We start from the raw sequence: 143,938 nt of genomic DNA, 5'->3' as shown, positions 1-143,938 counted from the left end.
TGTGGGCACCGCCGAGGAGACTTATGTCCTCAGATGCGGTGTGCGGTATGGTATGATGCGGTCCTAGGCAACTCGTACGCTTTATAGAAGAATTTACGAAATGTGGACGGTCAAACGTTGCGCAGTGTGGAAATGCAAGCCTCGCCATTCTATCAATTCTTACAATGATGTTAAACTGTGCGTCCATCTCGAAGCAAAATCATCCGTATTTTGTATGAAATGTGTGCGTAATAAGGGTTTGAATCGGTAAGATGACACTATTTTTGATTTATTGACTTTTTTATATTCTCGCCTAAGTGCCGAGTCCCGAGGCATTTGCCACTCTTTGTGACTCATTGCGATTGAACTCGCCACCCTTTCGAGTGTTTTAATGGAATTTTACAGTCGTTGGACTGTAAAACTGCTTTTAATCCTTTATAGGACACACATCTTATGTTGATTTATGTCGTGCAAACCTGACAAAATGTTTTATTTTTAAGATTATTGCATTTGAAAAAGCTGTGTGGATGACCACTCTACCAGCGTAAGTTATTATGATGCTCTTGTGACATGAAACTTGTTATTATGAAATATCAGAAAATTAATACCCGGTACATGCGTGTACCAGTCTGCTCTAGGTGTCCTAGAAAGGGTTAATGTGTATAAAGTGGTAGGTTTTAATTTTCGACAGATATTTCAACTGAGATGAAGAAACTCTGAACAGATCTTCGGACCTAGTGTAGATCTAGTGTACTGCTTTTTGTCCAAGGTCTTCCTTAAAAAAAACAGGTTTTTGAACTGGTTGACCGAAGTGGAATGGACAACTAGGCTTGGCATTTTATTCCAGTTCTTGGGATTGAGGTGGAATTAGGGACGATAGAGCTTCCAGTTATGACCCTGTAAATTTGTATTGGGATATAATTCAGATACATCTCATGCAGGGGACAGTCCTAGTAATTACTGAGTATCTTATAAGTTTCTATGGAGTCCCCTCTCTTCCGTCATTCCTCTGATGATGTCCTAGTGAAGTCCTAGTGCTTTTAATCTACATTGGTAAGGCATCCTCTTGAGTAATTTGGGATTTTTGAAACACATCTTTGGACTTTTTCCAATAGCTCGATGTCTTTATACTCCAAAAAAGGTCTTACTTCTTGTATATTTTAAGAAATATATCGAGTGTTATTTTGGACGCGGTTATACTAAAACAGGTAGTAGAATTTGTGTATCTGGGAAGTGTGTTTATTAGGGATGGAAAGACTGAGAAAGGTATTGAAAGGAGGGTGAGTGCCGGCAACAGGGTGAACGGTGCACTGAAATCCACCTTGGCAAACAAATGTTTGTCGCACGAGGCAAAACTAGCAGTTCAAAATAGAGTTCTAGCGCCAACCCTAATGCGTCGGAGCGAAGTATGGAATTAGGAAAATAATTATGAAAGCAGGTTGAATGCTGTCGAAATGCGTTCTCTCAGGCTAATGTGTGGTAAAACGAAGTATGATAGGTGCACAAATGTCGAGATCTGCGAACTATGTAAGGCTGAAAGGTGCATTACCGACAGAATCGAGAAAGGGGCGCTGCGTCGGTTTTGACACGTGGAGCGAATGGACAGCGAAAGAAAGGCTAATAGTATCTACGATGCGAATGTCGATGGATGCAGAAAACGAAGAAGACCGAGAAAGACACGGCACGATCGAGTCCATCTAATACTTGAAGATGGGCATGTCGAGAGTAGGAATGATCGGCGTGCGTGCATGAGAAGATGGATGAATGTAGAGGAAGCGAAGTCTGTCGAGTGCTCTGATGTCTGCATCCCCTCCGCTGTAAGATTCTTCATCTCTCTCGAAACATCTGTCTGATGAACTTTTCTATAATGGACATACATACCTGAATTATTGTTATCAAATCTTAGAAAAATAATAATTAGCATTACTGAATAAAATAAACTTTAAATTTATAAGTATTTTATTATTATTAAATTATACTCGAGCAGTATGAAGCTGATGTTTTTGTGTCACTGGATTTTAAATATTCACATAACGTCTGTCTGCATAAGAGCAACGTCCTGCAGTACATTCGCGCCATGGAGACGCGTAGAACATAGGAACGTGGCCTGTAACGGGTCGTGGCAACGCCCAGTCAGCCCAAACAGTCAACCCGAGCGAGTCAACCCAGTATAATTTAAATATCAATCTTAATATGAAAACTAAATGAATCTCTCAATTTTTTCCTTTCTTTTGATACATGGCATATAGCAATGACATGCACAGCATTTATTTATTTACTTTTTTTATATTTTTTTTTGCACCACAACAGGCCAGGAGGCCCAATTACAGTGGTGAATTACATCACAGAACACCCAGGCTTGAGAAAAATCACATTTTAATTTTTGTGTTCTCACCGGGAATCGAACCCGGAACCTTCTGTCTGTGAGTCGAGCATCTTGACCACTACACCACGGAGGCCGCCAATATAATTTAAACTTATAAACTCAAACATTGGTAAAATCATCAAGGAGTCTACTCAAATCCCTCCCACTAAGGAAAATCCAGTCCTTAACTCCTCTCTTAAAAATAGTTTTTGTCCTTGAGAGCTTGATACGCTCTTCCAAAATATTAAACACTCAGTTTGACTAATTAGAGATGTCTCTGAGCAAAAGTCGTTACGTGAGTGCATTGAAACTACAACAAAAACAGCTTTTTACATGTCTAACTGAGATACCGCACTCTTCATACAGAGAAAGTTTATTTTAGTTTTTAAAGATTCCAGTAATTCGAAAATTCGTTCGGGCTGTGGAGCTCCTACCTCAGCTGGAGATGGACAGAAGAATAAATAATTAATTTAATTATGTAGCGCGAGTGTTATGGCGATGAGGAGTCAAACTGGCTGCACTCGAACTACATTCTGGAACCGAGTGACTTTGTCGAGCTGACTTGTTGAGCTGACTGGGCGTTACCACGCCCTGTGGTCTCTTTGTAGGCCACGTTCTTTCGTTCTCCGTGTCTCCGTGGCGTTGTTGTACTGCAGGACGCTACTCTTATCTAGATGGCGCGTTCTTCTAATGTATTGTATTCAATATAAAATGATGACTCGCTTCATCGGTCGTCGGTCTATATTTCAGGTGAAATTATTGCATGTGTGTGTCGTCGATCAATGAACTGTGAACCCCACAAATCGAACAGACTCGGTTTTTAATTGTTCGTATTATTTAGACTATACTGTGTACATATTTTTTGATTTTCAGAGAAATTTCTCTTTTGTGGCCCCAAAGAGTGTTCAATATCCTGGACGAACATATTAAGATCTCCAAAACGAAAGCCATTTTTAGAAGAAGTGTACAAGTTTGGATTTTTTCTGAAGGAAGAGACCATTGCGGGAGACTGCTGAAAGACATTGCATAGATTTATATACTATTAAACATGTTGTCCAGATGTTTATGTAATAATTTTTATTTTTAATATTCTTTAATAATGTGCATGCTTCCTTTTTACTGTAGATTAAACAAACACCGCGCTAGAATGAACCTTTCCCAAACTTCTAGATGTAGGTTCTGCGGTGCAGATGGGGAAACACCTATACGTGTTCTATGTGAATGTGATGCTTTACATCGTAAAAGGAGCCGCATCCTCGGGGGACCACTGGTTAAATCTGAGGATATTAAAGAGCTCGCCCCCTACCTAATAGCCCGATATTTTACGGATCTGGGCTTGGAGGGGGAGATTTAGCAAAATGTTAACTCTCGCCTTCCACACAGTAGCCAGGCTCTTCATAGGTGAGAACTATTCGCGGGGACCCGTCACAATAGATCTTCACAGGTCACAGTGACCTCGGGAGCTTGAATAGCACTGACCCCCACCTCTAAGAATAAGAATGCTTCCACCTTCAATTATTTTTATTTAATTTCATTTTGTTGTATCCGAACTTGGCCTCATAGAGTTAGCGATAGAGATCTTTAAATAAATAAATATTATTAGTTTATTTAAAAATACTTTTGTTTTAATAATATGCTGAGGAATGTGGCATCAGGTAAGGAGTTTGGAAGGAGACATGAAGAGGATCCAGGAATGAAGAGGAATAAAAAATGAAGGCAAGTTATAACGATATTTATTTACGGACTTATTCAGTCTATTCAACAATGGCAAACACATTTCCTTGTTTAAATGGCGCAAAAATCATCACCCTATAGGGAGGTGCCATAACTTTAGCAAATGGCGGGAGTAAATAATTATTCTCAAATCTCACAACATCTTCGATATTTGCACAGAGATAATAAGATACAAGCTTTGCTGGACAGTATTCAAATCCCTTCATGAAATGGCTCCAAAATACCTATCGAACCTTCGTATTAGGGAAAATACATGGCAAAGAAAATCTACTCTTAGGTCAGCATTTGATTCAGGAAGAGGAAAACTTGTCGAAATCCGGCGCTCTCCAAACACTAGATTTGGAGATCGTGCTTTTGCCGCCGCCGGCCCCTCTGCCTGGAACCAGTTGCCTTCAAACTTACAAATCATCGACAGTCCCAGTCAGTTCAGATCCCAATTAAAATCCCACTTCTTTAGACTATCATACCCTCAATTTTAAATCTGGAAATATAATGTATCACTTAAGTTTAGTTAGAATTTAAGTTAAGATATACAATTGTAAAGCGCCCTTGAGGTGATTTTTTACAAAAATGGCGCTATATAAATCAACCAAATATTATTATTATTAAATGTTAGTTCTGCTTTAACATTTGTGAAGTAAACAAAACACGAATCGCTATGTTACACTATAAGAACGCACAATTCGTCGGCGGTAGTGGCGCAGCGTGAATACCGGTCGTCTGAAACCAGCTGGATAAGCACTACGGCGTTTAGGCGCTCGCCTAGAAGTGTATGGGACAACACGAGATGCCGCTGGGTCTGGCCGGCCCCGGAGCAGCCGTCCTGCCGAGAACATCCCGGCTGTGGCTGAAGATGTCGCAGAGGATCCCGAGTATCGACCGGACGACGTGCCACGTAATTGGCCATCAATCGGCGGCCTTTTTGGGATTGGAGAACATGTTGTTCCAACAGGATGGATCAACGGCGCATACTGAACGAGCCACAACCAATACTGTTCAAGTGATTTGTTTTTATTCTTTATTTGTACATTTTAGTGGTAATGGCTGGGGCCTTTTGGCGCAGCCGTTATGTTAGCACGCTCAGGGACTGCCGGTAGGCTTTCCGTTAGCGCGCTCCACCAAATTGATAAGGATTAACGTCCGCGTGTCACGCTCCGCAAAAGAGACCTCGTAAGCGTAACTTTAACTTCTCGGTCACGGACGGGAACCCTTATGTTGAAATGGTATGTGTAAGGTGCGATAGTAAGTGAAAGAGAGTACTCACGGTTTGTACGATGTTTATTACACTGAATCAATACAAGAGTTGAATAATGACTATTTAATTAATGTAGAATACGAAATACTAAAAACTAGATATTTAGATAAAACGTGGATGACGAAGCGATTCAGGTGCTGCACGAAGTGCGTGCGGTTCGGTGGGCGATTCGGGGAGACCTCTTCGTTTTCAGTTATTCGGTCGGTCTGGTGTGATTCCTTTCGTCTATGTTCGGCTATTGTCGGCTCACCGAACACGTTGACGCGTGACGTCGCCTGCTGGCGCCACAACATGCTGTGTTCACACATAATTGATGAACAATTTCTAAAATAACGGTTTGTAATTATTATACCAATGTCAAATGTATTGTTTATTGTTTGTGAACCATTATACAAAAAAAAAAGTACAAAACTTTAAAAATCATAGCGCTGATAATACGATATATATAAAAAATAGCGGACCCGACAGACGTTGTCCTGCCCAAACATTGGCTTGCCTGCTATTACCTTGGAAAAAACTTTTCATTGATAAGTAGGTACCTAGGTACTTGTTTATGATTGTATTCCGAAACTAAAAATGATTAATATTCAAATGTTGAATTTAAGTAGGTACCTAGGTACTTGTTTATGGTTGAATTCTTTTTGCAAATGTCAAACTCGGCTCTTTTCACTAATAGGGGTGCACTTTATTCATGAATGCTATTTTCAAAAATGTATTTAATGTCAGTTAATATTATTTTAGTATTACCAAAATCCAGTAAAAAGAAATAAATGGAAGAAATTATAAGGAATGTAAGGAAAGAATCTGATGGGGATCCATAAAAAGCAAGTGTTGTTTGTAAACATTCAAAAACCAACTTTATTTAAAAACAAAAAAACAACATCCCTCTATTTTTTTGTACATGCATTCTCGTCAAATGCAACGCTGGTAGGTAGATGAAAAATAGATTTATGCTTTTAACTTTTTTTTACAAATTCGATTAAAAAAATTAATATCTACGAACACGCGTAGCGCAAAGATCTACACTTCTCTAAAAACCACACTTAACCGATTTATATCGGCTAAGCAGTTTAGAAGGAGTTCAGTGATATCACAAGTACAGAGGAATTATATATATATATATATATATACTAGCGGACCCGACAAACGTTGTCCTGCCCGAACGTTGACAAAATACTTTTCATTGATAAATAGGTACTTTTTGGTGATATTCCAATGCTAAAAATTGTTAATATTCAAATATTGAATTTAAGTAGGTACCTATGTACTTGTTTATGGTTGAATTCCAAAACGTAAAATATATATTTTTTTTAAATATGACATTCTCTTTGCAAACGTCGAACTCCGGTCTTCTCACCAACAGAGGGGTGCACTTATGTAGGAATATGTTTTTTTTTAAATGTATTGGATTTAATATTATTTTTAGTATTACCAAAAATCCAGTTAAAAGAAATAAATGTGTAGAAACTATAAGGAATTTAAGGAAAGAATCTGATTGAGATTCACAAAAAACGAATGCTGTTTGTAAACATTAAAATACAAAAAAAAAATATACGCATAAAACGACATCTTTCCATTTTTTTGTACATGCATTCTCCTCGAATGCAACCCTGGTAGATTGATGAATAACACATTTACGGGCGCCGTGGCGCAGTTGGTTAGACGGCCAACTGTGAAACTGGCGTCGCGGGTTCGATTCCCGCTAGTTGCAAGAAAAAAATCCAAGAAAGATTTTTTTCTCAATTGGTCTGGGTGCTGTGGTGTATTTTTCATTACCTCCTTCCATATCTCCTCTATCCAACCTGCTGACAAGCCTCAAGATAGAGGCTTAGCGGGTTATTCCTTTTAAAAAAAATGTTCCTTACTTTTTTTTTTACATATTAGATTGAAGATTTTAATATCTACGAACACGCACAGCGCAAAGATCTACATTTCGCTGAAAACCGCACGTAAATCGGTTAAGCAGTTTAGAAGGAGTTCAGTGACATCACACGTACAGACGAATTATATATATATATATATATATATAAAGATAAATAATCCAAGAAAAGTCAAACCGCATTTTCTCCTAACACGCTTGCGACGCAGTCCATAGCAGCGATGTTTATTGACGCCATATTTAGAACGAGATGATCTTGACGTAAGAAACGTTTTATTTTGAGATTATGTCCGAGTTTACGCACAGTTCCAAAATTGGAATGTAAACAGAAACATGTATTACATCCGCGTGCCATCTTAATGTAGACTTAAATATTTTTTATGGCAGTGAAACTACATTCCTTCACATATCCGAAACCGTTTTAAAGCCCTTGGGTCTTCCTATCGGTTTAACTCATACAAAAGAGCATGTTTTTCATTTATTAATAAACGAGTTACCCTTTTAAAATTTTCAATTTCATATGTCGCGATTTTATTTACTAGGTACTACTTTTCCTGTTGGCAAATGAGTAAGTGGTTTTTGTTTTATTTTATTTCCAAATTTTTTTTTTGAGTTTGACCAAATTTTTGTAAATTTATTTATTTATTTATTTAACTTTTTGTACATAATGCTATTTGTACATTGGCGGGCTTATTGCCAAATGGCAATTTCTTCCAACCAACCAATAAAATAAAAGTTTTATTTTTATAATTCAAGTTAAAGAACATATTCAATAGAAAAAAAACAGATTAAAAAGCTAAAAATATATAAAAATAGAAATAAACGTATTTGTTTATAAATTACCATAAATCAAAACTATTACTCAATGGGAAAAGGGAAAAAAGAGGAAAAAGGAAAGGAGGAGAGATTAAGGAAGAGAAAGAAGATGTTTCTTCGGACGTGATTTATACAGAGATACTGCAGTAACATCTCTGATGGTGGATGGGAGATGATTCCACAGTGGAGCCGCATGGACACTATATGAGCTAGAGAAGAAAGAGGAATTGTGGATGGGTATTAAGAGAGTGCCTCTAGAATTAGAACGAAGAGGTAAACCATGAACTGATGAGCGCTGACGGGGATATATAGGAGCGTTAGGACTATAAAGTACATTAAACAGAAGTGAGAGGGAGTGATAGTATCTCCGCTGTCTAATTTTGAGCCATTTCAGTTGCCTACGATAATCAGAAATGTGGTCATAAAAAAGAAGACCAAAAATGTACCTTATGCGTGTATTCTGAAGTCTTTCAAGTTTATCGAGTTGCTCACAGCTTAAATCAGTCATGGAAACATCAGCGTAATCTAGAATGGGCGGTAGTGATGCTTGTACGAGGGTGCATTTAGTATTAATGGGTAAGAATTTTTGCAACCTTCTAAGTGAGTGTAGACTGAACAATATTTTGCGGCTTAATTCATTAGTATGAGCTCGCCAGCAGAGATGTTCGTCCATTTGTACTCCTAGATTGTTTACGGATTTCCTGTATTGAATATTGGTACCATTGACATTAAGAGGATTAAGTGAAGATACGTCCAGCTTACTAAGCAATCTTTGACTACCTGCATACATAATTTGTGTTTTAGATGAGTTTATTAGTAAACCATACTCTTTTGTCCGCAATTTAGTGTATTAGACATCGATTCTATTGCTTCGCTGGTGTTTTCAGGTCTGCAATGAAGATATAATTGTAAATCATCTGCATAGAGATAAGGGCTGGATTCAACTCCCTGGGGAGCTGTTAATATTAACATATTACAACAGAGATGAAGAACATTTAAGACAAGGTAATATAGAAGTCTAATTCAATTCAATTTATTTATTTTAAATATAACATATACATAACAAAAATATATTCAATACGTACATATTATAAAAAAGGAAAAAAAATACACGAAAGAGACTCATGTCAACGGAGTCGAAGAATCCTGCTCCGGAAAACCCCTTCGGATACATGAAACAGATCAATATCCAGAGCGATGTTGTTCAGCATAGCGGTAGCTCTTCCAACAGGCATAACCATAGGCAGGTTGGTCCTGAATATCGGAAAATGAAACAATCTATGCTGACGCTGTCTTAGGTAATTATCAGGAACATACAAACCAATGCTCATCATAATTTCAGAATTATCGATCATACCGCGCAACAATCGATAAAAATGTGTGGTCAAATACACATTCCTTCTAGTCTCTCAACTGTTGTAGCCAAGCATACCCTGGAGAAACTCGGTCGGGTAGAGCCAAGGATAATACCCGCACTCTCTCATGTAGAGATATCTCCTTTTGGATTTTCTCTATCATAAGAGAGTACTTCAGTTCATGTGGCCCCCAAATCATCGAGCCACTCTCGAGTCTACTTCGCACCAAGGAGTTGTAAAGAGTTCTCAGTGCGCGGGTATTTTCGAAAACCCTGGCAGTACGCAGAACAAATCCTAACATCTTCAATGCATCACCACTGATTGTCTCTATGTGTTCATGAAATGTCAGGGTGCTCACAAATCTAACGCCCAGATCCTTAACATTCGATGTTCGTATCAGATTCTGGTCATTCATTTTGTGCCCTAGTGAAGGACGTGACCGAACACTTGGAAACATTAAACCCAAGTTTGTTTCGCCTTCCCCATTCAGATATATTAGATATATCCGCTTGGAGAAGACGAAAATCGTCAGAAGTTGTCACCTTTAAGAACAGTTTTAAGTCATCCGCAAACAACAGAAAACGCGAGTTCAAAATTACCTTTTGCACCTACAGGGCTTATGACATGTCACTGGCTGGTTTGAGTGGCCATTTCACAGACTGTGTTACATTCACAGGACAGGTCATAAGCCCTGTAGATGCCTAGACTTCTATATTACCTACTCTAAGACGACTACGCAAATCAACAGCAAGAGAAGTATTTTGTCTCGTCCCACGCTGTCTCACATAAAAATTAACACAATTTAAAAGTTCGGGACCGTCAAGAACATTAGTTAATAACTTGAAAAGCAGCACTAGACCAGAAATTTCCCTTCTATCATTAATACGTATTAATTTAACTGCTTCATTAAACATTTATAGTTAAGCTCTTCATTATGGTGGCCTCGTGGTCTCACGGTGTCTCGGGTTCGAACTCCGACATGGTCGACATGAAATATTTGTTTAAAAGGGTGTTTTCACCCTAGGATATTATTTCAAGGTATAAGCGTAAGACAGTCACCTCACCCTCACGTAACAAAAATGTTGGACATACGCTTCAAGATTGACAATGCTTATTTTAATTCTAATTACAGTACCAGTAATGCCCTATGCACAAGGGTGCGGACAAGAAAATTATAATGTAATATCAGAATTAACGTAGATCAATTTTGGATTTATGAAGAATTTTGAAGGTTGATTGTAGGTCGTCCGCCGCCATCCTCGACCTTGGAATGACATTGTGAGGTCACCCCGTGTCATGTTTGAAAATATCGATTTCCTACCATTCTTAACATGGACCATACTATGAACCAACGCGGGGTGACCATGCTTTAAGAAAAACGCGTTGACAGTTTTTCGAGCTTGTCAATTTTTTTGCCGACAGTGACAGGATTTCACCTCCTAGAACAATTCAGAGAGGAGTGTATGGAAGGCTATTTTTTTTTATTAAAAAAAAATGTATTTTTTAACTTAGCTTATATTACAATAATGAACTTCAGCCCTACGGGAAATTGGATACAAAACATGTTTTCTTACGCGCCGTAAAAATGAAAGCATTAAATCATACAGAAAATTTTCTTAAAAATGGTAAAAAAAAATCTCTTTCATTAAACTTCTTACCAAGCTCTTTCCTGTAACCTTTTCAATATAAATACAAACTTTAAATAAAAAAAATATATACTTACGCACCCACACACACGCACCCTTTCACACATACACACATTCTCATACACACACACGAATCCGAACGTCACACACTACATGAATTATAAACATAAATACGTAGTTAAATTTACTTCAACAGAGAAGTAAAACATTTTTGAGAAGGGTATATGGAAGTCTAGGCATTTACAGGGCTTATGACCTGTCATTGGCTGGTTTAAGTGGCCACTTTACACACTCCCTTCCCTTCTCAAAAATGATTTCCCTCTCTGTTGAAATAAATTTAAATATGAATAACTCCCTAGGGAGGTAATCCAGCCAGTCTGCAAGCATTTGGACATACTCAAACATTGTTGGATTAACTACCTGGTAAAAGAAGAAGTATAAAAATTGGAAAATTGTTTTCAGGCGTTGCCTAGTAGGTGATTTGGTTCAGCCGCATGAATCTCACCCACGTCATAAAGGTTTCAGCTCTTTTACTTCACAAAAGTCAACAGATGGAAGAGTTGAGGAAATTTGGGTGTTCAAACAGGGGCAGAATGGTGAATGTTACACAGTGTGTAAAGTGGCCACTTAAACCAGCTAATGACAGGTCATAAGCTCTGTAAATGCCTAGACTTCTATTTTCCGTTCTCAAAAATGTTTTCCCTCTGTTGAAATAAATTTAAATATGAATAACTCCCTAGGGAGGAAATCCAGCCAGTCTGCAAGCATTTGGACATACTCAAACATTGTTGGATAAATACGTAGTGTTTAAAACTGTCTGGATATTTTGTTAATTATCTCTGTTTATTAAGTTAGTCTTCTTTGTTTATTTTCAAATGTAAAAATATTTAAAAAAATATATTTTTTAGTGTCCTCGGCACAGGTAACCCCAGTGACGTCACATTATTTATATTATTAATTATGGTTTATAATGGAAAAAATATGAATAAATAAATACAATTATGTAAACTCTTTTCTTATATATTATGTATTATTAGATTTACAGTGGATTTTTTAAATTGGCTCTAGTATTGTTAATATATTTCTACAATTTTTTTATGTAATAGCTGTAAAAATCCCAAATAAAATAAAAAATCAAAATTTACTATATGCCTGTGTTTGAACATCCATATATCTTCAATTCTTCCAACCGCTGATTCCTTTGGAGTAGGCCCCGAGGTGTAGTGGTCTGCGCGTTTCTCAACCATGCAACAGGTCTCGGGTTCGATTTCCGAGATGGTTGACACGAAATGTTTATTTAAAATGGTGTTTTTACGCTAAAATATTTCGCAGACTGGCACCCGACGCTTAAGACTAATCATCTTACTTTCATGTTACAAAAAATCATCAAGATACGCTGCGATTGGTGTACCGATGCAGTGCCCTATGCACCATTAATTGCGGAAAGGGATTGATGATGATGATGAAAGAGCTTAAACCTGTAAAACATCGTTTTTTTCAAATTTCCTAACTCCGACGTCCTTCAAAATATGTCACCAAAATATAAATCCCATAATCGTGCATGAAGCATAAATTATTTAAAGGTTTTTACATAAATTTAATCAAGTGACAGTGAAAGGATTGTTAGTAGGTAGGTACTACGTTTGACAATTCCACTGGATCGAGGAATATCCATCTCTTTCCAAAAACTCTGCGACGTAGAGTATGCCGGTGATGCGGTTAGTCGTAATTCAGTCGAGGGTCTTCAGGTCACTCTGTCAAACCAAGTCGTCGAAAGGGTTGAGAGTTTAAAGTACCTGGGAGTCCGACTAGGAGTAGCAGGCGCCCCATTCAACCGTATGAAGGCTGTCTGGAGATCCAAAAAACCAAATGCCGTCTATATAACACCTATTCTCCTCTACGGATGCGAATCGTGGGCCCAAAACAGCAAACTACTCAGTTTTAAAAGTATGAGTCTCAAATTAATCTTGGGTGTGCGGTGGTTCGACGCTTGTAAGGAATGCAGTAATAAGAAAACGGACGCAGCCAACACCTGTGACAACTGTCATCAAGTGGAGGCGATATCATGTACTGCTTGGCTTGGCCACGTACTGCGGATGCCTCCTGAGAGCCTTCACCACGCTCGCCTATTTTACAAGGCTTCAGGTTCTCGACGTTCTGGACGTCCGCTGCTTGCCGGCAGTTTATGTCAGAACTACGGGACTGAACCTGATTTGAGTGGACGTACGGGAGCCGATAGAGATGCATAGAGGGTTTTTGTGGACACCATATGCTCCAACTAAGGAACTGACGAGGATTGATGATTACTACGTTTGACAATTTCAACACCAAGGGTTTGCAACACTCCTTCCCTTTGATGGAAAAGGACGGCACGAAATCAGAATTGTGACAATGCTTATTTTGGTCAATTACAATGGTAAATTTGTCTCACATCCAGTACCTTTATGAATGGGAACAACTGTTTTGACGGGTATCTATGGAGTATGATTCCTAGTAATAATTTCTGTAAAATTACGAGAGGTTTTAAGATAAACGCCGCACAACCCTCCCCCCCCCCAGCCAATTATTCCACAGGTTGCAGTGGATTGAAACAGAACATACACACTTCTGAGTGTGCCAATATTCAATATGTCTCTAATATAGCAGAATAAATGGCACAGCTTTCTCAACTTAGTCGGTGACCGGACCTGAGCCTTTCATCGCAGATTCCCATGATAACGCCAAGGTATTTTATGTAATCTACCCGTTGCAGAAGTTGGTATGCGTTATCAGTCAATTTCTAGATTAAGCGCATTACTCGTAGAGTACTGTTATTTATACAAAAGGTCAGATATTTAGTTTTATCGATATTATGTGTACGAAGATTACAATCTTCTTCGTCTTCTTCAGCCAGTAGCCGTCCACTCCTGAACACAGACAGACACTGAAACAGTGGTTCAGAATGGAGAAGAAGTTCGTATTGTCAAACCTTATTTTATTGTTGTCATTATTTCGTATTTACTGCATTTTGTGGTTACCTACTGTATTGTATAGGACTCGTCGCACATTATTCTTTCGATGTGTATCAGTTAAATTTAAAAAATAAAATGCTTTTTTTTTTCAGAATACGGTTTTGAAATTTAACATACTTAAAAAAAAAAAAAAAAACAATTTACATCATTTCGTCATTTGAATTTTAACAAAAAGGTTTCTAACTTTTTACTAAGCTCTTTATTGTACCATTTTTAATACAATTTACAAGTTTTAAGCAAATATATTATTTTCATACTTACGCACCCATACACACGCACCCTCTCCCTCTTTCATTCCCACACGCACATGCATCCTCTCCCTCATTCATTCACGCATACACACATTCACACACACATGAATACAAACGTCACACAAATACAATTACTAAACTTCTTTTCTTATATATTATGTGTCATTATATTTACAGTGGATTTTTTTAATTGGCTTTAGTATTGTTAAGATTTTTCTAATTATTTTGTTTATGTAATAGCTGTAAAAATCCCAAATAAAATGAAATAAAATAAAATAAATAAGACGAAATAAATTATTGTTCAATATTTTAAAATGCTCAGTTATGTCTTTCACCGGGGCCCACAAAACGCTTTTCTTCCGCTACAGAATGAATGAGCAGAATCTAATGCGGATTGCAAAAGTTAAAGATCTAGGCATCACTTTTGTGAGTTCCTTGACATTTCATGATCAGATCGAAACAGTTTGTAGTAGTTCGTTGAAGATGTTAGGATTCGTCTCGCGTACTCCCAGGGTTTTTGGTAATCAATGAGAATTATTTATAACTAGTTGGTGCGAAGTATACTCGAGAGTGGCTCGGTGATTCGGGGACCGTGTGAGTTGAAGTACTCTCTTATGGTGGAGAGGGTTCAGAAGAAATTTCTTCGGTTTCACTTCATGAGGGAGTGCGGATAATATCCATGGCTTTACCCCACTGAGTTCCTCCAGGGTGTGCTCGGTTACGGCAGTTTGAAGACCAGAAGGAATGTGTATTTAACTACGCACTTCTTTCCACTGTTGCGCGCTATTATTGACAATCCTGAAATTAGACAGCGTCAGCATAGACTATCATCATATGTATCACATTCCAATATACAGGATTAACCCGCCAATGGTTATGCCTGTTCGAAGGGCTATCTCTATGTTGAACAATATTACTTTGAACATTGACACTTTTCACGTCTCTGAGGGAGTTTTTCGTTACAAGATTCTCCTACTGTCTTAGCATATTATTTTCTGGATATTATGTATACTTATGTGTTATTTTTATAAATACCTAATTTTACCATATCATTTTAATTATTTCTATATGTATGAATTAAGATATTTTATTTTGTAATGTACATATATATGAATAAATACAATTGAATTTAATTGAATTCCATCTTTCTGCACGCCAAGCGGTCTGAAGTTCGACATGGTTTGTTTCAGACGGGTTTCAGCATTTAAACGCCACGCTTGTCGAGTGGGTTGATAAGTTCCGCCGTTTACAGAACTGTATTCTTCAGCTGCCTGGACTATTCTTCTGAGTGGCGTGTACACAGTGTGGAAGGTGATACTCAAGCCATCCATCATATCTATAGTAAAAAAATTAAAAAGATTTACTTTACTGTTTTACTTAATGCATTTGATATTTTATCTGTATCCGGGTGGATGAAGAATACATTTCTGTGTGTGAAATGTAATCAGAACCCCGGACGATTTAGAAATCAAGTTGGGGTAAAGTGGGGTTCGAACCTCGGACCTCTGATCCCTGAGTCCGCAACACTAACCACGGGACCACAACCCGATTTTAAACTGACTGATGTTGGCTGCTTCCTGTGGTCTTTTTATAGACGACGTACCTTTGTAGTTCATTTCTTCATGGTAAGGACGATGTGAATGTACTGCAGAACAATGCTCCCGGTTGAACGTGCAATACTATAAGAGTTGCATTATACGAATGTATTGGATTCAATAGAAAATGATGAAATTGCATCGTCGGTCATTAGTCTATTTCAGGTGAACTAATTTAACACGTGTACGTCATCGATTATGGACTATGGACCCCACAAATATATCCCAGGATAAACGTTCGGCTACTTTAATTTCTTTCAAAAACCATCACATTCACATTTATCGACATTCATCAGCAAATCGCTTCACTTTAATTATTATTATTATTATGGCGTTCATATAACTGAGAATGGTCCTGACTCCGATCAGCCTCTCTATAATAATGGGCAGAGAATTGAGAAACTCTACAGGTTTAAATACTTGGGAGTTCACATAACTGAGGATGGAAGCATGCACAAAGAGATCACAACCCGCCTGGGAATTTCTGGAGCAACTTTTAACATGATGCGCGCCGTCTGGAACTCCCATCGGCACGATGCCAGTACTCCTATATGGGTGCTGATCCTGGCACCTTACCAAAACTCAAAACATCAAATTTCTGAGCTTTGGGAGTAAGTTCTTGCGGAGAATATTACGCAAAAGTGGCTTGATTTCGTAACTAACATTGAAGGCCGAGAACGGACGCAGCAGCCTCCTCTTTCGAGGATGCGGTGATGGACTTGGCTTAAACACGTGCTGCGCATTCCTCAGGAGAACCTAAACCCAAGTCGCCTCTTCTTTACACCTGCGGGCTCTCGCCTTCTAGACTAAGGGACGCGGGATTGACGTGGTAGGAGGCGAGAGTCCCGGCTGGCGATAGGGTCTCCTAGAGGCGTATGATGATGTCCACATGCTCCACTTAGGAACGGGGGGGGGGGGAAAGAAATACAACATCAAAGGCGCTTTGAAAAGTTATTCTATGAAACCTGATTTTAATTTGACTTAAAATTAAATTATAATTCGATTTGATAGTAACTACCAGAAAAGGTATATACGAGGGCGGATTGGAAATGAAGCTACCTAAATAGGATTTTTATTTCTTTTTCAAAAACCATTTATTTCTCGACAGTCTCCTTTTACTTCGACACACTTAGTAAGACGATATTCCAACTTTTTTATACCATCTGAATAATACAATTTCGGGAACCTCTCAAAATACGGTAATCACTTCTTCGTTTGAGCTGAATCTTTTTGAGCTGAAGTTTGGAAAGAGGAAAAAGTCACTAGGATCTAAATCTGGACTATAAGGTGGATGATCAACCAATTCGAAGTGTATTTCACGTAAATTTAGCATCGTATCTAATGCGGCGTGAACCGGTGCATTGTCTTGAAGAAAGAGCACTTTTTCTGTTTTAAATATGGTCGCCGCTAGGCTCGCGCTACACAACCAAGTTCCGTATCTTATTTGCCATGTAATAAATACGCATTAAACAGCAACCTCGTGTCTTCTCTGTCAATCTCTAACTGGGGTAGGATTGGTAGGAACTCCAACCAACCCTCAACAACTTAATCCTACATATTCCTAGCTTCTTTCACATTCATACATCTTGTCATACATGCCCTTCAATTCTGTCTGCTTTGGACATGACCAGACCTAAGATTTTGGTTGGTCTGATCATGCCACGTCTTCCTCGGTCGTCCTCGTCTCACGTTGTCGTTCATTTTCGTCATATATACTTGTTTTACCATTCGTTTATCAGTTATACTTGACTCAGATTTACACTCTTGCCTGATTTTATCATTCGTAACCCTGTCATAAATTGATTTCCCACACATTCGTCGAAGAGATCGCATTTTAACCGCGTTCACGCGGCTTTCATCCTTCCTCTGCTAGTTCCATGTTTCACATCCATATATAAGTGTCGGGACTAAAACTCCGTTGTGCACTGCCAGTTTAGCTTGAATGGGGTTATACCAAAACAGGTAGAAGAATTTGTGTATCTGGGAAGTATGTTTACTAGGGATGGAATCCGTGGGGTGCCGAGAACAGAGTGATCGCTGCACTTAAATCAACCTTGGCAAATAAATGTTTGTCGCAAGAGGCAAAATTAGCAGCTCACAATGCAGTCTTGGTCCCGGCTCTGATGTATGGACTTAGAAAAACAGGTTAAATGCTGTCGAGATGCGACCTCTCAGGCGAGTGTGTGGTAAAACTATGTACGAACGATGCGCAAATGTTTCGATCAGTACATTCTGCAAGCATTATCGACAAAATCGTATTTTTATTATATAACTTTTGATACCATTTTCGACATGTATTATAAATTTTTATTTTACTATTATTATTTTGTATATTGTTTTGATTATTTTGCATATTGTTTTGATTACCTGTATATTGTTTTTTTTATTTGTTTATTTTTTATTTATTTATTTATTTATTTAAAGAAAACAACAGCCATTACAACAAAAAATACAGTATATACAAATAAACCAAAATTTTAGGCCAATTATAGTTTTCTATATAAAAACTAAATAGAATGTAAAAAAATTTAAAAAAAAGCGTACCTGTATTAAGCCACTCCGTATCATATCACTTGCAAAAAATAAAAAAATTAATAATAACTAAAAGTACAAAATTTAATTTATTATTATAATTTTTAAATAATTTTTTAAGAAAAATCATTTTACGGATCCCCACGGAGTAGCTTCAGATCAGCTTTTCCTCTTAGACATAAATACAAATGTACAAGTATATAACAAATTACAAATGTTAAATAGATAGTACTGATTAAGTTAAATGATTATTATAGTTTTAATATGTAAATAAATATTTTTGATTTATATATCGAAGAGTCCCGACTTAACACGGAATTTTCTAACAAGTCGGGACATAAAAAAAATATAATTGTGTCTATGTAAAATTGTGTATTTTGTGCATCAAATAAAATAAATAAATAAAATAAAAAATCAAGAAAGGAGCTCCGCGTCGGTTCGGACATGTAGAGCGAATGGACAGCGAAAGAACGGCTAAAAAGATTTACAATGCGAATGTTAAAGGATGCAGAAATGGAGGAAGACCCAGAAAGACGTGGCATGACAAATCCAACAAATTCTTGAAGATGGACTTGTCAAAAGTCGGAATAATCGGCGCGCGAGCATCAGAAAATGAATGAATGTAGAAGAAACGAGATCTGTATGTAAAGAAAGAGCAATTTGGCGTTTTATCCTCTATGCCTTACGGGGAAACGGTGTGATGATTTTTTGTTTGTTTTAAAATGCCATTTATTTTATTATATTGCCTCAAATGGAATCAATTGATGTTATTTTGCATTGTAGGTGTAAACTACGCTTGTCTATTTTTACACTTTTCCTATGTTCTTGGAAATCACATAAAAATAACTTAAGTAAATAATTGATACTTGGAATGAGTAAAATATTGCTTACATTGACAAACTGGTGTCATATTTGTCAATACATTTTATATCTGGCTGACAGCTATCTGTCAATATGACTGTTACCTGCATGGAGTGCCCCTCGGGCTTCGGTAAATCGAAATCTCGGACACCTACAAATTTTAGCACTTCGGGCCTCACTTTAAAAAAAAAACTATGGATGATTTTTAGTACACACTCTAAACGAGAGGCAGTAGGCTAACGAGTACGCGTGAGTTAGGTATTTCATACGAAGCATAAAAACACGTTTTTCATAGTAGATGTATCAACAAAACCTCAAGCGACGCGACGTACACCCGGCTCCAAAGTTTATCTCGGACCACATTTTAAAAATAAGTTTGCTTTCGACAGGAAATAATTATTCACTCTGTTCACTCCATACAAATTTATACGAAAATCGCGCGAGGCAAAATCAATAATAATGTTTTGAGTTTGTCCAAATTTTTGTAGACATGCTGGATTTCCTCCTCAGTAGCTCAATCACAAATAACTATCGACGTGCTTAAAAACATACTAAGCATTTAAGCGATCGCAATGAACAATAATGAACAAGCGTAAGTTATAGCAACGCGTCAAGTCAACGCGTGTGTAATCTCTAAGTCAACGATCGTGTCGTTTTGTTTTTGTTTTCCTCGTAAATAAATACAGTTTATTGGAAAAAATCGGCGTTTACTATATAAAATAATACAATACATTGCATTTGCAAAAAAGTAAGGAGTATCTAATACAAAAAAGAGAAAATTAAATTACAATTACTGTGGCGACTGCTTTTCTTGGCATTTGGCTCGCCAACCGCCGGCTAAATGCAATAAATAGCGTGATAAATAATAAATAAAATAGCACTTTTGGAATATTTTCCATATTTACACCGGTGAAATTAAAATATGTGATTGCGTAGCAGGATTATACGTCGCGAAATGTAAATATTTTGACATTTAATATTATGTGTTCACGGATGTTGCATTGTGATCGCGAATGCGATAAAAAACCATGGTGAAAAATTGTTGACACGTCGCTTGTTAGCACGTCGATAGTTATTTGTGATTGAGCTACAGGAAGTTAATTACATCTAAATTTATTGCAACAGAGAAGGAAAGCCAGTCTACAAACCCCATGTTGATGTACAAAAATACGAACATAATTGAAAAAACTATTGAAACCGGTATCTGAATTAATTTTTAGTCCCGCCAACAAATATCGTGTGGTGTCTTTAGCGCGTACAGTACATTTTCGGCGTCTGTTTTCCTCAGTTTTATTCGGGATTCGTAATCGTCAACGCGCTTAAGATTAACTCCGCGAAAATTCATCAAAAAATCTCAAATTTAATTTAAATAACGGTTTTTAAAAGTGTCGCAAGACCGCTGAAAAAAAAGCCTGTTGTTGAAAAAAATCGTAAGTATGAAATTCTAAAATCATTTTTATTGTATCTCAATTACTTTGAAAGATATTAATGTTTTAAGATAGGTAACGATTTAATTTATGCCTTAGTATTGATTTTTTGCTTTTATTAAGCGTCGCTAGATGCCTCTATATTAAATGTATGAAATATTTTTGGTTCATGTCCAGGGTAAGAAAAATGTAAGAAATTAATGCAATTTTTACATGATATTCATATTAATTCAATGGGGAAATTGGTAAAATTGATTAAAATGTTAATGTTAAAAATAACTTAAAAATCTGTCTTTTAAAAGACCCTGGTTTAAATGACTGATTCTTCAGCAAAAAACAAAAAATGCGTATTTATTTATAACTACTGCGCATTAAATCTATTGTACATAATATTTTTTGCTTAAATTCTTTATAAGTTTTTTACAATTTGCTTTTTAATTCTAAAATTTATTTTTGTTATTTATTTATTAATATACACGTCACGCAGTGCCTTTAACCTTAAAAAGATAAACATTGAAAATAATATAAACACTTCAAAATAATGTGAAAAACTTTAAATTAAATAGAAAAGTATTATGTTACATAAATACTATAATATATAACTCAGCAGTATTGTATAAAGAATATATTTAGATATTAAAAAATAATCAAACAACGTGTGCAGATAAAATTTTGAAAGGAAAAGAATTTATATATTTTTTTTATTTAAGGGGTACAAAATATTACTATATTTAATACAATAATATTCTTGTGTCTCAAAAAAAATATAAAAAAACAGTGATAATAATACATGTATATATTTTTTTTAACAAGTGTATACGTAAATATGGTACACAATAGTACCCATACAAAATTAACATAGAAAGCACGATAATCTAAAATAATGTAAATTTTCGTTTTTTAATTAATTTTTGAGAAGGGAATATGGAAGTCTAGGCATTTACAGGGCTTATGACCTGTCATTGGCTGGTTTAAGTGGCCGCTTTACACACCATGTAACATTCACCATTCTGCCCATGTTTGAACATCCACATTTCCTCAACTCTTCCATCTGTTGACTTTTGTGAAGTAAAAGAGCTGAAACCTTTATCATGTGGGTGAGATTCATCCGGCTGAACCAAATCGCCTACTAGGCAACGCCTGAAAGCAATTTTCCAATTTTTATACTTCTTCTTTTACCAGATAGTTAATTCAACGATGTTGGAGTATGTCCAAATGCTTGCAGAGTGGCTGGATTTCCTCCCTAGGGTACCGGCTGAACCAAATCACCTCCCTAGTAGGTGATTTGGTTCAGCCGGATGAATCTCACCCACGTGATTGGGCTTTCGGCTCTTTTACTTTACAAAAGTCAACAGATAGAAGAATTGAGGAAATGTGGATTTTCAAACATGGGCAGAATGGTGAATGTTACACAGTGTGTAAAGTGGCCACTTAAACCGAAAATATGTTTCTTACTATGTATTCTGTTTTTATTTCGCATTTTACTGAGTTTCAAAATATTTTTATAGACATATTTATTTATTTTAATGGTTTTTACTATGTTTTTTAACTGCATTTATTACTTTGTTTTTATTATGTTTTTGGTACGTTTTTTACTACATTTTTAATATGTTTTTACTACATTTTTATTATGTTTTCACTACAATTTTACTATGTTTTTACTACATTTTTACTATGTTTTTACTACATTTTTATTATGTTTTTACTAGATTTTTACTACAATTTTACTTTGTTTTTACTGCATTTTTACTTTGTTTTTACTACATTTTTTACCATGTTTTTACTCCATTTTTTACTTTGTTTTTTTCTTTATAACAGTTTTTTAAAAATTGATTACTATTTTTTATATTTTTTTGACTGTCTTAGAACGGGGTAAATAACCCTAGTTAGACAGTCAACGCAACTTTGCATAAATTATAATTTTGTCTATGTAATAAAATGATAATATTTTATTTTTTTTAAAAACCAGCCAATGACAGGTCATAAGCCATGTAAATGCCTAGACTTCCATATTCCCTTCTCAAAACTGTTTTCTCTCTCTGTTAAAATAAATTTAAATATGGCTTAGTAATGTTTCGTATATAAAAATAAATTATTTCGTTACAAACTTAGAACTTCAATTATTTCAGAAGTAGTAATTTTGACTTAGTGTTTTTTCGCAGAATACCCAAGATTAGACCGAGAGGCGTGTGAGTTTACAAAAAATACGATGTTACAAAGATTCGTTGGTAAAAAAAAAACATATTTTTTACTCTGGCAATATTCAGATATACTTAAGGTATAACATGTTATCAATAATTAAAGTTTACACGGTGCCCATAAAAAATTGTGGGTATCTTTATTGGTATTTTTTTTTAAATTGACTTACGTTATAGTTAATTAGACACGTCACTGGTGCGAAGTAAATAGCATTTCTATCCGTGGGTAATTTTTATTTTATTTATTTATTTATTCATACAAAAAATACATGTCCAATAACAGGTTATCGACAAAGATACTTAAAGCTCTCATACAAATATAACACAAAAAATTAGAAAACTTTCCCCTATCTTCGAGTCTATACGTAACATCTTATCCCTAATTAAACTCAAACAACTATATTATATTTAATGTAACTCAATTATAACTTATGGCGTAATAGGATGGGGAGACACTTTTAAATCAATATTAAAACCTCTCGAATCTGCTCAAAAACCAATAGTTAAAATAATGTTTAAAGAGCCCTTCAGGTACCCCAGATTAGATATATTAGATATGAGGCAATTATATATTTTTAAAATAATAATGTTTGTAAAAGCAAATTATTCCACCAAATCCCAAAAAGAACACTCCCACACTGCCAGAAGTCAAACTAGAGGATGGGTCATGGGGTCTACCGCAAACTCTGAATTCGGGCAGAAAAATTTCAGGTTCCTGGGCCCCAAAATATTCAATATGTTACCCGAACATTGCAAAACCATGACCCGAATTCAATTAAATAAATTTGTAATAAAATGGTAACCTGGATTTAGGTAGAGAAAAATCAGAAAACTTACTAAAAAACAATCTAAAATAATAAATGGTATATATATTGTATAACTTTATAATAAATTAGCTGGTAGATAGTCCTGTTATTGTTTATTTTTGCATAAAAATGTCTGCCTTAAAACAGGCTGTACCTAGTTAGGCAGACTAGACATGATGCAGAGAAATCTATTACCTAAGTGTTTATGTAGAAGATAAAGACATTGTGATTTTTGTTAATAAATCATTATTATTATATTTGAGTTTGTCCAAATGTTTGTAGACAAAAGACTAACAAATTACGATTAAATTAATTCAGTCTGAAGATGCCCATTAGAGGGTGAAAGCGCTAATTGGTCAAAATAAATAAGTGGAAGTGTACCAAGTATTTTTTAAATTAATAACTTATATGTAAATATAAGTTATTACATCATTACAATGGAATTCCATCAAGAATTGTCAATAAATAATTTAAATGAAAAAAAATATTACTTTTATTTATTAAAAAAATGAACTGGGGTGAAATCCAGTCTTTTGTCTACAAACATTTGTACAAACTCAGATATTGTAATGAAACCAACTGGTCCAAGAAGAAGTTTAAAAATTGGAAAATTGTTTTCAGGCGTTGCCTAGTATGGGAAATAATTCAGTCAGATGAATCTCTTCGCAACAATAAAGGTTTCAGCTCTTTAACTTCACAAACATCAACAGATGAAATAATTGAAGGAATATAGATGTTCAAATATGGGCAGAATGGTAAATGTTACACAGTGTGTAAGGTGACCACCTAAACCAGCCAATGACAGGTCATAAGCCCTGTAGATGCCTAGACTTCTGTTTTATCTTCTCTTAAATGTTCTTCATCTCTGTTGTAATATGTTAATGTTAAAATCTCCCCAGGGAGTTGAATCCAGTCCTTGTCTATAAAAATTTGGACACATTCAAAATATTGTTGTTAAATATACATGTTTTTTTACGTAAATACTGATGCTAGTTTATACCGTCTCGATATGCACCGGTGAAGATAGCGTTCGTAATCGCGGCGCAGATATCGATATGGTAAAATACTTAATGCTATAAGTAGTCTCAACTCTGTTGCAATCTATTGTTTTCAGGTTCCCAACCGTGTCACTAGAAGCCGAAATATGGTATTAATTTATCAAATCTTAGAGCAACTTTTGTTATAGAAATATGCCCCAATGTCAGCTATAGCTCAATCACAAATAACTATAGACGTGCTAATAAGCAACGTGATAACAATTTCTCACCGTGGTTGTTTATCGTATTCGCTATCACAATGGAACATCCGTGAACACCTGATATTAAATGTCAAAATATTTATGTTTCGCGACGTATAATCCTGCTGCGCAATCACATATTTGAATTTCACCGGTGTAAATATGGAAAATATTCCAAAACTGCTATTTTTATTTATTTATTATTTATCACGCTTTTATTTATTTATTTTACTTTTTGTACATAATGTTATTTGTACATTGGCGGGCTTATTGCCAGATGGCAATTTCTTCCAACCAACCTATAAAATAAAAGTTTTATTTTTATAAATCAAGTTACAGAACATATTCAATAGAAAAAAAAGATTAAAAAGCTAAAGATGTATAAAAATAGAAATAAACGTATTTGTTTATAAATTACCGTAAATCAAAGCTATTACTCAATGGGAAAAAGGAAAAAAGAGGAAAGAGGAAAAAGGAAAGGAGAAGAGATTAAGGAAGAGAAAGGAGATGTTTCTTCAGACGTGATTTAAACAGAGATAATGTAGTAACATCTCTGATGGTGGATGGGAGATGATTTCACAGTCGAGCCGCATAGACACTATACAAGTTAGAGAAGAAAGAGGAATTGTGGATGGGTATTAAGAGAGTGCCTTGAGAATTAGAACGAAGAGGTAAACCATGAACTGATGAGCGCTGACGGAGGTATATAGGAGCGTTAGGACTATAAAGTACATTAAACAGAAGTGAGAGGGAGTGATAATCTCTCCGCTGTCTAATTTTGAGCCATTTCAGTTGCCTACGATAATCAGAAATGTAGTCATATTTCCTAAGACTTTTGATTTTTCATTGCATTTAGCTCGCGGTCGGCGAGCCAAATGTCAAGAAAGCATTCGCCATAGTAATTGTAATTTAATTTTCACTTTTTTGTATTAGATACTCCTTACTATTTTGCAAATGCAATATATTGTATTATTGTTTATAGTAAACGCCGATTTTTCGCCAGTGAACTGTATTTATTTACGAGGAAAACAAAAAACAAACCGACACGAGCGTTGACTTAGAGATTACACACGCGTTGGCTTATGACTGTGATAACTTAAGCATGTTCATTATTGTTCATTGTGCTCGCTCAAATGCTCAGCATGTTTTCAATCACGTCGATAGTTATTTGTGATTGAGTTACTGGAATTATCTGGGATAGATCCTCCGGCTTTTTGTAGATCTTTTCGCCATTAACGCAGTGCGGGATGAAGATGGATTGGCATGAGTTAGATAGAAGTCTCATATGTTGATCGTGTTTTTAAATATATTGTATAGCATTATTTTTTTGCCCTTGTTTGTCTTTGTTGTGTTTACGCTTCTTCATATACCTGTCGTAATTGACTTAGGCTGTATAAAGAATAAATAAATATATACAATATCAGAAACTTAATTCAGCATTACCCTGTAGATTTACAATCAATATTCTGTATCTATTTTGAGATAAGATACGAGATAATTTTTTTGTAGGAGTTGCGTCCAAAAACAGTTCGCGTTTTAACCCGAATATTATGTAAGTAAAAATAATATATTTTAAAATCTATTTTGATTTGATTCGTGCGATCTGGAAGCCAAGGCATTTACAGAGCTTTTGTAGAGTGATCGCTCTATACGCTGTGCAACTTTCACCTTTCTTCCACGTTAGAACATGCGTATTTGTTCAATTCTTCCATGTGTGGACTTTTGTAAAGTAAAAGAGCTGAAACCTTTATAGATGTAGGCGAGATTTATCTGTCTGAATTATTTCACCAACTAGGCAACGATCGACAATGTTTTGAGTATGTAAAAATGTTTATAGACAGGCTGGATTTCACTCACTGGAACTCCAGTGATAACTATTAAGATTAAAATGTTATTTTATGACCTTTCATTGGCTGATTTAAGCGGCCCCTTTGCACACTTTGTAACATTGAGAATTGAGAAAATGTGAGTGTTTAAACATGTACAGAACCTTGAATGTTAAAAAGTGTGTAAAGTGGTCATTTGAACCAGCCAATGACAGGTAATTCGCCCCCTGTAAATGCCTATACGTTCATAGTTTCTCCTTAAAAATGTTTTTTCTTCCTGTTGTAATCATGATCATCTGTTGTATGAATGTGATCAGTATTACGCTTCAGGTGCCAGAAAAGGAAAAAGTGAAATATTACAATGTAAAACCACATTTTTAAGCAATATTTTATAACGACCTGGCCTAGAATCGAACCCGGGATCTCAATCGATCTTCACTTGATTTTATTCCCAGAGTTGCGTGCGGTAAATGTTACACAATGTGTAAAGTGGTCACTCAAACCAGTACACGACAAGTTATAAACACTTTTAGAACAAGCTATTTCATTTGTGGTATACCGGAGGACTCCGATGTTTTTATCATTAATATAATCTGAATATATTAACAAAATGACATTCGTAACTTAATTTTGCAAAAAATATGACTTCCAGCCTTTTAGCCTTTAAATACAGATTTTACTCTACAGGGCATGTCTATCTTTGTATATATAATTCTTCTGTACGTGTGATGTCACTGAACTCTTACTAAACGGCTTGACCGACTAACGTGCGGTTTTCAGTGAAATGTAGATCTTTGCGCTGCGCGTGTTCGTGGATATTTAAATTTTTCAATCGAATCTGTAAAAAAAAAAGTTAGAATTATAAGTCTCTTTTTCATCGACGAGAATGCATATAAAAAAATGGAAGGATGTTGTTTTTTTGTCTTTAAAAAAGTTTGTTTTTGAATGTTTAGAAAAAACATTTGCTTTTTCTGATTCTTTCCTTACATTCCTTATAATTTCTTTTCATTGGATTTTTGGTAAAACTAAAATAAAATTAACTGACATTCAATACATTTTTGAAAATCGCATTCATAAATAAAGTGCACCCCTGTTAGTGAGAAGAGCTGAATTTGACCATTGCAAAAATAATTATTTAATTGAAAATGAATTATTTTATGTTTAGGAACTCAATCATAAACAAGTACCTAGGTACCTACTTAAATTCAATACTTGAATATTAATAAATTTTAGTTTTGGAATTCAATCATAAACAAGTACCTGGGTACCTACTTTTTAATGAAAAGTATTTTTCCAAGCTAATAGCAGGGTAAACCAACGTTCGGGCAGGACAACGTCAGACGGGTCAGCTGGTGTACTGTAGTCCTTAAAATATAGCTTGATTAGAATCACATTTGTCAGAAAAAGTGACGACATAACTTTGTAGTAACGTCTAAGGAGTTATTTATATTGACAAACAAAAAATCATTCGTATCTGGCGTGTTAATTTATTTTTATACAATGCTGACACATAAATCAACATAGATATATAAAATCAGCTTTAAAACTAAAAAAAACTAAAATAAACATAATTATTAACGACGTTCTTACAGTGTTACATTATTTTGCAAAAACGTTAAAGATGGGACAAATTGATCGAATGAAAAAATAATTTATTTGATGTTGTTCATAAAAAAAGTATAAATGTCTTATTTTTGGTGAATAATTGTGTTAAACACACTATAATAGGCTTGTTTTGCGTTTTTATATCAATTTTCGGAAACGGAGTTTCATGATTGCATGAAAAAACCGATAAAATCGATTTGATAAATGATCAGTAATTTCCCATCGCTAATGACATTAGTTTGACAGCTGTCAGTCTAATCATGCTATATTTTAAGGACTATAATAAATGTTAATGTTTAAAATGGACTTCGGCGTAAATCTATTGAAATAAAAATAAAATAAAATAAAAATATTTAAAGTTATTTTGTGACTTTCAACTTCAGCTTCGGACATTTTTTTTTGCTCGTAAATACGGTTCAGTGTGTTGGCAGAAATTATTGATCGGAGAACTGCGGCGCCAGGCCATACAAAACAATTAATTAGATGAAATGTCATCTTTATGGATGACTTTAATAGGCTAAGTGGGTTATCGAAAAATCAATAAACGCCCACATCTCCTGTAGCTCAATCACAAATGACTATCGAAGTGCTTAAAAACATCTAAGCGTATCACAATCAACAATAATGAACATTTATTGACTTTTGTGAAGTAAAAAAGCTGAAACCTTTATCACGTGGGTGATATTCATCCGGCTGAACCAAATCACCTACTAGGCAACGCCTGAAAACAAATTTCCAATTGTTATACTTTTTCTTTTTGGGTAGTTAATTCAACAATGTTTGATTATGTCCAAATGCTTGCAGACTGGCTGGATTTCCTCCCTAGGGAGTCATCCATATTTAAATTTATTGCAACAGATTTTTGAGAAGTGAAGATGAACTGGAAGGGATTGATGGAAGAGTTGAGAAAATGCGGATTTTTTAAACATGGACAGAATGATGAATGTTACACAGTGGGCCACTTAAACCTGCCAATGACAGGTCATAAGCCCTGTAAATGCCTAGACTTCCATTTTCCCTTCTCAAAAATGTTTTTCTAACTTAGGCTGTCTTTAATTCTAAGCCCTTTTCGATTCGTTTCTAAAATAAAAATGATTTCAATGAAATGTTTCAGAAATCGGTCGCAAGATGTCTCTGCGCTTGCTAAGTGTCGTGGCTTTGAAGGGCGGCGCGTCTCTGCTGAGGGGTCCCGCGGCGTCCAATAACGCCTGGAAAATCGTATCCGTCAAGGAAATTCAGGTTTGAAACTTTGCTACACGATATTTAGTTCGGAATTTGGCCGCTAGAGGAATTATGAAAAATGCGAGGGCTGTAAATAATTAAATCATTATTATCACTAGGAGGCCTATTTTGCGTCCTAAATTGTACATAATTTATGTATCAATGATTTGTAACGTTTTCAAAGAAGTAAGGATATTTATTTTTGCAGATGACACCGCACTTGTTACTTCTAATAAAACCCACTAGAATCACAAGAGATATTGCAAAGTGATTTCAATAAATTGTTAAATTGGGCTCATGACTATGGTCTCATTATAAATGCAAAAAATACTAAATGCTTGTACATAAAATCTCCTCATGCCAAAAAATATGTTTTGCCTAATATTATTGCTCATTGCACAAATTGCTTGCATGATGGTATCTCTAACACATGTAATTGTGAACTCAAAGAATTTGTGGAGGATGTAAGTATTTAGGTATTTTTATAGATCATAATTTTAAACGGGATCGTCATATATTTGAACTTTGTGATCGATTGTGAGTACCTTTTATAAGTTATCTTTTATTTTGCCTAAAATAACTCTAAAAATTATTATTATTTATCTTTAGTTAAATTATTATCAATAATAAGATATGGTATAAAATCGTGGGGACATTCGACTAAAACTTATATAAAAATTATCCAGAGTCTACAGTACTCTATAGTTAAAAGAATTGTACCAGCAGAGATTTACGAACAAAGATGTAATAATGATCTCCTGTACAAAGCAATCAAAACTCTGCCTGTTCGAGGACTACTGTGGCTTTGCATCATTTTGGAACAATTTAATAGTAATACATTCAAGTTTCCTCTCAAACATAACCATAATACACGCTTCACGTCCAATGGTGGCTTGGTAGTACCAAAAGTATGTAATAAGTATGGAAATAGAACTTTCAAATATTTAGTACCTACAATTTTTAATTTATTGCCGAAAGAAATAAAATTTAACTCACATGCAAGATCAAAATAAAAGAGTGGCTACTCGATCAAAAGTTTAAATATGAATAGTAGCTTATGTGTAAATATTTTAATTTTTAATATATTTTCTTGTATTTCAAAAATAAGTTTATATATTATTACTCGTATATACATGTATATTCTGATCTTTCCGGCTGTTCATTTATATTTATTTATTTATTAACGGACATTGCGCTGTTTAACGCTGTTTCTCAATCTACGAGTCGGAATATTGAATTTTACTTGTCCCAGTAATGATAGAACATCGATTATACCATTTGTATGCCGAACATATATATGGAGTCAATATTAGTTCTACGTTTTTGTAGACTAGAAATATTTAACATTGACTCTATTTCAGCATAAAAATAATTATCTCTCTCTAGTCCGAGCATCCACGCTATTTTTCGAAGCAAGCGATGTTGGACTGATTCAATGTGATTTATGCGATTGACATAGAATGGAGACCAGACCACGGAGGCATATTCTAGAAGAGGGCGAACAGTTGAGCAATAAAGAGTTTTGATTGTACGGACGTTAGTAAAATCAGAGGATATTCTGTTATAACACCAATATTTTGAGGTTGTCCAAATTTTCGTAGACACAAAACTGGAATTAACCCCCCTAGAGTCCTTTCTAAATTAGTCGCCCACCCGACAATATTCGAGTGGTCATCTCGATTGCTTTGTCAAATTGGTATTCTTGATAAACCTTCGACCATTTCATTACAAAGCTAATAAAAAAGTGACAACACTAACAACTCCATATTTATCTATGGTTTTTGTGTCACTTTTAAACGTTAAACAAACGTGTTCCTTTGGGTATGTTGCGTGTTCTACTTTTAGGACGAAAAAAACGTTTTACTAAGACACAGCAACATTTAACTCGATACAACGCTCATTGACATGTTATACAGAATATGTGGCAACTATCCCCATAATGGATTTTAAAAGCTTTTTATTTCGATCTAAATTTGTTGCAACAGACATTTTGAGAAGAGAATCTGGAAGTCTAGGCATTTACAGGGTCTGTCATTAGCTAGTTTAACTGGCCACTTTACACACACACAGTGTTTAGCATACATTCACCATTCTACGTATGTTTAAACATCCACATTTCCACAACTCTTCTTTTGACTTTTGTGAAGTAAAAGAGCTGAAACTTTTGTCATGCGGGTGAGATTCATCCGGCTGAACCGATTCGCCTACTAGGCAACGCCTGAAAACAATTTTTCAAGTTTTATACTTCTTATACCAGTAAGTTTAAATAACAATGTTTTGAGTGTGTCCTAATGTTTGTAGACAGCCTGAATTTCCTCCCTGGGGAGCTATTTAGAACTGAAATTTTGCAGCAGAAAAAAAACACTTTTTTGAGAAGGGGACATGGAAGTCTAGCCATTTACAGGGCTTATGACCTGTCATTGGCTGGTTTAAGTGGTCACTTTACACACTGTGTAACATTCACCATTATGTCCATGTTTACACATCCACTTTTCCTGTAAATCCCATATCCCCTTCTCATTTTTTTCCTCTGTTGCAAAAAATTCTATCTAAATGACCCCCTACAAGGAAAACCAGTATGTCTACAAATATTTGGACATTTTCAAAACATTGTTGCTTGTTTGTTTAATTTTTCTTTTGGCGGGCTTATTGTCAATAATCAGGAAATACCATTAGAAATAAGAGAGCAAAAAAATATTATTTCATTTAAATGTCAATTAAAAAAACATGTGTTACGCAGATAAGTTTTAAAAAGTAATTTTATTCGTGTTAGTTTTATAGAAGTTTTCTTTTTAAGTGTACGTATATTGTTAAGAAATGTTAATAATTAGTATATGTTTTTATAATAATTAGAAGTAAGTTAATATTAGGACATCCATTTATTATGTTTGTACTATTTAAAGATAAAAATAGAAAATTAAAAAATGGTAATTTCTTTTAGTCAGCTAATAAAATGTGTATAAATTAATTGATATCAATACTAGTCTAAAAGGAAAAATCAAAGAAGAGAAAGGAGATGTTTCTTCAGGCGTGATTTAAACAGAGATTCTGTAGAAGATAGTGGATTGGAGACGATTCCACAGTGGAGCCGCATGGACCCTTTATGAGATGTAGAAGAAATAAGAATTGTGGACGGGTAGTCAGAGGGTCCTTTGAGAATAATAATATATTTCATATTGAACATGTTATCAATCAATCTTATTAACAGAAGCACAACTGACTTCAAAAATATCAATACCCTTAAAGCTCTCTTCTGTTCCCTAGTTCGCCCGCACCTAGAGTATTCCTCCGTTATCTGGTCTCCATATTATGACGTAGAATGTTGAATCAGTTCAACATCGGTTTTTAAGAAAGATAGCCCGGAGGCTGGGCTTATCCGAAGACCAATATACGTATAATGAGTTAGAAACTACCTTGAATATATCTTCTCTTCAAGACCGTCGAAATAAATCCGACCTCCCAGTCCTATTTAAAATTCTCAACTCACTCTTTGATCAATAAAATTAAATATCCCAACTAGAAACCTCTGACAAAACTTACTTTTTCATACCGATGACTATGCCCAGAATTCTCAGGTCTGCCAATAAACATAACAGTCTTGATTCCTTTGATAACAAGTTGTCTTCTTTCAAACGATCACTGAATCAAATTCAATTATAAACACCTCTCTCCCGCTTCCACTCCCACCGAGTCTACTATATACCATTGTGTCTTTCTACTTTCTTTTATAATAATTTTCTATGTACACATATGTTCTTAAAAATGCCCATTGGGCGCATATATAAATAAATAAGAACGCAGAGATAAACCATGATATTTTTTTTACAAAATTTTTAACCCGACTATGAAATATTTTACCATTTTTTTCAGACGTCTGGCCGATATTTGTCAAATTATGACGGGCACAGGGTTAGCGGCTTCTCGCCTGCAGGAATGATGAAGCATTACGCTGTGAGTTACCATATTTAATTTTATTTGCCCGTTTATAAGTCGCAACTACTACAAATTTATAGCGAGTTACCGAAATGACTGATTTGGTATTATATTTGATGCAAAATTCAACTTCATTAAACATATACAGCATTGACAAATTAATCCATGAGCCCTCAAAAATGATGACACAGACGGAAGTTAAGCATACCGTCTTTGTAATTGTCAAAAGGCATATAAAAATCATGTTCAAGCGAGCATTTTTTGCTTGAATTGGAATTTATTGGAATTAACAATCGCTTTGAAGTGACCATTTTTTATCACAGAAACCTATTTAAAATATAAATGAGAACTATTTTAAATACTAATGACGTAAGATGCGCGGACTGGTTTTGTGCGGTCATTCATTGGCTTTTAAAAGGAATCGGACAGTGCTCAGTGTTAAAATTTAAATCATAATGGAAATATCTTCTGAATGCCATTGTGATATTTTTAAATAATTTTTGCACAAGTATTGTATCAAAATAGTATAGAATTAAGCTACGTATATCGTGTGTTTGATAATAATTATTGTTTGAGTTGATTTTCACAGAACCACAGAAAAAATAGTCATTTATAATTATATTACTTACATATTATGTAGGTACAAATGAATGAATATTTTTTGTAGATTACCTATAAAATAAATCACGGCTCGCCACTGCTACAGAGCGCATGAACGGCAAGAAGTCTAGCCTCTATCTTCATTATTACAGCCATTTTAGAGAATATCATTTTTTATGTTCCTGATGGTTATCTTCGACAGCGTCAGCATAGATTATTTTACCTCCTGGTTTCCGGAACCAACCTGCCTCTGGTTCTGCTGACTGGAGGAGCAGCCAGGCAGCTGAAGATTATCACTTTGGAGATCGACATCTTCACACCAGTAAACCTATTTTAGAAACAACGTCGGATTCTTTGATTTCCCACACATTCGTCGAAGAGATCGCATTTCAACCGCGTTGACTCGGTTTTCATCCTTCCTCTGCCAGTTCCATGTTTCACTTCCATACATAAGTGTTGGGACTAAAACTCCGCTGTGCACTGCCAGTTTAGCTTTGATTGACATATTTTTATTAGCAATTACTGTGCTTAGTGCGTCGTTCATTTTGTTACCCTCTTATAAACATACTTCCCAGATACACGAATTCTATATAATTCAACTTTAATAATAACGATAATATTAAAGCTAGTGGCGATGCGTGAGCTTGTTCTCGACAGGAGGTATATTAAATTTTGTAAATGTCACAGCGCAAATGGATGCAAGGAAATGGAGTGAATGGACTGACCTTTTTTGTTGATTTTCTTTTTTTCTCCGAGCTTAGCTGAGGCGGCGATACCGCGGAGCGAGCGGCAGCTTAAGCGGCAAAACTCCAAACCGAAGATGCACTTCAATCGCGGTTAAATCGGACACTGACCCCAGGTGGCAAAATAATCAACTCAATAGTTATTAGAACCATAAAGGTGCAAAAGGGACAGGATTCAAGTGGGCGAGAGAAAAGGAGACAGGCATAGGAATTTATTTACGCTGTGACACATTTTCAATCGGCCTAACCAGCTAGATTGTTAGTCGTCTTGCAGCTACACAGCGCGTGAACGAGTGGAATTTAAGCAACTTAAAATTATTTCAATAAATTGACGATAACACATTAAGCAGCATAGTCCATTTGTCGAATTTCAAACGCAAGTTATAAAGTAATTACGAAATAAAACAAAGTATTTTTTAAATGAAATGTTTAATGAAATATTTAAATTCGATGTATTTAACAAACGTAGGTATCACTACAATATGAAACCAAATAAATAATCGTAACATATAACTTACACATACGCAATAATCTATAAATTAAGTTTTTCATATATAAAAATCACTAAGAGACTATTTTTTTTCTACATATTCAAAAATATTATTCACAAATTGAAAAGTAAAATCTACACTGGGCAGCTACAGGTTTTAAATACAATCGGCACATAGGGCTGAACATTTATAATTTTTTTTGTATTTTTAATCAATACAGTTTTTCCAATTTGGCACTTTGAAATTGATATATTTGTTCCTGGAAGACTGATGTGAATTTCTAAAAGCTATTGACATCAAATCTACAGTTTCGTTGGAATATTTAGGCGATTAAAAACAATAGGGAAAAATCACGTTATTTTTATATGCAATAAGGGATGAAATACTGTGGAGTAAAAAAAAATAGCAAAAACGGTTCATTGCATCGGCCACACCCCTGATACGTCACGATTCGGTACGAATTTTAACTTTGCTTGTGACCGTTTAAATTTTATTTATTTATTTATTCATTCAAAATTACACTCGTTTAAATGAATGTACTAATTAGGCTTTTTAGGCTGTGCCCGTGTCAAGCCATAATAATCAACAATTAAAAATACATAGTAAAATTAATTAGATTCAAATATAATGACACGTGATGCAATAGAATAACAATCCAGAAAAACAAGGTATAAGTAATGAATAATAAAATTCCAAAGAATACAATTTTAAACATATAATCAGACATAAATATTAAAATGTAAATTATAAATTATACAAATTTAGATTCATACATAATCAATTAAAAAAAATAACAATATAATTGAAATCAACAAAATAGTTGTATTGAAAAAAGAAACAAATTAATAGTATCATTGAAATCAATCAATCTAATCAGGGTGTTCTCTAAACCCTGTCACATCCGAAACCACGGTGATCAGTATGGGCAAGAGGACATATAAGCATATTCAAAAAAATATTATTTAAAAAAACAAATGGTTGCTTACTTCTGCAGGGGAGAAGTGAGGGGAGCGCGGCGCAGTACCAGATTCCCTCTTCCCTCTCCTCGCTTCTCCCCTGCAGAAGTAAGCAACCATTTGCTTTTTTTGATATTTTATTTTTTTAAATTTTATTCGTTTTAAAAACATATTTTTACGTGCCAATATGTCTTCTTGCTCATACTGATCATCGTGGTTTCGGATGTGACAGGGTTTGATGAACACCCTGTATATATAAAAACAAAATTGAGATATGGTTTCTAGAAACTCACTCTGCACGCTGTAAGAAATAGGAGAAATAAATAATATGCCAAATAAGATTGACTACTAAATTAAATAATATATAATAAAAATATCAAGATATATAAAAATCAAATAAAAGTAAAAGTATGGATACAAAAAGCAGATTCGTCAATTTTCGCTAATTGCTAATCTCGAACTTTAAAAAAATTGACAACCTCGGCGCGAATCTCGACGTCACAATTGTCAAGGCCAAACATGTCGCGATTTTGAAAAGACATGTTTTTTAACAATTTTATTTTTAAAATTATAAATGAAAATTTACATTGTTCAATTTTTAAAAATCCTCTTCGCGTGTTTTTAACGGTATTTGTATCATGTGATTTTTCCCTTTTGTGAAATAGTTTCGTTTGCCATTTTGAATTTATACATTGTACGTTTACTATTGAAAATAAGGCACACCTTATTGTCTCGCTAGGGAAATCTACAAAATGAAAATTTCTAATTATTTTAAAACATTTTGATATGGTTCTTTAGTCTAATATTTAAGATTAGGTACATATAATATTGCGTCGGAATGTTGATAAAATCCCCTAAATGCATTCTTGCCTGTACTGAGAAAAATCGATTTGAATGTTTGACTCGACACGAGTCTTTTCCAGTCTAATTTATATTTTGGAAATAATAAACACCCATTAAACCATTTGAGTTCCTCAAAATTGTTTCAATAGATAAGATTTCGAAAAAAATATCAGGTAAATGAAATGAATGCTCCAACAATGTTTCGATTTTGTCCAAATGCTTGCAGATTAGCTGGATTTCCTCCCTGGGGAGTTATTAAGATCGGAATTTGTTGCAACAGAGAGGGAAAACATTTTTGAGAAGAGAAAATGGAAGTCTATGCATTAAGATGCTCTATGCTACTATGCTCTATTTTTTGTAAATTTATTGATATCATAACTTTGCTAGAATTTCACTCGTCCATGCGCTTTGTAGCTGCACGATGATTGGTTATCTAGCTTTCATATATCAACTTTAAAATACCTAAATTTTGTAAATGGGGTCTAGAATTCCAATCGTCTATGCGCTTAGAAGCTGCAAGAAGTGTTGTAATCTTACTCCTTTTTATTATTCATATTATTTTAGTATCATTAATACACTAAATTTATTTGTCAATTTTCAAAATGTGTAAATGGGGGCTAAATTTCTAACTGTATATGCGCTCTGTAGCTGCAAGACATTCTGTAATCTAGCTCCTATCTGTTATAATTTTTGATTGATCCTAATTGAAAACGAGGAACTAGAATCCCAACCGTCCATGCGCTCTGTAGCTGCAAGATGTACTGGGATATTTATTAATTGTACACCGCCCTTGAGGTGATTTTCACAAAAATAGTGCTTTATAAATTATCCAACTATATATAACAGGACTCATGGCCTGTCGTTGGCTGGTTTAAGTGCACCACTATCACCATCTGCCTATGTTTAAATATGCACATTTCCTCAACTCTTCCATCTGTTGACTTTTGTGAAGCAATAGAACTGAAACATTTATCACGCGGGTGAGATTCACCCGGCTGAACCAATTCACCCACTAGGCAACGCCTGAAAACAATTTTCCAATTTTTACACTTCTTATACCAAATTGTTTAATCAACACTGTTTTGAGTATGTCCAAGTTTTTGTAGACGGGCTGGATTTCCTCCCTTGGAAGTAAGTTGTAAAATTTGTTGCAACAGAGGGGGGAAACATTTCTGAGAAGGTAACATGTAATGGCCCAGTAGACGAAAGTAAGCACTTTCGACCGCTCATTCGCGTTCAATCGAGGAAATGAAGCTGTCAAAGCTGCTCGCGATATGTGCAGTTTACGGTGAAGATGCTTTGAATTGTTGACTTATTTGTTGTAAAAACGAAGGAGATTCCATTATTGACTAATTTGTTGCAATTGGTTTTTTGCTGTTTCATCTTGTTCACTATATTAGGAAAAAAAACCGCAATCAACTCATATTAACACCTAATAATATAACTGCATTTTTAATACACGGTTTTTCAGGGCCAGACAGAAAAAATCTCAATATTTTTTTTTCAAAAATTGATGAAAAAAAAATTTTTAGAGTGGCGTAAATCTTTAATTTCTTGGACTAGCATCCCTTCCACAAATAAGATTAAACCGTATTTGACCAACGAAGCGATACGCACCAGACGCGAAGTGAAGCGGCTGGGTAGGAGAGGAGTAGGGGTTGGTGAAGGGACTGCTTGTCCGAGAAATAAAGGATTTACTACATTAAAAAAAAAAAAAAATTGACTACAAAAATTTCATAAGTATTTTTTTTAGGATTACCACGAGGAATGTTACTCTAAAGTTTCGCGGTCTGGCCCTGAAAAACCGTTCATATTATTTTTTTAATTTTGACATTTAGAGGGTTTTAACAGCATACCGACAACATTCAGAATAATTCTATGTATAACGCCTAAATATTTTATTTATAAATCATAAAATAAATTAGATAATTATTTTTTTCGTTCCTGGGCACAAGAATACAGTTCTGCGTGTGAAATAGAACCAGCATTCTGAACGAGTGTTTTCCACTCTTGGGTAAAAATACCGGAAAAGGAAATTAAGCGATAGTCCGCCTCTTAGTGTAGTGGTTGGCGCAACCGCCTACCATGTTTTTTTTTATTTATTATTTTTTTTATTTATATTTTTTTGTTTTTTTTTACTATAGACATAAGAGGTAAAACAGAGTATTCAAAAATAAAGCATAATTACATAACAATGAAATACATATTAATGGTAAAAATAATAAACTAAAAATTCCGCAAAAGCATGGCCTGTTCGTGGGGGTATACAAGAAAATGTTAATGAATTTTTGCTCCTATAATAAATAGACAGTTATAATATTTTTGTGTAACATAAGAAAGAGAAAATAAAATATTCTGTAACAGATTATAATTTTTTTCTGGGAATTAAAAAAGGAAATAAAAAATATTTTTAAAAAAACATAAAAATATTCCTTATTATTAAAGGGCAACAAAATATATCATAGAAAAAAAGAGTTCATATCTTTAGTTTGAATCCAGGACAGTGCGTGTTTTTTAAAAGAAGGAAAATTTTGAAAGTTTGGAATCGGTGAAAAAATAATAAAAAATTTTGGGCTTATAAAATATGCATGTCTCTGTGCGAGCCTCGTTTTACAATGTGCTATTTCTAACACACGATTCTTTCTTTGACTTGATCTATTTGAATTACTTGTAAATACATTTTGGTTTTTAAATATATATTTTAAACATTGAAAACAATAAATTGTCTTATGTCTAAAAGTTAAGCTTCTTGAAACAAGATTGATGTTCCGGGTTGGATTCCTAGCAAAATCGACATGAAATATTGGTTTTGAGGGTGGGTTCCTAATGTTATAATTATTTCGCAGTTTGTGCTACAGTTCGTATAATGAGGAAGATTAAAAAAAATTAGCTAATTCAAAAAAAATAAAAAATTACATAATGTATTATCAGCGCTATGATTTTTTAAAGTTTTGTATTTCTGAAATTACTCCGCGTGTGACGCTCGGTCAGCTCTGCCGATTGGTCCGTCGACTTACCGAAAACCGGAAACTTTCACAACTCTCTTATCATTGGTTGATTCGCATGAACTAGTGACGTCGTTTAAAGTAGTTTGTTTTTATTAAAATATTTTTTGGATTTTTTTCGTTCATTTTCAAGAAACTGCGATAAACAATGTGAAGAAAACAATTTTTATATCCAATGTCCCGCAGGGCTGAACTTCCGCATCGCAATTTGGTCATGAAGAAGAGTGACAATATACGACATAATTCCTCCATATAATTTTCCAAACTCTCTGTGAAAGGGACAATGGAGGCCGCAGAGTTGAATTCAATTATACAATAATTATAATCGCGATTTTTTTTTTTTCATTATGACAGTAAATAATCTTTACTGAGTTATTTCCGATTTCCCGACAACCTTCGTACTGTTGAATGCAGAGCCTGAGATTCCTAGCCGCACTTTTGGTAACATATTTTCTCAGTTAAAACCAAATGCCGCCTTTATAACGCCTGCACGACACCTCTAAGGATGCGAATCGTGGCATTTAACTAGGGCCTAAAACAGAAAAATACTGAGTTTTGAGAAAAGATGTCTCAGAAGAATCTTGAGAGTGCGCGGTTGGTAAGAAATGAGGAAATAAGAGAATGGACGCAGCGAGCGGTGACGGCTGTCGTCAAGCGGAGGCGATACGATTGACTGGTCTACACACTGCGGATGCCTCCCGAGGAGTCTTAACTACGCTCGCCTGCTTTACAAGGCATCGGGTTCTCGGCGTCCTGGCGTAGGCTTTTTGTGGACACCATATGCTTTAGAGTTAGTTGGGGAGCGGACATGGACATAGGAATAACCTTTGTAACGATTTCTTAAAGTATTTTAATGTAACGATATATTTAAGGGAAAAAATAAGGTTCAGTAAATAGTAAACAATTTCCTTTTAATAATAATTTTTAAAATCCCAAATTGATTTTGATACAAGGAAACCTATCCTCGCTGGTATTATAAACGCTATTTTAACGCGTTATAATTGCGTTCATAATACCAGCCCCGGGCTGCTATTCCAAACGCTCTCGATAAAAGCTTTTATGCGACTCTGATATTCTAAAACAGTCCCAAAGATTGATTGAATCACATTGAAAAATTCATTGAACATAAGTAGTTTTAATGCATTAAGAGTACGAGGGTAGGCTGAAAACGAATGCACGAGTGCTTGTAGAACTCGAACGAAATGACAGGTCATGAAATGACAGGTCTGCAGGCAGAAGCGCGCCAGGTGACACGTCGAAGTAACATTCCCCCTATATACGCAAGGGCAGGTTTGAAGGCGTTGAGTTCATCCAGTGTATTTTGAGAAGCGGAAGTATGGAGACGTGTTCTAGTGCTATGTGTTCTCAAGCACGCTGTTCTCAATTGTTTAACTGCTGAAAAAGCAACCTCTACTGAGATTCAACGTCGTTTAAAGACGGTTTATATTGACGAAGCTATTGATAGGTCCAGATAACAGACAGCGGAGTAACCAAAAAAAATAGGGTTAAGTTGGGCTGCTTTAGGCAAACTAAAATGTAGTTTTGAAAATAAAGAAGTCCCTATATGCTTAAAAAGACAAGTATATGAATCGTGCATATTGTCGGTGACAACATACGGACTAAAAACCATGTCTGTAACACAAAAAAGGAGCCAGAAATTAAAATGCACCCAACGATACATGGAAAGACAGATGCTCGGTAAGAAATGAAGAAACAAGACGCCGAACCGGAGTGGTGGATATCATGGATCGTGCATCGAAATTGAAATGCCAGTGGGAAGGACACTTGGCGAGGCAAAACGATGGCAGGTGAACACCCAAAATAATAAAGTGGAGACCATGGGCAAACAAAAGAAATGTTGGAAGGCCACAGAAAAGATGGGTCAACGACATTGCCTCTATTGCCGGTAAAACGTGGATGATGAAAGCGGGTGATAGGAAGGAATGGAGACGTTTGGAAGAGGCGGGCAATCCAGCAGTGGGGAGAATAAATCTGAAGAAGAAGAAGATTGATAGATCTATTTGAAATTGATGAGTAGTAAAATTTCGTGGTTGCAAGCCTAGAAAAGCCATAATTGTTAATGAAACACGCAGCGGACGTCGGATCACTGTCAAAGACAATAAACATCGCAAACTCGTCGACGATTTCACTCAAAACGACCGGCAAATCACTCAAAAGCGTATCGCAAACCATATTGAAATATCCAAGGAACGTATCGGCTTCATCATCATCTTGCAAGGTGACAACGCTCGTCCACACACCTCGCGCGCAACGGAAGAGGCTTCGCGAAACCCGAAGTTTGAACCGATTTCACACCCTCCTTACTCCCCTGATCTTGCGCCTTGGGATTTATATTTTTTCCTGTACGCAAGAGAGACAAGAGACTCGAGGGTAATTATTACACCTCGGACGATGAGGTGGAGGCAGCTATCAAACCTGGATTCAAGAAAATTCGAAAGAGTTTTTTGGTAACGTTGGGAGATGTTGATCACGCCACTCGCCAGATAGCGGATGGACGCTCGAATATTGCTTTTTTGCTGGTTCGCAGAATTTGGCGAAGCTGTGTTATATTCACTTACTTTACCACTGAACCCCGATACAAATGAATGCAATTACCCACCTTGTACTGGGCTTCTTCCAATCTTAATGTTCGAACTTCTCTCTCGCGGCAGGTTCTATCAGATCCTGTGATCAGATCGGCACTTGTCGGTTTGTTGCAACAGGCAAGGGCAACATTTTGAGTAGTGAATATGGAAGTCTAGGCATTTACAGGGCCTATGACCTATCATTGGCTGGTTTAAGTGGCCACTACACACTGTGTAACATTCACATTTCCTCAACTCTTCTATCTGTTGACTTTTTTGACGGATGAATCTCACCCACGTGATAAAGGTTTCAGTTCTTTACAGATGAAAGAGTTGAGGAAATGCGAATGTTTAAACATGCGCAGATTTGTGAATGTTACACAGCGTTCAAAGTGGCCACTCAAACCAGCCAATGACAAGTCACAAGCCATATAAATGTTTTCCATCTCTGTTGCAGCAAATTTAGATCTAAATAACCTCCTAGAGAGGAAATCCAGCCTGTCTGCAAGCATTTGGACATACTCAAAACATTGTTTCTCATTGTGGTTTTTTTCTGATTTTCCTATTTATTTTTCTTAGTGTTCTACATGCATGCGTCCATTATTTTTAAGCCTACTCTCATATTATTTAACATATTTTATCTAGATTTATTAAACGTTTTTTAAATAAAATGCCTGTAACAGGCGCACGGCGCATGGCAAGAAAGGCATTTGTTGTGTTTTAACGAACTAAGTATAGAATGAACAGAAAAATCAGCAGTAATATTCCTTTTCTTGAAATGATGCGAAGTGACGTTTTTAATGTCTGAGAATTTTTTTTTATTTTTTCACCCGGTGGTTTCAAAACGGCGCTGTGTAAAAATAAAATTAAAAAAATACTTCTCTTTCTACGTATTCTTCCCCGTCCAGCAGCTGGTCCGTGTGCAGCAAAAAAGTCCACAACAAACAACTTAAACAGGTGGGTATCTAAACAGAGGCGAAGGAATGGAATGTTGAATAATGAAAGAAAGCGGGCTTATCTTCACTTGACTTTCTTTATCAGAATTTTTACCTGAAAGTAGCCAAAGAGGTGATAACACTCATCCAGGGTTCTCTGGTTCTATTTCGCACACAGAACTGCGTTCTCCATTCGCCTGGACACTTTAAAAGTTAAAACTATATATAATCCCCTATGTGCAATACTTTTCTAAGACGAAATTATTAGAAATGTTTTTTGCAAACGAATTATTCCTTCGTCTCTGTTGCGATAGCTGTCCATCTAAATAAAAACGAAAGAGAGCAAAAATTCAGTCTACAGATCATTTAAAAACTCAGGGAATGCAACAGCCATTAGATACTTTTAACATGAATAAAAAAGGAATTGCCTAAACATGTGTGCATTTTTACAGTTCTTACTTACTCTTGGTACTAAGGTACAAAAAATACAGTAAATAAATAATAAAAAAACGCTTTGCGGTATTTATTCGGTTAAGGTCGGGTTGTGGCCCTGTGGTGATGTCGCCATCTCGCCATCGGAGGTCCGAGGTTCACTCTCCGCTCAGCTAAAACATTCCCATTTTAATAACAAGTTGAAAATAACTTTAAAATTAAAGCATTTGGGAAAAAATCTATTTCGATTAGAAAAAATAAAAATAAAAAATTGGAATGAGATTGATCATCATCAATCTATAGATTAGGAATTTAAATATATTTTTTTCTTTGCGTACTCGTAATGGTCATAATTTTCAATTGTGGTTATAATTGTAAGCCCTGTGGAACACCGTACCGTACCAAATCCAAATATAAAAAACCACAAAAAATTCAATGTCGAATGTTCAAAAACATACATTAACTTTACAAACAGTTGCATATATGAAATATTTAAGAACTACTACTACCACCATCACGCCATTTCCCCGTAGGGGTAGGCAGAGAGAATGGACCGCCACATTTGTCTATCCTGGCATACATTCCTAGCTTCTTGCACATTCATACATCTTGTCATATATGCCCTTCGGTTCTGTCTACTTTTGACAAGACCAGACTTAAGATTTTGGTTTATCTGATCATGCCACGTCTTCCGTGGTCGTTCTTGATTTACGTTACCGTTCATTTTCGCAATACATACTTGTTTTAACATTCTTTCGTCGTCTATTCGTTCTACGTGACCAAACCATCTCAGAGACCCTTTCTTAATCTTATCAGTTATACTTAACTCAGATTTACACTCGCCTGATTTCAACATTCGTAACTCTGTCATAAATTTATTTCCCACACATTCATTTCAACCGCGTTCACTCGGCTTTCATCCTTCTTCTGCCAGTTCCATGTTTCACTTCCATACATAAGTGCTGGGACTAAAACTTCGTTGTGCACTGCCAGTTTAGCTTCGATTGACATATTCTTATTAGCCATTACTGAGACTTATTTAAGAATGGGAACAAAAATTAGTGACACTCGTAAAACTGTTAATTGTCTTTTGTATGCTGATGATGCCGTGCTTTTTGGTAGCAGACCTACAATTCTTAGTAAAAAAAAAGGTCTACGACGTGTGCAAGACTAGCGATTTGCTGGTGACTGTTTTTGAAAAGGATGAAAGTATGACTAGATGTGAAATTAGTGTGAACGAAGATATTATGAATCAGGTAGAAGATTATTAGTATCTAGGAAGGTGAGCTGGGGATGAAAAGACTGATAAAGGTATTGTTAGTTGTAAAGAGAGTATGTTTACTGAAGTATGACAGTTCGGATCACAGTGGGGACTCTCCCGTGACCACTTTAAGCAAATTCTTCCGCTAGGGTGCTGAGTTTCCAGTCTTTAGCAGAGAGGGTCTTGCTTAAACTGAGATGCGTTTAGTAAGATATTAACGTGTAAAGTTACAAAGTGCCGGCTAAATTACTGACGTATCAAAAGGTGAAACAATAAAAAGACAACATTTGTTTTTCAACCATTATAATTCACTTTTAAAGACAAACCGTCAATTGATTTTTACCATACTTTTAATTAAATACACTAAAATCTAATCTTAACACACCGCTACTTACGAAATACAAATACACATGTTGAAAAAACTGACTGCAACATAGATAGACAAATGAATTCATTGAAATTTTAAACAAATTAGAAAAAACCCTTTGTTTTATACCAGTGTTGCGTAGCAAGCAAGTGGTATGAAACAAAGAAAATAACAATATACGCGCAAGCGTCGCAAAATAGTGGTGTTACACAAATCCACTTTACATAAATCTTAACATCATACATTGACTGAGTAAAAGACAGTGGTTATTTGAATTGTAACTTACCAATAATGATAAATTTGTCAAATTGTGTAAGTGGTGTTATTTTCAATGGAAAATTGGGTTGAATGGAGATGAGATGAAGTATAAATTGGTTTCAAACAAAGAAATTAAAGTTAGTATATTTAACATTGATCGTGTACATTGCGCAGTCAATTTTTTCTTTCAAAATGGTGAACTGGTGTAAGTTATAATACTAAGCTATTGTCAAACATATCGAGACATAAAAATGGTTCAGTCTGCTATACCAGTGCTGTTCTATAAATGTGAAGTGTAAAATTTTAAAATAAATAAATATATTTTAAAAAAAACAACAAAACACTCAAAATGAAACAAAAAAAAGAATAAAAAATATGACAACGATTCTAAATTTAAAAACATTCGTATATATCAAAAATCAGATACTCAAATATATGAAAAATCTCTTTGAGAAGGTAATATGGATGTCAAGGCCTGTCATTTGTAGTGGTAAAAATAATAATTTCAGTATTTCTACCATACTAATAGATTCTGTATCTGGGCGTTTGAAGAATACAGTTTTGTGTGTGATATTTGTTCCATTGAAGCATGGCTACTCTCAGATAAAAGTTCTGAAAAATGAAATTGAGCGAAGATAAGTCCGCCCCGTAGCGTAATGGTTGGCGCGGTTCACCTACCGCGCTCGAGGTCCCAGGTTCGATTCCTGCGATTTATTTTAAAGGTTGTTCTACACGGCAGTATCTATCTGACTGGCACCTGAAGCGTAAGACTTATCACCCTGTCGAGACACGCTGCATTTAATTTAGTATGCACCACTGGTTGCGGATTATTATTTTTCCGTGTGTCTTTCGTATTCTTTGTCGACGTTTCGGATCGCACTGCGGCGTCCATCATCAGGGCTGATGTTGCTTCATCATTTACTCAACCGCGGGAATAGTGTCCACTTTACACTATGTGTAAAATGCACCGTTCTGCCTGTACTTGAACGAGCGTAGTATTTTTTTTTAACGTTTTTTGATTTTTGTTAAATAAGTACCTTGACATTATATTTACCTCTTAAAAAAGTTCTTCAACACTTTTGAAACGTCTGTAAAAGGAGAGTTGAATCAATCGTCTACAAAAATTTGAACAAACTCAATATATATTACAAAAACATTCATGAATCAAAAGCGTATGCCAAATTTTCTAAAAAATAAACATTAATAAAATAAGAATGACTAAATAAAGGTACCAAAATAATTTTGGAATGTAAAAAGTTATGTAAATTCACACTAAGTCTATAATCATATAAACAAGAAATTTGTACAAAAATAGTGTAAACACGTTGAAATTGAATATTACAAAGCTGTCATCTAATTTAAAGTATCGATCGTCGAGTTCGTCAGACGAACAAGTAGGAAAAATCTATTATTTATATTAAAACCATTAATTCTGCGGTCAAACAACTGAGTATTTACATGTTTAAGTAGTAAAACTCCTGACGAAATGACGGGTACGTCGACACTTAAAAGTCGGCAGACTTGTGGTAGGTACATATGTAAAAAGTCCCTCCGATTCATTGCTAAGATAATTCTATAGTTGATTGATGCGCCACCATTTTTTTTCACAATTTAGAGCCGCGTCGTATGAGCTCAAATGTACGACGTTCATAAGACAGATTTATATCACAGAGATTTATATCGTTTAGGGGTCCTTTTAAATCTGTTTTTGGTATTCATCCTGCGTAGGTCTAACACGAGGGTTGATTGATACGATCAGTCGAGCTGGTGCCGACGGTGGGTCAGGTGGGTACAGTGGACCAAGCGCTCTGCACGTAAAAGCTTAATCTCGCTTACCACTAGCCGGCTGGTAGCTGTGACAGTGCGATCACGTGGTGCGTCCATTTCAATTTGTTTGTGTCTTAAAGCTAAATTTTCTTCGTTTCGTGTCTGATTTGCATGGGATATTTTTATATGGTATTGATTTTACTGTAAACTACGTGTATTTTGGTTACATAAAACAGTATCACTATAATGAACAAACTTAGTAATTTGTGTTTGTTTGACTAGAAAATCAAAATGAATCATGATCCACTGTGTACCTAAGCTATTAGAAGTATTTCTAATACTACGTACATATTTACTGAAGTCTAAATACATATTTATCTGTTTACTAGAATGAGCCGCTGTTGGAATTATGATAGTAAATCTAAAAAAATATAATGCAGTCCGTAAATATGATAAGCTACAGTGATACCAAATTTTAGCTTTCGTGTTCAAACCATTTTCAAAATTACAGCCCTCCGAAAAAAAGGTGATACACTGTCGGCATCCTGACCCCATGCATTTTATAGCTTAATATGGCTACGTGTACCCGTAACAAGTTGAAACCGGCAATGGTTTAATTACAATAGGCCACTGACTACTGCAAAATGCTGGACAATGCTCCAGCACACATGGCGTTAGTTTCGATGACTGCTATTCACGAAGCTGGGTTTGAATTGGTTGAACACCCTCCATATTTACCTGATCTAGCCACCGGCTATCCTCAAAACTCAAAAACAACGAGGCCGTGAGTAGATGAGCGGTTGGCAGAAGTCAAAATGTTGAAGCATTGATGGAAGACGTGCGTACGAGTCCAAGGGGCCTACGTTGATTAAAAAAAAGAAGTCATGCTCATTTCTTCATTTTAAAAAATCTTTATCTGACTCTAGCAAAATTCCCTTTATGGCCATGTACAATTCTGGCACAAACCAAAAATATTTAATTTTTAGTGACGATCTAATAATTTCTTTTCACTATTTACAGACTTGTCGTTTGTCTAAAGAACTGGACGATCGATATTGTAACTATGATGTCGATTATAATACAAACACAGAGCGGTTACTTAAAACCACTTTTAAAACAACTTTAGTAAAAAATCTTTGTTTATTACGAACGCTGCAAAACAAGTGAGGGGTGTGAAACAAAGAAATTTGAATAGTGTAATTTAAATTGCTCGTATTCCTTTCAAATTACACTTTGCTGGCAAACTATAAAAGCTCATTGTGAGAAAAAATACTAAAAAATATTGTCTTCACACAATGATGTCCGAATCGCAATGGCGAACTGTGTAAATATGTGGAGATAAAAAACAATGAAATATTTTACGTTACGTCTATTAAAAAGACACATCACTTACTTGCAAGGCCCGAATTCAAATTATTCCCCTTTCCACACTTAGTGACGCATATTTCGACCATCCGTTATATGAATGTAAGGCGATCAGTCTTACGTTTGATTTGCCAGTCCGGGGCCGCAATTACAAACGCTATCTTCATTGGTACACACCGAGACGATATATTTAACTTTTCTACTATCTGTACCTTCCTCGGTATGGCGAATTTTGATTTACTGACATATCGGTACGCGTTTTTATTACGTCATTTTAGACGGCGTCTGAACGAATTCAACCAATAAGTGATGCTGAAACTTTACTCCACATTTGGTGCTAAATGAAAAATTAGAGAATTTATCTTGCGTATTTCAAAGGGGCTTCTGTTATACAGGTTAGATTTTTTATTGAAAGAGTTAGCTAAAAAAAAAGTGTTAGTTAAAAAGCTCGCTTGAACATGATTTTTATATGACGTTTGACAATTCTCAGACGGTACGGTAAACTTTTCGTACGTCTGTATCTACCGAGGTATGACAAAGCTGGCTCTATCGACATTTCGCAGACAGAGGCCCTAACAACTACACACCGAGGCGGACCGAGCGTCCGAGGGGTTCCGAAATATCCCGAGCGGGAGGCTGATTTCCGAGCGATACTTCGGGTCGCGAGTTTACGAATATGCTTCCTGGCGTTGTGAATGGCAAGATGGCGTAACTTTATCACAGTTTCTTTGATTCGAACATCGCATGTTTAGACTTACAAATGGAAACATGTTTAAATCACAATAATAGTACACTACAGTAGATAGTATATTGAAAATACAATGTTTTGACAAGTTTACGTATTATAAAATCAGAATACACTAAATAAATAAACGAATTGTCGCTCCGTTGCAAGAAAGTCGGCTTAGGTACATGGTAATGTAACAGGGGCAAGGAATAATGTAGGTAGCAATGTTCCTCCCTTTAGGAATCATTTCTGTGCCAGATTGTCTAATATGCTTCCCGAAGAATCAAACAAGCTCAAAGGTACGTTACATAGAGTATGTATGCATTAGACAACAATCCGGATATTTGCAGTCACAAACATTTATACGAAGCGACTCTTGCAGCGAACCGACAAAACATCATTTAACCATACGCTATTTTAGAGTATACATTATTCATTACATATATACACATTTATGAGATTGGATAATTGAATGAGCATCGCTAATACTTCTATTTCGTTAATAATATTTCTACTGCTTATTTAAACCTCTAATATCTACTGTGAAACTGCTTGAATAAAACTACCAGTTACATCAATTTATAATGCTCACTATTTCTAATTTAGTTTTTAACGTTTATTTAACAAATAGCAATGGTAATTTATGTTTGAGATCATTCGCATGCCTTCGAGACTACACAGATACCACGCGTTCATTTGTGGTTCGCGCGATAGGTGGAGCAATACAAATTGTACCACTTAAACGTCTTGGTAATAGACAAATCTTACCGTGGAAGTGGTGTGAAACGCGAAATTACAACTGCGTCACTTTAAAAGTGAGGTTCAAAAACAAATCATAAAAACAACAGCTAAATCTGATTAAAATAACTATTATTTTGTTTACAATTCTAATTTCTATCGACTATTATTATTGGAAAAAGCTTACGCAGATGCATTTACGCAAAATCTTATTTATTCTAAACTAGTGCAGTTTTTGAAATCACAAAACTAATCTTAAAATAAACGACCTAAAAATATTCGGACATCTAATCATGATTTCGACAGCCACATTTTGCACCACTTACTGGTCGATTTTTAAAACAAAGTATTTCAAAAACTTTTTGTACAAACACCACGAAGATGTTTTTTTTTAAACGATGTTTATTAGTGGTTGTTTCTTTGTAAAAAAAATATGACTAAAATTGATTAAACGTCCGAACACGCCTGTCGATTTTGTTTAAAATACCCTTTTTTAAATGAAATTTAAGAAAGAAACACCAAAAGTTTGTTTGTATTTGAATATATTTCATTTTTTTTATAATTGTCAATCATTTTATAATTGTCCAGTGAGCCTAATCCAATATACTCACAACCGCGAAATAAGTTTCCATTATATATGTAATATTAAGAAGATAATTGAATATTTCGCTTAAATTATACATACGAATTATAATACTTAATCAAATGGGTCCAAAATGACCGCCATCTACAAATTCACATTTGTTAATTATTAAAATCGATATTACGCTCATTACCGACGTTCTTGGTTTACTGGTTATAGACAAAGAAAGTGGTATTAAGACGTATATCAGACGATACCTCGTTCCATACCACTGCATCGTTTTATTACAGTATTTTTCTTATTTTATCTCGTTTAAAACTTCTTTGTTTTAAACCATATTTTTTTTGTCCTAGTTTTGACTAAATGCGTTAAGAATAATATCGATTTTAATAAAAACACTAATTAATATCAAATTCCGTTTATATACCGGCCATAGTACAATGCAACAACAACAGCTTAAACACTTCAAATGGTTTATATTACAAAAATATATGTAGATGGTACCCTAATTACAAAAATTTAATAAATTAATGTTAAATTATTTATTGCTGTCAAATATATTGAGTACTTAATTTCTAAAATGAAAAATAAATGGTATGAGAATCGATTCGATTACATTATTGTCCAAATACTTTCAACGCGTATATTTTAAATTTTACAAGTTAGTTAGACAAAAAAAATAGAAGTCACAGTAAACCCACGTGGGTACAAGCTTCCGTCGCTTTAACTAATCCTTTCACACCTTTTGTGGGATTTGGGCAAAACTCACGACCGGTAAAACCACTTTCTTACTCCTCATTAAAGATTAATGCTATAGCAGAGATTATGAGCTACTGGAAAAAATCCGATGATGTGTTGCCAAAATCTATAGTTGGTCTAGCGTGGTAGATTGGAAGCACTAGAAACATCATCATTGGAATAGAGGAAACATGAGACACATATCAACTCCAAGAGATGTACAACTCAACCCGAGACCCATCACTATGCTTATCCTCCGTAACCGCGAGACAAACGTGCTCTCCAGCAGAGTTGAATCATTTACTGAACAGACTAGTCCATTCCACCTAAGGCAACCAATTTAAGGAAGAGAGGAGACTTGATAGAGACAGTAAATTGTCACTGTGACTGCCCCTGCGAGAGGTGTGTCAACTCGCACCAGCTCTAACCTCCCCGACCTCGAGACAAACGTCATCTCCGGCGGAGTGGAATCATTTACTAAAACACACTTGTCCATTTTAAGTCCGGCAACCAATTGAAAAGTTTAAGAAAAATTGCTGGATTAAACATCTGAATTCAAAAATGGATAACCAACATCGAATTTACACACAACCAATTTCGAGATATGCAAAACAAGTCTGTCGTATTTTAACGAATTCTCATTCCATTTATTTAAAGACTATTTTAACCAGCTCCTTACACACATTACGTCAAAGGTTTTACTTAAAATCTAAGTTATCAACTGTCAAGCCAGACACGATGTAACAGCCGCGAATATTACGAGTCAATTGCCAAAAAAGCTTCATCAAAAAATTTATTGTGTTCGGAGAATGTCCCCAAATTGGCAGCAATCTTGCATTACAAAACTTTGTTTTGAACCAACAACTCGCAGTCGAAAACAAACAAACTCTCCAATTTGTCGAGTTTTGGAATATCGCAAGAGGCCGATAATTTCTTTACCCTCGTATTGATATGAAATTACATCCGATTTTATTCGATGTTGCTTCACGGTTTCATACCAATTAGAGGCTGAAGAAAATATTGGCTGTATTATCACGTTGTGAAGACGTCTTTATTCTGCCATTTATGATATTAGTTTTGAACATAGTTTAGCAATATAGCAAATTCGAAATTTTCGCTTCGTGATTTTGGCACTAGCGTAGTTATTTTGTTCCAAATCAATATCATATCTTTTCTTTTGACTATTTTCTCTCACAACTGGTTTTGTAATATTCGCGTCAGTTAAGACAAATTAAAATACTAGATGACTTCTACAAATATTAGTATAACATGTTACTCTTCAAGCCAAAAGTGCCTCTTAATTATTTGGTAAGTATTTATAAAGTACCACAAGTATTTAGAATATATATAAATATACGAAGACAATGCTTATAGTCGATGATTACTAATATTGGAAACAAGGGTACTCGAAAGATACAGAACGGGATACTCTCGACAACTCGTTTTTTGCTCTAGCGACACTTCGCTAGACAGATTAACAATGAAAAATACGCTTGACCTACTGTGCAAAAAAGCCAGCCAATATATTTGATAGAGACAGACCAAATTACAACGTTGGTTTATAGAGAACATTTGTTTTAATCTAATGTTTTGCAAGCTCCCAATGCACTTTACTGCCTATGCAAATCTTTCGGGTTGCCAAGAATATGCATTTGAATTATTGGTGCCTGGTGTATGATATAATGGATCGCGTAGCAAGACTGAAGTGGCAATGGGCAGGACATGTCGCGAGACAAGACCCCACAAGATGGACCCCTAAAACTTTAAGATGGAGACCTTGGGAGAATAAGAGAGGCGTCGGAAGATTTCAAAAAAGAAGGTCCGACGACATAGCCGCTGTGGGGGGCAAAAATTGGCTGCAAGCAGCAACCGACCGAAAGAAATGAAAGGATATAAAAGAGGGCTGAAGAAGAAGAATTTGTACGAAGCTGAATCACTTCATTTTTCCAAAATGTATCGATTGAGTTGAGTATGTAGTTAAACATTCCAAAATGAAGATACGTCCGCCTCGTTGTAGTGGTTGGAGCTTTCGACTGCCATACTTGAGATCTCGGGTTCAATTTCTGGGATGATCGACATGAAATATTAATTTTAAAGTGTTTTACACTACAAAATTTTATTGTTCTTGAACTGGCGTAAGAATGATCACGTTGCATTATACGCTGTATTTGGCGTACGGATGCAGTGCCCTATGCATCATCGGGTGCGAATAAGGGCACAATGATAATTGTGATACGATTCCGGAACAAATTGACAATATTACATGTTTAGTGACCATTTCTCATTATCTTTAAAACTTGACATTCGGGGACGTCTAACTAATGAACAGACCGATCGATATATTAATTATTTAGACGGCTGGGAGATACGCATTTCGGACAAACGTACCAAATGGCCTGACATAAAAACGCCTAATTTTTCGATCAAGCGTGACCAAACGTTGTTTTTACAGCAGATATATTTGAATTTGGTCTTCGGTTAGCAAATCGATAAAAAAAATATATCGAGAGCATTTAGCTACGTTTCAAAAGACAAACATGATTCAACCCGACATAAAGCAAGTTGATCGAGAGTATTTAAAAAAAACGTAATAAGTACATATATTTTTTTTCTCTCTAGGAGATATATTTTTGATTAAAGACATTTTCACAACCACATTAATATCGGCTCTATTGTTTACTATCCAGTCAGTATAATTGATTCAAATTTAGGATTAAACAATGCGAATGGCACGCGTCAATTTAACTCTAACCCAATGTGAATTGGGGGCTATGACGGTGTTCAAACGTCATCTGATATTCGACAGAATTGATACAAATGGGACGTTCTCCGTTGACGATGTCTTGATTCATTCATTTGGTATTTCGAAGTAATCATTGTTAGGTAACAAACCAACAACATATTGGTGTATCAACAATACCATATGAATCTCCAATGTAATCTTTAGATACAACCATAATTTATTTTTGATGATTTACTTCATCACACGTAGAGATCAGTAAATAATTCTGTGTTCTGAAAAATGGGAGTCAGAGCTTATAATCTCGTATCTTGGCATAGCTTGGCACAAAAAAGCCCAACAAATGGTATGTAGCGGAGCATTATCCAGTTTACAATTGGTCTGCAGAATTACCATTGGGTCAGTGTGCTCTACCCCAACGACAGCGATGGAAGCGGATATGACTGCTAATTACAATGGAGAAATTTGAGGCAATACCGCATTGGAAATCCAACTGATAGTACAGAGATTGCCAAAGACCAGGGCAGTTTGCACGCCAAAGATAATAAAAATGTCATGACAGACACCGCTCAACATAAAAACGCCAATTTAATAGCCAAACCGCGTGTTTTAGCCGTAAAACATGCCGATTGCATATTGAGTTGAACTAAAGATAATGTGGCGTTATTTAAAGATGAGGTATTGAAACCAGAACAATTCGAAAATGCGGTATGAAAGCGCTTTCCTCCAGCCAATAGAATTTTGAAAAGCGTTCGACAAAGAGCAATTTTTTCTCGTGTGGGCTTTGCCAAGGAGACAGTCCTCAGATGCGGTGAGCAAACTATCAATTACAATTAGTATCATACCTCGGTGACTTTCTTCGGATTTCTCGCTATGAGGCTTGAATAATTTAATACTGGCGGTAGTGAAACTGTCAGAAGTGCCTTCCAAGCCAGACAAGCCGGAGCTAAGAAATCAGACAAGAGGCTTATATCCGAGTGGGCGCGGGATACAGTTGCCTAGAGGAAGGCTGGGGGAACGCAGGGCTAATCAAATAATTTCCTGATTGCGAAATCTCTACAAAAGCTTTGGAATCTCAAGCCCGCCCTGGGTGCAATTTGTGGATGCTGTTTTCACCGAGAAGCTAAAATGGAATTGAACCGAATTAAATATTTTTCAAGGCACATTTTGTGCCAATAATATTCGAAAAATATAATTTTCCATGTTGACGTGCTATACTTGCCGAAGAATTTTTCTGATCTAAGCAAAATTGTATACTTATAAAAATACATACAATTTCAAGTGTCTACTAAACTATACTGGATTCTAGGATATTGTTAGTTACTGGCCTAAACATTATCAGTCATGCCAAGTTCCCAAAATAAATTATTTAATTTAATAATAAAGTTTAAATAAAATAAATCTACATATATTTGACTTTTAGTACGTAGATTCAAAAAATATAAATATTACAAAGGGTTATTGAAAACTTACATTTAATAAACAAAAATAAAAACTAGATATTTCAAGTATGTATATTTATTTTGTTCTTGTATAAGTGGTGACTAGAACTATATTCGACTAGAATTGTAAATATTAGTTGAATTTCAACTTATATTAATTGAATTTTATATTATAACTAGCTATATCAAGTGCCACGTTGATTTGTTTCAAATTTTAGGTACGACTGCATTTTGAATTGAATTTTTGAATAAAATGAAACAGTACTGGTTTAAAACCACTAAACTGTGGCCTTAGACAAATAAAAAAATGTGTCATTAAAATTAATTACAAATAGTAATTTTACGCAAACTTATCTTACACTATTTGGGGTTTTAAAATGATGTTTACTTTGGCAAAAATGCTTAGAAACCTGGGGTATATTGGCACAATCTACTAGAAACAAAATATAAAAATTGGCTTTGGTATTCAACTAAAAAAAGTATACTTAAGTTTATATAGAGATGCGTAAAGCAACTCAGTGTCTTATTTTTAAGCTACTAAATAATATTTAGTCAAGTGACTTTAAAATACGTATGTTTACATTAGCATTTTGACTAGAATAAAATTGATTAAAACTATTTTACCAATAGTAATAAAGTTTTAAGAATAATAAATATCTACTGTTATAAATCTTAAGTTAAAATATTATGTTTGAAATAGGTGGGGAAATAACTTGAGACCTTGCGGTACACCTTTAAAAAATTTTGAATTTACATTGAATTAATTTTACTATTTGACGCTTTTATTCAAGGGAATGTTGATAAATAATTGACATGACAAATGGCAACGGTTAGCACATCGCGAGTCAATCAATATTGAAAACAATATTTTGAACTGGTCAAATAAAAGAAGATATAGGTTAGGGCCTTGTGGTACACATTTTAAAGAAATTAGGTGGATATTTTAAAGACTTTTCTCTATCGAAAGTAAATTATTTATTTTTGGTCAACGGCAATTGTGACAAATTTAAAACGGATTGTTTTACTGTTGTATTGTTAAAATTAAAAGGGTTTTCATTTACGACGTTGCGGTACACCTTAGGAAATGAATGTAATAAGCTCTTTGAAATGAATTTTTAATAAATATTGTAAACAAATTATTTATTAATGGCAGCAGTGATAAGTACAATGTTAAAAATAATATTTTACAACAATGACATAAGAGATGATATAACTTTAGACCTTGTAGTACACCTTAAATCAATGTGAATTTCGTAAAGTTGAGGTTTTTCTGACTTTCAAGGGTTTTTTTTATAAAGAACTGCTGTACATCATAATAGACCAAAAACACTCTTTACCATTTTGTCGATACAGGATCATCTTGCTGGAAAATCTTCGATTCTCGTGCGAGTTACTAAATTGAAGGAAAATCAGGAAGGGCAAAGGGTAGGGAGGTTAAAAACACAAAAAAGTCATTCAGCAATACTTTTCTCATAAAATACAACAAGTTCAACACTAATATGGCAAAACAATACTCAATAGTTGTTGCTTCGCTAAAAAAACTAGTTTAGGTGTTAGAACTACAAATCTAGCAAATACTTTGATCAAACTAAGCCAAAGGGCCATACTTCGATATTATAATATATACAAAAAAACTATTTATGTAAAGGCTTTCGAAACAATAAAAAAATACTAGAATTGATTTCAACAACCAAGAAAGAATTTTTATTTAAACTGGATCAGAAATAACATAATCAGATTATTGTGTTTTCTTTCTTGATTTGTTAAAAAGCACGCGTGTATTTAAAGCAATAACAATTACAACTTTATGGCTCCACGTTGGGCGCCATTGGGCGCCATTTGTACAGTGCAATTTTAAATAATCAGTTCATAAAAAAAAGATCTCCCCTGGTACGCAAAGAGCTTTTTTATGCGTTAGAATATACTTTACCTTAATAATGGTATCCTTGCCCATACACTACGAACATCAAATTTTAGGTACTGAGTATTTTTACCGGAAGTCTTTTTTTGGTCTGACGGTTGAATCATTAGATTGAACACTACAGCGCCCACCATGAGGTTTGTTTTGGTGACAAACTAAGAGAATAAATTTTAGAAAGAAACTGAATCCTCTTGCAAATTCGCTGATATCGTAAATAAAAGTGCGTTCCCATCTCTGTCAATAAAGTAGTAAAAGAGACCAAAATTTAAATGCGAATGCGAAATTTAGTTTATGAAACAAAGAAAGTAAAAACACAAATTACTTCTAATGTATTTATTAATAATATGATGTTTACAGCCAAACATTGTATTTATTTATACACAGAAAAAGAAAACAAGATAATACTACAAGTAGCGATTATACACACACAAAAGTATAAACTAAAGAAATATAAAACAGAAAAGTAGTGGTGCTTTGTTATTCAATGCAGTTCGCTTCACTAGTGGAATAAAGTGAGAAATAGAAAAAAAGAGAAACGAAAATAAACACTGCCAGCCATTTTAAATTTCTTCCACCGATCCCAAGAAATTCAATAGCTAAGAATACGAATAATCCAATCGACCCAAGTGCTGGCGTAAAATAAAAGAAGAAAATCGAACAAAACATTTGAGAACAAAACTCGAAGTAAAGAAAAAAAGTGATACATCTAAATGAATGAACCAACTTATGTCGCTTTACAACCCTACCAAATTAAGTCTATAATATTACAATTATCAAGTTTCTACTGGGCGATACATCTAAGTTTCGTAATGTTAATTCAAACAATTTTACAATACGGAAAATGTACACATCAGCTGTTGCGAGATCCTCAACTCGAGTAGGCGGAGTTTTCACATGCACAATTATTACTCAATATATTATTATATAGCAAGAAACACCTAAATTCCTAAACACATTGAAAATTTCTGTCTTACAACAATTTCATATAATGCGAACAATTTCTAATTCTTTTAATACCAATTTAAGCTTAAGTTACATTGTTAGGGAAAAACAAACATTTGAAAATGATCTACAAAGCTATTTGTGTTCAAAGGTGATTTATATAATCAAGGCAACGTGCATTCGAGAACTACTCACTGGATTGGTTAAACGGGACAATTTTGGATAGAGGAGAAAATTTTTGGACAGAGTTCAATCGCACTATCTATGTCACAGACGGATCGAAGATTTTCAACCAGATACTGTTTTTGGCTGGCAAAAATTCAAAACAACTTTAAAACTACAGCAAAAAAGAGAGCTTTTCCATATTTGTTCTAATAATAATGAGATTCTTCATCACGACTATTTGTATTAACACATCGTTACATTTTTTTTTATTTTTTAAAAAAAAGCAGAAAATCAATAATCGAAATGCAAATGTGGCTAAAGGTAATATTTAAAAACATAAAATCAATATTAAACAAATGAAAAATGAAATGAAATAACTTTTAGACGAAGGAGAACTTTTGGGCCATTTGTGGTCGAGTTAACCTTTCTTGATTTCTACGGCGTTCTATGATCTATGTATTACGTCTATCCATGCTGAAAGTATTTTAAAATCTATAAATGGCAGTGGTAAATTCATCACGTCAGTTGATGTAAAATTTCTGGTAGCGTAATCGTCTTACTGAAAGTATGAACTCTAAAGAGAATAAAAATGAAAGAGTTACAATATTGCTGGCAATTAGTAATATTATATATATGTATATATGTAACAAGACTACTGACATTTCTAACTACGAACAGCTTACAAGTTGGAATACGACAAAATAGTCAAAATAAAATGTGCGGCTTTATTGTAAAAAAGGTGTTATACATTTTAACACATGTCTCTCAAAGCAGGTACGGTAATTATTCACTTTCGACTTACACCCAAACTACCCTATCCATCAATCAAGTTACATAAGAAAACTATTTTCAAATTTAGAATACTCGAAACAAATACACATCGATTTTATTGGTATTTATTTTCCTAATGCGGAGAAAGATAATGCCAAACATTTTTTTATGTGTTTTAAAGGTGAAGTATATTCAGGGCGTTAAAAAAATGTTTGTTAAATATCTTTTCCGTACTTAAAATCTGAGACTAAAATATTTTCGCTAAACAAAATAATACTGAGTAGCTTCTAAGAACTTGATTCTAAGTTCTAATCAGATTTTTGTAGTTAAATTTAATCTACCTTTATTAATTACAGAGAAAAAAAGAGTATAATATATATAAGTAGTTAGAAATCCAAAATAAACATATACACCTCTAAAAAGTAATACAAATCTGGACAACCGTACTGTGCTTATTTTTTTTTTGCTTTTCTAATAAAACTCACCAAAATTTTCGGCCGGAGCGCGTTCTCGATTGCACCAACTGTACGCGCAATACTGCGCTGTCCACACTCGCTTCCTGCGGGCACTGTACACTCCCTCTAAGTGTCGGTACGAGTTCAGTGATTAAAGAAATAATAATAATCAAAGAGAAATGATACAGACACATTTGCATTCCGCTTAAAAATCACGGGCGAAAAAATATGATTTTTCCGAATAAAAAAAAACAACTTTAAAATTCAGCAGGGTCATACGAACATGAGTTAGTATTATAAAGAAAAAATAAAGTTCCAAACAATTTTTAAATTAGTAAAAAAATATTCAACCTACATCAAATTCAAACATTATTTTTAGGGCGAATGAGATCTTTTTTAATAAGTCTAAAACCGTTTTTTTTTCTCTTCTTTTAATTATACAACTAAAGATTGGCTGCCTAGTATTAAACTAATTAAAATTTAATTAAGTAAAATAACTTACATAATAAACGTTATAAAATAATACAGGTGTAAATTTTGGTGGGAGAAAATGCACGAAATAAATTTATAATATTAAAATATAAATTAATTTAATACAATTTATTGTTCGTCAGAGCTCGATTTACAAAAAAAATATAACCCAAATGTACTGAAATTATTCTAAGCCATTTAAATCAACAAGGCATGGTGTTGAAAACGCAAGATTTCCGACTTAACAACGTTCATCCATTCGTTCCACGTGACCGAACAAACGGCGAAAACGACCCACTGTTAATTGGGTCTAGATTCGATGCACCCGATCGGGCGATCCCGTTTCCCGTGTCCTCCCGAGCACTGCATGTTGAACAGAACCAGCGCTTGAATTTGGAGTGTTTGGCCCACCGGGGGTTCCCCGCGGCAAGTCGGCTGAAACGGTGTTTAAGACAGATGCAAATACAGTGTCCTATGCACCGCGTATGCGCTAGGGAAAATAATGGAATTGATCACGACCATGTCAAGTTTTTTTTACCATTCTCAAACCCATTTGTTCATCATCCGTTCGTTCCACGTGCGTGTCTACGGCATGAGATAAGACTTAAAAAGCAAAATATTTTTAACGCCATGTCTTATACGATTTAAACCTCAGATTGAGAGCTTCTTCGAGAAAGAAATATAAAGTCATTTAGGCTTACGGACCCGTCATTGGCTGATTTGTGATCACTCAATGCATAGTAAAACATTCACCATTTTCCCATTGATTCTTCCATTTTTTTATTTTTTTTTATTTTGTTTTTTGAGAAGTAAACGTCTCTCGCATTAATGAAGGAAGGAATTTTAACTTTCAACTTCTTGAAACAAATGGAAATGTAGAAATATTAAAATTCAAACACGAGCAGAATGGTCCTTTAAACCGGCCGACGACAGGGCGGAAGCCCTTAAAATGACTAGACTTCCATTCAAAGAAGTTCTCCGTCAATCATTTGTTATTTCAAACAATTTCAAGAGAAGTTTCCAACAATTTTATTTTTTAAAAATAACTTAAATATCTATTAGTTAAAAATTATTCGAGTGGAGGAAAAAAAAATGACAAGAAATGGCAAAAAATATCACCAAAGTGCATTTTTTTTTACTGGTGTTATTTTTGTGGCAAGAATTGTTTTAAATAATAATTTTATCAAATTTGTCTTCTGTATTTTTTGTACAAAAAAAAAAAAACAAAATTACGTGCGCGCTGCTTAGTTCATTAAAAAAAATTAAACAGATACCACAACAGAATTGATGAATATTTTTCAGTAGGGAATGCGGATTTTGAGGTACGTTCTGCAGTGCAGATGACGAAACACATTTCACAAAAAAGACGCATCCTAAGGGGACCAAAAATGGCGCTATGTAAATCAGCTAAATGGTATTTATAATGCCATGAAAATGCCTAGCTTCAAAATTCCCTACTGAAAAATGTTTTTAATCTGTTATGATATGCATCAATCTTAATGAAGTCCTTGATGGAAAGCAACCGGAACATGTCTACGGAGATTTGGATACACATTCAGAATACCGTTGAGTTCAAACAGTTAAGTGTGAAGTTAGCCGCATTATCACATAGTTAATTTAATAATTATGATAGCATAATAATAATACTAATGTTCTTTTTAAACATTTAGGAACTTTTAAAAACTATTTAAACCATCGTGGCGAGAATTTTTTTTCTTTGCGTTTTGCAACACTTACCGTTCAAAAGATTCTGGACACTGATCACCACGAAACACTTTTTTAAATAAATGTTTCATGTCGACCATGTCGGGAATCGAACCCGAGACCTCCTGCATGGCGGGAAAATGCGCTGACCGCCGCACCACGAGCCGGGGGAATTGAACGAAAGCTCGATTCGCTCAGACAGCGGATTCCACGCGGAAGCGTGATTTCGCCATGATGCGCATGTGCCCATCGCGTGTTCATCGCGTCGAAAACATTTTCTCGGAGGCGGATTCGCGACTCTCGCGCCACGCACGCCCGAGGGCGCGGATCCCCGTTTCGGCCACGACGGCGCATCATTAAATTATTAAAATACTATTAATATAATAATTAATATTATGAACGTACGCGAAATATAATGAGAAGCGAAACACGGGATTAAACATTATAATGTAGGTCTTAAAAATATTACACGGGTTAAATCCAATTATACATTAATACTGAAATTATTGCAAGATTCACATTTATAATTATGATATAATTTTTAATTATTAAAATACAATCGGTAGATTATTGCTTCTGTTTCTGATATTTTCATCGAGATAAAGTTTCGAAAATACTGGTGCATAGGGCACTGCGCTTTCTTCGATCGCGATCATTTGTTGCTACGAAACACTAGTAAAAAAAAAGCATTTAAAATTATGTTTCATGTCAAGCATATTCGAGGCGTTATCTTATCGCGATATTTCGGACTCGTTATAAAAATCACCCCTGAGTAGCGCCAGCTAACTTCGCTCAACATAAACATCCTCGTTTTCGTTGCAGTATCTCGGCTACTTGCTGGGGTGGATAACGCGTACGGCAGCTAATTAAATTCCGAAACATGCCGAACGGATGATGCGTCGGGCATCGACGAATATGCCGCCGGGGATCGAACCCGGATCGGTAGCAATGCGCGCTGCCACTACACCACGAAGCGGGCGACGTTTTTTTTAGATAAAGCTTGCGTAAAAATTAAAGCGCAAATAATTTCGAATCTGATCTCGATAAAAGGTGTTTTTTAAATCAAATATTGTTTTGGTTTTACATTTGCATGGCACAGTGTTAAAATTATAAACGTAAAAGGAGTTTTAAGTATTTTAAATTCTACATTTTTTTTTAAAATATCATAGCGATCACAATAATTATTAAGAGAGATTAAAAAAATAATACTCGTGTGGCATTTTTTTAACAGTAAAAAAATGTTTGAAAAAAATATTTTTTTTTCATACCTAAGAACGAACTAAATCATATCGAGAGAAATGTCGATAATTTTTTGTCGTGAGTATTTAAATCATAGTATTTCGCAGACAACTGCGTTTTTTAAAAAGTTATCATAGATCTAAACTAATGTCATATTTATTAAGTACACTGAAACATTTACAATAATTATAGTCAACCATTGAGAAATATATCACAAGCCTAATACGAAATTGCTTTTTTTTCTCAAATCCACACGATCAATCCGACCAAAGAGGATAAAAAAACCGAGTTTTCTTTTGTTAGGGACACCGAGATAAATCATAGCGAAGAAGTTTGGTCGAAAACTATTTGTTTAAAGTCGGTCGTTCGATAGATCCTACAAAAATTGGAATAGAGGTCCTATATAAGGGACGCGTACAATAATAAATCTATATCAGTGTGAGCAATGGTCCGTGTTGACACTACAACGTAAAAGGAAAAACGCAGCGATTCTCCGCGCGACGGCGACCCACCGTGACAATGCGATACTTACTGTCGTCGGCCGGCAGTGCGGGGTCGGGAACGCCGGTAAAGCCGGTAATGCCGGTAATGCGACGCCCTAGACGTACATGCCCATGCCGTACATGGACGCCCAGTCGATGCCCTGGAAGCTGGACATGTCCACGCCGGCCAGCTGGTACGGGTGGTAGGCGGGCGGCGCGGCCGCGGCGGGCGGCGCGGCGGCCGGCGGCGGCGCGGGGTAGGGCGCGTAGCGGTAGGCGGCCAGCGCGGCCGCCGGGTACAGCAGCTTGGGGTAGGCGGCGGCGGCGGCGGCCGCGTGCGCCACGGCCATGGGCGCCGGCGGCGGCGGCAGGCGGCCGCCGAGCGCGGCGCCGCCGGCGGCCAGGCGCTTGCCCAGCAGCCCGGCGCCGGCCTGCACGGCCTCCTTGGGCTGCGCCTTCTTGCACTCGACCTTCTTGTTCTTGATGGTGTGGAAGTGGATCTCGCACACGCGGTCCACGACGTCCTCGTTCTCGAACGTGACGAACCCGAAGCCGCGGTGGCGCTTGGTCTGCTGGTCCATGAGCATGACGGTCTCCTCCACCTTGCCGAACTGGTTGAAGTAGGCCTTCACCTCCTCGCTGGACGTGTCCTGGCTGACGCCGCCCACGAAGATCTTCTTGGTCTTGTTGGCCTGCTTGGGCCGGTTCTTGGGCGTGGCGTGCTTGGGGTCGATCTTCTTCCCGTCCAGGGTGTGGATGGGCACCTTCAGCACGTTGTCCACGCTGTGCGGCTCCGAGAACGTGATGAAGCCGAAGCCGCGGCTGCGCTGAAAGACACAAGCGACGACAGACATTAGGCCGGGACATGATGGTGCGTGCGTCGCGCGGTACTCGACCCCTGTCCGCTGTCACGTGGACGCGGAACACGGGACCGGTCCAGATATATCTCTAATCGAGCCGTACTGTGCTATGAAATATGTCGATTACATCGGGAAGCTTACACGGCTAACGATGTTTTTAGGCACATTCAATTTTAATCTTCTCGAAATTACTATATATCACAAGGCACACCTTTGACCAGTTATTACTGTATTATGGATAACTCATACAGCGCCATTTTTTATAATTTACATGATAATAATAATAAACCGAGAAGTGGTCCCCTGGCTAGTGTCACGGACTCACGAATCAGAGGTCCGAGGTTCGAACCACGCTTTACAAAACTTGATTCCCAATTTTTTTACAGTGAGGTATTTGCAACTTGTAGAAAATAACCATTTAAATTTAAATATTACGTCGGAACGAAAAAACAAAAAAAAAAAGAATAAATATAGTAAAAAAAACCCCATGTAATTTAATGGTGCCTTGTGAATTTAACAACCATATAAAAAAGGTGTAGCGTTTCTATCCAAATATATAGTGCATTTACTTCAAACAGTTATTAATTCATAGTGAGATTGTTATAAATTTTTTTTTTGGACATCAATACTATATTAATAAAAATCGTGTGGTTTGAATGAGATTAATAAAAAAATGAGAGTTAAATTATTGCCGTTGTCTATCTTGGAAACCAATCCCATACCGCTAGTTTTCTCCGTACTTTCATTCTCTATAGTGGGCCAGCACGCATGGGAGTGTAATATTCAAACCAAGCATGTACAGAAAATATTAAGATGCCATACGTGAATATGGAAGTCGACTACCCGTAGGCAGAATGGTGAAATCACGATGCCAGACTTCCATATTCTCAACACCTTCATCTCCGTTGAAAATACATATCTTATTGTAATGTTATTAATACTTTGTACTTAATTATTATAGCAACAATAATGCTAAGGGATTATCAGTTAGTTACAGCCTATGTTATATATTTGTAACTACTCAAAAACTCCATAAATAAAACAAGTGCGATCTTTATGTTTCAATGTTTGGTTGATATACGAGTCGTCTATTTCCAAAACCCGCTATTTCCTCACGACCGCAACAGGGAGATAGCACATTCTGGAATTAGACGACCCATGTGTTACGTGAAATACATTTTTGAGAAGGTAGCATAAAAGTCTGTGCAGAGCTTACGACTTGAGATTGACTGACGCCTGACGGGTTAAAAGTGATTTTTTTTTAAAGCAAAATTTTTGTGATTATTCATTATAATAAAATAAATATAGGACTAGGCAGGAAGCTGCGGAATATGTTTCGTATTTCAGAATATAATTTTAATTTCATGAAAGTCCTTTTTCATTCTATACATGTAGATATATTTTAAAATCTTTTTTCATATATTTTTTAATTTTCACACCTATAATATTTCGATGTGACTCGACGATTGATGTGAAAGTATATACAATTATGTATAAAATAAATAATACACTGACATCCAGGAACGTGCCGTGGGCCAGAGGGGTGATTACATCCATAAATATAATTTAAAACAACTTTAAAAATGTTTTTTGTTTTGTCCTAATTTTTGTAGACAAGGACTGGATTTAACCCCCTACGGTCCTTAAAATATAGCTTGATTAAAAAGACAGATGTCAAACAAATGTCACTAGTGATGGGAAATTACTGATCACTGATCATGTACCGTTTAAATAGATTTTATCAATTTTTTAATGCAAACATGAAACTCTGTTTCCAGAAATTGATATAAAAACGCAAAAACAAGCCTATTATAGTGTGTTTAACACAATTATTCACCAAAAAATAAGACATTTATACTTTTTTCATGAACAACATCAAATGAATTATTTTTTTATTAGATCAATTTGTCCCATCTTTAACGTTTTTGCAAAATGATGTAACCTTGTAAAAACGTCGTTAATAATAAGGTTTACTTTAGTCAGAAAAAGTGACGACATAACTTTGTAATAACGTCAAAGGAGTTATTTATATTGACACACGAAAAATCATTTGTATCTGGCGTGTTAATTTATTTTTTTAATACAATGCTTGAAACATAAATCAATATTAATATATAAAATCAGCTTTAAAACTAAAAAAAAACCTAATTATTAACGACGTTATTACAAAGTTACATCATTTTGCAAAAACGTTAGAGATGGAACAATTTGATCAATGTAAATTGACCGAATAAAAAAATTATTCGTTTGATGTTGTATAAATGTATAAAAAGTATAAATGTCTAATTTTTTGGCGAACAATAATGTTAAAAACATTGTGATAGGCTTGTTTTTGCGTTTTTTTTATCAATTTTCGGAAACAGAGTTTCATGATTGCATGAAATAACTGATAAAATCGATTTGATCAGTGATCAGTAATTTCCCATCACTAATGAAATTAGTTTGACAGCTGTCATTCTAATCAAGCTATATTTTAAGGACGATAGACATGATCCAGAGAAATCTATTACCTAAGTGTGTACGTAGTAGATAAAGTAATTGTTATTTTTGTTAATAAACTATGATTATTATTATTTCACCCACATCAGCAAACGCTCAAACTTGACAAAAATTGACATGTCGACGAAATTAAATAAAAAACTGCTGTTCAAAGATAGATAGAATGTGAATGTTGCACAGTGCGTAAAGCAGTCACTAAAATCCAGCCAATAACAGGCCACTATCTCAATATTAACAGACTTCGAATTACTTTCTCGTGAATGTTTTTCAAATAATGTATTTTTCTCAATATTTACGATAATCTATAATAAAATAGGGTTTACATTCTAAATTGATCATGTTAAATTATTTGAAAAACAGTTTACAATTTTGTTGTTATGTAAGCATTATTTTAATTTCTATTCGACGTGTGTATAATTAGTTATAATATTAATATTTAAAACGCTACAATTACCTACTTGCTTCATTTTTTTATATCGACTAATTTAACACAAGACGTCGATATGTTTTGGAACGCGACCGATCCTTTGTCGAGGCGTACAAATAAACTAGAGCAAAATCTTAACAAAATTTTTCAAAGATATAAGCACCGTTTTTTAAATTTATAATTTTTTTTTCTAATACAAAATACGCTATTACATAAACACAAAAAAACCCACAAAGACATGACCTGTGTGTGGGTTTATATTTTATTTTAAATTTTAATAAAGGCTACTGAAAGAATAAGATAGATATTTTAAAAAAATATATGCTAATAGAACACAATTTTTCTGTCAATAAAAATGAGAAAATAATAAAAAAGTATTTGCTAATCATTAAAAAAATAAGCTATTAAAAGCCTGTTTTTTTATATTTACAATTTCAACAAAAAATAAAATCGAAACAAATTCAGAGCTAACAGTTTTAAGGTTATGAAAAATAAGTATCTGCCTGGGTCTAGATTTACAATAAGAGATTTTAAGTAAACTACTTAATCTATGACTAGATTTATTAAAATCAGTGTACGCATGTGTTGACAAAATGTTGACAAAGCTGTTTAAAAACATGAAAATTACACGTAAATAAAATATTCATACATTTGTCGCCGCGAAATAGCCAAATCAGACACTCATTTGGGCAGCTAGGCTGTTCATTAAATGCCGGCATTCAATTGAATGGCTAGGCCGTTCGTTGACTGAATTAAGATGAGCCAGCGTTCAACGCGTTGGCTGATTGAAAGCTCGCCATTTGGAAACGTCACTAAAAGCCGCCAGGTAAAAGTTAGGATGGGTTATGTTTTTTTTTTATTTTTTTATTATATTGAAAACATATTATACATAATTATATACAATATTCCCAAGGAGTTTTATTTTAAAAAACTCATTTAGGGACATACAGATAATATTTTTTTTAGAGACGTTTTTAAATTTTAAACTATAATATTATTTACAAAAGCAGAAAAATTAAAATTATGATATACTACAAATTAAAAAGGGTATGAAAAATACTTGAAAATAACAAAATAAACAGAATACTAGGAATGGAAATAAATTCAAAATAATGTTTACATTATGCAATCTGGGAAAGAAAATTGAAAAAGTTTAAAAATTACATGTATGTATATATACATACTGAACTAGTACAAAATAAAATCATTTTTTTTAATTAACAAAATATGCGCACACCCAATACAGGTTAATTTTTTTTTATCAAAAACGTTGAAAAAATTGAAATTATGTATACAAGCCAAAAAAAGTATATAAAAAGAAAAAAAACACAAATAACATTTAAATATTTTTTTTACTCAATTAAACATTTTTTTTACCATCAAACTTAACCAAATCCAACGTATCCTAACTTCGTGTAACAAAATAAATTGAAAGTCCGTTAGTCATTCGATTGAATGCCTGCATTTAATGAACAGCCTAGCCACCCTCGAGTGGCTGATTTAATCGTTTTATAAAAATGTTGTGTTTTTAAAATTATTTTTGTATACCTATAGGTGTATTGTTTATTAGTTAAGGTATAACTAGGTGTTCAAATTTTATTTGTACAATAATCTAAATAAATTCATTACATTAGGTACATCCGGCGGTGACATACTAGTTCAAACATGTCAAGAATTGACGTTAATAAAGTAAACAAAATTAAAAAAAAAAAAAAAACAAAATCATGTAAAATTTGTTGAAACATTAAAATCACCAATGTACATAAATGTTTAACATCTTAACAAAGTTGTTCTGACGTTTAATTGACCTACTAATGACATATAAATAAATAAGTTAACAAAATCTGTTTTAAAATTAAAACCACCGATGTACTATACATCTTAAAATTATTAAAACATTTCAAGCACTGATGTGAACATCTGTTAACAAAATCATGAAAAAGTTGGTCAAAAAATAAAATTACCTACCAATGAACGAATTTGATGTTACAATCTAGACGTACTTCTTCAAACATTTTAAGAATCGACTTTTAACATCTGTAAACAAAATCTTGACAAAGTTGTTCAAACATTAAAGTTACCTACCGATGTACAAATATATGTTAGCGAAATCTTGATAAAATTGTTCAAACATTAAAGTTACCTACCGATGTACAAATATATGTTAGCGAAATCTTGATAAAATTGTTCAAACATTAAAGTTACCTACCGATGTACAAACATATGTTAGCGAAATCTTGATAAAATTGTTCAAACATTAAAGTTACCTACCGATGTACAAACATATGTTAGCAAAATCTTGATAAAATTGTTCAAAAATTTCAAGCACACGTTGACAGATGTGTAGCTAGTATACATGGCATCTAATAACTTTAATATCTCCATAAATATAATAAATTATGGGTTAAGATTGTTCGTGATTCCTCCGTTGTAAATATTTTTTTATTCAATAATAAATGCATACTGGGAACAAAAAACGCATTTTATAAAAAATCGGAGATAAATCATCAATACAATAGCATGTTACGCAGTAAAAGACTAATGCTAATATATAATTGTCTCACACACTCTTTACGTCTCACTCTCGATAAAACAGGTATATTCGGGAGCGAGAGAGACAATTTCACGCGTCACGCGCGCGAACAGCTAAGTTTCTAGTACGTCTCCCAGACGCCAGCTAGTAACTTCCCGACGTTCATCAAGGGCAGTTCTTTCGCCCGCGCTGCGAGCATAAGCCAATAGTTTTGCCATGTTTTTAGCAATTAAAAACTGAAACAACTTTGTTAAGATTTTGTTTTAGTTTATTTGAATGCTTCGACAAAGGAACAGTCGTTTTCTGAAACATCTGGCATATTATTTTGACTAGTGATTTAAAACGAAAAATACATATATATCAGTTCTCCTAGGATTAATTCTGCATTTGTGATATAACGTACCTAAGCTTTATTAAACTTGTATCTAATATAAACTAACTTAATATAAATTTAGCTTGGATTGGGTTCTAATCAATGTTACAAAATGTCATCCGAAAAATATCGTGTTACAAATTTTTACCGGTGATTCTAAATGCTAAGATTAATCAAGGAGTAATAATTTAAATAAGTTCTAATTAACATTACCCGTCTAAATTAATGAATTACAATATGTGTAACCGGGGTAAAACTATGGGAATCAAGAGTTAATATTTTCAATACGATTTATATTTTTGACAATAGGTAATTAATTCAAATTCTAAGAACAATGGCGGCGATTATAATTCTGCTAATATTATGCATGAAATAAATGATAAAAATTAACGAAATTATTTAAACTAAAGAATATTTTCTTAAAGATTAATCATTTTATTATAGGTGATAACAACGTACAAATGTTACTAAGAGACAGATACATGAACAAAAAGTTCAATGATTGTTAGGCCTTCGTCAAAATGGACCGAACAGGTTGCGTGAAAAATCAGTAGCAAAACAACCGTATTTAGATCTAAATTTGTTGCGACAGACAGGGGAAACATTTTTGAGAAGGGATATAGAAAGTCTAGCCATTAACAGGGTTTCTTCCTATTCTTCTTCTTCAGCCTTATTCTGTACACTGTGGATGGCTTCCTCTTCCAAACATCTCCATTCCTTAATAATAATAATAATGTTTGGATAATTTATACAGCGCCATTTTTGTGAAAATCACCTCAAGGGCGCTGTACAATAAATAAACATCCCAACACGTCTTGCAGCTACAGAGCGCATGGACGGTTAGGATTCTAGTTCCTCGTCTCCAATTATGATATATATGAGCTAGATAACAGGACGTCTTGCAGCTACAGAGCGCATGGACAATAAGAAATCTAGCCCCTATTTACATTTTTTTTTTTTATTTGACAATGAAGTTTAGAGTTTAAGTGATATTTTAAAAACGAAATACAAAGCAAATTTATAAAATTAGAATTTAGATAACAACAAGTCTCGCAGCTACTGAGCGCGTGGACGATTGAAATTCTAGACCCAATTTACTAAATTTAGATATTTGATAGTTGATAACATTTACATAATATGATAGCTAACATCTCAAAAAGTCTTGCAGCTTCAAAACGCATCGACAAATGAAATTACAACAACATAAGAATGATTTTAAAAAGTTAATGATAAAAAAATATTTTAAGAAACGCAATAATAATACATTGAGCAAAGAGCTAGTAAGTATGGCAATTAAGTGAACATGTAACAGCACAAAAAGTAAAATTTAAAAAACTAAACAAAGATAGCATTTCCTTAATTTATTATTAAGGTTAACAAGACAATAGACGATACTCAAACTCAAACTCGTCCCTGTTTTATTTTGGTGTGCAGTAAACAGGATCCATTGTCTTTTTCCTAGTAAATAACTGTAAAAAACACTTGGTTCACATTTGGCTGTTCCTTCCTATCACCCGCTTTCATAATCCACGTTTTACCGGCAATAGAGGCAATGTCGTCGACCCATCTTTTCTGTGGCCTTCCAACACTTCTTTTGTTTGCCCGCGGTCTCCACTTTATTATTCTGGGTGTCCACCTGCCATCATTTTGTCTCGCCGAGTGTCCTGCCCGCTGCCATTTCGATTTCGCTGCACGATCCATGATATCCACGACTCCGGTTCGGCGTCTTATTTCCTCATTTCTTACTCTGTCTCTTAGACATACACCGAGCGTCTGTCTTTCCATGGATCGTTGGGTGCATTTTAATTTCTGGCTACTTTTTTGAGTTATAGACATGGTTTCTAGTCCGTATGTTGTCACCGGCAATATGCACGATTCATATTCTTGTCTTTTCAAGCATATAGGGACTTCTTTGTTTTCAAAAATATTTTTGAGTTTGCCGAAAGCAGCCCAACTTAGCCCTATTCTTCTTGGTAACTCCGCTATTTGGTTATCTTTACCAAGTTTGACTTTGCGTCCTAGATATATGTATTCATCGACCACTTCGATTTTATTATTGTTAATGAAAATGTCTCGACCTGTTGGGACTCATAATCTTTGTTTTATGAATATTCATTTCCAAGCCAATCCTTTTTGAAGCCTCATGTAGTTCCATAATCATTTCTTCTAGTTCATCCCATGTCTTTACTTATGACTATATCATCTGCGAATCTGGGGTGACTCAGGTACATGCCATCGATCTTTACACCCTTATTTTCCCAATTAAGGATTTTAAATACATCCTCTAAGGCTAGCGTAAAGAGCTTTGGCGGTATTGTGTCACCTTGTCTGACACCCTTCTCCATTTTTATTTTATCAGTTTTTGTGTCCTCATTAATCCTCGCATCCATAGTAGCGTTGTCATAAATGAATTATATTAATCTAATGTATCTAGAATCAACTCGGGCATTTTCCATCCATCCACAGGGCTTATGACCAGTATTTTACACTTTACACACTGTGTAACATTCAACGTTCTGCCCATGTTTAAACATCCACACTTCCTCGACCCTTCCATCTGTTGACTTTCGTGAAGTAAAAGAGCTGAAACATTTATCATGCGGATGAGATTCATCCGGCTGAACCAATTCACCTACTAGGCGACGCCCGGAAACAATTTTTCCGGGCGTCACCTTCAATTCATTTAGTTAAATACAATAATACATGTTTTTAATTTGTTTATCTTTTGGGTGATACCGTGTCTGTGTAATTTGCCGACTGCGACACGGTACAAATTACTAGTACTTAAACACATACTTTTTTCTACAAAACACTCAGTTTACCCTGAAGATGGCTCCTGCAATGGTAGCCGAAACATTGGAACAAATCCAACAGACACGGTTTGAATTCAGACAGTTGTTTTTTAGTTAGTTGAGGAGATTTTTATAATTTTTTACACCATTAAAAAAAAAAAAAAAATTCCCAATGAATAGCGTGGAATTTAGGAATTTTGATATCATTTTGGTATCTGATTGACTTGTTCATCTCAAATCAGCTATTTTTTTCTTCTTTGTAAATTTGCATAGTATAATTTATTTCGTAAATACTGTTTATTTAATCCTACAATGTTTCGAGGGGTCATAAGGCCTGTAAATGCCTAGACTTACACGTCCCTTCTCAACAATGTTTTCCCACTCTGTCGCGACAAATTTAGATCATTTGGACATACTAGAATTCGTATTTTGTTAATTTTGACGAAAACGCGACCATCATTTGACTTCCGACTTTTTTCGGTGCAACTGGCCGATTCGCACCAACTCGATAATGTTACGGCTAGATTAGTATTAATTACATCAAGGTTTTCCTGTATTTTACACTATGAAGACACCATGATTTAAATTGAAATAAAGTATACAAGTCTAGACTTAGTCACAGAGCTATGGTAAAAAAATAGGCATGAAACGTATTGATACAAAAGTTACCATACAAGTACTGCAGGGATGAAATTAATTTGTTAACATAAGGATTCAAGAAAAGTATGTAGATATAATAAATATATACACACAACCAAGTTATAAAAATTATATTCCCACAATAGTTCAAATAATAATACTGATCGACAAAATTAAACATTTTTATGTTACATTACATGGACTAAATGAGGTGATTCTGATATAATTTTTCCTGCTTATTCCGAGTCTGCTTTCCAATTTTTTACAGCACGCGTAAGGTTGAAGAAATTTTACCAATAAGTTTTTTCAAGGAATGTTGAAGGTACACAATTTATTAACAAATTTGTATTCCCATTTTTACTTTGGTTATTAATTGAAATTTATTTATAAACCCTAACTTACGGATAGAAAAAAACATATATTTTGTATCAATAAAAACATTAAGACTTATTTATCAATCATTAGCTGAATCGATTATTAGGTACGGTATTACCAGTTGGGGCCTTTCTTGTAAAACCAACATTAAAAAAAATCAATCTTTACAAAACTCGGCTCTTAAATCAATTAACAGATCAGCTACAATTGATAAGGAAGAGGTACGCGAACTTTTTAAAAAGCAAGGGTGCCAGTCCGTAAATGCTATTCTATGGCTCTAATTTGTTACTATTTAGATATCGATTTGATAGTAACTACCAGAAAAGGTATTTACATTCACACAATACAAGGCTAGCACAACGTGAAGGCTCGTCAGCACAGAGGTTTGTAAACAAGTATGGCCAAAGAACACTTCATTATACAATTACTCCAATTTTCAATAAGATTCCTAAGCAGATCTGAATTCCTAACTGTGTCCATGTTTAGTAAAAATTTTTCAAGTTTTAGTTCTTCGTCTACAATAATATCAGTGCCTAATTTATTAATGAATTTTAGGGGTTCTAGTCTCTTTCAAGGTCCCAGCAGTAGTTCGCAAACATGTGAAATCTCCCAACACAAGGTAAAGAGAAGACATGTGAAGCTTAAACCTTATCCTCGGGTTAAAATTTTTTTTTAGGGTCGATAGTAACTTCACCACACACGTTGCAAAAGTTGTCAGGACTATTCACACGGTTGCGTGGCATAGTAACATTGAAATGAGGAAGTTCAGTGGTTTTTTATTTGTTAATTAGACTATTAAACTAAGACAAATTTTAAAAAAATATATATATCGTATTATCGCGCTATGATTTTTCGAAAGTTTTGTGTTTCTAAAATAGCTCCGCGTGTGACGTCAGAGATTTTCTTCCGCTTATTCTCTATCAGTTTTGCCATAACTCTCTTAGCATTGGTTGATTTATATGAACCAGTGACGTCATTCAAAGCAGTTAGTTCTTATTAAAATATTTTTTTTAATTTTTCGTTCGTTTTAAGGTAACTTCGCTGTACAATTTAATGCTCCATTTTTTACAGCGCGCGAAAAAACATTTATTGTATCCAATTTCCCGTAGGGCTGAAGTTCCTCATTGATACTTATTTTACCTAGTTTGAGTGGTTCACAAAATAAAGAATAGTGATGTAAATAAAAACAAAGTAAAATTGGTTTTAAAAATCTTTTTCTTAAATTCTAAGTTTAGTGTGTAAAAAAAATGATTTAAAACAGTGTCAAAAAACTTTTTTTCAAACACTTGTTTCTTTATTATTTTTTATATATTTCGGTATCAAAAGAGACTTGATTTACTTGTATTTCATTTTTTTAAACTTTTATTTTATTGATATATTTAAGATTTTTAAATATTTTTATGTTAACATTATTATATTGTGTTACCAAAATGTTTAAAGAGAGAAATCCCTGCAAAAAAACTGCTTTTGCAGTTTGGCGGGAATTAAAAAAAATGTTTAGAAGGATGCTTATATGTGAAAAAAAAAATCAGGTTAAAGTGTGATACTAGTACAGTAATAATAAAGTATAAGGTATTCACTTTACTAATGATAAAAAATGACATCAGAGGCTAGACACGCTGACAGACAAATTTCGGATTCAGCAGGCAAAATTAGATAAGAATCAGCTAGAATAGTCCATGTAACAAAATCATTGTCGACCAGTGATAATTAAATAAAAATACAGAGCATTGCACATCTAAAATATACATGAAAAGGTGGTTTATCTGCATTTGTACTCTATGTTAATAGTTTCGTAACTTAGGTTACAAAGTTTGTAATGTTTTAATGTACCCAGGGATTTTGTTACACCCGAATAGTCTAAGGTTAACCAAACATACCTACGAGTGACTAAGAGTTACGTAATTATATTGTGAACCTTGCCTTGTGTCCGGTCCTCGTTGGCTCGCGCAGAAACTTGTAACATTATCCGTACAACAAACTGCGTCGCGATCCGTTCCCAAAATCAACTGAACCCTTAAACACAGCTAAATTGAGAAACTATCACATTCTTCACAACTCCAAATCAACTAAAGAGGGAAGGGAAGATGGGGTGATACGATGGCAGAAGAAGGGAATAAAAGCCGAAATGCCGGTCCGAGGAAGGAAAAGATGATTAAATTGATACAAATATTACCAAAACATTGGTGGACTGCGAACCATATTTACTATGCCAATATTTTGATAAAGTCTTACGATGTCCACATTTGCCATCTGATAGTCGAACTCGTTGTTTGAAGATTCACCCCGCTTTCCACATCCAGTGGTGCATAGGGCACTGCATTAGTGAACCAAATTAGCGTAGTTCTTTAGTAAAATCTGTTACATGAAGGGAAACTGATCGCATTACGCGATTGCGCTTTAGGCGCCAGTCCAAAAACAATTAAATATTACCAACATTTCACGTCCATTCTGTTAGGAATCGAACCCAGGACCTCGAGAATGGCAGGCAATCGACTCGATTTCCTTTGAATGGAGATAAGTCCGCTTCGTTGTGCAGGGGTTGGGGCATCCTCCTACTATTCCAGAGGTCCCGGGTTCGATTTTTGGCAGGGCCAAAGTGAAATATTAATCATAATATATATTTTTGATAACTATCTACACACAATGTAAAAACAAAGGCATATACTTGGTTCATTGGCGGACTCCAGCCTAACCAAAAAATACGCATGTTAAAAAAATAAATTTAAAAAATGAAACCTAGTGGTTTTTTTTAAGGTGGTTTAACTAACCCCAAGACTGATCACCTTATTTCTATGTGACATATAACTAACGCGTTTAGTTTTCCAGTATAGTTAGTTCCTATGCACCAGCAACCAGAACAAGGGGATAATGATGAGAAGAGATCTTGGAAGGAGGTTTTCTATTTGGGAAAAGGATACGAAAGGATATGGATGGCGTATAATTAGAGATCAAATCAGTGACGTATAATTAAATAGACACGTTACAAGCGCGTAATAGATGGCAATCCGATTCGTGGGCAGTTCCCATCCTTGTCTTAATTCTAACGGATTTTTGCCGTGATCAGGCGTGACGCTACGAATAATAATGCAAGCGCGTGTGATGATAAAATGCTTTCGATAATAACATAACTTTAGATATTCCGGAGCGGAGTTCCGGTCGAAGTTTGTATTCCACCCTCTGTGGAAAACATCAGTATAATTCGCAAAGTGATGTAGTGGTATCACTGAACCTAGAGATTTCAAAACTAAGTCTCACTGTGGCGGTTAATACTGACTGCAGGCGAATCATCTACATTATAATTGTTCTGTTCAATGTAGGGCCTGCTGCCCATAATAAATTGATACGATATCTTTCAGTATTAGCTTTAATTAGCTGATTCGCAGTTTATTACTTTTTCAGATGAGTTGACTCTTTTTACTGATTAGTCGTTTTAGTACCTACCTACCTACCAACCTTGTACGTGTGGGACATGCGATGTCCGATGTCTTTAGAATAATAATGACAATTACCTATTGTGTCAGATCCATTGATCCATGGAGAGGCCTACGCTTGGTATAAGCCTAAGAGATAGAATACCAAGATAAAATTAGGTGTAGAACCTAAATGGTGGATATCATGGATCGTGTAGCAAAGTTGATGTGGCAATGGGCAGGGTATGTATGCAAGGCAGGATGTCACAAGATAGACTCCTAAAGTTCTGAAGTGGAGACCTTGGGAGAATAAGAGGTGTCGGAAGACCTCAAAGGAGATAGGCTGACAATATAGCCGCTGTATTGGGAAAGCGATGGCTACAAAAAGCAAATGACAAGAAAGGATGGAACGGTGTGGAAGAGGCCTATATTCAGAAGTGTAGAGATGAAGACTGAAGAAGATCACAATAGTGAGCTTTGCTGACAAAATTCAAACGAGTCACGAGAATATTGATTTATACTGTTGCATTAAATTCCATTTGTGGGGATCAAAGGTTGATAACACACAGACGTGCGATTTCACCTGAAATGTAAAGCAACGACTGCAAGAAGAAACTCAGCGTTTTCTATTGGATACAGTACATTGTATTTTGCAAGGCTGACAGTATCGCACATAAAACGCGCGATTGCATAAGAGCAACGTCCTGCAGTACATTAACTTCATTACCGCCACGGAGACCCGAAGAACATGAAGAGACCACTGGGCGTGGTAACGCCCAGTCAGCCCAACGCAGTCACTCAGTTCCAGCATGTAGCCCAAGTGCAGTCGGTTCACATCATCACTCGCGCGACAAAATTCAATCAATTATTTATTCGCCATGCAATAAATACACCTTGGACCATCTACATCGTTTCTTCTGTATGTCTCCGACTAGAGTAGAAGATTCACACCCCACAATAACCATAAAAACTCCTACAAATGTAATATTTACACTTTCAATCAGTTCCGTATTTGTGATGGCTGACTTTCCTGCTAGTTTTATTCATCGGCAGACCTGCGTAGCATTACTACTATTGAAATACGCTAGGATACGAATAACGTGTCTATTTATCATACGTCAGTGGTGCGAATGTCGTCAAAGTACCTGGGTGACAGGATCCTTCATGATCAGGACATCCGTTACGCTGCCGAACATGCCGAAGTACTCGCGAAGCTTCTCGCTCGAGGTCTGCCAGGAGAGCCCGCCCACGAACAGCTTGCCGGGGGCGGGGTCGGCGGACGCCGAGTTGGGCCCGCCGGCGGCCGCGGCCGCGGGCAGCCCGGCGGCCGGAGCGCCCCCCGGCTGGGCGGCGCCGCCCGCCGCGCCGCTGGGCGTGGAGCGCCCCGAAGAGCCGGAGTGACTACCCCCTAGGGAACAATAAAAAATAAAAAACTACAACGAAAATATCTAGAACTAAACATGTGGATATTAGAAGCAAACTTAGACATCTCCACCAAAAACGGAAAATTAGTTATTGATGCCAAAATAAACTATACAATAGCGCAATTCAAAACCGTCTCGCAAGAAGAAATTTCAATATACTATTTGACACAGCAAACTATACTATTTGACACATTCTCCATTGAGTTGGTGAATCATAATTACAAATCAAACAATTTTTTTTTCAAAGTTGTTCGCAAATATCTTCTTCAATAACTCATTTAATGGAGAATTCTAAGCTTTCTTCTAATACCCTTATATATCCATCTCACTTATACAGGGTTTTCTTTAAACCCTGTCACATTCGAAACCACGATGATCAGTATGAGCAAGAAGACATATTGGCACATTAAAATATTTTTTTAGAACGACTAAAATCTTAAAAAATGAAATTTAGAAAAAAACACAAATGAACCGCACGGCCGCGCCCCCCTCGCTTCTCCCCTGCAGAAGTAAGCAACCATTTGTTTTTTTCTATATTTTATTTTCAAAGATTTTAGTCGTTCTAAAAAAATATTTTAATGTGCCAACATGTCTTCTTTCTCATACTGACCATCGTGGTTTCGGATGTGACAGGGTTTAAAGAACACCCTGTATATTTGTACATCGCTTTCGTTCCCTCTGATACGAAACGAATTAGTTACACTGTTCCGTGAAATTCGCCTTAAAAATAATACCGACGTGTTTAATTTTCAAAATGCGCTGCATTCTATAAAAGGCAGTAAGCGTGTATAGTAAAAAAACATAATTTAAAAGTACCGTTGGCCTGAGCCTGCGCGTGCGCGCTGGCCGCCGCCTGCGCCGCCTGCGCCGCCTGAGCCGCCTGCGCGGCCTGCGCGGCCGCCTGCGCCGCCGCCGCCGCGGCCGCCGCGCCGCCCATGACGGGCACGAGCGCCGGCTGCAGGTGGTGGTGGTGCTCGGCGTGCGCGTGGTGCGCGTGGTGCGCGTGATGCGCGTGGTGCTCCAGCAGCAGGCCGCCGCCGGCGTCCAGGGCGCCCACCGCGCCGCCCGCGCCCCCGCTGCGAGGAGAGAGACATTCGGTTATTGATCATTGTTCAAAATTGTGCAGTGGCATTAGTTTAGACAAATCGATATTCATATAAGACATTTCATTTCACGATGCGAGTATTTTTTAAATTTAATTTTAATTATAAAACATACAGTCATACAAAATAAAAAATATTAAGAAAAAAAAACACTAAAAATACCAACAGTTTTCAAATAATTCCTTTACTACACACAGGAATGTGTAATGTCACCATGGCTGTTTAATCTAAACATAGACAACTGTATAAAAGATATAGATGCAGATTCGTGCAGGATGATTTATAACTCCATTTTTGTGCCTCATATAAATTATTGTACTAGTATTTTGTTTTTGGCAACTGAAGGGGAAAAAAATAAACTTACTATTCTGCAGAATGCTATGAGAGTAATTTTGAGAAAAAATAAATATATTATTGTTATCAAAAATATTTTTCACTTTGTGGTATGACCTTTTACATATATTTGTTTATAAATTTGTATAAACCACCTAATTTTTTTTTACACGCGTTGCTATTTATGTAATAAAATATTGTATGAAAGAGACAGAAAATTGAAAAAAAGAGAGAGAAAGGAGATAAAATAAATCATAACGGGAATAGTTTTAAAAGAGGACTCGAAGTTAAATTTAATTGATTATTTATTATTTGAAGTTTTTGATTAATGGCTTTACTAATTTCTAATCGTTCTAAATTATCTAAACGAAAACCATTTTTATTGACATGCAAAATTTCTACACACGTTTCTTGATTAAATTCATGGTTTTCGGATATAAGATTATTTGCGAATTCTGAAAAATTATTATTACTCAGACATCTTATATGTTCTTTGATTATTACTTTAAATTTACGTGAAGTTTTTCCAATATAGAAATTTAGGCAATTTAAACAATTTAATTTTTCGAACGATTTAATTGATCATTATTATCTTTACAATTTGTTAATATTTTAGCTATGTTATTATTAGTATAAAAAGCTGGCCTTATATTGTTAGGTAAAATTTGCGCTAGATTATTAGAAAATGAATTAATGTACAAAATTCTACGCCAGTTCTCATTTTTATTGGAAATATTTTGGGAACTGTATAAGTATTTATTCCTATAGTTTAATTTAAGTTTTTTATTCAAAATATTGTCAATGAAATTTAGTTCATAGCCATTATTGAAAGCAATACTCTTTATAGTATTTAATTCTAAGTCAAAATTATTTTTATTTAGTGGTATTGAAGTAAGCCGATGTATCATAGAATGGAAAGCAGATGTGATAAAGGATGATTAGAAGATTTATGGATGACCGCATTTCGATGATCGGTTTTATTAATTTTTTTCATAAAAATGAGAACTGGCGTAGAATTTTGTACATTAATTCATTTTCTAATAACTAACTAACTAACCATCACGCCATTTCCTCGGAGGGGTAGGCAGAGAGGATAGAACGCCACACCACTCTATCCTGGCACACTTCCACAATATTTCCCTTTGCTTCCACAATATTATTTTTGGTATGTGTATATATATTTTACATATTTATACACACACAATTCTGGGTTTTATCCCAAGGGGGAGTAGGTATATTTTATTTATATCACTACAGAGATGGGTAGAATTTTTGTTTCAAGATTATGGATATTCGAGCGTTTACAGGGCTTATGACCTGTCATAGGTTGGGTTCAAATATCCATAATCTTGAAACAAAAATTCTACCCATCTCTGTAGTGATATAAATAAAATATACCTACTCCTCCTTTGCTTCCTTCACATTCATACATCTTCTCATGCACGCACGTCGATTATTCCGACTTTTCACATGACCACTTTTAAGAATTTGTTGTACTTGATCATGCCATGTCTTTCTCGGCCTTCCTAGACTTCTACAACCAGACACATTTGCATCATAAATCTTTTTAGCCGTTCTTTCATCATTCATTCGCTCCATATGACCGAACCATCGCAAAATACCTTTCTTAATTTTCTAATAATATAGCACAAATTTTACCTAACAATATTAGGCCAGCTTTTTATACTAATAATAACATAGGTAAAATATTAACAAATTGTAAAGATAGGGATGATCAATTAGATCATTCGGGAATTTATAAATTAAATTGTTTAAATTGCCCAAATTTCTATATTGGAAAAACTTCACGTAAATTTAAAGTAAGAATCAAAGAACATATAAGATGTCTGAGTAATAATAATTTTTCAGAATTCGCAAATCATCTTATAGCCGAAAATCATGAATTTAATCAAGAAACGGGTGTAGAAATTTTGCGTGTCAATAAAAATGGTTTTCGTTTAGATAATTTAGAAGGATTAGAAATTAGTAAAGCCATTAATCAAAAACTTCAAATAATAAATAATCAATTAAATTTAACTTCGAGTTCTCTTTTAAAACTATTCCCGTTATGATTTATTTTATCTCCTTTTTCTCTCTTTCTTTCAATTTTCTGTCTCTTTCATACAATATTTTATTATATAAATAGCAACGCGTGTAATTATAAGTTAGTTTAATTCCCGACGATGAGGTCGTAACCTCGAAACCGGTCGAAGTGTAATTTAAAAAATTAAGTGGTTTATACAAATTTATAAACAAATAAGTGTAAAAAAAACATGTGTTTAGCAGATAAGTTCGTTTTTAAAAAGTAATCTTATTCGTGTTAGCTTTATAGAAGTTTTCTTTTTAAGTGTACGTATATTGTTTAGAAATGTTGGTGTTCAAACACAGGCGAAAGGGAGAATGTTACACAGTGCGTAAAGTGGCCACTTAAACCAGCCAATGACAGGTTATAAGCCCTGTAAATGCCTAGACTTCCATATTCCCTTCTCAAAAATGTTTTCCCTCTCTGTTGCAACAAATTTAGACCTAAATAACCCCCTAAGGAAGAAATCCAGCTAGTCTGTGAACACTTAGACAGACTCAAAACATTGTCGAATTAGCTAACTGGTAAAAGAATTTAAAAAATTGGAAAAATTGTTTTCAGGCGTTGCCTAGCAGGTGAATTGGTTCAGCCGGATAAATCTCACCCACGTGATAAGGCACTTTTACATCACAAAAGACAACGGATGGAAGAGTTGAGGAAATATGGATGTTGAAACATAGGCAGAATTATTAATGTAACAGTGTGTTGAGTGGCCACTTAAACCAGCCAATGACAGGTCGCAAAACGTAAATGCCTAGAATTCCATATTCCCGTTTCTAAAATGGTCTCTATCTCTGTTGTTATTTATTAAATCAATAATTATTTGTTCTCCACAGGTTATTCCCATGGTCGTCATCTGCATCGGTGCCGTGGTGGGAGTACTCGGCTTCACCGTCTATCAGTTTAGGACCCGGACCGACGTCACGTGAGTGCTGTTTCCAATATAAAGTCGTTTGATGAAAGGGTAAAACAAAACTATGATGGCTGGTCACATGAAACTAAAAATGATGGTCTGTCGTCATCGCTGTTTCAAATTTACCGCGTCAGACATTATACGAGAATAAAAAGCTTGGTGTACGCGTGAAAGTTTACTGCCATTTGTATATTTTGGCTGTCGGCTTTACCTTGAGAAGTAGGAACGTGAGCAGCCTGGCGGTAGGGTCAAAGCACCAGTAAATGACCACCCCCCAGTAAATGACCATTGGTTAGAATTGCTACATGTGTCCAGTCAAAAAAACTTTTAACACTAGAAACTATGACAAAAGCAATAGACGGACACATCTTTTGGTAAGAAACAAATCTATCAGTTTTGAACTGTGAGTTGTCAAAAGGTAATAGTGCGTCTTCCCGTTATTGTTCTGAGATTGATAGTGTTTTTATAAGGAAAGATGTGGTAAGTGTTTTATTTGATGTTATTTCTTATGCAATTCTTTGAATATATCCATATTCTAATGTGTTAAGGTGTTTTATAATGTTATGATGTAACTAAATCCGAGTATTATTTTTACTGGGGTAGTAGCGGTCATTCACTGGTGATTTTGCTATTTTTTTAGAGTAATATTAATTATAATTGTAATACTCGTATTTCAATAAAAAAGTAGAAGTACTTAGAAAAAAAATATACCTTTAATGTGGATTTCACTACAAGCTGAACCTTAAACGGTCATTCATTAGTGCGTTGACCCTACTTACCGCATGGCAATAATTTACCAATTCCACATTCAAAAGTAAAACTGACAAATTTTGTATTTTACTAAAAACAAAATATTATGCCAACCGCTGTCTTTATATAGGTATCGTTAAATAAGCGCCAATAGCGTTATCATCACCGCATCCAATATCCAATCCTGATACACAAAGCCCAATTGAGAAAGAAGAAAAACGCTTCACTTTCGGCATAGAATATCTGGGCTGGTATTCCAAACGCTTTCGTGGCCGTGTTGTCTCAAGTATTTGCATACAAAATACACGAGCAAAACTGTTTTCTTGCGCTACGATAGTGGTTTAATAGCACCCCTGGTGGAGGAGGGCGAATACTTCTAACATGCGAGTCGATTTCCATTATGTATGAAGTGGCAGTAAACCTTGTTGGACCATCTTGGATAAGTTCACGCGCTCTCTAGCTATCAAGGACATAACTTTTGCTCCTTCCTCTCGCGTCATCGAACCAAATGAACGGATGACGACCGTGGACCGTGGACCGTGGACCGTGGCCTATCCCACTGCATTTCTCTTGAGCATGCTGTGCACCAACAGTTGGCAACTTAGAAGGGATGGGTTCAAACGGACCCATTTTTCATGTTGATACCAGCTTCTATCAGCTGAGACAAATTAAATGCATACGCAAAAATTTGCCGGTTGATGCCGCCCGTCAATTAATATATGCGTTTGTAGTGTCTAGAGTCGATTTTATTTATTTATTTATTCATATTTTACTCTTGCAAAATATAAACAATAATAATGTGACCGCACTGGGGTTACCCGTGCCGAGGACACTTAACAATATACTTTTTTTGAAATGTTTTTACATTTGAGAATAAACAAAGAAGACTAACTTAATAAACAGAGATAATTAACTAAATATTCAGACTGTTATCTATATATATTTATATTACAAAACGCACAATGAAAATAACAAAAACCTAACATAAGCTAGACACTTGTGGAGCAGTTGATTCAATATTGGTTTGGGCGAATGAGACAATCCATTTTACTTCTACCTAGCTCCACTATCAATTTTTTGTAGCTTTTTTAAACACTTTCCCGTTACTAATTGTTTTAATAGATAGTGGAAGTAGGTTATAGATTTTAATTGAATTATACTCAAAATCCCTTTGTCCGAAAATTATTGTAATGGTATCTACGCAGGTCTACCAATGAACAAAATGACTCGCCTACAGTCTGAATTGAATGCTGCAGCGAGACTTATTTACGGAATCTCTAAGTTCAGTCATATCACTCCCTACTTCGGAATTATTATAATGGCTTATGTATAATTGACTGCACAGCTCTACTCCGGAATATCTAAAGGAACTATGCATTCCAGATGAACTAGCTGACAGGCGTCTCACGCTTAGATCCGCTACATCTACGACGAGAGGAAAAGTTATTATATCTCTACGCAAACAGCGCATTAAATTGGGTGAACGCGCATTTGCGGTCGCAGGCCCTACGGCATGGAATGCTCTCCCAGCAGAGGTGCGAGGCTGTGAAAGTGAAGTGATGTTTCGGAAAAAACTTAAAACCCACTTGTTCTCTAAATCATTCGAATAAATCCGTAGCATGTGACAACAAAATAAATTGTTTTAATTAGATTACAAATTTAAAAGATACAATTAAATTTATTTATCTATGGAATCACTGTGTAAAGCGCCCTTGAGGTATCATATTACAAAAATGGCGCTATATAAGTTATCCATAATAGTAACAATAATAAAAGGTAATATCGATAGCTCGGTCATTTTGGATGGACACCTTCGACAGCGTCAGCACGGACTGTTTTTCCTCCCGGCTTCCGGAACCATCCTGCCTCTGATAATGCCGACGGGAAGAGTAGTCAGGCAGCCGAACATAATCACTTTGGGGATCGGCATCTTTCACATCGGTGAAAGTATGTTTGAGAGGCAAACGCTCTGGCTATTGGAGAGTATTATTATTTTATTATTTATTTTTGCACCACAACAGGCCAGGAGGCCCAATTGCAGTGGTGAATTACATCACAGAACACCCAGGCTTGAGAAAAATTACATTTTAATTGTTGTGTTCTCACCGGGAATCGAACCCGGAACCTTCCGTGCGTGAGTCAAGCGTCTTGACAACTACTTTATATGCCTTTATAATATCGAGCTATTGCTCAAGGGTTCTTGGCCTGGCATGTTGTCTCGATTTTGTTTTATTTGTTATGTTATTTTGATCCAACAAAAATGAAATTAAATTCATTACCTGCAGATGCAGGCATCTAGAAATTTCAAAAATATGTTTTTTGGTGGCCTAAATGAGATATTTCAAGGTTTCTGTACTGTTGATAAATTAACCAATTAATAATAATTATTGTTTTTTTGTCTTTCCAGATTGACTCGAAATGGGCCGCTGTCAGATTGGATCGATTTGAAGAACCCCCCTCTTCTCAAGGTAGGATTTTAAAGAATATATTAATATTTCCAAATTTTGAATGATACACTAAAATCAACCTTACCAAACAAATTTTTGTCGCAAAAGGCAAAATGAGCCATTGTTAATAACGAAGATGTGTTTTTTCGTAAATTGTAATCGTTTTTCGTAATAGACAAGCAGCTTTAGCTGGAGTGCCACATCCAGTACACATTGTAGACTACACTGTACGTTGGTTGCACCTAGTAGAAATTGACAATAATGTGTTTGTCTAACGGAGTTCTATCTCGAGGTTGAAGGTTGAAGGTTGGAGAAGATAGAGCTTTCAGTGATGATAGAAATTGTTGTAGATTTTTTACATCAAACGCTCGTGATTAATGAAAGCTCTAGCATTTTTTGACATGATTCAATTTATTTGAGGCTTTTCGTATGTAAATTGAAAGAAAAGATGTTAATCTCAGTGCGGGAAATATACCCAATATTCTCATGACGTCACCGGATGATATTCTCAAATTGAGAGCGTCAATGATACAATTAAACCCCCTTTCCCGAACGAGGTACGAAGTATGTCGGAGACAGTCGAGCGAAAGACGGCTCTCGGAAAACCTGCGCCGGGCGCGCGAAAAATACAATCGTGCGCAGAAACCACCCGACGGGAACACCCGAACGTAGCCGAAGGCGAACCCTAGCGAGACAAAAACGTCCCACCCCATTCGTAAAAGGGTGTATTACTCGAGTAGAAAATACCGAAGCAAATGTTCCATGCGATTGAGTGGAACGTGCGGCGGTCAGACGCTTTTAGCGAGGGGGGGTGATTTAAGTGGAGGCTTCGAGAGTTGGGAGTGGCGTGTGAGCGTTGCTAGGCGCCCGAGGCTCGTTCCGAAGTTGCCGAATCTATCCGAGCTTTTCCGAACCGCTTTTCTACACGCTACACGTTCCCGCCCATTATCGTAAGAGGGGTGGTACTAGGGAACGGACTGGGAACAAACATCAATTATTGCGATTTATTATATTTTTCGTTATTGAGATGAAATAGTTTAGTAGTTACAATCGTTACAAAATAATTTGCTCTGCTCTATCTAGGTTACGGAGCTTTTCGGTTTTCATAGAAAAGGGACGGTACAAGAACACAGCTTTGCCGAATTCCGGTCGTGACCTCAAATTGTCCGTGAACTTGGGCGAGATATATAAACGTCAGTATTGTTTGAAATCAACCGAGTAAAATATTGAGAAGAATACTGCAGAAACCGAGATGCTAGAGGCTACAGTGCATACTTCTGGGGGTGCGATATTCAACAATGACAATATTCGACCGTCGCATGTTTCATGAGACAGGTCATAAGCTCTGTAAATGTCTAGACTTCCATTCGAAAGGCGGTTATTTATCCCCGTCGTAACGCGGTATTTGTCCGTCGTACGGGATCTCGGTTCGGGGCGATGTAGAATAGGGCGAGTGCCGCCCTGGACGGGGGGCCGGGGGGGCGCTGCGCGCGCCGCGGCGGCCGCTCGCCGCCCTGCCCCGGCTCAGTGCGGGCCGGCCGGCCGCCGCGGCCGCTATATTGTCCTGTCACAGCAGTACTGCTACTAGCGCCTGGCGCCATACTGCTGCGCCGGGACATGACAGCGGACGCGGTGGACATTCAACACGCCCCACACGCGAGGCAGGAACGCAGGAGAGGAACCCACAGGCGCCGCCGTCAGCCGCGCACGAGCGAAAGATAAAAAGTGTATAATATCGTGTATTTTTTCAGGCGGGTCTCCACTGTCTGCCCGCGACCATCCGGACAAAACTGATGTTCGAAATGTGATCAGAGTGTTTTTGGAAATGCTAGTGCGATCTGCGGTACAACGGAGTGGTTCAAACTAAGTGAGTAGAAAAGTGTACCGATGCCTCGTCGCGCGATGAAGGGGTAGCGCCGTAGCGCCGTAGGGGCGTCGGGATGATTTTAATCCGGTCGAGGAAAATGGCGAATCCCCGCTGACTGACGGCGGCGGGGGTGGCAATATACGCACACGCGTTCGCTTTCGAGATCGATACGTTACGGGGTCAACGCACTCCGCGTCCGAACTCCCCACAGCGGAGCTTGCATTTTGGAATATTTGTCGTTCCGCGCAAATGCAAACAGACTCGAGAGATTAAAACGAACGAATAAATGGCTCGCGTTAGAATTTCATTGTACGAACGGGTAAAAAGAAAGTGCGATTGAACAAAAATCGATGATTAACACGAAACGTAATGGAACATTCGTGTTCGTCGGGCCATCCTAATACGAACCAGGGTTAACAAAATGGAAAAAGGGTATATTTGTATATAAAATTCTAGCATCTTCGTCGGTATCTTTTGACGCATACAAAATATATACATTTTCTTACAGATAAATCTGTTGAATTTCCATTGTAATCGCCCTCAGCTCTAATAATACGATGGAGCCGAAATAAGATATATTTTTTTAATGCATTTTAAATGCAACTTTAGCGAGAGCGCTCCTTCCACACCTTAAAATCGCCGAAGACCGTCGGTCTTCGTATCGGTTTGAGATGCCTTTAAAAGTCAAATTTCATAAGCCGCGATTTGAATTTATTTGTCTCCGACTACATTCAGCTTTACAGCGAAAAACGAAACGAATCGACGTTTAAGGATCCCGCGGAGGCGAGTCGCGCTGGAAAATATTGATCCGTCGAGACGACGGCGGTGTGGAGTTTCGTGACCGAAGATTCAGACAAAGCAAATTAATTTGAAATATTCCCAGAAGTACTTTCGGTAAAAGGGTGCGACTCGCGGAGGGCGCACCTCCCTTCGGCCTGACGACAAAAAGTCAACAATCGCCGAGCGCGCCGATATCATTTCAAAATTAGTCTATTTTTAGCATTACGCGAGAGACGGGACGTGGCAGTCTAGACATGTAAAGGGCTTACGGCCTGTCACGGCGTTTTTCTTCTTCTGCTGGATTAAGACCTTTTCCAAATGTTTCCCATACTTTCTATCACCCACATTTATCACCCATTTTCATCCACACCTCTTTTGTTCACCCCGGTCTGCCTTTCAGGCGGAGTAAAATAATTCAGTCGGATGAATCTCACCGGCATCGATAAATTTTTAGCTCTTCCAACTTCACAAAAATCAACACGTGGAAGAATCAAATAGATACGGACGCCCAAACATAGTCAGAATGGTGAATTAACATATTACAACAGAGATAAAAAACGTTTTAGAGAAGGAAATATAGAAGTCTGGGCATCTACACGGCTAATGACCTATCGTTGGCTGGTTTAGGTGGCCACTTTAAAAACTGTATACCATTCTGCCTATATTTGAACATCTACATTCCTTCAATTCTTCCAACTGTTGACTTTAGTGAAGTTAAAGATCTGAAACCTTTATTGCTGTGAAGAGATGCATAAGATCGAATTATTTCACATACTAGGCAACGCCCGAAAACAAATTTTTAATTTTTATATTTCTTCTTGGACCAGGTGGATTGTCAACAATGTTTTGAGTTTGTCCAAATTTTTGTAGACATGAACTGGATTTAACCCCCTAGGGAGCTGTTAATATTAACATACTGTAACAGAGATGAAGAACATTGTGGAGAAGGAAATATAGAAGTCTAGGCATCTACAGGGCTTATGACCTGTCATTGGCTGGTTTAAGTGGCCACTTTACACACTGTGGCACATTCACAATTTTGCCCATGTTTGAACATCCACATTTCCTAAACTTTTCCATCTGTTGACTTTTGTGAAGTAAAAGAGCCGAAACCTTGATCACGTGGGTTAGATTCATTCGGCTGAACCAAATCACCTGCTAGGCAACGCTTAATTTTTTTTCTTCCAATTTTATACTTCTTCTTTTGCAGGGTAGTTAATTCAACAATGTTTGAGTATGTCCAAATGCTTGCAGACTGGCTGGATTTCCTCCCTATTCATATTTAAATTTATTTATTTAATATTATTTATTAGGAATATGGAAGTCTAAATGAATGTAGTGAATGTGACACAGTGTGTAAAGTGGCCACTTAAACCAGCCAATGACAGGTCATAAGCCCTGTAAATGCCTAGACTTTCATATTCCCCTCCCAAAAATGTTTTCCCTCTCTGTTGAAATAAATTTAGTTATTATTTATTATTTAACCGACCAGTTTTAAAGCTACTTTATCAAGGTATACTCAACTAAAGAATTCTATCCTATTTTATTTTAACGGTAATTACTAAATATCATCGATGCATAGGCAACTAATAGGTCAAGTGTTTTTGTCACGTTGTTCTTTAGAAGACGGGAACTGTGAAGTGAGATAGATTTGATCTTTAAAACTAGACTGGAGTGGACTAAAGGAAATCTTGTTTTTTATTTAATTTTTATGAACAGCTTTTTTAATTTCTAAAATTTCAAAGTAGGCTTTTTTTTTAAATATTTTATTTTCAACATGGAGAACTTACAATCCGGTGTCTTTATTAAAATCGTGATTTTTTCCTATCAGATGAATTGCGAATTTAGAAAAATTAGTGTTATTTTACTCTGATATTTAAGTATCTTTGAAATTATAATGGACTCGGTATTGATGTAGACAGTTTTAACTGCACGTTGCATTTGTACAGAAAATTTCTTCATGGGGTAGATTATTTGGGATAGTTGCTGAATGTGCATCTTGAGTGGTTTGTGGTATGTATATGTGCCGCATGTAATGTATATGTCTGTGTATGTTTTATATGTGCGTTCATGTGTGTGCGTGGTTGGTTCGGGGTGCGCATTCGGTATTTTTATTTATTTTAATTTATTAACTCCATGGAAAACGCAAATGTTAAGAATTATTCTTTTCTCACTTGAAATTATTTTATTTTTTTTGGCACATTTAATGTTTACATCTTTTGCAATGCAATTCAAGGTAATATTGAAGTCCAGGCATCTACAGGGCTTATGAACTGTCAATGGCTGGTTTAAGTGGCCACTTTACACACTGTGTAACGTTTGCCAAAAAAATGTTTTCCCTCTCTGTTGAAATAAATTTAAATATAAATAACTCCCTAGGGAGGAAATCCAGCCAGTCTGCAAGCATTTAGACATACTCAAACATTGTTGAATTAACTACCTGGTAAAAGTTATTAAATTATTTAAAAGTTATTATTTCACTATTAAAATTGGAAAACTGTTATCAGACGTTACCTAGTAGGTGATTTGGTTCAGCTGGATGAATCTCACTCACGTAATAAAGGTTTCAGCTCTTTTCTTCACAAAAGTCAACAGATGGAAGAGTTGAGGAAATGTGGATGTTCGAACATGGGCAGAATGGTGAATTTTACACAGTGTGTAAAGTGGCCACTTAAACCAGCCATTGACAGGTCATAAGCCCTGTAGATGCCCGGACTTCTGTATTACCTTCTCTGAAATGTTCTTCATCTCTGTTGTAATATGTTAATTAGATAGTTGTTAAGAAAAAATGACATTTATAAAAAAGAATCCACCCGATGAATAACAACAAAGTAAGTGCTTCAAATATAAAATTTATTTCAGTTAAAAACTGAGCGCACAGCGGAGTTTTATTTATTTATTATTTTGTTTATTAAGAAAAACAACAGCAATACAAAGAAATATACACAACATAATAAAAAAAAACATAAAATAAAGCCAAATCAGTTTTTCACATAAATACAATTATAAAAATCCAGTTCAGTTAAATATAATTTATAGAAGTGCATGTGTGCGAGTTTTTTTTTGTGTGTGAGGATGCGTGTGTAAAAAAGTGGAGTGTGGTTTTGGTAGGTATGTGAATATGTGTGTGATTGTATATGGGTGTGAGGGTAGGTTTAAGGACAGGGTAAGTGTGTATTTGATATGAGTGAATAGAAACAATTTAAAATTATAATGTAAAAATATAAATATTTTTTTTTTATAACGAAACATAATTTTTTTCAAATAATAGTTTTTTAATTTTGGTTTTAAAAGTGGGTTTACTGTAATTAAATATGTCTATGTTATTGAAAAATAAATTATAATTACGCGTCAAGCGAATCAGAGGAGAGTTCTGAGCATAGTTGGTGCGAACTGTGGGTACATGGAAAAGAGATAGATTCGTGTGACGGGTGCGGTAGCCAGGTACGTTAAGGGCCAACTCAGAAACCAGAACAGGACTATCAAGACGTCCATTAAGAATGTCATGTAAAATACCCATATCTAATAACAAACGACGATCCTCAAGACTAAGTATATTATGTTTATGACAAGAAGTTTTATAGTTAAGGTCCGTAAATCTGGATCTCCAATTGAGATATTAAGAGAGAATATTTTCAAGCCTTATCTTGTGTATGGAATACTGGGGAGACCACACAGAGGAGGCATATTCAAGGAGACTACGAACGTAAGCGAAATAAATTAATTTGATACTACCAATATCATTAAAAACTTGGCAAGTGCGGATAACAAAACCTAAGTTTCTGTGTGCCCGGTTCACTATATTTTCGATGTGGTTTTCATACGTAAGTTTTTTCATAGGCCCAACACTTATGTATGGAAGTGAACATGCAACTGGCAGAGGACGGATGAAAGCCGAGTGAACGCGGTCGAAATGCAATCTCTTGGACGACTGTGTGGGAAATCAATGTATGACAGTGTTACGAATGATGAAATCGATGAGATTAAGAAAGGGTCTCTGAGATGATTCGGTCATGTAGAAAGAATGGTAAAACATGTATATATGGCAACGTGAGACGAGGACGACCGAGGAAGACGTGGCATGATCAGATAAACCAAAATCTCAAGTCTGGTCATGTCAATAGCAGGCAGAACCGAAGGGACATGTGACATGTGGTGGTCTATTCTCTCTGCCTACCCCTACGAGGAAATGGCACGATAATAGTAGTGGTAGTAGTTTGATCCTTACCCTTTTTGAAACTGTGTTTTCGTCTATTTTTTAGGAAGAAATTTGGGTTGCAAATACTTCATTTCGACAGTACGATTTTAGTAAAATTTTAATTAACATATTACAACAGAGATGAAGAACATTTTAGAGAAGGTAATATAGAAGTCTAGGCATCTACAGGGCTTATGACCTGTCGATGGCTGGTTTAAGTGGCCACTTTACACACTGTGTAACATTCACCATTCTGCCCATATTTGAACATCTATATTCCGTCAATTCTTTCATCTGTTAATGTTGATGATAAGCCCTGTAGATGCCCAGACTCCTATATTACCTTCTCTAAAATGTTCTTCATCTCTGTTGTTATATGTTAATATAAACAGCTCCCCGGGGAGTTGAATCCAGTCCTTGTCTAAAAAAATTTGGACAAACTCAAAATATTGTTAAAATTTTAATATTCATATCGGTCAAAGCGTCCTATACAGAAATATTTACTAGCAAAATATACAGCCTTAAGCATGAAAGAAAACTTGTTATCAAATAGATCAAGACATTTTGAGAAGCGAATATGCAAGTCTACCGCACATTCATGAAGACTGGGCCGCTGTGCACGTGCAAACCACGAGCCCACTGCGTGATATCGCATGATTAACCCATTTCACACCACGGAAAAAATCTTCACGGCTTGATAAAATACAAAACGTTGAATCGATATTTAATGGTTTACAATTATTTATTTATTTAATGCCTGGCAAACGCGATAACCAGTACACCATGAGATCGAATAAGCCCCAGTCAATTTCCGAAAATTTTAAGATTTTGATAAAACATCATTAAAATCCCTGTGGCTAGATTGCGGGTTGGTTCGAAACCTCCTCTACCAGGCGCCGTGGCGCAGTTGGTTAGACGGCCAACTGTGAAACTAGCGTTGCGGGTTCGATTCCCGCCAGTTACAAGAGAAAAATCCAAGAAATAATTTTTTCTCAATTGGTCTGGGTGTTGTGGTGTATTTTTCATAACCTCCTTCCACTTCACTAAAATCAAGAAATATGGATGTTCAAACATAGGCAAAATGGTTAATGCTACACAGTGTGTAAAGTAGCCACTTAAACCAGCCAATGGCAAATCATAAGCCCCCTAAATGCCTAGACGTCCATATTCCCTGATTTAAGGTATTCTTCATCCCTGTTGTAAATTGTTAAATAATTGTAAAACAATAAATATCGATCTACCGTATTGTATTTTATTTATTTATTTGACACTTTATATACATATAAGGGCGGGCATATCGCCTTAAGGCAATTTCTTCCTACCTACCCAAACCGTTCAGTTCGATAAAATTATAAACACATGGATATATTGAATCTTACAATTTTATACAAAAATTAAAAACAAAGATTGACAAAATAAAAATATATTTAAAAAAAAATTAACACTATACTATGAAGAGAGGAGAGGGGATGGGGAAGAAAGAAGAAGGATAAAGGAACAATTTAAATATTTAGATAGTGACATTTCAATCTTGACTTAAATGTAAATAAAGAAGGGGCGTCTCTAACATTAGTGGGTAGATTATTCCACAATCGAGCGGCTACTACTGCGAAAGAGGAGGAAATAAAATTAGAGCGATGACAGGGTATTAAAAGGGTTCTCTCGTTACTAGAACGAAGAGATAGTCCGTGTTGTGAAAGTGGTTGGATGAGCTCTCTCATATAAACAGGCGATTTTTTTAAATATTGTGAAGAAGCAAAAGAATGTGAATGTTTCTTCTATGCCTGATACTGAGCCAGTGTAGTTGCGTGCGATACTCGGTTGTGTGGTCAAATTTGCGAAGATCAAAGATATAACGTAAATAAATATTCTGCTGTCGTTCTAACTTATCGAGTAATTCAGAGTTAGCATCTGGATAACATACGTCCGCATTGTCAAGGAGTGGAAGAAGTAAGCTCTGGACTTATGTTTGCTTAACATTAATTGGCAAGAAATTATGTAATCTTTTAAGTGAGTGCAAACTGCTATACAGTTTACGACTAACTTCGTTAACCGAATACAAATATTTTATCATGCCGTGTTGTAAATTGGGCCAACCATGCGATGTCACGCAGTGGGCTCGTGGTTTGCACGTGCACAGCGGTCCAGTCTGCGTGAATGTGCGTATTTAATTAAATTTATTATTGTCACATCAGTTAATTAATTATTTTCGAAATACATTACGAACATATAGAAAAACGTGGAACAGTGCAAGTAATGCACAATTTTCAACCCTTGTAAAACATTCAGAGATTCGTTCGTGAATATTCTTTTCGGAGATTCGAACCGCGGAAGAGCGGGGAGGAAACTCGTCAGACGGGGGTGCGTGCGCACCTCCCTTAATATATAATCTGTAGGTGCGCCGTGCGCACGCGCGCCTCTTAATTCAATAACTACAACTCTGAGGGGTGGTTTCACATTGCGACCCTCGCGCGCTCGGGGCTTTTACGAAATGAAACTTTATTATTAATTATCGGAGGAATTGTACGACAACTTTTATTTGTCGCAAGAGGCCAAATTAGCAGTTCACAATGCAGTCCCGGTGCCGACCCTGGCTGGCGCATGGGAGCGAAGCGTGGACTAGGAAAAACAGCGATGAAAGTAGGCTGAATGTCGTCGAAATGCGATCTCTCGAGCGAATGTCTGGTAAAACTGTGCACGATAGATGCACAAATCTCGAGATCCGCACATTATGTGAGGCTGAGATGAGCACTATCGACAAAATCGAGGAAGGAGCTCCGCGTCGGTTCGGACATGGACAGCGAAAGAAAGACTAAAGATATTTACTATGCGAATGTTGATAGATGCAGAAATACAGAAATACCGAGAAAGACGTGGCATTAACAAATCAAACAAATGCTTGGAGATGGACATGTGGAAAGTCGGAATAATCGGCGCGCGTGCATGAGAAGATGTATGTATGTAGAGGAAGCGAGATCTGTATGCAACTTATATTTGTATATAAATTGTGAATTAAAAAATACTCTGTACACTTCTACTTATTTATCTGAGCAGCGAGGAACTTCAGCCCTACGGGAAATTGGAAACAGAACATGTTTTCGTGCGCGCGGTAAAAATTAGAGCTTTTCTTGAAAATGTACGGATAAAATATTTTTATAGAAACGAACTACTTTGAACGGTGTCACTCGTTCATACGAATCGACCGATGATATGACAGCTGTGAAAGATATTCGGTTGACTCACCGTGAATGGACCAACCGGCAGACTGGCCGCGAATGATTGCAAGAAAAAAGTTTTTTTTTTTTTTTTTTAAGTTATTCATTTTTACAAATCAGTAACATGCATAGTTGTATTTTTGTTCCCGCAAAGCTGAAGCTTGTCTGCGGGTTACATTACATTTAAAAAAAATAAATTAAAAGTAAGTACATAGTTAAATAATAAATAAAGAATAAAATATATTTATATGCACACTTAAGTTTCACTTGCTGTTTAATAGTTTTTTGACTATTTTTTTTTAAGGAAATTAGGTTTTTTTCCTCACGATTCTCAGCTGGTATTAAATTGTAGAGTTTTGGTATATGAATGTGGAACAAGCTAGGAATGCATGTCAGGATGGACGTGTGTGACGGTCCATCCTCTCTGCCTAACCCAGGGGGAAATGGCGCGATGTTATTGGTAGTAGCATAAGTGACAGCTGAAAACGATAATCAGATAATATCATATTTCCTTAAACCAAATATACTTCTTTCTAACACATGTATTCTGAAGTCATTTGAGTTTATCGAGTAGTTTACGGCTAGAATTTGGAAATTAACGTAGCAAGTAAAAAAATTTAAATAAATAAAAAGCGTGATCTATCGAAAATTCAGGAAAAAACATTCAGAAAATCGCTCTACACAGAGGCGTCGCTCTGTCGGCAGACGTCGAAAGCTTTGACTGGGAAATTTGGAAGATTGGTTTGCGTCCCGGCCGCGCGGAAATAACTTTTAAATAAAACGCACAGATGTCACGAGCCGGAGCAAATTTCACAGGACAGTGGCGATTTGGGTAAAAAAATATATATATATATTGCAAGGTCGATTTTTATTTTTTAATGTAACAGATCGGGTTGTATTAGAAAGGGAAGACGTTCAGAGGTATTTTTTAAATATTTTTCAATAGACTATTAAACCAAGCTAATATTTAAAAAAATATATATATGTATGGTACCAGCGCTATCATTTTTTAAAGTTTAGTAATTCTGAAATAACTTCGCTTGTGACGTCTCTAGTTCTATTCCCCTTCTTCTCGATGAGTTCTGTTGATTGGTCGGTTGACTTACTGTAAACCGGAAATCAATCGAAATGATCTTATCATTGGTTGATTCAGAAGAACTAGTGACGTCGTTCAAGGTAGTTTTTTTTTTTCATACATTTTCAAGAAACTTTGCCGCTTGTGCGGCAAAGTTTCTTGTGCGGCAAAGTTTGGGTTAAATTGTTTTAACGCTCCGTTTTTGAACACGCGTAAGAATAACAATTTCCCGTAGGTCTGAACTTCCTTATTCCACTCTTCGCTTCCACACACAGAAAAAAAAGAAAAAAAATATTTTTGCTGTTTGAAAAAAAAACTCAATGGTGACTCGCGGGGATTCCGATATTGTGAAGAACTTTACGGTGTTTTTTAATGAACGGCCAAAAGGATTGACTATGCGAACATTGATGGATGCAGAAACGAGGCAGACCGAGAACGACGTGACATGAGTCTGAATAATCGGCGCGAGTGCATAAGGAAATGAATGAATGACTTATCATCTCCTCGCTTCTTCCTAGAAGGAAGCGAGGTCTGAGTGCAAAAATAGTGATATGGCGTTTTATCCTCTCTGCTTACCTCCACGGGGAAACGGCGTGGTGGCTTGTTTGTTGTTACATCTTAATTTTTCCATTCCATTGAGGAAGTTCAGTGCTACGTGAAATTAGATATAAAAATGTATTCTTACGCGCCGTAAAGCATTAAGTTTTACGGCAAAGTTTCTTGAAAATGTATAAAAAAAAACTACTTTGAACGACGTCACTAGTTCCTCCGTATCAACCAATGATAAGAGAGTTGTGATCGGTTTCCAGTTTACGCTAAGTCAACCGACCAATCGGCAGAACTCATCGAGAAGAAGGGGGAAAAGACTTTAACTTCACAAACATCAACAGAGGGACGAGTTGAAGGATTACGAAAAAGAAGGCTATTTTCAGGAGAAGTGTACAAGTTTGGATTTTGTCTAAAGAGAGACCATTGCAGGAGACTGCTGCGAGACTTTGCATATGTTTATATACAACTAAGCGTGTTGTCTTTTGTAATGATTTTTATTTTTGCTATTATTTAATAATGTACATGCTTCCACTTTCTTTAATGCTCTTGGCCTAATTTTTTTTTTAATATGCATGATTATTTTTTGAATTTGTATATCTGGGTAGTATGTTTACTAGAGATGGAAATATGGACAAGGATATTGAAAGGAGGGTTAGTGCCGGTAACAGAGTTAATGGTGCCTTAAAGTCTGTCGTAGCAAATAAGTGTCTATCGCAAGAGGCTAAATTAGCAGTTCATAATGGAGTTCGAGTACCAACCCTAATGTATGGAAGCGAAGCATGGAGTTGGAAAAAAAGGGACGAAAGTAGACTGAATGCTGTTGAAATGCGATCCCTCAGGCGAATGTGCGGAAAAACAATGTATGATAGGTGCCCTAATGTCGAAATTAGAGCAGAATGCAAGGCTGAGTTAAGCATTATCGACAAAATTAATAAAGGTCTTTTGCGATGGTTCGGTCATGTGGAGCGAATGAATGATGAAAGAACGGCTAAAAAGATTTATGATGCGAATGTGTCTGGTTGTAGAAGTCGAGGAAGGCCGAGAAAGACATGGCATGATCAAGTACAACAAATTCTTGAAAGTGGTCATGTGAAAAGTCGGAATAATCGACGTGCGTGCATGAGAAGATGTGTGAATGTGAAGGAAGCAAAGGAAGTGTGCCGCCAGGACAGAGTGGTGTGGCGTTCAATCCTCTCTGCCTACCCCTCTGGGGAAATGGCGTGATGGTTAGTTAGTTAATTAGATGAATAAAAAAAACATATATATGGGTGTTCAAATATGAGCAAAATGGCGAATGATACACAGTGTGTAAAGTGGACACATAAACCACCCAATGACAGGTCATAAACCCCGCAGATGCCTAGCTTTACATATTTATTTTTTAGAAACGTTCTTCATTACTGTTGTAATATTTGAATAATACAAAAATATTTCAGATTAGGAAGGCTTTGATGAATAATGTCCCTTCAATCAATAATCAAATGACCTTTCAATATAGCCAATTATGCGACGTTCCATCGTATTAGTGGCCTCCTTTCTCTATTGTCCCACAAGATTAAACATTTTTCATAATAATCAATGCACGTTAGTGTTAGCTAACAACAGCAAGTGTCCTATCAGCACGTCGGTTTATATTTTTGTACGGCAAATACTATGGCGAAGGCGTACAGTGGGATTTACATGTTAATTTTTAGGATTTTGCGGTTGAAGGTTGGAGCTCCTAACCCAGTTAAAGATTGACAGAAGACATCTAGCCACTCGTTTCCAAAACTGACAGTTGTGTCGGAATTTAATTCGACTTCAAAATTTTAATAGGCTTTTAAGAAAAAAAGTGCCAACCTCAAAACTATTAAAAATTAAAATAAATCGTAATTAAAGGAAAAATTGCTCGGTGGAAAAAAACTTTTGTCACTTTCAATGGGTAGATAAACGTATCGAGGGGTTCTAGACCCGTCGGTACAAACCGACGTACTTAAATAAAAACTTTAATTACGGGGGGGGGATCAGCACCGTATCTTAGTAATCTATCGGGAGAATTTTATCTTCAACGATAACGTCACACTGAAGCTACGTAATTTTAGTGCGTAGATATGTGTACCGTGACGTACGCTTTCCCTTGTTTCATATCGATATGCCCACCCAAAACTTGAAGGTTGGGGATCGGTAGTGTATCTTCGTATTCGCTCTGGAGAATTTATCTTCAACTATACCGTCAAGGTGAAGATATGACGTCTTTATCTTCCCATTGCTATCGGGGCCCAGGTGTCATCAATCAAGGACAATGAACCCCACGATTTTATTAGTGTCCTGAAAAAACCGGTAGGCATACAAAAGTCGGTAAGTAGTCATATACCAGTCTTTGACAACAAGTTGTTTTCCTTCAAATGATCACTGAATCAAATTCAATTATAAACACCTCTCTCCCGCTTCCACTCCCACGAAGTCTACTATAAACCATCGAGACTTTCTACTTTCCTTTATAATCATTTTCTATGTATAAACATGTCCTTAAAAATGCCCATAGGGCGTATATATAAATAAATATAGAAATATTTTCAAATATTAAATGGTATTCTTTCTTTAGTAACCGACCTGAGATTAGGTCAAAAATTGGCTGAAGCTTGCGGTCGGGATGTGTCTGATTACGTTCGGCTATACTCGGGTGCATCTTGTGGCTCTAAGTTCTCGTGAGATCTGATTCCTTTATAGTTATAAAGTTACTAGCGGACCCGACAGACGTTGTCCTGCCCGAACGTTGGCTTGCCTGCTATAAGCTTGGAAAAAGACTTTTCATTGATTAATAGGTACCTTGGTGCTTATTTGTGATTAAATTCCAAAACTAAAAACTGTTAATATTCAAATATTGAATTTAAGTAGGTACTTGTTTATGGTTGAATTCCAAAACATAAAATAAATATTTTTTCAAATATGGCATTCTTTTTGCAAACGTCAATCTCCGGTCTTCTCACCAACGGAGGGGTGTACTTATGTAGGAATATGATTTATAAAAATTTATTAAATTTAAAATTATTTTGGTATTACCAAAAATCCAGTAAACAGAAATAAATTTGTGGAAATTATAAGGAATTTAAGGAAAGAATCTGATTGAAATCCACGAAAAACAAATGCTGTTTGTAAACATTCAAAAACAAACTTTTTTTACGCAAAAAAACAACATCTTTCCATTTTTTTGTAAATGCATTCTCCTCGGATGTAACCCTGGATTATCGATGAAAAAAACATTTATGCTTACTTTTTTTTTGCATATTAGATTGAAGATTTTGATCTACGAACACGCACAGCGCAAAGATCTACATTTCTCTGAAAACCGCACGTAAATCGGTTAAACCGTTTAGAAGGAGTTCAGTGACATCACACGTACAGATGAATTATATATATATATATATATATATATATATATATATATATATATATATATATATATATATATATATAAAGATATGTATAACATAACAACGAAACATGCAATGTATGCCTTTTATTTTATTTTGTATTTTATTAAACACTAATTTTAAGATTTAACAATAAAAACTATGGGCGTTTTGAAGCGATTTTTACTACTAAGAGAATGGACCGCCACACACGTCTATCCATCCTTATTCATACATCTAGTCTTTTTAAAATTATTTGTACATAATGTCAATTGTACATTGGCGGGCTTATTGCCAAATGGCAATTTCCTCCAACCTATCTATTTATAATTTAAGTTACAAAACATTCAATAGAAAATAAATTTAAGAAAAGCTGAAGATATGTAAAAATACAGATAATTATATTTGCATATAGATTTCCTCAAATCGATACTACTCGTATTACTCAATGGGAAAATATCACTCAATGGGAAAAGGGAAAAAGAAAGGAAAGGAGAAGAGATTAAGGAAGAGAAAGGAGATGTTTCTTCAGACGTGATTTAAACAGATATACTGTAGTAACATCTTTGATGGTGGATGGGAGATGATTTTTTTTTTTATTTGTTTATTTTTTCCATACATATATTAATTTACATAGAAATATAATTACAAAAATACACTTTGGAAAAATACATCTTAAAATTAAGCTATAACATGGATTGGAAAAAATGCCCACAAAGACTACAGCGTCTGAGCGTGGGCGGTGGGCCATTCCTTTTTCAATTATTAAAAAGTTTATAGCACATATAATAATGTTTGGATAATTTATATAGCGCCATTTTTGTGAAAATCACCTCAAGGGCGCTTACTATATATGGTATGTCATGTCGCTTACCATATATGACATACCATATATGACATGACCATGAAAAGAAAGAAAAGGAAAATAAAAGGAAAACCAAATGAACATATTCTGATTCCACATTGGAGCCGCATGGACACTATATGAGTTAAAGAAGAAAGAAGAATTTCGGATGGGTATTAAGAGAGTCCTTTGAGAATTAGAACGAAGAGGTAAACCATGAACTGATAAGCGTCGAGTCTTGTCATACATGCCCCTCGGTTCTGTCTGCTTTTGACATGACCAGATTTAAGATTTTGGTTTATCTGATCATGCCACGTCTTCCTCGGTCGCTCTCGTCCCACGCATCCGTTTATTCTCGCCATATATTTCGTCATCCATTCAGTCTACATGACCAAACCATCTCAGAGACCCTTTCTTGATCTTATGAATTATACCTGACTCAGATTTACACTCTCGCCTGATTAACCCTGTCATATACTGATTTCCCACACATTCGTCTTAAACACCGCATTTTGACCGCGTTCACTCTGCTTTCATACATCCTATCCCAGTTTTTTTTTCAATTCCATACAAAAGTGCTGGGACTAAAACCCTGTTCTCGCCACACTTTCCATCCCCAGTAAACATACTTCTAAGATACGCCAATTCTTCTGACTGATTCGGAATATCTCCGTTCATATTATTTGGCCACACTTTCATCCATTTCAAAATAAATAAATAATTATCTAAGCTCTGTGCCCTATGCACAGTTTGATGGAAGTTTTGCTTCCTGACCAAACAGGAGCATTAGGGGCGGCGGGTGGGCGAGATGACGTCACACGCAAGAGAGAGAAGGGATCTGTATTTTGGCCGGAGTTATTACTAAAAACACGGTACTCCGTAACTATGCGCACATGTTTTTAAAATATTTAAATTAGTAGTTCAAATTGGCGGTACTTTTAATTAAACACAAGGTGACACTTTAAGCCAATTTGTTGGATAGAACAAAAACCGGCGTAAAATCCAGCCTCGTCTAAAAACATTTGGACATACTCAAAATATTTTGTCGGTTAAACTAACTAGTAAAACATTGTTTTCATTTTACATTAATTGGTTTTATATAGATTCCCTGTTATTAAGTATGTATATTCTTATATTTTTTTGGCAATAAATTTATAAATAAAATAATAAATAAATAAATGCAATCTGACTCGATGTTTTTTTTAGAAAAGTAAGACATACGTAATTTTTTTAAATTATTGTTTTTATCGTTAGTTGAGTGTTAAATGTTTTTATAGTAATTTTTAACATTCCTAAACCTAAGATTTTCTCGTCACAACTGTTCATTGTACACTGGTGCTATTAGTGTTTCTTTTTTACTCTTGTTTTAAACTTTGTATACTTTTTTTCCTATCTTTTCTTTGTATTTAAGTATTGGGGTTGAATTATTAATTTAAAAAATGTATATCATATTTTGTAATAACGCCTTGTATTACAATACAGTAAAACTACAATTATTCAGATTAATGAGCGTCATATTTTATTGCAATCACATTAAAACTCACTTAAACGTGTCTAGGAAAGTTAATAGCACATTTTAAATTTTGATTGAAAACATCTTTATTGAATACTTTATTTTTTACTGTCGGCCTCGTGGTGTAATGGTCAGCGCGTTTGCCTGCCATGCAAGTGGTCTCGGGTTTTATTCCCGACATGGTTGATATAAAAGGGTGTTTTTTTTACACCAGAATATTTCGAAGTCCCTGGACTGGTACCTGAAGCGTAAGACTGATCCTCTTACCTTCATGTAACAAAAATGACCAAGATACGCTGCGACTGGTGTACTAATGCAGTGCGCTACGGGAATGGTGATGATTATTTTTTATTTCCTGATAACTATTTGGACATTTGACAATCCGGATGACTGGAGTTAGGATAAACGGAATTCAGGTGTATTTGTTTAAACTTTTGTGTTATCCTTTAACCGGTTTTGAGGTTACTTCCACGTCATCGAGACTTGAACTTCAAGTCCTTTAAGTTCTGATGATAAGGAAGGGCTCCGATTACAATAGTTAGCAGAGTTATCTTCAATTGATTATAAAGTAAAATTCTTCTCGGTCTGTAAAGAAAATTCGATTTTATTTTTAAGATAACTGAAGATAACTGTGTTAACTTCTCATTGTTATCGGGGCCCTTGGCCTGTTTTATAATGGAAAGTAAACAGTTATCTTAAATTTTATTCATAAATTAAAATTAAATTTCCTGTGTGAAGAATTGAATACGTATGCATTTTTTTTATAAACATGCTCAATTACAAGTTACCGACAAAGATACTTAAATTTTTTATACAAATATTCACATTTTCGCATGCATTCGAGATGTGGTGTTGGAGAAGGCTGCTGCGTGTGCCTTCTGTGCCTGCTGTGTGATATTGGAAGAGCTCCATATTACAACTCGTCTATCAGTGGTGTGTTTGAGAAGGATACTGTCTTTCTTTAGACATGTTGCTAGACGTGAGCCAGACAATCTGGAAAAGGCAATAATGTCTGGGCGAGTTGAAGGTGGGTGAAGCCGGGAGAATCCCATATAGATGGATTAACCAAACAAAGGTGGCTACGGGGCTAAAATTTGATGAGTCAGTTCGTCGGGCTGAGGACAGACTGGAGTGGAACAGACTAATCAGAAGTGTTCATGGTGATCACGATCTTCAGCACTGAGGGACCGACTTGGAAGAAACACATTTTCGTAGATAAGTTTAGATCAAACTTTATAGACAGTCGAGGATAGAACTCTGTTAACTTTCCATTCGATCTGAGTCCTGGGCCTGTATTGAATATTTATTTTCTACTACTACTACTACCATCACGCCATTTCCCCGTAGGGGTAGGCAAAGTGAATTGACAGCTACACACGTCTATCCTGGCATACATTCCTAGCTTCCTCCACATTCATACATCTTGTCATACATGCCCTTCGGTTCTGTCTGCTTTTGACATGACCAGACTTAAGATTTTGGTTTATCTGATCATGCCACGAAGATCTTGGTCGTCCTCGTCTCACGTTGCCGTTCATTTTCGCCATATATACTTGTTTTACCATTCTTTCGTCGTCCATTCGTTCTGCGTGACTAAACAATCTCAGATACTCTTTCTTTATTCATTTTAATTTATTTAAAAATAATTTTTAACCAACTAATGAATATATATTTAAAAAAAATCATACAAAATTTTGTTACAGATAATTCGGTTTTACTTTATATACAACCGAAGATGGCTCTGTAAACATCCCATTGCTATGGTGTTTTTTTTATGATTCCAACTCGCGGTCCACCGAGTACCACGTGACGAGCTACCTCCTATCGAGGGAAGGGGGGGGTTCCCAATCGATACAGCGCCGTGGCGCTTCGCGGTCTGGCGCGCCTCGGCTCCGCGCGCCTCCGGACCTCGGGATACGACATATCTCAACCGAGATGGAAAACCAATTAAAAACAACGTTCTAATTATTTACTCATATTCAAAATATTAAAATAGAGATGGGGATCATTTTATAGAAGAAAATATGAAAGTCTAGGCATTTACAGAGGTAATGAACTGTCGTTGGCTGGTTTAAATGGGTACTTTACACGCTGTGTAACTTTAACCAATTTTAGTGTTTTTCAACATTTTAGAGTTGAGAAAATAAATACAATATATAAAACACGTTACATTTTTTTTCTACTATAAAGCACTTTTTTTTTTAACTTTTTTTATTTTGGTTTTATTGCTCAAAAAACTTTTATTTTTTAAGTACTAACGTTGTATTATTTTTTTATTATTATTATCTAGTTATTCTCAACTTTACTGTGTTATATTTATATTTATTACATAAGATATTCTCATGGTTATTGCTATCTTTATTTAGAAATGTTATGTTTCTTTTAAAAATTTTGTATTATATGTTTACTAAATTGTTTAGTTTTAATTATTCTATTATTTCATACTCTGTACTACATGATTATTGTGCACTGTTGTGATTATTTTTGTAAATTATTATTTTTTTGTAAAAGGTTCTTTGAACCGTTGATGTATATATAAATAAATATTTATTTTTTTAAGAAAATTTAAATATTACAATTATTATATTGACTTAAATAATAAAATTTTGGTGAGCATTTTTAAGGAGTTGTAAATGACTCACTTTGAGAAAGTGGAAATCAAGTTGGGGTGGAGTGGGGTTCGAACCTATACGCGAGTCCGCGACCTAGCCACGGGGCCACAATTCGATTCGAATGATTTATTTAGTTAAAGGGGTAACTTTCCAAAAAAGAGACTACCTATTGTACCTACAGAGTCTTATATTTCTTGAATTCTTCCGTCTGTCGATAATTGTGAAGTAATCGAGCTGAAACCTTTATTGATGTAGGTGAGATTCATTTGACTTAATTATTTCACATATAAGACAAGCCCTAAAAGTACTTTAATTTTTATACTTTGCTATATGATACGATATGAATTCTTGAAAAAAGTGTTTTTTTTTAACGAACCTCGGACCTCTGACATTTTAACTACTTTTTTCATTTGTCATATCTTTATATATATAATTCCTCTGTACGTGTGATGTCACCGTACTCCTCCTAAACGGCTTAACCGATTTACGTGCGGTTTTCAGAGAAATATAGATCTTTGCGCTGTGCGTGTTCGTAGATATTAAAATCTTCAATCTAATATGTAAAAAAAAAAAGTTAGGAGTATAAATGTTTTATTTATCGATCTACCAGGGTTGCATTCGAGGAGAATGTATTTGCAAAAAAGTTGGAAAGATGTTGTTTTTTGTATAAAAAAAAGTTTGTTTTTAATGTTTACAAACAGCATTTGTTTTTTGTGGATCTCAATCAGATTCTTTCCTTAAATTTCTTATATTTCTACCCATTTATTTCTTTTTATAGGATTTTTGGTAAAACTTAAATAATATCAAATTCAATGCATTTTTTAAAATCGTATCCCTACATAAGTACACCCCTTTGTTGGTGAGACGACCGGAGTTTGACGTTTGCAAAAAGAATGCCATATTTGAAAAAAAAAAATGTATGTTTTGGTATTCAACCATAAACAAGTACCTAGGTACCTACTTAACCCTTACGCTGCTACGCAGTTTTTCAAGAATCTAATCAGAAATCCTCTTATTTATACATTTAAAAAATATTTTATCGAATACGTTGTTTTCCAAACACACTACTGTTTTATCAATTAATAGCAATTCCAAGAAAAATCTTCCATTTCATAAATATCTAATTCAAGCCTAATGGAGTGAGCAAGATAGACAATTCGTGCCGCAAATAGACAATTTTCGTACAGCGGTTGTAAACCCTTTCTTAATTGAAAATAAAAACAAACAAACTGATCTCGTACTGCAATCTCAAGGCGCATTGTTATTATTGAAACGAAATAATTATTATAGTTTTTTTGTTGATTGCGGAGCAAAGTGCTCTGTTATATATTATCAACCCTACCACTTCCATCAATGCATCTAAACAAAAGTTGAGTAAAATATATCTTGAAATTTGTTGCAACAGAGAGGAAAAACATTTTTGCCAAGGGAATATGGAAGTCTAGGCATTTACAGGACTTATGATCTGTCATTGGCTGGTTTGAATGACCACTTTACACACTGCGAAATATTCACTATTCTGGGTATGTTTACACATACATATTCATGATTATTTTTACATTACCTCATCTCTTCCATCTGTTGACTTTTGCAAACTAAAAGAGCTGAAACCTTTATTGATGTCGGTAAGTTTCATCTGGATAAATTATTTCACCTCCTAGGTAATGCCTAAAATGACTTTAAATTTTTTATGCAAGTTATTTTAATCAACAATATTTTGAGTATGTCCAAATGTTTGTAGGGAGTTATTTAGATTGAAACCTAAAGGTAACCGGTAAATGTACAAAGAAGTGATATTATTTCTTGGTAGTTGTTATAATATAATTTAAATTAAAAAAAAAAAATGTTTTTGTCCAGCTGTCTCACAAATTGATATTTCTTCTAAGAAAAATATTCCGTTTCGCTAATAGCTAGTTCACGCATAATGGATTGAGCGAGATAGACAACAGTTGCCGAAATTACAAACAGCTGAGGTAAATTACATATTTTTTACATTTATATATATTTTTAATCTTACTTTGTTACTCTAACTAACAATTTAACTCTGCAAAGCGTCCTTTTTATTATGAATAAATTTACAAAATATATCATTCAAAATGATAACGGATAGTGAAAGTGATAAAGAAATAACAGTACCTCGCCGAGAAACTCGGAGGCTTAAGCTAGGGTTTCCTAGGACAGCGGTGCCCGTATTTTAACGGCCGTAGTGAACGGTGATGCGATGGACAGCCGTCGTAACGGCGACTAGAGTGTGGTTTCCTAGGAAAACGGTGTTATCAACACCATTTAACACCATTTCCCTAGGAAACCACTCTCTAGTCGACATTATGACGGCTGTCCACCGCATCACCGTTCACTACGGCCGTTAAGATGCGGGCACCGCTGTCCTAGGAAACCCTAGCTTTAGCAGCTCAACCTATTCCGAAAGTGAATATGACAATAACGATATTTTTTTAAGTGATAGTGATAATAATTTATAATATGACTCTTACGAAGAGCACGAAATCGAAGAAGCTTTTTCTGAAGTATTTTTGGATCAATATCGAGCTGATATACCTCATTTACGTTTTGTTTGTAGAATAGAGTTTGTATAGTAATAATTACGTTTTGTTAGTAGAGTAATAATTACTACGAAATGAACAGCTAAAACATTTTGATTTCCCATTACTGTGGGTACCCATTATAATAAATTAACAAATGTTTTTTTTTAATATTCAAACGTCCTAATTGACAATCATTAGGTTCCATGGTGAATTATTTTTATGGCTCTTTACTTATTTGTTTATATTCTTAATTATGGGGTTTTCCGGTGATATAGGGACCTCACTAGATAAGAGTTATTATATTAAAGGTAAAGCATTCAATTAGTTATTCATTACGGAAGTACATATTTATTTGTGTAATCACTGAATCGGGCTTAATAGCGGGGAAAACACCAAATATAATTATTTTCCTCAAATATCATATAAGTGATTAAAAATCTAACTATTAACATTGATTTATTTTTTATTTCACTGTTTTTGGAATGTAAAAAAGTTCACTGTTTCAGGTCCCGACTAGCTAGAAGTTTCCTATGTTTAGTCGTTTCTCTTTTCTTAAAAGCACTGCGAATTTAAACAACATAAGTAAATTTATAATGAGGATGTTTAGTGGTTTTAAAAAAAAAAATTGCAAAGCTTTTTTTTTCAATTTTTATGTATCGTATTATCAGCGATACGATATTTTAAAGTTTTGTATTTCTGACATTAATCCGCGTGTGACGTCGCAAGTTCTCTTCCGCTTTTTCTCGGTTAGTTCTGTTGATTGGTCCATTGATGATTAGCAAACCGGAAATCTTACACAACCCTCTTATCATTGATTGATTCATATGAACAAGTGACGTCGTTCAAAGTTGTTCGTATTCATTAAAATATTTTTAATGATTTTTTATTCATTTTCAAGAAACTTTGCCGTACAATTTAATGCTTAAATTTTTACGGCGCGAAAGAAAACATTTTTTGTATAAAATTTTCCGTAGCGCTGAAATAGGTACGAAACTAAATAATAACCCGTCGAATAAGTCATTTTTATGTTCTGAAAATGTTTTATACCACTGACGGTTAAGTGCAACAAGCAGTTCCCGAATTCATTTACCCTTTTGGGGATTATGACGTCAGCATCAGTCTAGTTAGAACTTTATGATAGGGATTAACAACAACGATATATCGTTGTTTAGCAGTATAAGGGTTAAATTCAATATTAGAATATGAATAATTTTCAGTTTTGGAATTTAATCATAACCGAGTACCTAAGTACCTATTTATCAATGAAAAGTATTTTTCCAAGGTAATAATAGCAAGCAAACTAACGTTCGGGCAGGACAACGTCTGTCGGGTACTCTAGTTATATATTTTTTATTTTGAGTTTAATAAAATCTAAATTTTTAAACTGCTTTCAGCCATGTTTTTTCTCTCTAATAATATTATTGTACTCCTTAGAATAAACATAGTTCATTGGCGACCTTAGCATGTAATATAATATAGAAACTTCACTTGTCCATTAGAATTAAGTCTAATTTTGTATACTATAAAACTATGCACCTCCGGGTACTTGGTACCGGGTTGTGGTCCGGTGGTAGTATTGTGGACTCGTGGGCCAAAGGTCCGAGGTTCAAATCCCACTATAAAACAAATCGGTTTCCATTTTTCCAGCACAAGTTATTTACGCCTTTAGGAAATGGTCTAAAAATTTAAAATATTTGAGAAGATAAGTATTTCTGTTTTTTAAAAAAAAAGTAATTGTACTGTATGTTTCTTGAATAAAAGAAAATAATTTAAAATAATAAAATTTCGAAAGAAACAAAAAAAATTAGGGACTAGAAAATGCTAATATTTTGATATTTCGCTCTCTGAAAATTTATGTTGCGATTATTTTACTTACCCAAATGTACCAATTCTATAAGCAGCCATCTTTTCCTGATGTGGCCGTGTGGCAACGTTAAGTTTTCGGGTTTAGAAGTACGCAGATAGATGAAATTTTTACCTGGAACAAACAAAAATATATTAATCAAATGTGTACAAAAATGCGATATTAATGTTGTTGTCAACATGACGGTGTCTCTAAAGCAGTGGCTCCGAGAAATTATGAAAACCAAAATTTTAATGTTAAATCTGTGCGTTTTTATTTTTTTAAATTAATAAATTTCATTAAAAGTACATGTTTTTGTAAAATTCTAAACATATCTACTTTTACACATCTAGTAAATGTTATCACTGTAACTCTCCAAAACAAGAGACTAACTCTTGTGCTTGGAGAGTGACTTACACTGTTTTAGTTGTTTATTTATAGGAGTTTATATCATTTTAAATACGAGTACATAAGAAAGAAAAATAAAACTATAGGATATATAAAGAAAAAACATAAAACAATAATACATTCGTACCAATTAAAATTAAATTTTGTTTTTACACGTGTTCAAAAACTTTTCTTTAGATTAACTTAAAATTTATTTATTGATATATTATTGAGTTGCAAATATTATTTATTTGTTTTACAGAAACAAACAGTTGACAATGATATAATAACATAAAAAAGATACGGCTTAAGGACAGACTAGCGAAGTTTCTAAATAAAAATTATACATATCAAATTGTGGTACGACAAAGGGGTGTGGTTATGTGTATTTGTATGAGAGTGAGTATATAGGTGAGTCTGTGTGTATGTGGGAGTAAGTGTTCGAGTGCGTGTAAATGTGACGGATTATCAACTTCTGAAGGCAGAGTGTTCCACGCCAAAAGTCCGGAAATTGCAAAAGCCATATCACCAAATTTGGAACTCTGGTTGCGTGAATGAGGTCGTATCACCTTCCCTACAGCAGAACAGGAGGCTGAGCGGAGAGTGAGGCGCCTATCTGCCAGCTCGTCCGGAACGCAGAGTTCCTTAAGGTATTGAGGAGCCGTGTTATGCATCGCCTTGTACATTAACCAACACAGCTTGTACTCGACCCTCTCTGGGAAACGTAACCAGGGAAGACTTTGACTTCGAGCAAGATGATGATGATACTATTGCATTAGGGATCAGCAGGCTTGATGTTACATTTAAATTTCTCGGTCAATTCGCCGGGTGCACATTTGCAGTACTAGCACGCGAGTCGAATTCGCGACAGAAATGTCTGCAAACGACCGCGATCGAGTGCACGCACGGCGGAACATACGACGCGATCCGACGTCATTATTTATGGCCGGCGGCGCGGGTGATTCGGCCGCACTGTGCGCTATCTGTCAACTGCGGGACGCGGGCCGATGACAGCCGCCGCCATGTGCCAAAACATCATACTTTACTGCAGACGCGCGGACCGGACGAGATTTATTGCTATTTGCGTGCTAATCAAAACGGAATAGCGCGTTGATGTTACCGCTAAACGCTAAATCACAGTACCCGGCAGTAAATAAAGTACTTTGGGCTTACGAAAGAGACTGCCGACTTTTTAGCGTCGTCTCTGTCGCACAAAACCGGTATCTGTAAGAATGTAAATTTGTTCCAACAGAGAGGGATACATGCATAAGGTATATTGTTAGTCTTAGGAAATATGACCACATTTCTCACTTCTGTTCAACGTACTTCATAGTCCTAACGCTCCTCCTATATACCTCCGTCAACGCTTATCAGTTCATGGTTTACCTCTTCGTTCTAATTCTCAAAGCACTCTCTTACTACCCATCCACAATTCCTCGTTCTTCTCTAACTCATATAGTGTCCATGCGGCTCCACTGTGGGTGGAATCATCTCCCATCCACCATCAAAGATGTTACTACATTGTGTCTGTTTAAATCACGTCTGAAGAAACATCTCCTTTCTCTTGCTTAATCTCTTCTCCTTTCCTCTTTCCTCTTTTTTCCTTTTTCCCATTGGATAATGAGTACTCATTTAGGGTAATTTTTATACGAATACAGTTATGTATCTTTTATTTGTATATTTTAAGCTTTTTTTTATGATCGGTAACTTAAATTATGTAAATAAAACTTCAATTTAATTGGTTAGTTGGAAGAAATTGCCATTTGGCAATGAGCCCCCCAATGTAGCAGTTTTGGAATAAAAATAGTAGTTTTGGAATATTTTCCATATTTACACCGGTGAAATTCAAATATGTGATTGCGCAGCAGGATTATACGTCGCGAAACGTAAATATTTTGACATTTAATATTCGGTGTTCGCGGATGTTGCATTGTGATCGCGAATACGATAAACCACCATAATGAGAAATTGTTATCACGTCGCTTATTAGCACGTCGATAGTTATTTGTGATTGAGCTACTGACATTCAGAGTTATCGGGTAAATAGCCGGTAAAGAAATGTTATTATAAGTAATACGATAATAAATAAATAGACTCACCCAGTTTGACTTGCCGGGAATCGCGGCCGGGACCCGATTCGTGGCAGGCAAACGCGCGAAGCGCTATACCGCGAAGCGAAGAAATGCAATTCGTTTAAATGTGACTCAATTTTCTCCGGACTTGGGGTTGAGCGAAAAAAGTGCCCCGCGGTCGAGTGGTCGTTACTCTTGATTGATTAAATCGCCTCCCCCGTCCCCGGTTCGAGACCTGTCCCTTCGTTAAATTAATCGACCGACGGAAGGGAGACATTTTTGTCGTTACAAAACTTTATATTTACTATTATAGTTGGATAATTTATACAGCGCCATTTTGTGAAAATCACCTCGAGGGCCCAATTTCCCACAGCAAGTAAAGTGTTAGTACGAGAGGCGCGATGTTACTATTTATTGTGTTGTGCGCGTAATTCGGGCTGTGTTTAGGTTTATGTTTCTTTTTCGTAAGAGTTTCATTGTACGAGTATTATACCAACAGCACTGTGTGCACAACAATACAAATAAATAAATAAGTATGTTTGAACTCACCGCGCCCGCTCCGCGCAGCGAGACGCTCGCCACTACGGCCAAGGACTAGGAATTTATAACAAACCACTACCCCGTTTCCCCGTAGGGATCGGTGGAGAGGATAGAACGCCATATCACTCTGTCTTTGCATACAGATCTCGCTTCCTCTATTAATCGGCGTGCGTGCATGGGAATCCATGCACGCACGCCGATTATTCCTACTTTTGACATGTCCATCTTCAAGTATTTGATGGACTCGATCGTGCCATGTCTTTCTCGGTCTTCCTCGTTTTCTGCATCCATCAACATTCGCGTAGTAAGTCCTTTTGGCCGTTCTTTCGCTGTCCATTCGCTCTACATGTCCAAACCGACGCAGCACCCCTTTCTTGATTCTCTCGATAGCGCGTGTCTCAGCCTTACACAGTTCACGAATCTCGACATTTGTGCACATAATCATACATCGTTTTACCAAACATTCGCCAGAGGGATCGCATTTCGAGAGCATTTAACCTACTTCCATCATTACTTTTCAAATTCCATACTTCGCTCCCACACATTAGAGTTGACACTAGAACTCCATTTTGAAATGCTAGTTTTGCCTCCTGCGATAAACATTTGTTTATTAAAGTAGTTTTCAGTGCACCGTTCACCCTGTTCCCGGCACTCACCTTCCTTTCAATATCTTTCTCAGTCTTTCCATCCTTAGTAAACATACTTCCCAGATACACAAATTCTTCTACCTGATTCGGAACATCTCCGTTCACACTGATCCCACATTTAGTTATATTTTCATCCCTTCCAAAAACCATCACTTTCGATTTATCAACATTCATAAGCAAATCGCTTTTCTCGCATACATCGCAGACTTTTGTTACCAAGAATTGCGGGTCTCCTTTGCTGCTAGCAAGAAGCGCGGCATCATCCGCATACAGAAGACAGTTAACAGTTAGGCCACTCATTTTCGCTCCCATTCTAGAATCTTTCAGTTCTTTCATACAGTTATCGGTATATATGTTGAACAACCATGGTGACATTACACATCCCTGTTTGACTCCTTTAGGAATGTTAATGTGAATGACCCATCACCTTCACACATGCTGTGCTGTCCTTGTACTCACATTTAGTTATATTTTCATCCCTTTCAAAAACATGATCAGAAGGTGTTAAGTAAATAACAGCATTTATCGATACTATTCCTGGCAGATTACCTTTCGTTCCCATCCTTCCTCTGACCCATTCTTATGGTACCTACCTAACATCAAGATAGAAGATATTCAAAATTAGAAGATTCGGATTTAGAACAAAAAGCAAACAACATTTTTGACTTCACATAAAATCGGATAAAAAATGGTTGGAATCGTCGCGCGCCGTGGAAAACATTGTTATATTGTATGGTTCATTTTGTCATCCAGTGCCAGAAATTGAAGAACATTCAGATCATATTAAAGGTAGGTATCCATTCCATGTTCCTATCCTTTCTCAAATATTTCCCATTTCACAAAACTGAATGAAATTCGTTTTTCGTTAACAGACGGAATTCTGGCAAAAAATGTTTTTTTAAATTAAAAAAAAAAAAAAAAACATTGAGCCAAGCCAAGACGAAGTTTTGCATATGCAGGATTAAGATGTAATTTTAAATCTTACCGTTTTATGTTAATTAGGCAATAGTTGGTTCGGCCGAGGAGGCAAGCGAGGTCCGAATCGTACACAGTAACGGGGGGTATAAAATACCAGGTGCGCTTGTTCGCCCCTAACGACTACACGGCCAGAATTAATTACCTTCGCGTTGTAATTAAAAACACTGTAGGACAAAGTTTTAATTTTGAATATTATACTTGTATATTATATATTTTGTCCGAAGTGCCAACAAAATTTTACATACACAGGCCAAGTATGTGGGTAAAAAAATGGTCGCCAGAGGCGTTTTAACATTTACATTAAACTTTGATGGCGGCAATACTTGTGGTTTCGTCCAGAATCTCGTGTAGACGAAGAAACATGATATTTTTAAGCTAATACGGTAGATATTAATAAATAAGAGATCAGTCTGAACGGAGATATTCTGAATCAGGTAGAAGAATTTGTGTATCTGGGAAGTATGTTTACTAGGGATCGAAAGGAGGGAGAGTGCCGGGAACAGGGTGAACGGTGCACTGAAATCTACTTTGCCAAAAAAAAGTTTATCGCAAGAGGCTAAACTACCAGTTCACAGTGGAGTTCTAGTGCCGACTCTAATGCATGGGAACAAAGTATGGAATTGGAAAAATGATAATGAAAGTAGGTTAAATGCCGTCGAAATGCGATCTCTCAGTCGAATAAGTGGTAAAACGATGTATGATAGGTGCACAATTGTCGAGATCCGTGAACTGTGTAAGGCTAAGACATGCATATCGACAGAATCAAGAAATGGGTGCTGCGTTGGTCTGGACATGTAGAGCGAATGGACAGCGAAAGAACGGCTAAAAGGATCTACGATGCTAATGTTGATGGATGCAGAAATAGAAGACCGAGAAAGACATGGCATGACCAAATCCGACGAATGCTTGAAGATGGACATGTCAAAAGTCGTAATAATCGGCGCGCGTGCATTAGGAAGATGTATGAATGTAGAGGAAGCGAGATCTGTATGGAAAGATAGAGTGATGAGGCGTTAAATCATCTCTGCCTACCCTTACGGGAAAACGGAGAGATGGTTTGAAAAACACCTTTTTTTAAATCGTGCTCTCAAAAAATAAAGTAAATCAACATTAGATCAAAATAATTATTTTACACTTTCCGACCAGCAGTTCACGCATTCAGACTAAACTTAGGTACATTTATTCTCACATAAAATCGAAATTTTGAATTAAGATTTGTTAAATAATCAATAAGTTGAAAAGGAAAGTTTGGAATAAAAAATTTTGGTTTTCAAAAATAAATACAAGCAGGTGCCAGCCCACGGACGATGAAGTGTTCTTATGCAAAAATACCTTTTTACATAAATATTTCATGTCAACCATGTCGGGAATCGAACCCGAGACCTCTTGCATGGCAATAGCGTTCACCACTACACCACGAGGCTAACATTCACAACAAAAAAAAATACAAAAGTTATTCAAGGACTTAATGACAGTATTCAAAAATGTCATTTTTTAGATATTTCAAATATTTTTTTTTAAATTCTTATATCCTAATTTTATTAATTATAATAATTAATAATTTTGGAGCACTGTCCCCTCGGGCGTGTAGAATAAACTCACAATAATGAAGTTGTGGTGAGTGTTCGGAAAAGTGGGAGGGGGAGGCCCTTGCCGCTTTGCACAAAAAGCACAATCAGTGATCATACAAAAACTTCCCGGCAACGAGCAGACGCTGGGAATTTGGGAATTTCGGCAAATTCCGCCAACTCACGATCGAGTCCATTAGCGTAATGGTACAAGGAACGCCCTTCGCTTGTCATGTCGGATAACATCCCCAGATCGGAATCTATTTTAAAGATATTGTATCGATAGTAAAAAATAAAAAATATGTTTTTATTAATAAAATTGGTTAGTAGACAACTTATCTATATATACACTATACACTTACATTTTCATTATTTTATTGACATATTTTAGATCTTAATTTTAACAGGATGTTTTATTTTTGTTTTGTAGATATGATTTTTAATTGATTTGTTTTTTTTGGCTGCATTCATGAGCACCCACTACTTTCACATTTTTTTCTAATGTTTCATATTTATTCAAGTATACGTTTATTAATTAATTTCATTGTTTTTTTTTTTTTTTTTCTTCCTTCTCATTTTATTTCTTTTTTTTTTGTTTTTCCTTTCTTTCTTCTGAATGCTATTTTTTTTAAGCATTTAAAACAAAATAAATATATGTTCATTACTTTAAGTGTGTACAATATTATGTCTAGTCTTTTATTTGAATCTTATTAAAAACTAATATATGACAAACTATTATTTAATATTTGATTTAAATTATTTATTGACAATTCTTAATGGAATTTCATTGTTATAACTTACATTTACATTAAAGGTACTAATAAAAAATACTTGTTACACTTTCACTTATTTGTTCGACCAATTAGCGCTTTCACCCTCTAATGGGCATCTTAAGACTGGTAAATATTATACAGCGTAAGGATAATTTTAAGCAAAAAATGCCATGACTCGACTGACTAAAATTTAGCAAGATCGGGGCACCTCGAAAAAAACTAAAATATTAATAGTGCGTACACTTGTGTTCCCAATATTCTTGTATGGCGCAGAAACGTGGATAATCAAAGCACGTGAGCAGGAGAGAATAGACGCCTTCGAGATGTGGTGTTGGCGTCGAATGCTGAGAATACCATGGACAGCCAGAAGAACAAATGTCTCTATACTGGAAGAACTCAAGATAAAAGTTCGCCAAACGGCCATATGCTGCCAACGTATGCTGCAGTTCTTCGGTCACATGGCTAGACGCGACCCAGAAAATCTGGAGAAAATAATAATCACGGGCAGTGTGCCAGGACGTAGAAGCAGAGGCAGAGCTGCAGCTCGATGGATCGACCAGGTGAAAACAACCTCACGGGCGACCCATATGGAGCTGTGGAGAGGCCGCAGAGCCGTGAAGAGTGGAGACGCTTTGTCGATGGAATGGCTCGTGAGAGTACCAATAATCACGACCCTCAGAACTAAGGAACGACAGAGAAGAAGAATGAGAAGAGGGATAATTTATATAAAACTAAATATCATCTCAAGTGTAGGTACATTTAAAAAATAAGTTGAAAGATATGCAATACGTAATATTTCAATGAAACAGAGTGGGGCAAATTGTTGAAACATGTGTTGGCGGTGTACTGTAAAGCTTGGGTTTCCTAGGAAAACGGTGCCGATATCTTAACGGCCGTACGAACGGTGATGCGGTGAACGGCCGCCGAAACGGTGACTAGAGAGTGGTTTCCTAGGAAAACGTTGTCATATCTGGCGGCCACGGCAGCTTATCTGTCAAAAATATGCCCTAGAATGCGATCTGTCATATTTGTCGTTATTTATGAATAGTTTGTCACAGTTTTATTTAATTTTAAACATTTTCGAAGGCATGCGACCTTCTCGTGCACGAAAATTGTATTAAAAAAAGAGTCAACTCTTTTTAAGATTTTTAAGACAGTGAATTCAAGGAGAAATACTGTTTTTCGAAGGAAAATATGAGGCGCATAATTACTCTAGTAAAACTCGATTTGGAAGGACACAAACGAGATGAGAAAATACCAGTAGAACTCCAGGGCCTATTTGCTATTCGGTACTGGGGTAGTAATGAGGTATGTAATGAATAATAATTTTGGCAATATGTAAGTATCGTTTCTGTCAATTCATTTGACAATTTTAAATACGTAAATGTTTAATGCCTATAGATATTAACTTTTGATAAATCTTCCAGATTCAAGACGACTCTGCTGATATACACGAATTTAGTCACCTATTTCAACATCAACATCAATTGGCATGAAAAACACCGGACTATATTATAATGAAGCCAGTGTCCAGAACAAATCTAGTTATATCCGGCTTATTTTGTATGAGAGGATTTCTTAAAGTTATAGGTGCAATAGATTTTTTTTTAAATTTATTAATAACAAATTTAAATATAATATTAAATACAATTTTTTACATTAATCAATTACATATATTTACATTAACGTTTCCCATTACGTAAAAGAAATAAACAATTCTTGTGTACATAATCGGGAGTGACGTCTTATAATAGATTATTTTAGAATAACATAAATAAATTACAAAAAAGATATTAACGATGTTTTCAATCAGTGTTACATAAAGAAGAATTATAGATGTAATTTTTTACTTCTTTCTTAAATATATTGTATTCCTGACTGTACTTTTTATTATCTTTGTTCATTTCATTAAAGAAAAATATTCCTCTGTAAGTATAATGATGTTGTGCAGTAGTTGTTTTTAATTAATTTAATCCATCACAATAGATCTTCACAGGTTGCAGTGACGTCAGGAGTTTGTATACAAGGCCTACTTCACAATATCTTTGATATCCGATAATAATGCTATTAACAAAAAAGGCATTTGAATTGTTTCAAACAGATAAAATATTACTCCCTAGTTTACCTCACCCTTTAGATAATAGTAGAACTTTATTTTTCAAATTTGATCCTGTACTTACATTTTATTAAGTGTGTTTGCAATAATTGGATCAATTCAAAATAATCCTCATTTAAATGATTTCAGTATAATATTAGACGCTCAATTTCAACATTCGAAATTCATTAATGATCTTGAAAAAAAAACCTTGATCAAATTTGGGCACATGATATCATACAAAGTCCTATATCCAAGCAACATTCTAAAACAAAATGTATCCCTAGAGTTAAAAGTTTTTAATGAGAAAACAATTGGTGGGTTTAAAGTGCGTAGCGCCTAAAAATCCAGAACTGTTTGTAGAACCCGAGAGTACTCTAGATTTTAAAAGTATATTTTGTAGATGGTGGAAGATTGTAAATGGGTAAAGTGTATTTGAATTTCAGAGATTCAACAATCTTCACAAGGAACCCATTAGAGAAGATAGTGTAGATCATAAAAATTTTCTAAGAAACATGTCCCTTTGGTTAAAAACTTGGAGACTCTCTCAATACCTGAGAATTTCTAGGTGTACAAAAATTTAAATCCCCCATTACTACATTGGATGCGTTTTCAATGTTGATCCTATATATATTTTCCATACATAAAGTAGAATATTTACTCTTGAGTAAATTTCAAAACGATAACTTAGAAGCGAGGTTCGGCTGTTATCGTCAAACGAGTGGAGCTTATTATTGTATTATTTATTTGCAAGTCTTAGAGAGTGAGAGAAAGCTTTGATTTAAATGTGCTGTAATATTGCTGGAGTTGAGTGAGGTTTTGGTAGGTATGTGAATATGAGAGTTAGTGTATATGAGTGTGAGGGTGGGTTTGTGGAAAGGGTGAGTGTGTGTTTGATACAAGGGGATAGAAACATCTTAAATTTATAATGTAAAAACAAATATATGATTTATAGTTTATATAATATATGTTTAGTCTCTCTGATTTGATGTTATATGTTAAACTTTTAAATAGTATTCCTTGAGTATGTTGGATTTATAGATAAATATTTGCAATTTGTAAAATATCATAATTACTTATAATCACATCTATATAATAACTAATTTTAGTTTATTTAATCCTGTAATTATTGTTATTAATATCATACTAAATGGGATATGATAAGGTTTGCTGACGATATTGCTATGGTTGCTGAAAGTGAAGAAGAACTGCAAGAGCCCTTACAACTATGGAAAGCATTCTTCAAAATAACTACAGTATGAAGATAAATAAAGACAAAACAAAGCTACTGACTGTAGGCCGAATGCAACACCAGATGAGAGTAGTGATGTCGGGAATACCACTAAAGAACACCAAGGAGTTTCTCTACCTCGGGAGCAAAATAACGTGGGACGGTTGGTCTAAGAGCGAGGTCGACAGCCGTATACATCAAGCTAGACTTGCATTTAATAAAAGGTCCGAAATAAAAGAATCAAATAATATAGACCTAAAACTAAGAATACTCCTAATCAAGACCTATTTATGGAGTATCTTGATGTATGGCTGCGAGACATGGTGCGTATCCGAAAGAGATAAACAGAGACTAGAGGCTTTTGAGATGTGGTCCTATAGAAGACTACTAGGAATTTCCTGGAGAGACCACATTACAAATGAGGAGGTTCTCCAAAGAATCGAAGGTGGAAGGCACCTGCTCAGGACCTTGTCCGAAAGGCGAGCGAGATGGATCGGTCATGTAATACGTCAAGAAGGCCTGCATGTGCAATGGAGGGGATGACCGAGGGAACAAATTCTAGGGGATGCCCACGCCAAGAGTACCTGGAGGACCTATTAGAGGACGTGCGCTGCTCATCATATGTTGACTTTAAATGAGCCGCACAAGACAGGGAGGAATGGAGGAGAAGAATGAAAGGAATTGCTGCCAGCCAATCCCAGGATTGAGACCAGAGAAGAAGAAGATCATACTCAAATAATTTTAAAAAATACATTACATAATAATTTATAAAATAAAAGGTGTATGTTTTTGATTAAATAAAAATAATACATGCAATAACTACATTTTTATTTGTAACTGATCTTGGTGCGTTCTATTCCTTCACAGGGCCAATTTCTAGTGTTTTGGTGAACAAATCATGATATCCTGTAAACAGAAATAAGAGAAAGAAATATTTTTTTCTTTTATTTAGGAAACATTAAGTACTATTACATAGTTTTATAGTATGCAAAATTTTATGTAAATTATGTTTTTAATACCTCTTATGAATATACACATTATTGTTATTCCATTTTGTATTATAATTTTATATGTATTCTTCTCCTTTTTGTAAATCATGAGAAATGGAGTTTATACTCACATAATATATTCTCTATTGCATAATATTTATGTAAATTTAAGATCATAATGAAAAATTCTCAAACGATAACGATACTAAAACGATTTCTTGTTTAGCATTAGGTCTTATACCCATATATATGTAACTAATATAATATTTGTACTTTTATACAAATATGAACTAAACTTTTCTTTTTTAAATATCTCTTTGTTAAACAAAAGAACCAGAATTCACTTTACTTTATGTTTTCTTTAATATTCATTTATGAACTTGTAAATATTATAGTAACAATTTATACTGGAACATCAGAACTTAATATTGCTTACCATATATAAACTCTACAGATTTCTTCTGAAAAATTACAATCATTATACACTTACTTCTTACAGACACCATAATATATACTTATAACTTTCATATGTAATAATATACATAACTAATTATTCTTTTCTCACTTAAAATTCTTATCTATTTTTTATTTTTTTGTCACATTTAATGTTTATATCTTTTTAATTTATGAAAACTTTATTGGTCTTTTTATGTTAAAAAGTTGTTGTTTTTAATACTTATTTTTTATTTTTTTTAAAAAAGAAATATTTGCGTTCTTATGATTTACCCAAATATTTAATAAAATAAAATAAATAAATAAACTACAAACTGTAAGTTCGAAACCAAAATGTCTTCAGCGTTTAACTAATAATTTATGTACCTCACAACACAGTATTGTATAACTTTTAATTCTTTAGGAATATCATCTGCTCCATATCATACAAGTATATGTCCAACCTCTTTGAATCATAATTAAATTCATTTTATTAGTCTGTCAAAATATAATATAGTATTTTACATCGTAACAACAAATATAAAGAATACATTTGTCATTACAAAGCAGACATTGTTATTAATTCATTATTACTCTATTATAGCTATGTAAGTACTCACCTAGAATTTGCATTCATAACTTACAAACCACAAAACATTACTTATATTGACAGGCTGGAGAAAGTACAACATATTTTTTAAAACATTTGAATTTCTGATGCTTTCTTACATTTCGTAAGATTACTTAGCATTAGGTCTTATACGCATATATTATATGTAACTCATATAATATTTGTACTTTTATACAAATATGAACCAAACTTTTCTTCTTTAAATATCTCTTTGTAAAACAAAAGAACCAGAATTCACTTTACTTTACGTTTTCTTTAATATACATATATAAACTTGTAATAATTGTAGTAACAATTTATACTGGAACATCAGAACTTAATATTGCTTACTATATATAAACTGTACAGATTTCTTCTGAAAAATTACAATCATTATACACTTACTTCTTACAGACACCATAATATATACTTATAACTTCCATATGTAATAATATACATAACTACAAACTGTAAGTTCGAAACCAAAATGTCTTCAGCGTTTAACTAATAATTTATGTACCCCACAACACAGTATTGTATAACTTTTAACTCTTTAGGAATATCATCTGCTCCCTATCATACAAGTATATATCCAACCTCTTTGAATCATAATTAAATTCATTTTATTAGTCTGTCAAAATATAATATAGTATTTTACATAGTAACAACAAACATAAAGAATACATTTGTCATTACAAAGCAGACATTGTAATCAATTCATTATTACTCTATTATAGCTATGTAAGTACTCACCTAGAATTTACATCCATAATTTGGAATCCACAATACATTACTTATATTGACAGGCTGGAGAAAGTACAAAATATTTTTTTAATATATTTGAATTTCTGATGCTCTTTTACATTTCACTTGAAAGACTTTTATTCTTTCTTTTTTCACTGCTGGTTTTATATTTTTAAACTTATTTGAATTACTTTTAGAATAGCATTTAAAAATAATATATTGCTTTTTTTACCATAATATGTTATTATTTTTTTAAGATGTTTTTTTAAATTAACTTAAATTTATTGTCTTTTTTTCTTTAAATATCTCTTTTTACAAAGAGATATTTAAAGAAGAAAAGTTTGGTTCATATTTGTATAAAGAACTAATATTTTATGAGTTATATGTATATATATGAGTATAAGACCTAATGCTAAACACGAAATCATTTTAGTATAGCATACTTGAGGATTTTTCATTATAATCCTAAATTTACATAAATATTATGTAATAGAAAATATATTATGTGAGTATAAACTACATTTCTCATGATATAAAAAACGGAGAAGAATACATATAAAATTATAATACAAAATGGAATTACAATAATGTGTACATTCATAAGAGGTATTTAAAACATAATTTGCATCCAGGTAAAAATAGTTTGCTCATATTTATTAGTACATTTTTGTTTTTATGATCAGTATTATTCTGGGAAGTGTTCATTTCAGGGGAGTGTCTGCCTTCCTGGAGGTGGATCTGGTGAGTCCGAAGTAAGTACTGCTGTGGGTATGGTGTCATTGGATTTTTCCATCACAATAGTGAAGGTAGATTTCAGAAAGTCTTGTCTCCCGTCTGTTCTACATTGTATGGCGTTCTGGAATGGTCTTCTGTGGCAGTCAGTAAATATAAATACGTGGCTCGTGTTGAGAAGTTCTTTGTGGATAAAGGTTTTCTTTGGACTGTGGTGGATGCCTGGTGTTTGTCTGATGTCTGCGAGTCTGAGTCGTAGGTCGTTGACGAATGTCCCCTTGTCCTTGCATGTTGAGGCAGTGAAGAAATCGCTCGGAAGCCTAGTAATTTCTGCTGGCAAACATTTGAGTTCGACTCGCACAGCAAATCTAGTAGTACTATCGGGAGAGTATCTACCCTCTCACTACTCATATCTTGATCTGCACTTGGGTGAAAATAATTTTGTAGTATGTACTTATTCTGAAAATAAAATTCACAATGAATATACAGGAAAGTTATTGCAACCTACCTTATGTATCTAAATAAGAACTTATTACTGGTGTTTATGGAGTTGCTATAAAACTAGTTTGAACTTGTCTCAAATATAAATGGGAGCTCATTTACATACCATATTATTTAATTGAATTCGGTGATAAGAATCCTGGAACAAATGTATTAATAAGTCCCAAGTATGTCTATATTTAATCGTTTTTCTGTGCCATTAGTTTACTCATTAAAAACAATGTTTTGAGTATGTCCAATGTTTGCAGACAGGCTGGATTTCCTCCCTAGGGAGTTATCTAGTTCTAAATTTGTTGCAACAGAGAGGAAAAACATTTTCGAGAAGGGAATATGGAAGTCTAGGCACTTACAGGGCTTATGCTCTGTCATAGGCTGGTTTAAGTAGGCATTTTACACATTGTAACATTCTCCATTCTGCCTATGTTTTAACATCACATTTCCTCAACTCTTCCATCTGTTTTCTTTTGTGAAGTCAAAGAGCTGAAACTTTTATCATTTGGGTGAGATTTATTCGCCTGAACCAATTCACCTACGACGCAAATTCAGTATTCCCTTCTCAAAAATGTTTTCCCTCTCAGTTGTAACAAAAATTGTTTATGTTGGTGACTACTCTTTGGTGTTTGTAGCTTTCTAGAATAAATAAATGTAATAATTAATGCAGAAAAAATATTATAGTAATGTTCATACAAGAATTACATTGGTATACTTATTTGTATCCATCGACAAATTTGTTGTATTCATTTCATGTTCAAAGGGCATATTTTATTTAAAATTCATCAAACTTACTCTGTTAAGATTATGTTCCAGGCATTTTTCTTGGCTCTTTAATATTCATGGAGAACTCCTTATTTTAAATCACACCCATGTGACTTTTAATCTGAAATGTTGTGTGTTATTTCATAAAATGTCAACTTCAAAATAGGTTAGGATTTGGTAAGGTAACCTAATAAAAAGTTTGATAATGTCCTTACAAGACAAAATGCGTCACATTTTACACCCTTGTAAATAAAAAAAATAAAAGGATAATTGAATCCAATAAAAGCATTTTACTTTGGATACCTTACGAAATTTTAATATGGAATTCAACCAATTATCTGCAGACACAATAAATAGGTTAGGATTCCTTGGAATCTATTACGTATAAACAATGTTATAATACATGTTTTGAATTAGAAAAATAACATTATGATAGATGCTTAGCTTTTTTCTTGTAGCTTATAAACATTTGCTCTGTTATTTTTATATGATTCTATTGTTATTTACATTTTAGTACATACCTGATATTTCAAGCGTTGTCCCGATATTTCTTCACGAACTTTGTTTCAACTCGACTTTTTAATAGTCTTTGCCCTTCCATTACATAAATCGTCATGATTTTTACAAAATTAATCAATATTTCGACATTTTCAACATTCCGCACCACGTTTGCACTCATTTTGACAGCCAAACGGTCACCGCTTCGCGACAAAAACCGTTCGAAAACAGTTCGCACCGCTGTGACGGCCGTCCTGCAAATGGCGGCACCGTTGCTTCGACGTTACGTTCACGGTCAACGCTCTCTAGGAAACCAGCGCCATTGATTTACATAGTCAACGTTTTAATGACGTCATCCGCCGTCCCGTGACGGCCGCTTTGTGACGGTACCGCTGTCTTAGGAAACCATAGCTTAAGAGAGGATACTATTATATTCTACAACAAGCTTAATAGTATATAAATCTATGCAATATGTCGCAGCAGTCTCCTGCAATGGTCTCTTCCCTTAGAATTGTACACTTCTCCTGAAAATGGCCTTCGCTTTGAAGAACTTAATATGTTCACTGTAATATAAATATTCTTGCCTTTTATAAATTATAAATACCTTTAGAATCCTTAAATTATGATTTCCTTAGAAATGAAATGAGATTACTTGAATTGTCTGATCGTAGAGTTATAGCTGATTTGTTATTCTTATTTAAAATAATGAAATCGATAATTGACAGCCCTGCTCTGCTTGAACTGATTTAAATTCGAATACCCACCCGGTAGGCGTACTAGAAGTAAGGAATTATTTTTTGGAAATGCACTCTCCTATACCCAGTACCCGGGATACATGCGTATGGAAATGAATTAGAACAAATATTTGATATTTTCAATACAAATTCTGTTCATGAATTAAAACGTATTCTCACTCGTTATTTTTTAGTAAAGTAATGGATTTATTTTTAAATATATTATTCAATTTAACTTTGTTTCCTGGAAAACGTGATTTTTAATTTCTTTATTTTAACATGTTAGACATAATTTAAATTGTACATTGGGATATATTGCCAAACGGCAACTTCTTCCAACCAACTGATGATGACGATTTCACTGAATAAAGATATTATTTAGTTAATTTAAGTTTTTATTATTTTTTTTAATTATTTCAATTTTATTTTATTGTTCAAAAAACTTGTAATTTTTTAAGTACTAATGTTGTATTACTTTTTTATTATTATTATTATCTAGTTATTCTCAAATTTACTGTGTTATATTTATATTTAGAACATAAGATTTTCTCATGGTTATTGTTATCTTTTATTTAGAGATGTTATGTTTCTTTTTTACTTTTTTGTTTTTTGTATTATATGCTCACTAAATTTTTTAGTTTTGATTGTTCTTAATATTTTTCATACTATGTACTACATGAATATTGTGCACTGCTGTGATTATTTCTGGAAATTGTTATTTTGTATAAATAAATACATGGTAGGTAAGACGCATGTGGCTTTTCATCCTATTTGCCTACCCTTACGGGGAAATTGCGTGATATCAGAGTCAGCTTAATTTGAGAGGTCGTAAATTTCCGCCGTTCTTGCTAAAGGTGTCGCGATCTGCCTTTTCCTTGAACTTACACATTTTAATTTGTCACATTCCAAAGGAGTCGTGCCCTTTTTATGTAGAGTCGTTTGTGACGTCGGAGCAATTTTGTTTGTTTAAATTTATTCGCTTCATCTACACTCGTGCACATTTTAATAAGACGGGAATTTCGCGTTCCGCTTAATTGTATGTGTAATATCCGCCAGTAAAGAAAATCTTAACCATTTTTAGTAAATTTAATCTAATTAAATGACAATGAGGAACTTCAGCCCTACGGGAACTTAGTTAAAATAAATTAATGTTTTCTCGCGCGCGGTAAAAATTAGAGTATTAAATTGTGCGGCAAAGTTCCTTGATAATGTATGAAAAAAAAAATCAAAACGAACTGCTTCGAGCGACGTCATTGGTTCATATGAAACAACCAATGATAGAAGATGATGTAATAACTTATATTTACATATAAGTTATTAATTTAAAAAAGACGAATTAACATGTACTTGTCCTGGTTTATATATAGGACAAAACGGGAGAGCAATTAAATATAGACTAAAGGAACATTTAGCTTCACATAGATTAAATAACGACATATCAAACTATGCATCACATTTAAATTAATAAAAACATAATTTTGACAAATAAAAAAACATAAAAAATTTACATGTAGGACATAAATAAAAATAAACTATTTATTTTTTACGGACTTATGAAGTCCATTTGACAATGGCAAATGCATTTCTTTATGGCATATACAGGTAAAATTAAAACCAAACATGAAAAAGTAAAGAAAATTAAAGCTAGGACAAAAAAATACTACCTCAAGACAAGATCTATCTTAGTAGAGTCGGTCTATCTTAGTAGTTGTATAAATCGAGAACTTGAACCAAAGTTTTTCCAAATGTCTGAACTGAGGACGGTAACACGATGTTACATCACCACACGTAAAGGAATTTCGTAGCATTTAACACCCCTTTAAGAATGAGAGAAAATCAGGATCTAAATAATAATATTTCACTGTCTCAGCTTTCAATTTTATTTTAGAGGTGACGCAAAGCTGCCAATTTCATAACATTCAGAGTCCCGTTATTTTTGAACAGAAGCGCTGAAAACATTATCAGGTGTCAGCAATTGGGAGACAGAGCGAGGTGCAAACTTCCGCCACCGGGCCACATCCGGAGTGGGCGACCGGAAGCACGTAGCAAGGGGCTGTATCCGGTCCGCGACAACCCCCTTTAAACCTGTCCGCTTCCGGTGTCGATATCGGCCGGAAGACAAGAGTGTCAAATGACGGTTAATGATTTTGTGAAAATTCAGCGTGAAATTTGAGATTTTTAATTAAAACATATTTTTATAATACAAACGCAACGTCTATTCCAATTTTAAATTTGGGCTTTATTTTTTATTTATAAATGCCCATAGGGCTTTCACGCGGAAGAGCACAACATGATGTAAATGAATAATATATCTATTTGTACCCGCCTTAAGCCCTATTTTAAAAAAATATTTTGATGTTTCCTTTTTAATATTTTTTATAGGTGTTACATTTTTTATTTAAAGTTCTTCAAATTTTTGTCGCTGGCAATGCTGTGGACTCCAGATTTCTGAGCTCCGATTTCAATAGGAATACAACAGAGTTACGTTCAACCGTCTATACAATAAAATCGTATTTTATCCACGAAAATGTATATATTTCTACGAAAATTTGAAGTAACTTTGTGGTAACTTGAACATCGTACAAAACCGATTTCTTATGAATATGCATTCGTTCATACGGAAATATAATTTATTTTATAGACAATCGAAGATAACTCTGATACCTTTGTAATGTGAGCCCAGGGCTCCGATTACAATGGGAACTTAATAGAGTTATCTTCTATTGTCTGTGGAGAAAAATCGATATTTATGCACGAAAATGAGTATAGTCTCATGAAAATTTAGTTTCTTCGTCGGTAATATGCTAATCCTGCTTTTCATACGGAAAACTTAATTTTACTTTGTAGATAAAAGTAAAGATAAATGTTAATGAAGTTAATAGTTATCTTCGACGGTCTATAAAATAAAATCGAAATTTATGTACGAAAATGTTTATAGTGACAAAATCAATAATGTTCAGGGGATCCATTTGAGTGTTTTTAGAGTTCAATTGCTTCTCAAAGATTAGATTTTTCAAGTAGGTGATTGGTAATTTTACATTATACGTCCGGTACTTTCAACTTTAATGTAAAGTATAAACGTATTTAAAAAACATTATTAATTTTGTATAAAAAAATCTACTTTAGCAAACAAATGTTTATCGCAGGAGGCTAGCCTGGCGGTTCACAACGGAGCTCTAGTGCCAACTCTAATGTATGGAAGCGAAGTATAGAAGTGGAAAAATGATGATGAAAGCAGGTTGAATGCTGTCGAAATGCGATCCCTCGGGCGAATGTGTGATAAAACGATGTGTGATAGGTGCACAAATGTCGAGATCCGTGAAGTGTGTAAGGCTGAGACACGCATTATCGACAGAATCAAGAAAGGGGTGCTGCGTCGGTTTGGATGTGTAGAGCGAATGGACAGCGAAAGAACGGCTAAAAGGGTCTACGATGCGAATGTTGATGGATGCAGAAAACGAGGAAGACCGAGAAAGACACGGCACGATCGAGTCCATCAAATACTTGAAGATGGACATGTCAAAAGTAGGAATAATCGGCGTGCGTGCATGGGAAGATGTATGAATGTAGCGGAAGCGAGGTCTGTATGCAAAGATAGAGTAATATGGCGTTCTGTCCTATCTGCCTACACCTACGGGTGATGGTTTGTTTGTTTGTTTAGTATTATTTAATAACACGCACGCTTCCAATTTCCATTATGTTGTATCTCAACTCGACACAGGCCTCTTGGCCTCATAGAGTTAGGGATACGTTATAATTATTTTTGTAATATGTACCTTTGTATAATTAAAAAAATAGTAAAACACACGAGTGTGAAGATCGTCGGACCAAGTATGGTTTAAAGTGTCTGCTTTTTGCGAATGGCCATTTCCTGGACCCGTGCCAAAAGGTCGAAACCATTATTAGGTATCTGGCAATGCAGTTAGGCACACGACCAGAGGACGCTGCTCTAATAAACTCTACACTTAAAATGTGCAAAGGTCGTGTTGCGCGAGAAGGAAACGAGAGAGAAATATTTATTTATTTATTAATTTAAAACTATAAGGCCGGGCATATTATTACATTAAGAAAATTTCGTCCTACCCACCCAAACCGTTTAGTTTGAGAAAATCACAAGTACATGTAGCTCAATCACAAATAACTATCGACGTGATAACACTTCCTCACCGCGGTTGTTTATCGTATTCGCGAACACAATGCAACATCCGTGAACACCTAATATTAAATGTCAAAATATTTACGTTTCGCGACGTATTATCCTGCTGCGCAATCACTTTTTTTAATTTCACCGGTGTAAATATTCCAAAACTGCTATTTTTATTTATTATTAATCACGCTATTTATTGTCCATTCTAACGATAGTGAATACAATTTCTTATAATAAATACAGGCACTAATAAAATACAACTAAATAAAATTAAAGATAGGACAAAAAAAATAAAAATTACTACCTCAAGACAAGATCCGGTCTATCTTAGTGATTTTTTAAATCTATTAAGACTTGCACCAAAAAAGTCCAGATCTTGTCTCGAGTTTACAATACGACACAATCGGGACATTCGTGCATGCGAGCCATAGTTTGTGCTGTGTTGATCAAGGAACAGCACATTATTATTTCGCAACCGGCGGATCGGAACATTGAACGCCACCTGTTCCAGTAACGATGGTACATCAATTAAGCCATTCAGCAAATTAAACATAAATATGGAGTCAATGTAATATCTACGTTTTTGTAGACTTGAGATTTTGAACATTGAGTCCATTTCTCCGTAAGTGTAGTCTCCCCTCTCGAGCATGGATGATTGGCCATGCTACTTTTCTTAGCAAAAGAGTTTGCACTGATTCGATATGATTTATTCGGCCTACATAGAAGGGAGACCAGATCACGGATGCATATTCTAAAAGAGGACGAACAAGTGAGCAATATAGTGTTTTAACCGTGAACATATTAGTAAAGACACTGGATGTATGTCCTTCAAACAAAACCCAAGAGTTATATACAAATATTGAATAACATTTAGTAAAAAAAATCATAGTTTATAAATTCATTATATTCGCAGAATCATCCTATCACTACATGTCGAATAAACGAGGATGAAAGTCACGCGTAAGATTCGGTTAGTTTTAATTCTAAATCATTGCCCGCGGTTTTACAACAATTATTTTCAACAATTATTTTCTTCAACTTCGCTTTTGGTGCAACTGGCTCTGGAGCAAGCGCCGTCTCCTCGGCGAGGGGCGCCGAGCTGGTATTTAAATCAACCACACTGTGCTCGTCTTCAAATCTGCGAGTCAAATGCTAATCGCCTTTCTTAAATCTCAAGTTAATTTTCCACTTTTTGTACGTTTGCTATGCAGTCGCGTGTCTACCGGGAACTGGGAACACAAGCCGCCTGTCATCCATTGTATACAGATCAGATTCCCATTAAAGCGGATTCACCCAAGATGCTGTTTTTGCGGTGGAGAAATTTGAATTGTTAATGCCGACTGCGGATGTCTAGGCACAATGGATCGTAGACTTAGAGATGAAAATAATCTAATGAATTTACGAATAGAATAATTAGTAATTTAACGAATTCAGTAATTGAACGAATCATTCGTTTCCTGTATAGATTTTTAAAAACATTCGGATGAAAGTTAGTAACTTCGAAACTAATTATTGCAAACAGATTCGCCGCACAGGCAAAAAAAACGTCCCAAAAAAGTCAGTTTTAAGTTAAAAAATGTCATTCAAAGCGTAAAATTATGTTGTTTAAGATGCAAAAGTTACCAGTTAGAAAAAAGTTGCGTAAATCGAAATTATTTGTTGTTCGTGAAAAGCAAACGTGTGAATTTCAATAAAATATCAACAGCCGTAAATCAGTAAAAGCAAATAGAATTTATTGACAGTTTATACAGATTTTTTTTCATTTTTTTATTATGATAGTTTTCTTCTTATGAACAATATTTTGTTTGTGCTTAGGTATTTCTATAATAAAACATATTTATTACGGATTTATTCGGTCCATTTAACAATGGTAAATAATTTATTTTATAATATATACGGGTACAATTGGAATAAAATACAACTAAATAAAATTAAAGCTAGGACAAAAAAATAAAATAAAATATTTTGTACAATTTTAATGTTTTCCACATGTACACGAGTATATACGAATATTCTACATTAAATTACTAAATAAACATAACAGTGTGTGTCACTCTCCAAGTATAATTTATGTAACTACAATATTAATAAATAATATAAAAAATACTGCCCGAAGACAAGATCAGGTCTGTTTTAGCGATTGTTTAAATCGAGAAAGACTTCCACCAAAAAATTCCAGATGTCTCGCGTTTACAATGCGACACAATCTGGACATCGGAGCATGCAAGCCATAGTTTGTGCTGTGCTGATCGAGGAACAGCACATTAATATTTCGCAACCGGCGGACGGGAACATTGAATGCCACTTGTTCCAGTAACGATGGTACATCAATTAAACCATTTGGTAAATTAATCATAAATACTGAGTAGATGTTATTTCTACGTTTTTGTAGAATATTTCTTTATGTAAAACATATAGACAGCAAAACTTAATAGTTAATCTTAAGTCTCTGGTCATGTCAAAAGCGGGCAGAACCAAAGGGCGTGTATGACGAGATGTATGAATGTGGTAGAAGATAATGTAGAAACGTATGCCAGGAAAGACGTGTGTGGCGGTCCATTTTCTCTGCCTACCTGGGCCGCGATTATGAACGGCTATCTTCATCGGTATATACTGAGACGGTATAAACTAATATCGATATTTATGTATGAAAGTGTGTATATTTGAAAGAAAATTCAACGTATCTTCGTCGGTAACCGGCAATTAAGCATGTTTAGAAAAAAAAATGTAACCATATTATATTTTTCACACAGAAAACTCAATTTTACTTTGTAGATAAAATTTAAGATAAATTTTGACTTCCCATCAGAATACGTACCCAGGTAGTAGACTAGTGGTAACAGACTAACATTAGACCCATCAAAAACTGAACAACTATGGGTGGCTTCAGCCAGACGACAGAATTTGATCCAGGATACGGCCTTACCCAATGTAGGGGGTACCGCTTTACCCACCGTTAAACTACTGGGAGTTTTACTCAATTCTGACCTTTCTCTTGTCGCTCAAATTAGTAGAACGATAAGTTCATGCTTCTACCAGCTGAGACAAATTAAATGCAAACGCAAAAATTTGCCGATTGATGCCGCCCGTCAATTAATTAATAAATGCGTTATTAGTGTCTAGAGTCGATTATTGTAATGGTATCTATGCAGGTCTACCAATGAACAAAATGACTCGCCTACAATCTGTATTGAATGCCGCAGCGAGACTTATTTTCGGAATCTCTAAGTTCAGTCATATCACTCCACTACTTCGGGAACTACACTGGCTACGTTTTTCACAGAGGGTCGAATACAAACTCTGTTGGCTTATGTATAAGTCACTGCACAACTCGGCTCCGGAATATCTAATATAAGGGAACTATGCATTCCAGATGAACTAGCTGACAGGCGTCTCACGCTTAGATCAGCTACGTCTACGGCGAGAGGAAAAGTTATTATACCTCTACGCAAACAGCGCACTAAATTTGGTGAACGCGCATTTGCGGTCGCAGGCCCTACGGCATGGAATGCTCTCCCAGCAGAGGTGCGAGGCTGTGAGAGTGAAGTGATGTTTCGGAAAAAACTTAAAACCCACTTGTTCTCTAAATCGTTTGAATAAATCCGTAGCATGTGACAACAAAATAAATTGTTTAAATTAAATTACAAATTTAAAAGCTTCAATTAAATTTATTTAACAATAGAATCACTATGTAAAGCGCGCTTGAGGTATTATATTACGAAAATGGCGCTATGTATTTATCCATAATAATTAGTAGTAATAAATTTTAACATCCTATTAGAATATGGACCCAGGAGTCTGCATTTTGCCACATTCCGTCCGGACATGGGGGAGATTTGAGTATCTAAATATGAACATCAATATTGCGATCCAGCAACAGGTAAACTTGAATGCAGGTGTGATAAGACCGCGGCCGCAATTAGGGCGTCGGGACACGGGCCGCATAATGCGGACCGCATTAGCGCGGCATGCGGTGCATCGGGCCGCATAATATAGCGCCCCGCTCGGCCGTGTCGGGCCACGTGTCGAGTGCCGTACGTGATTTAATGCCACAAGACGGCGGCGACTCTGATATAATTATGTACAGAGATCCTATGCAGTCGCAGAGACACGATGAAAATATAAATAAACTATGATTCGAAGCTTTGAAATAAATAAAAAAAGAATCTAAATTTGATGCAGCTGAGGAAAATAATTTTCTTCAAAAAAACAAGAGAATTTTTTTTTTGTTTGCCGTCCACTACGCTACGATACAATCCCACTTATCCTATCTATCATGTATATGGGGTTTCGCCAGCAAAAAATCAAATCTCAAAGATACAAGTTCTGAGAAACATTCTTGGACAGAAATGGGATTCCCATGTCAAGGATATCTACGGACAGACAAAAGTACTTCCTTTCAAGATGCCACTGCATGGCATAACCCATACTATTTTGAATATCGTAAACTTTTCCGCTCACACAAATTTAAAATACACAATACGCGTAACTTGGGGAATTTTCATGTATCTAAGTTCGCTCAACGAAGTTCGGCAAAAGGTCTCTGGAAAATATTGGCCATTCCGAATCTAATAAACTGCCCGATGAGCCAAAACACGAAAAGTCGAATAGCAAATCCAAAAGTGTCCCATTTAAAAAGTATTACTTAAATCTTTTTAATAGTGATAGTTATTAATGTAACTTATATAGATGGTGTAAAATACTATGTTTTCTGTTTTATATATTATGTTTTCTTACTATTTCGGATATGATATATTATATATTGTCACAAAAACGTTTTCTTTTTATGTACGGTCCCAAATGAGTTTTTTATAACTCCTGGGAGCATAATATCTACTATATGCATTATTTGTTTTATTAAAAAATAAAATAAAAATATATATAGAAGGCTTGGCATTTACACATTACGTCAGAATGATTGTTAGAGTGCGTGAAGTGGCCACTTATACCAGCCAATGACAGGTCACAAGCCCAGTAGATGCCTAAACTTTCATATTAATTCAAAAATGTTTTTTCTCTCTGTTGCAACCAATTTAGAACTAAATAACTCCCAGGGGAGGATATCCAGCCTCTCTGCAAACATTTGGGCATCCTCAAAACAGTGTTTTATTATTTCATTTTAATTTTTTTTTTAATTTATTAACATAAAAGGCAAATCTGCCTTTTACAAACATTTATAATACTTACATATTTGGCTTAGTATATATATTTTTTTAAAACATAAATTTCCTTATACCAAATATTAAAAAAAAAAAAAATTAAACCTAAAAATTATACAGCATATTCAGTAGAATGTTTAAATAATAAAACATTCTACAGTAATACAACAAGAAAATCATAAGTACTGTTTCATTCAGCTGGGCAAAGTGAACAATAAACTGTATATATTATGAAATGCGTGAATAAATAAATATAATTACCATTCACCATCTTTGAAAAAGTTCAAAAGGTTTTTTCTATAGGAACAGTACCCTACACTAAATATATCAGATACGTGGGAATAACCATTGCCGAGTTCATGAAGTCTGTTTAATACGGCATTACAAGTATACACTGTCCGTGAATTGTTGCTACAAAACGGTGGCACCTGTCTAGTCATTCTTCCAGGCACCCTGAAGTTGATAAGAGATAATAGTTCGGGGCAATCCCATATTGAATTTACAATTTTGAATAAATTTAAAAGGTCTATAATTTTTCTTCTATCGTTAAGTTTTAACGAATTTAATGTTTTTAATTTATGAATATAAATTGATTTGCTTTATCTATGGTTAGTTTGGTTTACTTTTCGTTTTAGTTTTGTAATAGGATTTTGGATATGTGAACAGAATAACGATGCGACGTATTTGCTTTTATAGAATGTTCTTCACCTCTGTTGAAATGTGTCAATGTAAACAGCTCCCTAGGGGGTTGAATTCAGTCCTTGTCTACGATAATTGGGACAAACTCAAAACATCGTTACTACATTTTTACCTGTCGTTCTGCGACACCCTAGCGCGGTATCGCGGTATATCCATATATTGTGGTTTTTTATTACTGATTACGTTGTTGCGAGCGAGCGAGCGTGTTACACATAATTTCGGATCTATTTTCAATATGTCTGCTGATCTGGGAGGCGGATTCGGGGCTTTGTGTGATATGTGTACGTAAATAGGATTCCTTACGCGGAGAACGAAGAGGGGTGAGAACTTATATCCCTGCGGAACACCTTTGGCCGCGTCATCTCGCTCGGCTAAACTTTGCGTCACTTTTGTCCAACTCACCGAAGCTCTGTACTAAGTCAATCAACGGCCTAACATAAAAAAATAACACGTTTTTATTTTAACGTATCAAAAAAATCTACGTATTTAATATACTAATAATAAATAACGAATGTCTTGAACAAGTAGAAGAATTTGTGTACCTGGGAAGCATGATGTCAAGAGATGGAAGAGTAGAAAAATATGTTGAAAGGAGATTGAATGCGAGCAACAAAATAAACGGCGCACTATAGTCCTTAAAATTTAGCTTGATTAAAATGACAGTTGTCAGCAAAAGTGATGACATAACTCAGAAGTAACGTCTAAGGAGTGATTTATATTGACACACGAAGAATCATTCGTATCTGGCATGTTATTTTTTTTTAAATACAATGCTTGACATGTAAATCAACATAAATGCATAAAATCAGCTTTAAAACTAAAAAAACCTAATTATTAACGACGTTCTTACAAGGTTACATCATCTTGCAAAAAAGTTAGAGATGGGACAAATTGATCCATGTAAATTGATCGAATAAAAAAATAATTCATTTGATGTTGTTCATGAAAAAAGTATAAATGTCTTATTTTTTGGTGAATACTTGTGTTAAACACACTATAATAGGCTTATTGTTGCGTTTTTATATCAATTTTCGGAAACAGAGTTTCATGATTGCATGAAAAAACTGATAAAATCGATTTGATCAGTGATCAGTAATTTCCCATCACTAATGACATTAGTTTGGCAGCTGTCTTTCTAATCAAGCTATATTTAAAAGACTATAATAATAAATAACGAATGTCTTGAACAAGTAGGAGAATTTGTGTACCTGGGAAGCATGTTGTCAAGAGATGGAAGAGTAGAAAAATATGTTGAAAGGAGATTGAATGCGAGCAACAAAATAAACGGTGCACTAAGTGCAGTAATTGCTAATAAAAATATGTCAATCGAAGCTAAACTGGCAGTGCACAACGGAATTTGAGTCCTAACACTTATGAATGGAAGTGAAACATGGAACTGGCAGAAGAAGGATGAAAGTCGAGTGAACGCGGTCGAAATGCGATCTCTTAGACGAATGCGTGATAAAATCAATGTATGACAGTGTTACGAATGATGAAATCAGAGTTAGTTTCTGAGTAACTTTAAAAACTGCGCTAGACCCTTAAGCTTTCGCAATGATACAAAAAAAGTAGCACTCAATGGGCTATTATTCGCTGAAATCAGCCTTCAGAGATACTGAGGTGGAAAATTCCTAGGGGTAAAAAAAGTAGTACTCAATGTCTATTAAGAAATTGCCTTTTTAGATTTTTAATTTTAAGTTGAAAGTTCAAGTCTGACTCGGTCGAACTTAAATTCTGCAATATAGGTAAAAAAAAATGTAGCTTCCAATAATTCTACGAAGCTGAATCTTTTACGCGTAAATGTAATTTTAAAAAATTCAAAACCGACCCGGTCGAAAATTTTCAAAAACTCATTAAAAAAAAAAACATTAATAGAAAACCACGCAAAATCGCGGAACATACATGGGGTGATTCGAATACCCCTCAATATGAGACACCTTTGAGGGAGTATTAATATTGTTTTTTTTTTTCCTAATTTTTATTGTAAACTTTTTTTTTTTTTTTTTAAAGAAATATTTGCGTTCTTATGATTTACCCAAATATTTAATTTTGAGGGCCATTTTCAACGAGTTGTAAATAACTCACTATTAGAAAATGGAATCAAGTTGGGGTAAAGTGGGATTCGAACCACAGACCTTTGGTCCGTGAGTCCGAGACACTAGCCACAGGACCACAACCCAATCAACTTTGTAAATCATTCTTATGTTGCTGAAATTCCACTCGTCGGTGGGCTTTGTAGCTACAAGACTTTTTTAGAATTTCAACCGTCCATGCGCTCAGTAGCTGCAAGACTGGTTGTAATCTAACTTCTATTTCATAAATTTGTTTTTTTACTTTGTATTTTAAAATATCGCTTAAACTCTAAACTTTATTGTCAAATAAAAAAATGTAAATAGGGGCTAATTTTCTTACTGTCCATGCGCTCTGTAGCTGCAAGACGTGCTGTAATCTAGCTCCTATATATCATAGTTGGAGACAAGGAACTATAATCCCAACCGTCTATGCGCTCTGTAGCTGCGAGACGTGCTGGGATATTTATTTAGTGTACAGCACCCTTGGGGTGATTTTCACAAAAATGGCGCTGTATAAATTATCCAAACATATATATACCTACATTTTACCACCATTTTGGCCACCCTGTATATCAATGGTCATATTATTATCATCTTAGACTGCCCTTTACTTAAAAGTTCTTTAGAATACCTTGTACCCAACAGAACAAGACTCCATACTACATTTAATTTGCCAGTACCTAGGACTAACTCAAGGAAAAACGACTTTTTCTTTAGAGCATGTCTTTATTAAAATACTGTTCTCTCCGGTCACGCAGACATTTTTCATCTCTCTTATATGAAATATAGAAAATTTCTCTTAAGCTAGGGTTTCCTAGGACAGCGGTGCCCGTAGTTTAACGGGCGTAGTGAACGGTGATGCAGTGGACAGCCGTCGTAACGTCACCGTTACGACGGAACGTCATAACGTCACCGTTACGACGGCTATCCACTGCATCGTCGACGTCGTAACGTCACCGTTACGACGGCTATCCACTGCATCACCGTTCACTACGGCCGTTAAAATACGGGCACCGCTGTCTTAGGAAACCCTAGCTTTCGACAGTACACCCATTTAGTTTTATGATGTCAGTAATTATGTATGTATTCGTATGTTCATTAATATATTTTTGTACCTTTTACATTATTTTTATGTAACTTTTTTCTTTTCTTATTCTTTAAATTTAAATTTATCTTGTTTCTATTAACTTTATTTTTATAACTGTAAATAAGTATATGTATTTATTTTTTTTGCAAGTTTTTAAGTGTCTAACAATTGTTAGTTGCTTTTATTTTGATACCGATAGTGTACTTAATCGATATCTTACACCACTGTGGAAAATTTTTATTGAATGTTTTCACAATTTTCGTTCATATGAATTCTTATTTTTTTATACAACATATGTAAAAACTGTTGTTTTTTTTTTCCAAGTAAAAATAAATAAATTATTTTCGCAGCGGTCACGAGCGAACAGCGGCCGAACTTTCGCATTGTCCCAGCGTTCTGTCCCGCGCGGGCGAGGCTGTTCGAAGAGCCGGGACAAGACAATATGTCTGTTGTATTTCCCGAGTGTAAGCGATACGCCTTCAAAACGATCTCTTATCTGAGAGAAACAATGCGAGCGCCCGAGTGCTTTCCCCTCGTGTGCGGAGAATGCGCAAGTGCCGCCCGGGCGCAGTAATAAAGGGAGCACTCGAGTTTAAAATGTAGCGTTATCGCGCGCACATCGGCGTGCGTGGTTCGGAATAAGCATGCCGGCGGAGCGAGAGATGGTCTATCGGCGGGGTGCAGTAAAGGATGTTGGAACAGTTAAAAAACACTTGTAAAGAGGACGGGCGTGCTATATCCGACCGATCTCAAGTATTGCGAGGTTATTTTAAATTCGACTAAAACATGCTGTAATTCATTGCAGCGGAGAGGGAAAGCAGTTTTGTGAAGGGATTTTTCATTATAGAAATTTATAAACGAATCAAATTAGTTTTCAAAAATTAAAAGGAAGAAAGATTACCGATTATTAAGAAATTTTAGATCTTCCGGCTTTTCGTAGATCTCTTCGCGACTAAACAGTGTGGGAGTGTGGGATGAAGTTGGATCGGCATGGTTTAACTCAAAGTCTTATGTCTTTCGTTTCAATGAATATATTGTATACTTCAAATGGTTTTAATTATTGCTTAGTTAAATAAACAAGTGCCTATTTTTTTTTATTAAAATGTTTTATTTCTCACTTTTTTCAACCCCACGTGTGTTACGCACAACATCATATAAACAAAAAAACGAATATTTTGGTCATTAAGTGTATGTTGTCCTCAAACATTCATTTAATTCTCTGTAGAGAGAATTTCACAATCGTCCGAAGTCACCACACTTGTAGTGGCGACTCCGGACGCTTTTCGAAAAGCAGCAAATAAAAAATAGCACGTACAGGGTGTTCTTTAAACCCTGTCACACCCGAAACCACGATAATTAGTAAGAGCAAGAAGACATATTGGCACATTAAAATATTTTTTTAGAAAGAATAAAATTTACAAAAATAAAGTATCAAATAAAATAACTGGTTGATTACTTCTGCAGGGGAGAAACGAGGAGGAGGGAGGGGGAAGTCTGATACATTGTCAACTTCACGGCCACGCCCGCCTCAGTTCTCCCCCTCAGAAGTCAGCAACCATTTGTTTTTTAAAATATTTTATTTTTTTAAATTTTAATTCTTATTCTGAATATTTTTTTTAATATGCTAATATGTCTTCTTGCCCATACTGATCATCGGGGTTTCGGATGTGACAGGGTTTAAAGAACACTTCAAAGATTAACTCGTTAAAATTATTTTTTTTGTATTTTGTCGACCCATAAACTTAAAAAATATACGAAAAAGTGGCCGGAGCCACCTCGCTCCACGGTACCTCACATTCGTTAGAGAGGTGGCGTTTGATTGAAGATTTTTTCCTCCATGCGAAAAAATAAAGCTCGTGGCCACTGCGGAATCAAGAGGCGTCACCAATACGCGAAACACAATGGCCGGAGTGATCCGAGATTATATTTTGTGTGCAAATATTCCACTTTCCGCCGAGTCAATATGGGGAGGCGTCGAGTGCTCATTCTCCCCTCGAGATATGCTGAAGTCGTCTACCGCTACTTGGGAATATGACGAATCACTACTCGAAGAAAAATGCGATCGGATAAATCAAAACCGTTAATCCGGCCGTACCAAAAGTAGACATAATCCAAACTCTTGATTAAAAAAATGTTCTTGATATCGGGAATTAAGGTGATTCTAAAGGAAAATATAAAACTTATTATTCATAGATGGAGCTTTTATCATTTTTTATTGTAAAATGCCATTTTACATTAGGTCCTTTTCACAAAATGTTATTTTTATTTTTTTCATTTAAATTTCATTGATAAACCCTTACGGGTTACATACATTTAACAAAATATTTTTACTTTTATAATTAACATTCTACTGTTAAAAATAATATTTAAACATCTTTTATAAAGGTTGTCTGAGTCTTTTGTTTAGTTTTGTCTGGTAGTTTATTGTATAATTTCAGTCCATGGTTTATTAGTCTCGATTGTCCTTTTCTCGTTTTAAAAGGTTGTATATGATATTTTTCTGATATTCTCGTATTGTGTTCATGTTTACTACAGTTTTTTTCAAGTTTTAATTCTTCTCTCCCGAAACTATAGTAGTGTACTTGTAAAATAATAAAATTGTGTAAATGTTTTATTTTCATAATAATTTATAATGAAGTGTTACGAAGTAAATGCCGATTCAATTAAAAAATGTTAAGCTTATACGTCATGCGAAAGCAAATTTTCTGCCCTACAAGATAGTGCGTATGCTTTTTTTAAATTTTAATTTATTTAAAAACACTAACGGATTACATTCAGTGCAATGGTGAATGTTACACAATGTGTAAAGTGGCCACTTAAACCAGCCATCGACA

General features: G+C 35.2%; 2 protein-coding genes and 3 long non-coding RNA genes across 5 annotated transcripts; 2 read left to right on the top strand and 3 right to left on the bottom strand.

Annotated features, from left to right (window-relative positions):
- Positions 1-6: 6 nt before the first annotated feature.
- LOC148279973 (uncharacterized) lies at positions 7-5,515 on the top strand. The gene is made up of 2 exons (XR_015822736.1): positions 7-3,411; positions 3,515-5,515. It is a non-coding gene; the product is annotated as an uncharacterized LOC148279973 (long non-coding RNA).
- Positions 4,061-5,804, bottom strand: LOC148279972 (uncharacterized). Its single transcript, XR_015822737.1, has 2 exons — positions 5,343-5,804; positions 4,061-4,559 (listed from the first exon to the last, which is right to left on the bottom strand). It is a non-coding gene; the product is annotated as an uncharacterized LOC148279972 (long non-coding RNA).
- A 20,632-nt stretch (positions 5,805-26,436) lies between these two features.
- On the top strand, positions 26,437-87,255 carry LOC148279970 (uncharacterized). The gene is made up of 5 exons (XM_088229126.1): positions 26,437-26,499; positions 29,493-29,617; positions 33,470-33,550; positions 83,949-84,037; positions 87,183-87,255. Exons 2-5 carry the CDS (start codon positions 29,507-29,509, stop codon positions 87,253-87,255), a joined length of 354 nt encoding a protein of 117 aa, XP_088085252.1. The 5' UTR covers positions 26,437-26,499; positions 29,493-29,506.
- msi (RNA-binding protein musashi) lies at positions 58,348-80,988 on the bottom strand. Its single transcript, XM_088229124.1, has 4 exons — positions 80,984-80,988; positions 80,410-80,669; positions 79,315-79,577; positions 58,348-65,085 (listed from the first exon to the last, which is right to left on the bottom strand). The coding sequence occupies exons 1-4, from the start codon at positions 80,986-80,988 to the stop codon at positions 64,375-64,377; spliced, it is 1,239 nt and encodes a 412-aa protein (XP_088085250.1). The 3' UTR covers positions 58,348-64,374.
- A 38,009-nt stretch (positions 87,256-125,264) lies between the features above and the next one.
- Positions 125,265-127,423, bottom strand: LOC148279969 (uncharacterized). Its single transcript, XR_015822735.1, has 3 exons — positions 127,230-127,423; positions 126,739-126,829; positions 125,265-125,910 (listed from the first exon to the last, which is right to left on the bottom strand). It is a non-coding gene; the product is annotated as an uncharacterized LOC148279969 (long non-coding RNA).
- Positions 127,424-143,938: the final 16,515 nt, after the last annotated feature.

This window comes from Micrasema longulum, unplaced genomic scaffold (genome assembly GCF_059751315.1).
Source record: "Micrasema longulum isolate JH-2025_06_02 unplaced genomic scaffold, ASM5975131v1 h1tg000637l, whole genome shotgun sequence".
Classification (NCBI taxonomy): domain Eukaryota; kingdom Metazoa; phylum Arthropoda; class Insecta; order Trichoptera; family Brachycentridae; genus Micrasema; species Micrasema longulum.
Note: the sequence above shows the minus strand (reverse complement) of the source record. Positions and strands in the feature narration are given on the sequence as shown.

Bases quoted from the DNA above. Each gene is read 5' to 3' on its own strand.
- LOC148279970 (XM_088229126.1), top strand. From the start codon at position 29,507: ATGTCTCTGCGCTTGCTAAGTGTCGTGGCTTTGAAGGGCGGCGCGTCT. The intron at 29,618-33,469 runs GTTTGAAACTTT...CATTTTTTTCAG, and splicing joins TATCCGTCAAGGAAATTCAG to ACGTCTGGCCGATATTTGTC. The intron at 33,551-83,948 runs GTGAGTTACCAT...TGTTCTCCACAG, and splicing joins GAATGATGAAGCATTACGCT to GTTATTCCCATGGTCGTCAT.
- msi (XM_088229124.1), bottom strand. The intron at 79,578-80,409 runs GTACTTTTAAAT...ATTGTTCCCTAG, and splicing joins CGCGCAGGCTCAGGCCAACG to GGGGTAGTCACTCCGGCTCT. The intron at 65,086-79,314 runs GTACTTTGACGA...TGTGTCTTTCAG, and splicing joins TGAAGGATCCTGTCACCCAG to CGCAGCCGCGGCTTCGGCTT.